This window comes from Somniosus microcephalus, chromosome 9, assembly GCF_052327205.1.
Source record: "Somniosus microcephalus isolate GS21.2 chromosome 9, FLI_Smic_1.0, whole genome shotgun sequence".
Classification (NCBI taxonomy): Eukaryota; Metazoa; Chordata; class Chondrichthyes; order Squaliformes; family Somniosidae; genus Somniosus; species Somniosus microcephalus.
Window position 1 is genome coordinate 231,092,567 of NC_140995.1, and position 143,038 is coordinate 231,235,604.

The window sequence follows — 143,038 nt, forward strand, 5'->3', positions numbered from 1 at the left end:
GGATTTGGGTGTCCGTGTGCACAAATCACTAAAAGCTGGTGGATAGGTACAAAATGTAATCAAAAAGGCTAATGGAATGTTAGGCATTATCTCGAGGGGTCGGGAGTACAAAGGGGAGGAAGTGATGCTACAATTGTACAGAGTCTTGGTCAGACCCCAGCTGGAGCACTGCGTTCAGTTCTGGGCACCACTCCTCAGGAAGGATATATTGGCCTTGGAGGGGGTTCAGCGCAGATTCACCAGAATGATACCAGGGCTTAATGGGTTAAATTATGAGGACAGGTTGCAGAAACCTGGTTTGTATTCCCTTGAGTTTAGAAGGGTAAGGGGTGATCTAATCGAGGTGTTTAAAATAATAAAAGGATTCAATAGTGTAGATATGGAAACTATTTCCTCTGGCGGGGGAGTCCAGAACAGGGGGGCATAACCTTAAAATTAGAGCCAGGCCGTTCAGGGGTGAAATCAGGAAACATTTTTTCACACAAAGGATAATGGAAATCTGTAAATCTCTCCCCCAAAAGGTTGTGGGTGCTGGGGCCAATAGTAGTTCAAGACTGAGATTGATAGATTTTTATTTGGTAAGGGATCAAGGGCCATGGAGCTGAGGCGGGTAAACAGAGCTGAGCTACAGATCAGCCATGATCTAATAGAATGGCGGAACAGGCTCTAGGGGCTGAACAGCCTGCTCCTGGCCCTATGTAACAATGGATACTTGGATGTGAATACAATCTGATTGGAAAGGTCAAATGGTTTCTAAATATAATAATGCATAACTGCAGGGATCACTAGGCTGCGATCTAAGTGAGGGCTGAGCTGATGTCACCAATTGTGAAAGTAGACCACAATGGCTTGTAGTTTTCTAATTCTCTCGCCCTTGTCATGATAACAGGCTGGGGTACAGCTCCATTGCCTAACCATTTACTTCATCGTCCGTGACCCGGGACAGTTAAGCGCTTTGTAGCCGAGCCCAGTCCTGTTCTGTGTCTGTGACCCGGGACAGGTGAGCACTTTGTAGCCGAGCCCAGTCCTGTCCTGTCCTGTGTCCGTGACCCGGGACAGGTGAGCACTTTGCAGCCGAGCCCAGTCCTGTCCTGCCCTGTGTCCGTGACCCGGGACAGGTGAGCACTTTGCAGCCGAGCCCAGTCCTGTCCTGCCCTGTGTCCGTGACCCGGGACAGGTGAGCACTTTGCAGCCGAGCCCAGTCCTGTCCTGCCCTGTGTCCGTGACCCGGGACAGGTGAGCACTTTGTAGCCAAGCCCAGTCCTGCACTGCCCTGTGTCCGTGACCCGGGACAGGTGAGCACTTTGTAGCCAAGCCCAGTCCTGCACTGCCCTGTGTCCGTGACCCGGGACAGGTGAGCACTTTGTAGCCGAGCCCAGTTGTGCACTGCCCTGTGTCCGTGATCCAGGACAGGTGAGCGCTTAGCAGCCGAGCCCAGTCCTGCACTGCCCTGTGCTGCCGTGCGTGCACCTTTTCCTTCAGGAGTCACTGGACAGCAATCAGGAGCGGGAATCCTAGCTGATCCTACCTCTCTCTCCTCCTTTAAGAGGCTGCTTAAAACCCACCTCTTTGCCCAAGCATTTGGTCTCCTGTCCTAATATCTCCTTCTTTGGCTCAGTGTCAATTTTTGTCTGATTTATGCTCCTGTGAAGCGCCTTGGGATATTTTACTACGTTAGCGGCACAATGTTGTTGTAGATTAATTGATTGGGATTGATTGCTAGGATTAGTCAAGAACTCCATGATCATTGTAGCGAGCGACTACCAGGATGGTAGAAGGCGAACTGGATGGACCTCGGTCTTTAATCCTCCAGCAATTCATATTTTCCTATAAATTCCTGATATCCATTCTAGAGGGTCCATGTTTGCAAAAGCACTCCAATAATCCAGTACTGAGGAGGCGCTGCACCTCCTTAAAACCCATCTCAGTTCGTCACCTCTCCTAAAATCTCCTTCCTTTGGCTTGGCGCCCATTTCTTTCTGATTGCGCCTTGGGGTGTGTTACGACGTTAGCGGCACGGTATAAATGCAAGGTGTTGTCGCAACATGGATCCTGCCCCACGGAAAGAGGTGGGCCTCCAGGATCTCCACCAGGCACACCCCAGGAAATTCAGACAGGGCACTCTGCTCACGTTGGGCTTGTGTGAGTCGGCACAGCTGGAGACAACACAGAACAGGCACTGGCTCTAAGCAGTTGGGACCGAATGACTGACTAATGGCTGATGTGATCAGTGTGGGATAGTCAGGTAATCATCAACCGCTAGTTACTTGGATGGAATAGGAGCAGCGTGGATTAAGGGCTGCTAAATTAGTCCCAGCCCTTCATTATTCTCCTTGTAGGCACTGTATCTGAAGCCACTGAGCCTGATCTTCCTGGGCCAAGGGAGGGGCTGCATTCATAGTATTGGGCTCATGCAGACTGGAATTTGGGGGAGGAGGGGGGCCTAGTCCCGTGGTCCTTACCCCCTCCCATCGGCAGTGGGGGCAGGTTTCCCTTCCATCCACGACCTCCACCCTTGGTGCGGATGTTACCGGTACAGGCCGGTTTGGTAGGATGCCATTGTCCAATGGATCTCCTGCCAGTTCTGCCTCAATTGCCCCCAACGCTAAGCATGCCTGTGCATCGCATGCCAGCACCAGAACCTGGTAGTTGCCCAATGGCAATCCAGTGCGTCGCTGCAAGGTGCTATTGCAACATTACCCCCCACCCCCCACCACCACCACCCCTTTGCCAAACCGGGCACTCCAAGAATGGTAAGGGCACCTGTTGCCCCCCTGCACTCCTCCACCCATATGCCAGTGCTCCTGAGCCCAGGGTTGGGGTACGGGATGTAGCTGCAAATCTTACCCAGCCAGATTTCCGGCAGCAGAGCGGGCCTGCAGGAGTTTCAGGCCCAGTGTCTTATAGGCGGGGCTCATTCCTACTGAGCAGGAGGCTCAGTCTATTGAATGTTAATTCATCTTTCAATGGTTGGCACATATTGCCTGCTTTTAATAAACACTAGATCATCATCAAAGTGACTGGATGTGCGAGGGATTTTTTGCAGGAAACGACTCACCAACCGTCCCCCACCCCCACTCCTCCACTTCAAAGACTGCAGGAGATGCACAGTTGGCATTTCCCAATCCAGTAAATCAATGCTCAGCTCTGAAATGTTAAACTTACAGAGGGTTAATGATATCCCATAAATAACAGTCACTCGGGAGTGAAGGGTTCGGAATGTCGGTGTGGGGGTCTTCTCTCAACTGGGAGTGATTACAACGCAGTCCTGTAATCGAGGGGTCAGCTGATGTCAGCAAATGAAGCTTCAAGTGGTTTCAAACATCGACTCCCCCCACCCGATCTGGAGACCATGCTCGAGGCTTGAACTGCTTGGTTGAAGAGATGGGTATTAAGAAGGTTTTTGAAAGCACAAAGGGAGGAAAGTAAAGTGGAGCGAGCTAGCAAGAGAGTTCCAGAGCACAGTGCAAGGTTCTTGGATGCAACAGCAATCTTGGTTACAATAATCTTTATTGAGCTTGACCAAGTCTTGACACACGCAATAGTCATACAGAGCAATAAACTATATTATCCCATTTTTTCTCTGGGTAGGGAGTCGTAACCTTCGTCAATCCCTTCATTCTTGTCTCTCTCTACAAATTGTGAAGGAAAACTGTAGTGTATGTACCTTGAAGAAGGAACTATATTCTGCAGCCCCTGTATACTGCAGTACCAGTAGTGACCACCCCTGTATATAAGCCTGTGTAGTAACTTTGTATAGTAGTTCCAGTTTTGTCTCCATTCAGTAAACACCTGTTATAACCAACTTCTGCAGTCCGTGTCTCAATTACACACGGACATTACATTGGCGACGAACAGATCCGAACTTACCTACAATTCTGCACCACCTCACGGGGATCCATCCCTGAAGTGAAGTTATTAGAGGTCGAAGCCAGAAGGAAGAAATCCAAAAAGAAAAAACAAACAGAAGAAACGGGCGTCGACCGTGGGCAACCGCCCTCTGATTCATCGAATTCGAAGATTTGCAGGAGAGGCTGTCGAGAGCTGGGCTTGGCTCTCCAGTCTATGGTGTTCCAGCTAATCGGGCTGGTGGCAGGTAGTACACTGATCCTTCCTGGGCTGAGGCGGGCTAGAGCTCGATGGGGTGGCTTTTCAACGGGGCCGAGCAGCGTTGTCGGGAAGAGGAGAGAGAGAGAGAGAGGGTGGAGCACACAGGGCGCGGCCGGTGCTACGAAGCCGGGCAGCGTACAGACCCGAGAAGAGGGAAGAAAGTGTCCCATAGGGTTTGCTCTGACGACGGGAACAGTAATTAAAATAAAAGAAAAATAAATTAGAAGCGCAGAAAGCCGCGAGGAGCTGCAGTTTGCCACGGGGACCGCGGAGAGCGGCGTTGGCAGCAGCGCGGGGGGAAGCGCGCGAAGAACGTAGCACGTCGCCATCAAGGCATAAAAACGCCAGCAACAGCGTTGGCAGCAGCAGAAAAGACAGAAAGCGCGGGAGGCGCCATCTTAATCCAGCGGGGAAGAAGGAAAAGCGCAGGAGGCGCCATTTTGTTCAATCGGGGAAGAAGGCAAAGCGCGGGAGGCGCCATTTTGTTCAATCGGGGAAGAAGGCAAAGCGCGGGAGGCGCCATCTTAGATCTCCAAGATGCCGAAGACTGGCAATATCACTGCCTTCGATAATGAAATAGAAGACTGGACCACGTATGTGGAAAGAGTCGAAGTATATTGCAAGGCAAATGAAGTAGTCGATGAGAAAAAGGCATCGGTACTACTAAACTTAATGGGCGCAAGAACGTACGGCCTATTGCGGAACCTGATCACTCCAGTCAAACCGATGGAGAAGAGTTTTAACGAAATTGTTGATATCCTACAGGAACACCTAAATCCTACACCGCTGCTGATAGCAGAAAGATTTAAATTCCACAAAAGAAATCAGCATAAAGATGAGAGCAATGCTGATTACCTTACGGAACTATGCAAGCTATCAAAGCACTGCCAGTTCGGAGCAGGACTGGCAGATACCCTACGGGACAAATTTGTCTGTGGACTCCTGAGTGAAGGAACCCAGAAGAGGTTACTCTCAGAGAAAGAGCTGATGCTAGATAAGGCATTCAGCGTGGCAGTATCGTACGAAGCAGCAGCAAGGGGAGCTGCGGAAATACAGCAAAAGCCACAGGAATACGGCACCCATGAAATGACACGGGGATTTGAAAAATGTTATTGCTGCGGCAGAACAACCCATGGCCAGAAGGACTGCTGGTTCAAGGACAAAACATGCAGGCAATGTGGAAAGATGGGGCACATTGCACGAGTTTGCAGGTCCGGGAAGAAGACTAACGACAACAAAAAGACTACTAAGGAAAAGTACAGGAAAGTACAAAAGATGACGGACAGTAGTTCCGAAGACCAGAAGAGCGATAGTGAATCCGGGAACAAGAGACTAAGCTGTCTCAAACTACACAACGTAATCGCAAAAGAGGATCACCGAACCATTTGGGTCACCCTCACGATAGCAGGGTCCCAAGTCAAAATGGAATTGGATACAGGATCAGCCCTGACCGTCATGAATCAATGAGACTACGAGCGGCTATTCTCACACATACCCTTGAAAGACACATCCATTGTCTTGAAGACATATACGGGGCAGAAAGTATACCCCAGAGGGAAAATAAGGGTGCCTGTCGAATACAACGGCAAGGAAATACAGAAATTGTAGCTGTACATACTGCAAGATGGTGGACCACCGTTATTGGGACGTGAATGGATCAGAAAGATAAGTTTAGACTGGCACTCCATTCAGGCACTGACTGTGGCTGGTAAAAAGGATGACGACGTCACACCTGGCCGATTGTCAAAAATCTTAGCTAACGCTAAAGAGGTATTTCAACAAGGACTGGGAACTCTTAAAGGCATAACCGCCTCGATAAAAATAGAAGAGAATGCAATTCCCAAGTTTTTCAAAGCAAGACTGGTACCGTATGCAATTCGCTCAGCCATCGAGGCAGAGCTGGAGGATCTGGAGAATGCAGGCGTGTTATCTAAGGTAGACTGGAGCGAGTAGGCGACACCCATCGTTCCTGTCATGAAGAAAACGTTAAACAATAAGTCTGAGGAGCCAAGGAAGGTTCGCATCCGTGGGGACTTCAAGGTGACTGTGAACCCAGTCCTTCACACAGTACAGTATCCTCTTCCGAGGATAGAAGATATTTTCGCCTCACTATCTGGAGGGATACGTTTTGCAAAAATTGACCTTGCGCAAGCATATTTGCAGATGGAGGTTGAAGAATCCTCTAGGAAATATCTCACGATAAACACTCACAAAGGTCTTTACCAGTATAATCGACTGGTATTCGGAGTAGCATCAGCTCCGGCTATATGGCAAAGAGCGATGGAACAAGTCCTGCAATGGGATTCCGGGGACTCAGTGTTACTTGGACGACATCCTAGTGACAGGTGAAAATGACAGTGAACACCATGCCAACCTAGAGCAGGTGCTCACTAGACTAAGAGAACATGGGCAACGAGCCAATCGCCCCAAGTGCGAGTTTTTTAAGAAACAAGCATCGTATTGTGGCCACGTGATTGATGAAGAGGGGAAACATAAGTCCCCTGACAAAATTGAAGCGGTCGTTAAGGCTCCAGCGCCTGAAAATGTGTCGCAACAGAGGTCATTCCTCAGATTGGTGAATTACTACCATAAGTTTTTGCCAAATTTGTCCACAATTCTGCACCCACTGAACGCCCTGCTACAAACTGGAGTAGCATGGAAATGGAGCAATGAATGTAAGCGGGCCTTTCAGAAGTGTAAAGACCTGATCACTTCAAGAGAAATATTGGCTCACTACAACCCATCACTACCAATAAGACTGGCGTGTGATGCGTCTCCCTACGGCGTTGGAGCAGTACTGTCACATAAATTCCTTGATGGTTCAGAGAGGCCGATAGCTTTTGCGTCACGCTCGTTAACTTCAGCCGAGCGTAACTACGCCCAGATTGACAGAGAGGCCCTCAGCCTGGTGTGGGGGGTGAAGAAGTTCAATCACTACCTGCACGGACAGAAATTTACTCTACTAACTGATCATCAACCTCTTGTCTCCATTTTCAACCCTAAGAAGGGCGTCCCAATAATGACAGCACAACGGCTACAGAGGTGGTCCCTTTTACTAGGGGCACACCAATATGACATAGAGTACAAAGGAACTAAACAGCATGGGAATGCTGATGGATTGTCGCGCCTACCGTTGCCGACGGTGGAAGAAGCACCTGCAGTGGATCCTGTGGAGATATTCCACTCGACCATAGTCGAATGTCTACCTGTGATGAATGCAAACATAGAAAAGGAAACACGAAATGACCCGACACTCTCCAGGGTCTATGATTTAACGGTGAAGGGATGGCCAGCACATGGCGAACCACTGTTGCCAGCATTCTCGCCGAGAAGAGAACAGCTGTCAGTGTGCTGAGGAACCTTGATGTGTGGATCCAGAGTAGTAATTCCACCCAAATTGAAGGATAGAGTGCTCAATGAGCTTCATGAGGGTCATCTGGGAGGGGTAAAAATGAAGAACTTAGCCAGAGCGTTTGTGTGGTGGCCGGGAATCGATGGAGAAATCGAAGAGATGACCAAGAGCTGTACAGGATGCCAGAAGGTCCAAAACGCCCCACCACAAGCCCCTCTACATCCATGGGAGTGGCCCTGATCTCCATGGCAAAGGGTGCACTGTGGCGACACACCACCATTGGACATAATCCGCTCACGGCGGCACGGACAGTTTACGCAGGTGCACTGCCGGCAGCAGCCGCCCCCAGCCGTGGGCCCTTTCCTCCGGCAACTTGTTTCCCGCAGGGACAGGCTGCCGGGAGCACTTCCTGTCTGGGGAGTATTTAAGTGGTTGTGCGGGCTTTTTAAGCACTTGTTTTGCCATGATGTAAATTAAAGCAGTTGTGTTCCATCAACTCTGGTCTCGACTCCCACGTTTGCCGCGGTATCTCAACAGCACATTGATTTTGCTGGTCCATTTATGGACTCGATGTTTTTAATTGCGGTGGATGCACATTCAAAGTGGCCAGAGGTAATAAAAATGTCCTCAACCACCACAGAAAAAACTATCACAGTCTTACGAACCATATTCGCCAGAAATGGGCTGCCTGAACAGATTTGCTCCGACAATGGACCACAGTTTGTGTCTGAAGAGTTCCGGAGGTTCTTAAAGAACAATGGTGTTAAGCATTACACATCCGCCCCATATCATCCAGCCACCAATGGATTGGCTGAGAGGTTCGTTCAAACACTCAAGAAGGCTATCAAGGCAATGTGTAATGAAGACATACCCCTACAACACAAGGTGGATAACTTCTTGTTTGCCTACCGGAATGCGACACATGTGGTTACCAACCAAACTCCAGCCATGATGTTCTTCAATCGAAGACTAAGATGCCGCTTGGATTTGGTTAAGCCAAACATCAGAAGAGATGTGGAGAACAGGCAGTTTCAGAATATGAATGAAAGGCCAACCAGGAGTTTCAAGATAGGTCAACCAGTTTTGGCCCGGGACTACCGCACAGAGAAATGGCAGCCAGGAACGATCTGCACACGGCAAGGACCTCTAATGTATACCATGGATGTTGGAGAGAGCATTGTAAGACGCCATGCTGACCAGATTCTAGAGTCACTGGAAAACGTCAAATCTACACCACGATCCTATACACCTGGTGATGAAACTGAAGTACCAATTGCATCTACCTCAGAATCGGTGATATTGGAAGCAGACGAACCAAACAACAACGTTGATCCCAAATCAACTTTGCCAGAAGAACCTGATACCCCAAAGAGGCGTTATCCGGACAGAATCAGGAAGCCTCCTCAAAGACTGAATTTATAATTGATTAACTTCAGCTAATGTATATAGCAACTGTAATTGTAAATATGTTATTTAATTATTAATCGAATGTTATGTACTGTTTAGCTAAAAGGGGAGGAATTGTAGTGTATGTACCTTGAAGAAGGAACTATATTCTGCAGCCCCTGTATACTGCAGTACCAGTAGTGACCACCCCTGTATATAAGCCTGTGTAGTAACTTTGTATAGTAGTTCCAGTTTTGTCTCCATTCAGTAAACACCTGTTGTAACCAACTTCTGCAGTCCGTGTCTCAATTACACACGGACATTACAAAAACCAAAGATCTTTATAGGCCTCTAGTCACGCACACCCATCCTTGTCACCTTGATGAATCATTATGGTGTGATAAGAGTTGTTGTGAACAAGACCCCCGGAAATGAGGTCATTACTAAAAAAACTTCCTGAAGGCCAACTTGTTTACCATTAATGAGGTAACAAATCATCTTGGGCCCACTGTACCATTTCCTATCTCAAGACTGTTTTATTTCAGGTAACAAGTACTTCAGTCAGTGGGCAGTACAGTCAGCTAAACTGTGCACTCGATGCAGTCACACCAGCCTTAACTCATGTTAAGCACATCATATTTTACCCTTATAAAGCAGTCCACGCTTACCACAAGAACCTCTCCCTGCTGACAAAGCTCATCCTTTCTAAATGTGAGCCATAGCCTGAAGCATCCAGGGAAGGAACCACATAACCATTTTATTATTTCTAGCTACAGTACCAATCCACAAGCCAGTTTAAAATCAAAAGAAAACAAAAACCTCAAACCAAAACCAAATCCTAACCTACTAATATATTATGTATATATAATAAGAATAGGGTATCTAACAAGAGAAGTGCCATGGCTGAATGAGCTACCAACTACAGGCAGAGCAGTGGGAGAAAGATACATGGAGGAGCCCAGTGTCAGAGTGGAGGGAGCAGGTGAGGAGGAGCCCAGTGTTAGAGAGGAGGGAGCAGGTGAGGAGGAGCCCAGTGTTAGAGAGGAGTGAGCAGGTGAGGAGGAGCCCAGTGTTAGAGGAGGAAGCAGGTGAGGAGGAGCTCAGTGTTAGAGAGGAGGGAGCAGGTGAGGAGGAGCCCAGTGTTAGAGAGGAGGGAGCAGGTGAGGAGGAGCCCAGTGTTAGAGGAGGGAGCAGGTGAGGAGGAGCTCAGTGTTAGAGAGGAGGGAGCAGGTGAGGAGGAGCCCAGTGTTAGAGAGGAGTGAGCAGGTGGGGAGGAGCCCAGTGTTAGAGGAGGGAGCAGGTGAGGAGGGGCCCAGTGTTAGAGAGGAGGGAGCAGGTGAGGAGGAGCCCAGTGTTAGAGAGGAGGGAGCAGGTGAGGAGGAGCCCAGTGTTAGAGAGGAGGGAGCAGGTGAGGAGGAGCTCAGTGTTAGAGAGGAGGGAGCAGGTGAGGAGGAGCCCAGTGTCAGAGAGGGAGCAGGTGAGGAGGAGCCCAGTGTTAGAGAGGAGGGAGCAGGTGAGGAGGAGCCCAGTGTTAGAGAGGAGGGAGCAGGTGAGGAGGAGCTCAGTGTTAGAGAGGAGGGAGCAGGTGAGGAGGAGCCCAGTGTTAGAGGAGGGAGCAGGTGAGGAGGAGCTCAGTGTTAGAGAGGAGGGAGCAGGTGAGGAGGAGCTCAGTGTTAGAGAGGAGGGAGCAGGTGAGGAGGAGCCCAGTGTCAGAGAGGAGGGAGCAGGTGAGGAGGAGCCCAGTGTCAGAGAGGAGGGAGCAGGTGAGGAGGAGCCCAGTGTTAGAGAGGAGGGAGCAGGTGAGGAGGAGCCCAGTGTTAGAGAGGAGGGAGCAGGTGAGGAGGAGCCCAGTGTTAGAGAGGAGGGAGCAGGTGAGGAGGGGCCCAGTGTTAGAGAGGAGGGAGCAGGTGAGGAGGGGCCCAGTGTTAGAGAGGAGGGAGCAGGTGAGGAGGAGCTCAGTGTTAGAGAGGAGGGAGCAGGTGAGGAGGAGCTCAGTGTTAGAGAGGAGGGAGCAGGTGAGGAGGAGCCCTGTGTTAGAGAGGAGGGAGCAGGTGAGGAGGAGCCCAGTGTTAGAGAGGAGGGAGCAGGTGAGGAGGAGCTCAGTGTTAGAGAGGAGGGAGCAGGTGAGGAGGAGCCCTGTGTTAGAGAGGAGGGAGCAGGTGAGGAGGAGCCCAGTGTTAGAGGAGGGAGCAGGTGAGGAGGAGCTCAGTGTTAGAGAGGAGGGAGCAGGTGAGGAGGAGCCCAGTGTTAGAGAGGGAGCAGGTGAGGAGGAGCCCAGTGTTAGAGAGGGAGAAGGTGAGGAGGAGCCCAGTGTTAGAGAGGAGGGAGCAGGTGAGGAGGAGCCCAGTGTTAGAGAGGAGGGAGCAGGTGAGGAGGAGCCCAGTGTTAGAGAGGAGGGAGCAGGTGAGGAGGAGCCCAGTGTTAGAGAGGAGGGAGCAGGTGAGGAGGAGCCCTGTGTTAGAGAGGAGGGAGCAGGTGAGGAGGAGCCCAGTGTTAGACAGGAGGGAGCAGGTGAGGAGGAGCCCAGTGTTAGAGAGGAGGGAGCAGGTGAGGAGGAGCCCAGTGTTAGAGAGGAGGGAGCAGGTGAGGAGGAGCCCAGTGTTAGAGAGGAGGGAGCAGGTGAGGAGGAGCCCAGTGTTAGAGAGGAGGGAGCAGGTGAGGAGGAGCCCAGTGTTAGAGAGGAGGGAGCAGGTGAGGAGGAGCCCAGTGTTAGAGAGGAGGGAGCAGGTGAGGAGGAGCCCAGTGTTAGAGAGGAGGGAGCAGGTGAGGAGGAGCCCAGTGTTAGAGAGGAGGGAGCAGGTGAGGAGGAGCTCAGTGTTAGAGAGGAGTGAGCAGGTGAGGAGGAGCTCAGTGTTAGAGAGGAGGGAGCAGGTGAGGAGGGGCCCAGTGTTAGAGAGGAGGGAGCAGGTGAGGAGTAGCCCAGTGTTAGAGAGGAGTGAGCAGGTGAGGAGGAGCCCAGTGTTAGAGAGGAGGGAGCAGGTGAGGAGGAGCCCAGTGTTAGAGAGGAGGGAGCAGGTGAGGAGGAACTCAGTGTTGGAGAGGAGGGAGCAGATGAGGAGGAGCCCAGTGTTAGAGAGGAGGGAGCAGGTGAGGAGGAGCCCAGTGTTAGAGAGGAGGGAGCAGGTGAGGAGGAGCCCAGTGTTAGAGAGGAGGGAGCAGGTGAGGAGGAACTCAGTGTTGGAGAGGAGGGAGCAGGTGAGGAGGAGCTCAGTGTTAGAGAGGAGGGAGCAGGTGAGGAGGAGCCCAGTGTTAGAGAGGAGGGAGCAGGTGAGGAGGGGCCCAGTGTTAGAGAGGAGTGAGCAGGTGAGGAGGAGCCCAGTGTTAGAGAGGAGGGAGCAGGTGAGGAGGAGCCCAGTGTTAGAGAGGAGGGAGCAGGTGAGGAGGAACTCAGTGTTGGAGAGGAGGGAGCAGATGAGGAGGGGCCCAGTGTTAGAGAGGAGGGAGCAGGTGAGGAGGAGCCCAGTGTTAGAGAGGAGGGAGCAGGTGAGGAGGAGCCCAGTGTTAGAGAGGAGAGTGTGGGACATCCTGAAGAGATGTATGTTCGACATCTTGGAGAGTTAAGTGTTAAAAGTCGAACTTCTTCGTGTCTTGAATCATCAGGCTTTCCATCATAAACAGGATCACTTTGAAGTATGTTGAGGAGAAAGCACGCTTGTCTTCTGATATATAACTTGCTTGTGTAAGGAAAGAAATGTTAGTAATAAAATGTAGGGTAATAAAAGATTAAAAGTCGGGTCGTATTGTTTAAGGGAAGTAGTTTGAAGTAAACAAACTACAACTGTTGATATGGATAGTCTGTTTTGAATGGGTTTGGGAATACATACGTCATGCAGCCTAATCTATGAGGAGGGAGCAGGTGAGCAGCAGCCTGCTGTTAGAAGATTGGGTGGCCAAAGTGACAGCTGACAATGTGGATGGAGTGAAGGCCAACGTTTTACTGAGTGTTTGGCACCCTCCCCCCACCTGGCCTCAGTTCTCAGTCAATGCCGATGACCATTACACTCCACGTCAATGCCGATGACCATTACAACCTAGTTGTGAATCCTAAAATGAGATCATTTCCTTGGAATCTCTCCATGGTCTACTTTTTCAGCTGCTCAAGATCATTCCGGCTTCTTCTAACCTGACGCTGACGTTTATATTTTACTGGCTTCGAATTGGACCACAGCCACTGTTCCTTGGCTCCACACAGGAAGTGCTTGAGCTGCGCCCTTAAAGGTACAGGCCAGCTTAGCAGCCAAACATTACAACAGTGCTGCAGTCCTCAGATTGCCCGTGAGCAGCACCATGGGAAATCTGCTGGTGGCTATAGGTTACAGCTAGAAATCTCTTGATACCTGCACTCTGGTTTTACTCTGCTGTTCGAAAAATGTTGACATACAAATTCCAAAACAGCTTAGGGGCTCTTTGTGTTAAAGGTAATTTACTTGTATCTTACAACTAGGGCTGAAGGCATATAGAGGTGCAAATGAAAACACAGAGCTGTGTTGATGAGTGGGGATAGGTGGGATATTCGTGTCACAGAGGCTACAATGAAGATTCACTGGAATTATACCAGGAGCAGACCTGGTTGATGAGAAAAGGCTTGAAAAACAAGGACTTCTCTCATTAAATTCGAGGTTGAGGGGGAATCGGATCGTGGTTTTCAAAATTATCAGAGGTTTTGATGGGGTAAATAGTAAAAGATTGTTTCCATTGGTTGGTGAATTGGTAGCAAGAGAGCATAGACTGAGGATTATCACTACAAGAAGGTGCAGGTAAAGGTACAGCTGCAGACAGATGTATTGCTATAGACACGGGTACAGGTGCAGATACAGGTAGTTACACATCCGGGCGCAGGTGGGGATACGGGTACAGGTGGGGATACGGGTACAGGTGGGGATATGAGTACAGGTGGGGATACGGGTACAGGTGGGGATACGGGTACAGGTGTGGATACGGGTTCAGGTGGGGATACGGGTACAGGTGGGGATACGGGTACAGGTGGGGATATGGGTACAGGTGGGGATACGGGTACAGGTGGGGATACGGGTACAGGTGGGGATATGGGTACAGGTGGGGATACGGGTACAGGTGGGGATGGGGCACAGGTGGGGATACGGGCACAGGTGGGGATACGGGTACAGGTGGGGATACGGGTACAGGTGGGGATATGGGCACAGGTGGGGATAGGGGTACAGGTGGGGATACGGGTACAGGTGGGGATACGGGTACAGGTGGGGATACGGGTACAGGTGGGGATATGGGCACAGGTGGGGAAACGGGTACAGGTGGGGAAACGGGTACAGGTGGGGATACGGGTACAGGTGGGGATACGGGTACAGGTGGGGATGGAGCACAGGTGGGGATACGGGTACAGGTGGGGATACGGGTTCGGGTGGGGATACGGGTACAGGTGGGGATAGGGGCACAGGTGGGGATACGGGTACAGGTGGGGATAGGGGCACAGGTGGGGATACGGGTACAGGTGGGGATACGGGTACAGGTGGGGATACGGGTACAGGTGAAGATACGGGTACAGGTGGAGATACGGGTACAGGTGGGGATACGGGTACAGGTGGGGATAGGGGTACAGGTGAAGATACGGGTACAGGTGGAGATATGGGTACAGGTGAAGATACAGGTACAGGTGGAGATACGGGTACAGGTGGGGATACGGGTACAGGTGGGGATACGGGTACAGGTGGGGATACGGGTACAGGTGGGGATAGGGGTACAGGTGGGGATACGGGTACAGGTGGGGATACGGGTACAGGTGGGGATACGGGTACAGGTGGTGATACGGGCACAGGGGGATACGGGTACAGGTGGGGATACGGGTACAGGTGGGGATATGGGTACAGGTGGGGATACGGGTACAGGTGGGGATAGGGGCACAGGTGGGGATAGGGGCACAGGTGGGGATACGGGCACAGGTGGGGATACGGGTACAGGTGGGGATACGGGTACAGGTGGGGATACGGGTATGGTATGAGATTTGGGTACAGGTGGGGATACGGGTACAGGTGGGGATATGGGCACAGGTGGGGATAGGGGCACAGGTGGGGTTACGGGTACAGGTGGGGATACGGGTACAGGTGGGGATACGGGTACAGGTGGGGATACGGGTACAGGTGGGGATACGCGTATGGTATGAGATTTGGGTACAGGTGGGGATACGGGTACAGGTGGGGATATGGGTACAGGTGAAGATACGGGTACAGGTGGGGATATGGGCACAGGTGGGGATACGGGTACAGGTGGGGATACGGGTACAGGTGGGGAAACGGGTACAGGTGGGGATACGGGTACAGGTGGGGATACGGGTACAGGTGGGGATACGGGTACAGGTGGGGATACGGGTACAGGTGGCGATACGGGTACAGGTGGGGATACGGGTACAGGTGGGGATACGGGTACAGGTGGGGATACGGGTACAGGTGGGGATACGGGTACAGGTGGGGATACGGGTATGGTATCAGATTCGGGTACAGCTTTGAGTATCAGCAGTGGCTGAGTGAGTAGCACTCTCGTCTCTGAATCAGAAGGTTGTGGGTTCAAGTTCCACTCCAGTGATTTGAGCACAAAAATTTAGGCTGACGCTGCAGTGCAGTACTGAGGGAGTGCTGCACTGTCGGAGGTGCCTTCTTTCGGATGAGACGTTAAACTGAGACCCTTCCTGCCTTCTCTGGTGGACGTAAAAGATCCCATGGCACTATTTTGAAGAAGAGCAGGAAAGTTATCCCTGGTATCCTGGCCAATATTTATCCATCAACCAACATCACTAAAAGAGGTTACCTGGTCATCATCACATCACTGTTTGTGGGACCTTGCCGTGTGCAAATTGGCTGCCGCGTTTCCTACATTACAACAGTGACTACACCTCAAAATTATATAATTGGCTGTAAAGAGCTTTGGGACGTCCTGAGGTCATGAAAGGCGTTGATATAATTTCAAGTCTTCTTTTTACAGTTGTGGGTATGGGTATAGTTGCAGATTTGGGTAGAGTTGTGGATACAGGGTACAGGTACATATATCTGGAGCTCACTGCATTGAGGAGGGGGTTTGCAGCGGGTACAGAGCAGATGCTCCCTCACTCAGCTCCATGGGATGAGCAGAGCACAGGGATGGGGCTGCCCCACTCCCCCTACCTCCGGGCCGCAGGCTCACCCGCAGGGCGGACTCACCCACTCCCCACCCTCCAGGGTCGGGCCACGAGCTCACCCACTCTTCCTACCCCCCCAGGGCGGGCTCACCCACAGGGCGAGCTCACCCACAGGGCGGGCTCAGCCACACCCACAGGGAAAGCTCACCCACAGGGTGAGTTCACCACCCACAGGGTGGGCTCACCCATACCCACAGAACAGGCTCACCCACACCCACAGGACAGGCTCACCCACACCCACAGAACTGGCTCACCCACAGGGCAGGAACACCCACACCCACGGGGCGAGCTGACCACCCACAGGGCGAGCTGACCACCCACAGGGCGAGCTCACCCACACCCACAGGGCGGGCTCACCTATACCCACAGGGCAGGCTCACCCACACCCACAGGACTGGCTCACCCATAGGGCAGGAACACCCACACCCACGGGGCGGGCTGACCACCCACAGGGCGAGCTCACCCACAGGACAGGCTCACCCACAGGACTGGATCACCCACACCCACAGGACTGGCTCACCTATACCCACAGGGCAGGCTCACCCACACCCACAGGACTGGCTCACCCATAGGGCAGGAACACCCACACCCACGGGGCGGGCTGACCACCCACAGGGCGAGCTCACCCACAGGACAGGCTCACCCACAGGACTGGATCACCCACACCCACAGGACTGGCTCACCTATACCCACAGGGCAGGCTCACCCACACCCACAGGACTGGCTCACCCATAGGGCAGGAACACCCACACCCACGGGGCGGGCTGACCACCCACAGGGTGAGCTGACCACTCACAGGGCGAGCTCACCCACACCCACAGGGCGGGCTCACCTATACCCACAGGGCAGGCTCACCCACACCCACAGGACTGGCTCACCCATAGGGCAGGAACACCCACACCCACGGGGCGGGCTGATCACCCACAGGGCGAGCTCACCCACAGGGCGAGCTCATGCACAGGACAGGCTCACCCACACCCACAGGACTGGCTCAGCCACAGGGCAGGTATACCCACACCCACAGGGCGAGCTCACCCACACCCACAGGGCGAGCTCACCCACAAGGCGAACTCAGAGACACGCGGAATCGGCCCCAACCCCCGCTGTCAATCCCAGTCTCTCTCGCTTCTTATTGGCTCAGCGCTGTGGCTGCACGCGGGCAGCGCACGCTCCCGTCGCGGGGCAACAACTAATCGGCGCGATCGCCAAGCTGAGCCAATCAGTAGCGGCGCCCTCACTGACTCTGACGCACACAATTAACCAATCAACAGACAGAACTTTCCTGATTGACATTAGAAGTAATCCAATCAACGTTGAGAAGGATAAGCCCCTCCCACATGCTTGAATGCGCGTCCAGCATTGAGCCGCGGAGGTGATTGACATCGCCTTCAAGCAATAGGATTCGTGGAAGGGGCGGCCTGATGACGCGCAGACCCCGCATGTTGCAATCGGGGGCGATGTTGCAATGCGAGGCAGCCAATGAGCGGCGGCGCGGGGCGGGACCGCAGGCTTGTTGTGGAGCCTGCGAGTTAGCGCTTCAAGGAGGAGGCTTGACATTGGGTGAGTGCTGCAAACTGTGCAGAGGTTGTCGTGGCACCCATAGCAGCCCGCAGCTCGGTAAGTGCATGAGAAACAGTCAGCAGCATCGCACCTCGAAACTCTCAGCTCGCAAAGTTGATAGAAATTGTTTACCTGCAAGTTTAGGAACTTTGATGTAGCTGTGTGTGTCAGTCAGATGTCTTGCCCCATGGCGGGTTGCTGGTTGCAGAGCCTGTATTGATCACAGATTAATTTGTAAATTCATATATGTATGTATGAATATAGACTGAAGTGTCTAAAATAGAGACAGCGTTGGACAAGTTCCCATTTGGTCAACAGGTTCAAATTCCTAACAGTGAATCTGGATTTTAAAAAGTAATTATATAAAAGATCTATTAAAAATCACAGTGTTAGTAATTGCAGAGGTTTTTAATTGAGGGGCGAGTAGCGCTCATCTGTGTCCCAGATTGGGAAATGCTGCTGTACTGTTCCAGAGAGCTGAGCTCTCGAGTGTGGTAAACAAACCATTTGGTAAACAAACCATTGGGCAACTGGACGGTCGAGTCTGGGGGTCTGTGGCCGGAGTCTGGTGGTGGGGGGGGGTCTGCGGAGGGGGCAGAGTGGGGGGGGTCTGCGGAGGGGGCAGAGTCTGGGGGTCTGCGGAGGGGGCAGAGTCTGGGGGTCTGCGGAGGGGGCAGAGTCTGGGGGTCTGCGGAGGGGGCAGAGTCTGGGGGTCTGCGGAGGGGGCAGAGTCTGTGGGTCTGCGGAGGGGGCAGAGTCTGGGGGTCTGCGGAGGGGGCAGAGTCTGGGGGTCTGCGGAGGGGGCAGAGTCTGTGGGTCTGCGGAGGGGGCAGAGTCTGGGGGTCTGCGGAGGGGGCAGAGTCTGGGGGTCTGCGGAGGGGGCAGAGTCTGGGGGTCTGCGGAGGGGGCAGAGTCTGGGGGTCTGCGGAGGGGGCAGAGTCTGGGGGTCTGCGGAGGGGGCAGAGTCTGGGGGTCTGCGGAGGGGGCAGAGTCTGGGGGTCTGCGGAGGGGGCAGAGTCTGGGGGTCTGGAGGGGGCAGAGTCTGGGGGGTCTGTGGCCGGAGTCTGGGGGGTCTGTGGAGGGGGCAGAGCAGAGTCTGGGGGCCTGTAGCCGGGGGCAGAGTCTGGGGTCTGTGGAGGGGGCAGAGTCTGGGGGTCTGTAGCCGGCGGCAGAGTCTGGGGTCTGTGGCCGGAGCAGAGTCTGGGGGTCTGTGGAGGGGGCAGAGTCTGGGGGTCTGTGGAGGGGGCAGAGTCTGGGGTCTAGGGTCTGTACCTGGGGTCTGTGGAGGGGGCCGAGTCTGGAGCCCCGGGATATTGTAGAACTAACTAAAATAAATCACAGACGGTAAACCCCCCGGTAACTCACGGGGGGCTGAAGCGGATGGTGTTGATGTGTTGTCCACACTGTTAAACCCTCTGTATGTAGATGACAATAATCAGCTTTTGATGTTTGTCTCTCCCTCCCTCATCCAAGCCAGTGACAGACAGCGACAGGCAGGCGACCTTCCCAAAGCAGAGGGCAGTGGGACGGCAGCATTCGCAGCAACAAGGTGACGGCGCGGACCCCAGAGACGCAGCTTTGGCCAAGGCTCCATCTCCCCCCCCGTGGGCCTCTGTCTCCTTGACCAGGTACCTGTGGAACGTCAGTGACTTTTACTCACAAAGCTGGTGATTCCAGTCTGCAAGTTTGTGTTGTGCCAATTTATGAATTTGTTTTTGTAAAAGTCGGCCAATGGTAATCCATTTGATGGCGTAAACTCTCCAAGGGGGAGGAGCCACTCTCCCACAGAATCCACGTTGCATTTGCCAGAACTAGTTTTACTGTAAAATGTAGAGTATAGGGAGCCCTCTATTTCAGGGCTGCTTTTTTCCAATGAGATCCACATGTTGTACTGTATAAGTAGCAGTCATATATTCAGAGGCGGTGAAAACATGTGTGAAAATGTAACTTGTACTCTAGATTTTAAGGTACATCCCCCCCCCCCCCCCTGTAAAATTGGACCAAAATCCAGTAAAAGTGATTGTTTTTTGTTTTCCTTCAGCCTTCCCTTCCCGATGGGCTTTCAAACCCCAAGCTTGGTGTCATTTTTCAATCCTGCTTATTGACTTAGAATTACATAGAATGTACAGCACAGAAACAGGCCATTGGCCCAACTGGTTTATTCGCCACACGTGTGTCCTGCTCTCGCCCCTCTATCTCGTTCTATCAGCATACTCCCTCTATTCCTTTCTCCCTCGTACTTAACTAGCCACCCCGTAAATGTATCTATGCTATTTGCCTCCACTACTCCCTGTGTGCGCGAGTTCCACATTCTAATCACTCTCTGGGTAAAGCGGTTTCTCCTGAATACCCGATTGGATTTCTTATATTTATGGCCTTGAGTTCTGGTCTCCCCCATAAGTGGAAACAGCTTCTCTATGTCTACCTTATCAAATCCCTTCATAATCTTAAAGATCTCTATCAGCCTTCTCTTTAGAAAAGAGCCCCAGCCTGTTCAATCTTTCCTGATAGGTATAACCTCTCAGTCCTGGTCTGGCCTGGTCGTCATTTCTCTCCTACTCTTTTCAACCTAGCACCTTGAGCCTTGGCTTCGGTTGCTCAATACTTGGAGCAAACCAATTGATGGGATCCCTGTTTGCTTTGTCAATAACAAACTTTGCAACAAAAAAAACCCCAGCAGATGCTGGAAATCTGAAACAGAAACCCAGTGTTTTGAGTCGCGAGCTCCAAGGCAAAATAAATACTGGACTGGTGCACAGAGATCTACTACTTATGCAACAGACCTGTGAGTGTGGGAGTGCGAATCGATGCTTTTCCCGAGGGCTTAAAGTGCAAAGGCAGGATCACTCACTGAATAAAGACTTGCATTTATAGCATGCATTTTATTGTAGAAAAATGTTCCAAGTTGATTCACAGAGGCACAATCAAGAAATTGAGCCAAAGAAGGAGGCGGCCGAAAGCTGGGCCAAAGGGGTGGGTTTTAAGCAGAGTCTTCGAGGAGGAGCGGGTTAGGGAAGGAATTCCTGAGCACGGTTTAAAGGCATGTATTGCCTGTGGAGCCGAGTGTGTGACTGACCTCTAGGAGTCTCACAGGCGAGTGCTGTAAGGTAGAGCCTGCTGGGAGCAGGTAAACTGGCTCTGATCTGTTGGCCAGCGAAGTTGTATATCAGCATGGAACGTGCCCACAGCTAATCTCGGGTTTCCAGCCTCTGTGGTATTTGGTTTATTGTTAGCTGATTGGTGCCTGGAACACTTGCTCAGTAAACGGTGAGGTTCCAGAGCTGTGTAACTTCCTGCCCTCACCCGCCCCCCCCCATTTCTAAACTTGTTTTATTTTTTCTCACTGGCCCTCTGTGCACCATTTACCACTCTCCAGTCCCCAGCGCGTGACCCTGACACATTGTTCAGAGGTGAGTTAGTGTGGCACAGGCTGACTGAGTCACCTTGTTATTTTGCCCAACACCCAGTCTGTCTCTGGTTCTGTTTTCCCCTCTCTTTTTTTTCTCTCTCTCTGTTTTTCCACTTTTTTTTCTTTCCAATCTGTTTCTGCTGATAGGATTTATTCTCCCTCTCCTATTTACCCTTTCTCTTTGCCCACAAGGCCAAACCTTCGCCCCAGGTTCCCCCTGCCCTAGCACTGAACACATGTCTCTCTCTAGTTTCTCTCCTATCTCACCTCATGCCCTCTTCAAGCTCATCTCATCCATGAGATTCACCTCCTGCCCCCTTGACCGCATTCCCACTAAACTGCTGACCACCCAGCTTCTCTTCCTGGCCCCCCATGTTAGCTGATATTGTTAACGGTTCCTGCTCCTCCGGTTCTATCCTCCTCTCCTTCAAATCTGCTGTCATCACCCCCCACTTAAAAAAAAAAAAAAAAAAACCACCCTTGACCCCTCTGTCCTTACTGTCCCATCTCCAACCTCCCTTTCCCCTTCAAAGTCCTTGAAGTCTTTGTTGGGTCCTAAACATGTGTCCATCTTTCCTTCAATTCTCTGTTTGAATCTTTCCTGCCACAGCAGGGAAACAGCCCTAACCAAAGTTACATATTACATCCTCTGACAGTGATCCATTTTCCCTCCGTCCTTTGATGAGGTTGACCACACCTTTCTCCTCCACAACCTCTTCTCCGTTGTAGAGCTTAGTGGGACTGCCCTTAATTGGTTTCACACTTGCCTATCTGATCCTTGCACCATCTCCTGCAATGGCTTCTCTTCCCGCCCTGTGCTGTAGCCTCCGGAGTCCCCAGTCATCTACCCTTAGCCCCCTCCTCTTCCACACCTACACGTTGCTCCTCGGTGACATCATCCGCAAACAGGGGGTCAGCGTTCATGACAACATCCAGCTCTACTTTTCCACCACCTCTCTCGACCCCTCCACTGACTGTGCTGTCAGACTGCTTGTCCGACATCCTGTCTTGGATGAGCTGCAATTTCCTCCAGTTAAACCCCAGGGAAGACCGAAGTGTTCATCTTTGTCCCCTGCCACGAACTCCGTTCCCTCGACACCGATTCCACCCCCCTCCCTGGCCACAGTCTCAGGTTAATCCAGACTGTGTACAACCTTGGTGTCCTTTGAGATGACCAGCTGAGCGTCCGACCCCATATCCTCGCCGATACAAAGACCGCCAATTCCACCTCCATAACCTCGCCCGGCTCCACCCCCGCTTCTGCTCATCTGCCGCTGAAAACCCTCATTCAAGCCTCGGTCACCATCAGACTATTCCAGTGCTCTCCTGGCTGGCCCACGCCCCACCCGCTGCTGCCCACGCCCCACCCGCTGCTGCCCATCCCACCCTCTGCTGCCCATTACCTATCCTGCACCAAGTCTCACTTATTCCTCACCACTGTCCTTACTGACCTTCATAGCCTCGCCACCTCCCCCCCCCACCTCTGTAACCTTCTCTAGCCCTACAGCACCACCCCTCCCCCACTCGCTCTGCTCCATTGTTCACGGGCATTCCTTCAGCTATTGAGGCCCTAAGTTCTGGAATCCCCTCCCTAAACTACTCGGCCTCTCTCTGCTCCATTTTAAGACCATCTTTAAAACCCAACTCTTTGCCTTGGCGTCCAGTTTCTGATTACACCTCTGTGAAGCGAGTTGGGACATTTTTCTACATTTAAAAAAAAAGGCGCCGCATTTAAGCAAGTTGTTCTCCTTTTCATTCCCTCCTCTCGCTCCTTCAACCTTTCAATCATACTCTCCTCTCTCTCTCCCTTATGCTCTCTTTCTCTCCATTTTTCCCTCTTTTTTCTTTCTCGCTCTTTTCCCTCTGTCTTTTCTCTCTTTCCCTCACTGCCCTTTTTCACCTCCCCCCCCCCCCCCCATTACATTCCAACCGCGACAACACTTCAGAAGTGCTTCATTGGCTGTGAGGCGCTTTGAGACATCCTGAGGTCGCGAAAGGCGCTTTTAATTCTTCTGTCAATGTTCTGCTGCGTGCCGAGGTTCGGGGTGTCCCAGCATTCTTGAGGTGCAGTGTATCTAAGTCCTGTCGCTCTTGATTATTTGTGACTGTCGCGTTTCCCCTTTTAAGGAGCCCTGGTATTGCTCCACTGGCTGCAGCTGTGTGCTTCCTCATACCACATCGCTCAACACAAATAACTCCTTTGAAGGAAGTCAGGGATTCCTGAGGACTGTAGTACGGTTCCTTTTCCTGCCTGTAAGAGTAAGCCTCCCAGTTTTCTTCCAATTCCTGAGTCTCCTTGGGGTCCTACCCCCTGCTGAGGGGGTAGGGGAAAAAAAAGAAAGATCTTGCATTTTTATATCACGTCTTTCACGGCCTCAAGACGTCCCAAAGCACTTTACAGCCAATGAAGTACAGGTGCACTATCCCTTATCCGAAACCTTTGGGACCAGATGTTTTTCGGAATTCGGAATTTTTCGGATTTCAGAATGGTATTCAGAATCAGTATGTAACACCCTAGCAGGGCTCTGGGCAGCACCCCGTAAGCAAACACATTAATATTTCTGCAGCGTACCTTATGAATATTCACACTGAGTGGGATAAATAAAGACTATAAATAGTATTACAGTTTATTTGCACAGTAATAATTTGGTAAATTAAATAATGGGATAAATATAGACCATAAATACTCTAGTTACGCTCCACGAAAAAACTTTCAGTTTTCAGAGGTTATCGAATTTCGGAATTGCGGATAAGGGATAGTCTACCTGTACTTTTTGAAGTGGAGTCGCTGTTGTAATGTAGGAAATGTGGCAGCCAGTTTGCGCACAGCAAGCTCCCACAAACAGCAATGTGATAATGACCAGATAATCTGTTTAGTGATGTTGGTTGAAGGATAATATCATCCGGGACACTGGGGATCATTAACTTCACCTGCACCTCTTCAGAATAGTGGCCATGGGATCTTTACTTCCACCTGAGGGAGCAGACAGGGCCTCGTTTTAACGTCTCATCCAAAAGACGGCACCTCTGACCGTGCAGCACTCTCTCAGTACTGCACTGGAGTGTCAGCCTAGATTTTTGTGCTCAAGTCTCTGGAGTGGGACTTGAACCCGCGACCTTCTGACTCCGAGCCTCGCGCTCTGCCCACCGAGCCACGGCTGAGGGCCGTATTCTGCAGGAGTAGCTTCGGGAGATCGCTGCCTGTGCAAACCAGCAAAGGAAAGACTTTGGGGCTGATTTGACAGAGCTGTCTGGGCATGGGATTGGCAGGGCTCAGGCTGGTCACCTGGGGTTGGGGGGGGGGGGAGGTGCGTGTGTCTGTTAATTTGGGATACCCCTAGATTTAGGATGTGGTAACTCCTACCCTAGTGTGACAGCCCTACTCTCTGAAGTGGGCCCATCCACACCCACCATTCTAGGGCCTTAGACGTAGCAAAGTGTGGCTGTCTCAGTGCCCACGGGGCACCGGGGGACGGGCAGTAAATCTGGCCCTTTACCAGTGTCGCCCGCACTCTGAATACAGATTAAAGTAGTGGGGGGGGGGGGTCTGAACTGTAGGGGTGAGGGCTGATGGCTCTGTCACTGATAGTGGAGTAGGGGTAGAGGACACGGTGTTCCAGTGCGGGCAGGGGCATAGGACTGGAGGCCAGATACAGAGAGCTGAGGGATTTGTAGATAATGAGGAGCTGAGGGCTGGAGAGGGGGTGAGGCTGGGGGTCGGTAGGTGAGTGGGACTTAGTTGAGGATGGGCTATGGGGTGGGAGGGCGGAGTTGGGGGATTACGGCGGGTGGAATCAGCGAGAGATATTACTGGTGTGTGCTGACTTGGGGCAGTTTTAGCACAGTGGACCCATTCCCAGTGGGGAGCGGGTCGGCTGTGTTAACACGTCACGTGGCGCCTCTACAACCAACAGAGGGAGGAAACTTTCACCCAGTCAGAGTCGTGTGTGTAAACGGACAACACCAGTGGCAATTTTCAGACAGCCCTTATCATAACTTACAGAATGGGAAGGCTTTACTTGGATAGCGGAGCTGTAGAAGCAGTCGAACACTCCACCCCTGTCTGTCTGAAGAGTACAAAAGGTTCCCTTATCTCCCCTTCCCTTCGTCACCAAACAACGATCGGGGGGAGGGCGGCGGCAGCATTTAAACCCAGGCACAGAGGCTGTCCCGATGACTCCGATGTTTCTTAACCAAGGCCCCTCCCTCCCTCCCCGGGGTTCGATCCCCATCCTGTGCTGCACTGAGCCCAGGCCCTGGTAAGAGGGCTCGGCCTCTCCGGGCCAGGGAGGAGCAATTCAGCCAATTCCCATCGAGGACGGGAATCGAGCTTGGCTGTGACGCACTTCACGGTTGAATAGCTGGCCTGGACTCCCCAGCCAAAGCATAGACATGAATCATTCAATTCAATTCAATTTTATTTGCCATATGTAACCAGTACTAGTACAATGGAATGCTTACTCCCCGTGGGGACATGTCAGCTATTCTTACAGCGCCGTGTTCAGAAAGTCAATTCTTTGGCATCCAGTGGCAGTGGGAGCACAATGTCTCTCAGCCGCTCCGTCCTCCTCGTCACCACGGCCTCCTCCTCACTGTTGCCGGCTCGGCTCCACGTGTGATGGCCTGCTTCTCCCGCTCACCCTCTGGCCACCATTCCCGGCTCCCCTCCTCACAGTCGGACTGCGAGTCGTCGTGGCTGTTGCTGCGTCCCGCTGCGCTGCCTCCGCCCGACTCGCCGAACACATCCTCCGGTCGCCGCGGCTTCCACTTCACCGTCGCCGGCTCCACGCTCCATGGCTAGTTGGGGGAGGTACCTGAGGCGAAGGATTGGGGAAGAAAGGTGGGGGCAGGGGGATGAGATGCTCAGGACAGTACCCTGGTAAAACTTCCATACAGAAAATAGGGCCGGTCATTAACTGGACCAGCGGGGCCGGTCAGGACCGGTCATTAACCTTGTTGCTGTGCACAAAACAGCTGCACATTGGCCTACAGAACAATGACTACTGTTCCCATTATTCACTGTGTGTGAAGGGCTGTGTGACCTCTGAGAAGGGAGCTGAGGTTCGATTTATGAATGCAGGTTTGTCCTATGGTGCTGTCCTTTGTTGAGCTGGTTACTGTTCTGACTTGGACCTTGTGTTTCTGCAGTGGAAGAATAAAGTGGAGACGGATCATGGCGAGCGACGTGATCATGTTGATGAGGGGCCTGGCCAAGCTGAGCCAGGCCATCGTCGAGACACAGACCGTGCAGATGCGTGCCACGGTGTCGAGTGGCGAGGCACTGACGATGGCCAGAGGCTGGCAGGCGTCTGCTGAAGATGCTTTCAGCGCGGCATTGGGGAAGGTGCAGGTACAGAACCCCGGTGTGCTTTGAAAAAATATATTTATTCATTCTGGGGATGTGGGTGTCACTGGCGAGGGCCCATCCCTAATTGCCCTTGAGAAGGTGGTGATGAGCTGCCTTGAGCCGCTGCAGTCCGTGTGGTGAAGGTGCTCCCACGGTGCTGTTAGGGAGGGAGTTCCAGGATTTTGACCCAGTGACAATGAAGGAACGGCGATATACTTCCAAGTCAGGATGGTGTGTGACTTGGAGGGGAACTTGGAGGTGGTGGTGTTCCCATGCGCCTGCTGCCCTTGTCCTTCTAGGTGGAAGAGGTCGCGGGTTTGGGAGGTGCTGCCGAAGAAGCCTTGGCGAGTTGTTGCAGTGCATCTTGTAGATAGTACACACTGCAGCCACGGTACGCCGGTGGTGGAGGGAGTGAATGTTTAATGTGGTGGATGGGGTGCCAATCAAGCGGGCTGCTTTGTCCTGGATGGTGTCGAGCTTCTCGAGTGTTGTTGGAGCTGCACTCATCCAGGCAAGTGGAGAGTATTCCACCGTGGGTGATGTGCTGCGCCAGATCATCACCGAGTGGTGAAGGCAAAAGTTTGCCTCGTGTGGCAGGTGAGCCGCGGGTTTTCCACAGGCACTAGCTGGCGAGTAAACGCTATATATTTATTTATTATTTTTCCAATTCTAGGATGTTGGGATGCAGCAAGAAAACATCTCGAACCTGGATGAGGACTTCACTTCGAAGTGGAGCTCTCCCAGTGAGGCCTCCGAAGCGGTGATGGAAGACTTCACCACAGGCGCCCACCACCACCAGGCAGCTGCTGACCCCGCGGCCTTTGACCCCGCATCCCCCGGGAATGAGGGCGGGCTCTTTACCGGACGTTCCGGGGACTCGAGCGGCCCCTTCTCGTCCACGGCCCAGAGGCGGTCCTTCCACCAAGATCACCGCTCCGTCAGCGGGCTGACAGCCGAGGACATCGACAAGGCCCGAGAGGCCAAAGTGACTCCCGCGGACAAGCCCTACAGACAGATGGTATGTCCCGCTCCAACGCCCCGCCCCCCCCCACTAACAATTGTCAGTGTGTTTTGACTGAGCCAACTTCAAGACCTGGATGAGTGATATCATAATCAATAAATACCCGTGGGTGATGGAAGCTTCCGGAAGCTCCTCATCGGTGATCGTTTGTTTTTTAAAAGAAATATTGTGCTCAAGCTGCTCGGCCATTGTTCTGCTGATGTGGAGAGTGTAATTCCAGAGTCTGACTCTGAGCTGCTCTCATCGATGTCAGCTGCAGTTATACAACTCCCTCGATGCAGTGATGAGTCCCAGGGGATTTGTCAGAGGTGAGCAGGAGCCATGGAATGTTGCAGCATAGAAAGAGGCCATTCGGCCCATTGAGCCTGCGCCGGCTCTTTGAAAGAACTATCCAATTAGTCCCGCTCTCCCTGCTCTTTATCCATAGCCCTGCAAATTTTTCCTCTTTGTATTTATCCAACTCCCTTTTGAAAATTGCTATTAAATCTGCTTCCGCCGCCCTTTCAGGCAGCGCATTCCAGGTAATCATAACTCGCTGCGTAAAAAAAAAAAAAAAAAAAAAAATTCACATCTCCCCACTAGTTCTTTTGTCAATTATCTTAAATCTGTGTCCTCTGGTTCTCGACCCTTCAGCCAATGGGAACAGTTTCTCTCTATCTACTGTGCCTGGACCTCTCATGATTTTGAACACCTCTATCAAATCTCCTCTCAACCCCAGCTTCTCCAGTCAATCCACGTAAATGAAGTCCCTCATCCCTGGTACCATTCTGGTAAATCTCCTCTGCACCCTCTCCAAGGCCTTGACATCCTTCCTAAAGTGCGGTGCCCAGAATTGAACACAATGCTCTCTCTCAGGCCTAACCGGTGTTTTATAAAGCTTCCTTGCTTTTGTATTCTACGGGCTAGAAATTCGGCTGCTTTGCGCCTCCCGTTGGCACCTGCGGGGGGCAGTAATGGGGCGTTAAAGGGTTAGTGACCGGGCGCGGCAAATTCAGCGACGCTCGTGAATTTCCCTGGCGGTTTTGCGTTGGCGCCAACACTTACTGCCTCGGTCTCTGGCGCCCCGTAGATCGTGACGTCATCAGGTGCGCGGTGCCCCGGATGTGAAATTCGCTCCCGCCCCCCTGCTGGGAGGCGGTCAGATAAGCCAAACTTTATTCTTCGTACCAGCCTGGTGCCTGCTGAAAGTTTTTGAAGCCTCATTGCTGCGCGATGCCTAATCCCTCCACTCTCTGAGAGTGATTGGGGCTGGAATGGAAGTCACGCAGGTCCCCTGGACCCACAGAACTAAGAAGAAGAATGTTGCAAACCGTCATTGGCCTTTTCCTTTAATCGAGGGCAGGAGCCTCTGATGCCGGCAGCACTGCACTGCACGTTCTTCAGCGCTCTGCCGCTCCCGCCCCTCTCTCACTTTTTAGCGCACTAAGAGAAGTGTTTAGCGTTTGATTTAGCGCTCCACTTCCCTCTTAGAGCGCTAAAACTGAATTTCACGGGAGGCGAGAATAATTAGCGCCTGGCACTAATTTTTCAACTTTTAAAGTTTTGGTGCCCCAAATGGGGCTAGACCGAATTTCTCCCCCTATGCCTCTACTTATAAAGCCAAGGATCCCGTACGCTTTTTTTAACAGCCTTCTCAACTTGTCCTGCCACCTTCACGGATTTGTACACGTACACCCCCAGGTCATAGAGTTATACAGCACAGAAAGAGGCCCTTCGGCCCATCGTGTCCGCGCCGGCCATCAAGCCCTGTCTATTCTAATCCCATTTTCCAGCACTTGGTCCGTAGCCTTGTATGCTGTGGCATTTCAAGTGCTCTCTCTGTTCCTGCACCCCCTTTAAAATTGTATCCTTTCGTTTATGTTGATGTAATTGTTATAGTTGCTATTTACCAGCCGCAGGATCACATGCAAACAGGAACTGGTGCAAGGCTCAAGGATGTCTCGGAGCGGCTGCAGGGCATTCTGGAGGGGGAGGGTGAACAGCCAGTTGTCGTGGTGCATATAGGTATCAACGATATTGGTAAAAAACGGGATGAGGTCCTAAAAGCTGAATATAGGGAGTTAGGAGGTAAATTAAAAAAAATAGGACCTCTGGTAGTAATCTCAGGATTGCTACCGGTGCCACGTGCTTGTCAGAGTAGAAATAGAAGGATATTTCAGATGAATACATGGCTAGAGGAATGGTGCAAGGGGGAGGGATTCAAATTCCTGGGACATTGGAACCGGTTCTGGGGGAGGTGGGACCAGTACAAACTGGATGGTTTGCACCTGGGCAGGACGGGGACCAATGTCCTAGGGGGAGTGTTTGCTAGTGCTGTTGGGAAGGGTTTAAACTAAAATGGCAGGGGGTTGGGAACCTGTGCAGGGAAACAGAGGAAAGGGAAGCAAGGATAGAAGCAAAAGACAAGAAGGAGAAAAGTAAAAGTGGAAGGCAGAGAAATCAAGGGTGTAAATCAAACAGGGCTACAGTAAATAATAATTCTAAAAGAACTAAGAGTGTTTTAAAAAAAACAAGCCTGAAGGCTTTGTGTCTTAATGCGAGGAGCATTCATAATAAGGTGGATGAATTAGCTGCGCAAATAGATGTAAACGGATATGATATTATTGGGATTATGGAGACATGGCTCCAGGGTGACCAAGGCTGGGAATTCAACATCCAGAGGTATTCAATATTCAGGAAGGACAGGAAAAAAGGAAAAGGAGGTGGGGTAGCATTGCTGGTTAAAGAGGAGATTAACACACAATAGTAAGGAAGGGTATTAGCTCTGATGATGTGGAATCTGTTTGGGTAGAGCTGAGAAATGCCAAGGGGCAGAAAACGTTAGTGGGTGTTGTATACAGACCCCCAAACAGTAATGCCAAGGTTGGGGATGGTATTAAATGGGAAATTAGAGGCGCGTGCAATAAGGGCACAGCAGTTATCATGGGTAACTTTAATCTACATATAGATTGGGCTAACCAAATTAGTAATTAATACTGAGGAGGAGGAATTCCTAGAGTGTATACAGGATGGTTTCCTCGACCAATATGTTGAGGAACCAACTAGAGATCAGGCCATCTTGGACTGCGTATTATGTAATGAGAAAGGATTAATTAGCAATCTTGTTGTGCGAGGCCCCTTGGGGAGGAGCGATCATAATATGATAGAATTTTTCATTAAGATGGAGAGTGAAGTAGTTGACTCAGAGACTAGGGTCCTGAATTTAAATAAAGGAAACTACGCTGGTATGAGGCGCAAGTTGGCTAGGATGGATTAGGGAACATTACTTAAAGGGTTGACGGTGGATAGGCAATGGTAAACATTTAAAGATCGCATGGATGAACTACAGAATTTGTTCATCCCAGTTTGGCATAAAAATAAAACAAAAAAGGTGACTCAACCGTGGCTAACAAGGGAAATTAGGGATAGCATAAGATCCAAGGAGAGGACATATAAATTGGCCAGAAAAAGCAGCAAACCTGAGGATTGGGAGCCGTTTAGGATTCAGCAAAGGAGGACAAAGGGATTAATTAAGAGGGGGAAAATAGAATATGAGAGTAAGTTTTCAGGGAACATAAAAACTGACTGTAAAAGTTTCTATAGATATGTGAAGAGAAAAAGATCAGTTCAGCCAGGCGGAGGAGGATGAACTTGTTCTCACATTTAACAACTTCTCCTTTAACTCCACTCATTTCCTCCAAATCAAAGGTGTTGCCATGGGTACCCGCATGGGTCCTAGCTATGCCTGCCTTTTCGTGGGCTATGCGGAACAATCTTTGTTCCAGTCCTACTCGGGTCCCCTCCCTCACCACTTCTTCTGATACATTGATGACTGTATCAGTGCCGTTTCCTGCTCTCGTCCCGAACTTGACAATTTCATTCACTTTGCCTCCAATTTCCACCCTTCCCTCACCTTCACATGGTCCATCTCTGACTCTGACCCTTCCCTTCCTCGACTTCTCCGTCTCCATCTCTGGGGATAGGTTATCGACCAATATTCACTACAAGCCCACTGACTCCCACAGCTACCTGGGCTACACTTCCTCCCACCCCGCTTCCTGTAAGGACTCTATTCCATTCTCCCAGATTCTCCCAGTTTCTCCGTCTCCGCCATATCTGCTCCGACGATGCCACCTTCCACACCAGTGCTTCAGACATGTCTTCCTTTTTCCGCAACCGAGGATTCCCCTCTACCGTGATTGACACTGCCCTCGACCGGGTCAGTTCTATCTCCCGCACTTCTGCCCTCACCCCTGCCCCTCCCTCCCGGAACCACGATAGGGTTCCCCTTGTCCTCACCTTTCACCCCACCAGCCTCCACATTCAACGGATCATCCTCCGGCATTTCCGCTACCTCCAAAGTGATCCCACCACCAAACGTATCTTCCCCTCCCCTCCCCTTTCAGCATTCCGCAGGGACCGCTCCCTCCGAGACACCCTAGTCCACTCCTCTATCACCCCAAACAGCCCTTCCCCTTCGCCTGGCACCTTCCCGTGCAAGCGGAGATGTAGTAACACCTGCCCCTATACCTCCCCCCTTCCCACTGTCCAGGGCCCCAAACACCCCTTCCAGGTGAAACAGCGATTTACTTGTACTTCTTGCAATCTAGTATACTGTATTCGCTGCTCACGATGCGGTCTCCTCTACATTGGGGAGACCAAACGCAGATTGGGTGACCGCTTTGCGGAACACCTCCGTTCAGTCCGTAAGGGTGACCCCGAGCTTCCGGTCGCCTGTCATTTTAATTCACCGCTCCATTCCCACTTGGACCTCACCGTCCTTGGCTTCTTGTATTGTTCCACGGAAGCTCAACGTAAACTCGAGGAACAGCACCTCATCTTCCGATTAGGCACTCTGCAGCCTTCCGGACTCAATATCGAGTTCAACAATTTCAGATCATAACCTCGGCCCCTATTTCATTTTTTCTTGTAATTTTTCCACTCCTTTTTCCCCCCCCCTTTCCTTTTGTTTCGCTCTCACACCTGGCAGCTATCCCTTGCCCTGCCAGTACACTTTACACCTAATCTCAGCCTATTACCATCTCGTCTAGCTTCTAATACCTTTTATTGTCTCTTTTTTACTTCTTTTGTTTCTTTTATTCTTTTGTCCGATCGCAGCCCTGCCTCCGATCTATCTTTTCTTTCCAGTTTTGAAGAAGGGTTCGACCCGAAACGTCAACTCAAATTTCTGTCCACGGATGTTGCCTGACCTGCTGAGTTTTTCCAGCATTTTCTGTTGTTATTTCGGATTTCCAACAGCCGCAGTATTATGCTATCGTAAGAGATTAGCGTGCAAAGTTAAAGCACATGGGATTGGGGGTAAGGTAATGACTTGGATAGAGAACTGGTTGGCAGACAGGAAACAAAGAGTTGGAATAAATGGGTCTTTTTCCGAGTGGCAGGCAATGACTAGTGGGGTACTGCAGGGATCGGTGCTAGGACCCCAGCTATTCACAATATAAATGATCTAGACGAGGGAACTAGATGTAATATCTCCAAGTTTGCAGATGACACAAAGCTGGGTGGGCGTGTGTATGCTGTGAGGGGGATGCCGAGAAACTCCAGTATGATTCGGACAGGTTGGGTGATTGGGCAGATGCATTATAAAGTGGATAAATGCGAGGTTATCCACTTTGGTGGCAAAAACAGGAAGACAGATTATTATCTGAACGGCAATAGATTAGGAAAAGGGGAAGTTCAACGAGACCTGGGTGTCCTTGTGCACCAGTCGCTGAAGGTAGGTGCAGCAGGCGGTTAAGAAGGCAAATGGTATGTTGGCCTTCATAGCGAGAGGGTTCGAGTACAGGAGTAAGGATGTCTTGTTGCAGTTGTACAGGGCCTTGGTGAGACCACACCTCGAGTATTGTGTGCAGTTTTGGTCGCCTTATCTGAGGAAGGATGTTCTTGCCATCGAGGGAGTGCAGCGAAGATTCACCAGACTGATACCTGGGTTGGCAGGAATAACGTATGAGGAGAGATTGGGTCGATTGTGCTTATATTCGCTAGAGTTTAGAAGAATGAGAGGGGATCTCATTGAAACTTATAAAATTCTAACAGGACTAGACAGACTAGATGCAGGAAGGATGTTCCCGATGGCCGAGCAGTCCAGAACCACAGTCTAAGGATAAGGGGCAAGCCATTTAGGACAGAGATGAGGAGGAATTTCTTCACCCAGAGAGTGGTGAACCTGTGGAATTCTCTACCACAGAAGGCAGTTGAGGCCAGTTCATTAAATATATTCAAGAAGGAGTTGGATATATTTCTTAAGGCTAAAGGGATCAAGGGATATGGGGAGAAAGCAGGGTCAGGGTTCTGAATTTGGATGATCAGCCATGATCGCATTGAATGGCGGAACAGGCTCGAGGGGCCGAATGGCCTGCTCCTGCTCCTATGTTCTATGTTTCAATGAAAAGTACACGAACACATAAACACATACTTACAAACGCACACACCCTTACATAGGAACAGAGGCAGGCCATTCAGCCCCTCGTGCCTGTTACATAGGAACAGAGGCAGGCCATTCAGCCCCTCGTGCCTGTTACATAGGAACAGGAGCAGGCCATTCAGCCCCTTGTGCCTGTTTCATAGGAACAGGAGCAGACCATTCAGCCCCTTGTGCCTGTTACATAGGAACAGGAGCAGGCCATTCAGCCCCTTGTGTCTGTTACATAGGAACAGGAGCAGGCCATTCAGCCCCTTGTGTCTGTTACATAGGAACAGAAGCAGGCCATTCAGCCCCTCGTGCCTGTCCCGTCATTCAATTAGATCACAGATGATCTGTATCTTAACTCCCATCTAACCGCATTGGCTCCGTATCCTTTAATACCCTTGCCTAACAAAAATCTAGCAATGTCAGTTTTGAAATTTACAATTGAGCCCTCTCGGCACCAACAGCTTTTTGGAGCAGAGTTCCAGATTCCCATTACCCTGTGAGTAAAGAAGTGTGAATGGCCTGGCTCTAATTCTAAGGTTATGCCCCCTTGTTCTGGACTCTCCCACCAGCGGAAATAGTCTCTCTCGATCTACCCTGTCAACTCCTGTGATCATCTTAAACACCTCGATTAGATCACCTCTTAATCTTCTATACTCGAGGGGCTACAAGCTGAGTCTATGCCAGATGTCCGAACACTTTTTTTACCCCGGTATCCTACGGCAGCACGGTGGTATAGTGGTTAGCACTGTTGCCTCACAGCGCCAGGGACCCGGGTTCAAATCCGGCCTCGGGTGACTCTCTGTGTGGAGTTTGCACATTCTCCCCGTGTTTGCGTGGGTTTCCTTCGGGTTCTCCGGTTTCCTCCCACAGTCCAAAGATGTGCGGGTTAGGTTGATTGGCCATGACAAAAATTGGCCCTTAGTGTTAGGGGGGGATTAAATACGTGGGGTTACGGGGATAGGGCTTGTGTGGGATGGCTGTCGGTGTAGGGACCGGGTGCTAGGGTTTGAATGATCAGCCATGATCTCGTTGAATGGCGGAGCAGGCTCGAAGGGCCGAATGGCCTACTCCTGCTCCTAGTTTCTATGTTTCTACACATGCACACAGGGAAACAGCAGCACAGCCAAAAAAATGCACCGACCCAAAGACACACCTACACTCAGTGGCGGGGTGCCAGTGGTATCACCCCAGCTGTGAGCAGCCTGTTACAGTGCAGCACTGCGGGAATCCCGAGAGCACCGGGCTCCCAGCCCCTCTCCCCAAGCAGGATACTACAGCCTGAAAGAAAGAACTGTAGTAATTATTATAATGTAGGAAGCACAGCAAGCTCCCACAAACAGCAATGTGATAATGACCAGAAAATCTTTTTTTTTTAATGATGTTGGTTGAGGGATAAATATTGGCCAGGGCACCAGGGAGAACTCCCCTGCTCTTCTTCAAAATAGTGCCACAAGATCTTTTACATCTACCTGAGAGGGGCAGACGGGGCCTCGGTTTGACATCTTATCTGAAAGACGGCACCTCCGACAGTGCAGCACGCCCTCGGCACTGCACTGGGAGTGTCAGCCTGGATTTTGTGCTCAAGTCTCTGGAGTGGGACTTGAATCCGTGAGGTTGACTGGGAACGGGGAATTAACCAGACCACAGCAAATCCCCTTCTAAACCATCGGAGTCATTCCGATGGCTGGTTTTCCAGCTCGGATCATTACATTCCCCCAGTAAACTATTGCCATACTTTAAACAGTAGTGACTGGACTGCAAGTGTCCTTTTGGACTGCCTTCAGCACGGACCCTGTCAAAGGACTTTATAAGAAAAAAAAATCACCACCGGCTTTCCTTGCTATTTGTGGGAGCTTGCTGTGCGCAAATTAGCTGCCATGGTTCCTAGATTACAACCGTGGCTGCACTTCACTACATACTTCATTGGCTGTAAAGCGCTTTGGGACGTCCGAAGATCGTGAAAGGTGCTATAGAAATGCAAGTTTCCTTCTTTGGTGCTGTGACTCGGTACGTATTAAGAATAAGGCACAGGCCCAGTAACTAAGTAACTTGTTTTTGTGTGTGTGTTTTGAGAAGAGATTTGAATCCACGAAAGATTAACGAGTCTGGCACACTTGTTCTTGGGCCAGCTGGCATCCTTACTTCTCTCCGTTCTGTGTGCATGTTTTATCCGCTTGAATAGTGTTTACTTTGATCATGCACCATAAAAGACTGCTGACCTTGTTTCAGAAGGGGGACAAGGTTGGCCACTCTCCTGCACCCTCCCGGATTATCTTCTCTCCCTTTTATTGGTCGGTCAACAGGCCCATTTTGAGCACTTGAAGCTGCTGTCTGCAGCCAAACACTGCCCTATCGCCTTTGGGGGGTCGGAGGCTGAATTCAGCCTCTTCGCGGTCCGTCCTTCCTTTCTCACTGGGTGAGCGGGAGTTGGCGTGGGATAGGATACGGGCTGCAGAGTTTTGGATGAGCTGATTGGCAAATGGCAAGGCCCCACAAACAGGCACGCAGGAGATGTGTGGCGATGGTTGCCGTAACGCAAGGCATCATTCAGGTCACAGAGGTGATGCGGAGGAGACCAGTGAATCTGATCCCAAGTGTCGGGGAAAGTGAGACTTGCATTTATACAGCGCCTTTCACAACCTCAGGACGTTCCAATAGTTGCCGACCTCTCTCTCTCTCTCTCTCTCACCCAGTTACGGTCGGGACTGAGCACGTGTTCTTGGAGTCGGCCTCCTGGTAACACTCCCATCAGATATCGTCCAAAGACACCGAGTTTCCTCAACAGCTACATGACCATCTGTTATAGTGGGATTCGAAGCCACAGCCTTTGACTCCGAGGTGAAGGTGCCTTTAAATGAAGCAAGCTGATGCAGAGCCATTCATTACTCGCATAGCTACGACATAACTCCGAGCTGTGAGGTGTTATTTGTAGGGCTGCTACTTTATGCTGAATGAATAAGACAAATTCCATTTTTATTCTTTGGAATTCTGGGTGTTGGGATTGAATTCTGGGATTCTGCCAGTTGTTCAATGAAAGCTGGAGTTCTTTTTTAGAGCAGAGAAGGTTAAGGGGAGATTTAATAGAGGTGTTCAAAATCATGAAGGGTTTTGACAGAGTAAATAAGGAGAAACTGTTTCTACTGGCAGCAGGGTCGGTGACCAGAGGACACAGATTTAAGGTAATTGGCAAAAGAACCAGTGGAGAGATGAGAATTATTTTACACAGCGAGTTGTTGTGATCTGGAAAGCACCTGCCTGAAAGGGCAGTGGAAGCAAACTCAATACTAACTTGCAAAGGGGAATTGGATAAATACTTAAAGGGGAAAACATTTTCAGGGCTCTGGGGAAAGAGCAGGGGAGTGGGACTAATTGGATAGCTCCTTCAAAGAGCTGGCACAGGCACGGTGGGCCGAATGGCCTCCTTCTCTGCTGTAAGATTCTATGGAACCTACACTAGTCCCAAACCCGATCCCTTCTGTCAGAGGGGGCACGGCTGTGGCAGTCAGGATGGGGAGCTCCCAGACTGGGAGCTTCCTCCGCCATGGCTTGGGAAGCACCAGACAGCAGATACGGCAGCTGGAAAGGAGGCGTACTGGCCGGTGGAAGGGGGCCCATCAGGCCTGGACCCCCGACAAAAATGGCAGGAACCTAATAAATGTTCTCAGTGTATACCTGATAGCTTTCTAAAGGGGCCTGATCAGCCGTATAATTTCAACAACAAAAACTTGTATTTATAGAGCACCTTAAACGTGATAAAACGTCCCAAGGCGCTTCACATTACACAGAAGGTAGCTGGGGAGGGTGGCTGAAGCCAGGACACTGGGCTGATTCAGGAGATGGCCTAGATGCTGTGAGGGCCAGGCATTCAGGAAGGATGGGCCAAAGGGCCTTCTTCATCCAAACCCATCTTGCCATAGAAAGAACTTGGATTTATATCGCGCTTTTTCACAACCTCGGGACGTCCCGAAGCGCTTTACAGCCAATGAAGTACTTTTTTGAAGTGGAGTCACTGTTGTATTGTAGGAATTGTGTGTGCCAATTTGTGCACAGCAAGCTCCCACAAACAGCAATGTGATAATGACCAGATAATTTGTTTTTTTTTAGTGATGTTGGTTGAGGGATAAATATTGGCCAGGACCTCTGCTCTTCAAAATAGTGCCATGGGATCTTTTACGTCCACTTGAGAGGGCAGACGGGGCCTCGGTTTAATGTCTCATCCGAAAGGTGGAACCTCCGACAGTGCAGCACTCCCTCAGCACTGCACTGGAGGGTCAGCCTGGATTTTTGTGCTCAAGTCCCTGGAGTGGGACTTGAGCCCACGACCTTCTGACTCAGAGGTGAGAGTGTCACCCACTGAGCCATGGTGGCCTGAGAGAATGAGGAGTTTAAAACGCACCTCGGCTCCTGGTGATGATGTTAGTGAAGCAGCAGTGACCTTCGACCTCCCTTGTGTACTTACTCCCAAGAGATTCTTTGCTGAAAGCACGCTCCTGGCAGTTGTAGCGGGTAGCCCACAGCCTTGCTCCCATTACTAGACCTTATATGGAACGGAAAGGATTGATGCTCTGCAGAACTGAGGTGCCAAATCTTTTTAGAAATGAGTTTCTGTATTTGTGTCTGCACTGGGTCTGGCAAACAAGGACCTTTTTATAGGAGGAAAAATTATGTTGAGAATGAACTAAACGTTCTCTTGTCGACAGCTGGGATTATGGGATATGTTAGAAATGCATCAAGCGAATACTGTGGGTAAGTAAAGAAAAAAGACTTGCATTTCTATCGTACCTTTCACAATCTAAGGACTTCCCAACAGCAATGTGATAATGACCAGATCTTCTGTTTTTGTTAAGTGATGTTGGTTGAGGGATAAATGTTGGCCAGGACACCGGGAAGAACTCCCCTGCTCTTCTTTGAAGTAGTTCCCACAACCCTTGATCTTTTACATCCACCTGAGAGGGCAGATGGGGCCTCGGTTTACTGTCTCATCCGAAAGATGGCACCTCCGACAGTATAGCACTCCCTCAGCACTGTGTCAGCCCAGATTTTGTGCTCAAGTCCCTGGAGTGGGACTTGAACCCACAACCTTCTGACTCAGAGGCGCGAGTGCGAGCCACGGCTAGATGGACCGAAGATCTTCGCTTGCCTGAAGTCTTCATCCTGTGGGAACTGGAGCTGTCAGAATGAGCTCTCCCCTGTGTTACAGCATCTGCATACGGCCAGGGTTCCTAAATCAGCCGCTGTGAGGCGTCGGGACGCTTCCCTGTGGGGTGAGGAAGGGAGGAGGCTCTTTCTAACCTGCCAGATTCAGCAAACGTTACTAGGACCGGGACGTCTGGCTCCCCAGCTGTGTAAATCAAGTTGTGCAGACAGTTCTGGGGCCTCCATGTGCGTGCTGCAGCCATGTCCGCGGGGGTTGGGGTTCATTTTCACTTTTGCCATGGGCGGTGAACTGGCAGTTGTGGATCAGCTGGTTTGTTCAAATCCCTCCACGGCCTCACCCCTCCCTATCTCTGTAACCTCCTCCAGCCCTACAACCCTCCAAGATCTCTGCGCTCCTCCGATTCTGGCCTCTCGCCCATCTCCCGCTCCCTTCACCCCACCCATTGGCAGCCGTGCCTTCAGCTGCCAAGGCCCTACCCTCTGGAAGTAGGTTGGCACTTGGCCTGTGCTTGCCCAAGATGCAAACAATCATCCTGCCGGTTTGCTGTATTGAGGATCAATCAATCGCTCTCTTTAAATACGCTGTGACATATTTCTCCTCATGGTGTGGCCCACTTCCCACTAGAATATCTGATTGGGGGAGGAGGGGAGGAGAGAGGCAGGGACTCTGCATAACTCCCGCCTCTAAATCCCGCCAAGAAACTGTTTGTTTTGCAAGCCCCTGTAACACTGATGTTTGGCCTGTACACGTGTACACTTGTAATCCTATGCAGCGGTCTTTATGTGTATGATATGTACACACATGCCTATCAGTATTTGTCCAGTCACACATGGGCTCTCTGGAGGATGGGTAGTATTAAGCCATTGTGCTTAATCCTGGCAAATGAGAATTCCCAGGGCTTGGCACTGATGTTCTCTATTAATGGGGCACTCCGCTCCCGTAGGATGCTGTGTTTGTTGTTTGAAGTGGGAGCAGGCTTGAAGGGCCGAATGACCTACTCCTGCTCCTATTTCTTAAGTTCTTATGTTATGTTCAGGATGTCAACTGCGCTCCGTGGGTAGCACTCTCCCAGTCAGAAGGTTCAAGCACGCTCCAGGGATTTGATCATAAAATCTAGGCTGACACTCCAGTACCGTTTATGATTAGGCAGAGTAAACATGCTTTTATGAAAGGGAAATCGTGTTTGACAAATCTGTTAGAGGTTTTTGAAGATGTAACTAGTAGGTAACGGGGAATCCAGTGGATGTAGTGTATTTGGATTTTCAAAAAGCATTCGATAAGGGGTTACACAAGAGGTTATTGCACAAAATCAGGACTCATGGGATTAGTGGTAATATATTAGCATGGATTGAGGATTGATTAATGGACAGAAAACAGAGAGTAGGAATAAACGGGACATTTTTGGGTTGGCAGGCTGTAACTAGTGGGGTACCGCAAGGTTCAGTGCTTGGGCCTCAGCTATTCACAATCTACATCAATGACTTAGATGAGGGGACTGAGTGTAACGTATTCAAGTTTGCTGATGGGAAAGTAAGCTGTGAGGAGGATGCAAAGAGGCTGCAGAGAGGTATAGACAGGTTGACTGAGCGGGCAAGAACATGGCAAATGGAATACAATGTGGGGAAATGTGAAGTTAGCAACTTTGGTAGGAAAAACAAAAAAGCAGAATATTTTTTGAATGGTGAAAGACTGGGAAATGTTTGCATTCAGAGGGACCTAGCTGTCCTTGTACATTAATCACAGAAAGTTAACATGCAGGGACAGCAAGCAATTAGGAAAGCAAATGGTATATTAGCTTTTGTTATAAAGGGATTAGAGTATAAGAATAAAGAAGTCTTACTATTATACAGGCCACACCTGGATGATTGTGTACAGTTCTGGTCTCCTTACCTAAGGAAAGACAAACTTGCCTTGGAGTGCAACAAAGCTTCACTAGACTGGTTCCTGAGATGAGGGGATTGCCCTATGAGGAGAGATTGAGTAGACTAGGCCTATATTCCCTTGAGTTTAGAAGAATGAGAAGTGATCTCATTGAAACATATAGAATTCTTAAGGGGCTTGACAGGGTTAATGCTGGGGAAATGTTTCCCCTGACTGGGGAGCCTAGAACACGGGGTCACAGTCTCTGAATAAGGGGTTGGCCATTTAGGACTGAGATGAGGAGACATTTCTTCATTCAGAGGGTGGTGAATCTTTGGAATTCTCTACCCCAGAGGGCTGTGGAGGCTCAGTCGTTGAGTATATTCAAGACAGAGATCGATAGATTTTTGGAAACAAAGGGAATTAAGTGATAGTGCAGGAAAGTGGAGTTGAGGTAGAAGATCAGCCATGATCTTGTTGAATGGCGGAGCAGGCTTGAAGGGCCAAATGGCCTCCTCCAGCTCCTATTTCTTATATTCTTGTGTACTGAGGGAGTGCTGCAATGTCTGAGGTGGCATCTCTTGGATGAGATGTTAAACCGAGGCCCGTCTGCCCCCTCGGCTGGACGCAAAAGATCCTGCTGCACTATTCGAAGAAGAGCAGGGGAGTTCTCCCCGGTGTCCTGGCCAACATTTATATCTCAACCAACACCTAAAACAGATTGTCTGGTCATTCATCTATTTATCTCCTTGCTTTTTTGGGGGATCTTGCTGTGTGCAGATTGGTTGCTGCGTTTCCTACATTACAACAGTGACCACATTTCAAAAGTATTTTGTAGGCTGTGAAGTGCTTTGGGATGTCCTGAGGTTGTGAAAGATGCTGTATAAATGCAAGTTTTCTCTCTCTCTCTCTCTCTCTCTCTCTCTTCTCTCTTTCCCCCCCCTCTCTCTCTCCCCCCCCCCTCTCTCTCTCTCCCCCCCTCTCTCTCTCTCCCCCCCCCTCTCTCTCTCTCTCCCCCCCTCTCTCTCTCTCTCTCTCCCCCCCTCTCTCTCTCTCCCCCCTCTCTCTCTCTCTCTCTCTCTCTCTCTCTCTCTCTTCTCTCTTCCCCCCCTCTCTCTCTCTCTCTCTCTCTCTCTCTCTCTCTCCCTCTCTCCCCCCCCTCTCTCTCTCTCTCTCTCTCTCTCTCTCCTTTTCTCTCTCCCCCCTCTCCTCTCTCTCCCTTTCTCTGTGACCTCATTGTCTTTGTGTTTTATTTCTCTAGCTGAGCGAGCGGGCCCGTGAACGCAAAGTACCGTCCACTAGAATCGGTCGGCTGGCCAATTTTGGAGGTAATGTACTTGGAATATTTTCTGTTCCTTTTGTCACGTTGTGTCTATCGCTTGGTGTCCTGGTCACTGTCAGTTCAAGACAACAAATGGCAGCATTCTTGTGCAGCGGCCCTGTACGTAGCTGAGTGGGGAAGACGAGTGAGCCGATATTATTCCAGGTGAGTGTGTTCTTTTGTTGTTAACCCTCTTGAGCACATAATCTAGACACAAAAGGCATCAAGGGGTATGGGGGAGAGAGCGGGAATATGGTATTTAGCTAGAGGATCAGCCATGATCATATTGAATGGCGGAGCAGGCTCGAAGGGCAGAATGGCCTACTCCTGCTCCTATTTTTCTATGTTTCTAACCCTCTTGAATGCATAATTTAAGCCGGTCTTTACGATATTGAGGGAGTGCTGTGTTGTTTGAGGGTGGATGAGACGTTAAGCTGAGGCCTTGCCTTACCTGGTCAGGTGGATGTAAAGGCCCCCGCGATCTCTGTTGGGCAAAGTTCTGGATCCCAGTGAGGAAGCTGTTGGAGAAGTTGAGTTTGAAGTGATGGAAGGCGCGGATTGAAGGTTTTAGCAGTGGTAGAGCTGAGGTGGGGCGGAGATGACGGGGGGGCTATTTTGGTGGTGGAAGTAGGCAGTTTTAGTGACAGCTATAGGTAGGATCAGGGATGGAGAGACATAGAATCATAAAATAGAATCATAGAATGGTTACAGTACAGTAGGAGCCCATTCGGCCCGTCGAGCCCGTGCTGGCTCCCTGCAAGAGCACCTCAGCTAGTCCCACTCCCTCGCCCTTTCTCCGCAGCCCAGCAATTCTTTTTCCTTCAGCTACTTATCCATTTCCCTTTTGAAAGCCGTGATTGAATCTGCCTCCACCACCCTCTCAGGCAGTGCATTCCAGATCCTAACCACTCGCTGCGTAAAAAGGTTTTTCCTCCATTCACCTTTGGTTCTTCTGCCAATCACCTTAAATCTGTGTCCTCTGGTTCTCGACCCTTCCGCCAGTGGGAACAGTTTCTCTCTATCTACTCTGTCCAGACCCCATATGATTTTGAACACCTCTATCAAATCTCCTCTCAACCTTCTCTGTTCTAAGGAGAACAACCTCAGCTTCTCCAGTCTATCCACATAACTGAAGTCTCTCATCCCTGGAACCATTCTTGTAAATCTTTTCTGCACCCTCTCTAAGGCCTTCACATCCTTCCTAAAGTGCATTGCCCAGAATTGGACACAATACTCCAGTTGAGGCTGAACCAGTGTTTTATAAAGGTTCATCATAACTTCCTTGATGTTGTACTCTATGCCACTATTTATGAAGCCCAGGATCCCGTATGCTTTTTTAACCGCTTTCTCAACCTGACCTGCCACCTTCAACGATTTGTGCACATATACCCCAGGTCTCTCTGTTCCTGCACCCCCTTTAGAATTGTACCTTTAGTTTATATTGCCTCTCCTCATTCTTTCTACCAAAATGCATCACTTTGCACTTTTCTGCGTTAAATTTCATCTGCCACGTGTCCGCCCATTGCACCAGCCTGTCTATGTCCTCTTGAAGCCTATCACTGTCCTCCTCACTGTTCATTATACTTCCAAGTTTTGTCTCATCAGAAAATGTTGAAATTGTGCCCTGTACTCCCAAGTCTAAGTCATTAATATATATCAAGAAAAGCAGTGGTCCTAGTACCGACCCCTGGGGAACACCACTGTGTACCTTCCTCCAGTCCGAAAAACAACCGTTTACCACTACTCTCTGTTTCCTGCCACTTAGCCAATTCCGTATCCATGCTGCCACTGTCCCTTTTATTCCATGGGCTTCAACTTTGCTGGCAAGTTTATTATGTGGCACTTTATCAAACGCCTTTTACAAATCCGTGCTGGCTTTCCTTAATTAATCCACATTTGTCCAAGTGACCTGTTAATTTTGTTCCGGATTATCGCTTCTACCAGATTATAGTTTCTAAAAGCTTCCCCACTACTGAGGTTAAACTGACTGGCCTGCAGTTGCTGGGTTTATCCTTACACCCTTTTTTGAACAAGGGTGTAACATTTGCAATTCTCCAGTCCTCTGGCACCACCCCATATCTCAGGAGGATTGGAAGATTATGGCCAGTACCTCCGCGATTTCCACCCTCACCTACATTAAGTACAGAGACTCAGTTGTAGATTTCTCCGTGTTGCTGGGTTAGAATGTGTAGTTTCCCATGTTATTTCAGTGTTGGCGCATCTGCCATGGCATTGCTCATGGTGAGACCGACAATGTGTTGTTTTATAATGACAAGTGGTGTCACACCAGGTGATGGGCAATGTATTGTGCTGCCGATAAAGTGGAACTGTGCTTAAGTTAGTCTGTATCTTTTTGGGGCCACAAAGTCTAATTGCTGTAAGTAAACACAGCCTGAGGTCAGTCAGAGTTGCACAGAATTACGTAGAATATAACGCACAGAAACAGGCCATTCGGCCTAACCAATCCATGCTGGCGTGTATGCTCCACTCGCGCCTCCTCCCATCCTTCCTTATCTTACTCTATCAGCATAACCTTCTATTCCCTTCTCCCTTATTTTGCTTGTCTAGCCTCCCCTTAAATGCATCTATACTATTCGCTTCAACCACTCCCTGTTGTAGTGAGTTCCACATTCTCGCCACTCTCTGGGTAAAGAAGTTTCTTCTGAATTCCCTATTTGATTTTTTGGTGACTCTTTTATATTGATGGCCTCTAGTTTTGCTCTTCCCCACAAGTGGAAACACTCTATCAAAACCTTTCATAATTTTCAACACCTCTATTAGGTCACCCCTCAGCCTTCTCTTTTCAAGAGCAAAGAGACCCAGCCTGTTCACCCTTTCCTGATTGCTGTAAGCTGAGGCCAGTCAGAGTTTAATTGCTGTTGGGTGGGAGATGTTTGCAGAATGGCAGATGCTTGTAAAATTCTGTCTCCAGGCCAGAATAAAAACAATGAAATGTCTGGCTTTCTGGCTTTGTTTTTATATACTTTGACACTTGGAATGTGATGTCTAAATTATGTGGAGGCATGCAAATCTCTTTTATTTATAGATATTTATTACTTGACTGTCATTCCTTGCTAAGGTCCCCCGGGCCAAACTTTTAACAGTGCCTGGGGCCTTGTGTAGATGGGTGATCTCTCTCAACAGGCAACATGAGAGCGGCCCTGGGGGGTACAGCCTTCCGACTATCTGTCCGCCCGAGTGGCTGGGCCCAGCCTCGGCTTAGCAGCTCTCTGCGGGTAGTGCGGTTTGGGTCGGAAACCTGCGATGGGGGTGTTAGCCCACGGTCCTCCCCATCCATGTGTACATCTGGGATTTTACCATGGAATTACAGAATATTCCAGCACAGATGGAGGCCATTTGGCCCATCGAACTTGAGCCATTCCATCTTGGGAATTTACCTCGGTCACCGTGTCATGTGAACTTCCGTCCGTTAACGCAGCTCCATGCGGTCCCGTGAAATCTAACTTGTCAAAATGCCAACACAGAGAGGCTGTTCAGCCCATTGCGTCTGTTGTCGTGCTGGCTCCATGTCAGAGTTATCTACCCTGTTCCCATTTCCCTGCCTTTTCCCCGTACCCTTTACTTTTTTACAAGTGTTCATCGAATTATCTGACTGTGTCTCAGCAGCCTCTAGTGGTAATGCATCCCATATATTCTAATAATCTGTTAAAAAATATTATTTTCGTCTCCCCCCTTTTATGCTTCGAGTGCTAATCCTAAATCGATGCCTCTTGTTACCGATTCATCGACCGGTGAAAAGAACCGTTTGCTATTTACCATCTCAAAGATCTGAGCCGTCTCTGCTGCAGTAAATACAGCCCATGGTCTCTGTCAGAACCATAGGCGCCATTGGAGGCCAAATGCAATCATATAGAATCGTACATTCCTACATTACAACAGTGACTGCACGTCAAAAGTACTTCATTGGCTGTAAAACACTTTGGGACATAGTGAGGCCGTGAAAGGCGGTGTAGAAATGCCTGTCTTTCTGTCTGAGCACAGAAGGAGGCCATTCTGCCCATCGTGACGGTGTCGGCTCATTGAAGAGCTATCCTAATTTTCCCACTCCCCTGCTCTTTCCCCATAGCCCTGCAAATTTTTACTTTTTAAGTATTTATCCTATTCCATTTTGAAAGTTGCTATTGAATCTGCTTACATCACCCTTTCAGGAAGTGCGTTCCAGATCATAACAACTCGCTGAGTAAAAAAAAAAAAAAAAATTATTCATCTCATCTCCTCTCTGGCTCTTTTGCCACTTATCTTAAATCTGTGTCCTCTGGTTACCGACCCTACCACTGGGAACCGTTTCTCCTTATTTATTCTACCGAAGCCCTTCATAGTTTTGAACACCTCTCTTAAATCTCCGGCAGTTATGTCAGCAACTGAATTGACCTTGGTTGGGGGAGAAGCATTGCACAGCGTGTGGGAGGTGTCAGCCAAGGGGCAGAGAGGTGTCGATGTGCGTGTGTCTCGCAGCAGCTGGGAACTGGTATGGTCGATTTAGGGGTGTTCAGTTCAAGGGGCGTGTCAGGCAGGAGTTGGCCTGTTCAGCAGGTCCAGGCCTAGCCAGGGACCTTCATTTAAAGCCTGCACCGATATAGGCACCGCCCGGTGTGCTACAGTATCCAGTGTATTTTAGTCTTGATTACCTTGCTCGCAATATCATTTGTTATCCTTCGGGAGTACTAACTTATCGCTGGAGTACAATCTGGTGATAGCGAATGGGCCGCCTATTTTACACCTCGCCGATTGACTGCAAAGGAAAATATAAGCGGGTGAGCTGTAAAATGGACTGTCATTTTGCTATCTCTCAATCTTTGCCTGGCGATAATAGTTACAATTACCCCTATGAGTGAGGAACCTCTGTGACAAATGGGTGGGGGGGGGGGGGGTTCCTGTCTTGATTTCATACAGTTTTTTAAATAGCTGCAGTTAAAATTGATAACTATTCTCTCTGAATATGGAGCCACTAGAGGAATCTATTATAAGTGGCAAAATCCAGTCGGGGGGGAGAAACGTAAAGAGGAATCAGCAAATTCCAGACCATAACACTGCGCCTCACTGGGTGTGAAATCTGTTGTTTCCCCAGTCTCTACTTGAAGAGAATTGGCGGTAATATGGCGGAGGTCCCTGGGGCATAGATCAACCTGCTAGCTTTAACTCCTGCTTCAAAGCATTCGAACTCTGCGAGCAGCCTGGATTGGGCATCGTCCCACAGCAACATCCCATCTCAACTCAACTGTTTCATTTAAAAGTTTGCAGCGTGTCCAGTCTGCAAGAAACACGGGAGGTGGGGGGGGAGTTAGAATGGTCAGCTTGAAGTCAAATGGTAAAGAAAATCCGTTGGCGTGTAAAACGGGCGTCCGATTTGTGATCGCCCGCTTTTGTGCTGTTGCCGAAAACCAGTTTCATTCCCACTGTCCTAAAAAGTGTATATTAATGCTTTGTGGATTGATTTGTCGTTTTATTGTTTTTATGTGTCGTATCGTGCTGCGTTTTGTTTGGCTTCTGTCTATAAATCCGACCCGGTAGTTTAGCCTGTACATATTCGTCGGGCGATATTATTCTTCACTTTCGTGGGCATCCCATGTAATCGTCAGTGAGTGCTGTGCTATGATTAGGGGCTGATTGTTAAACCTGGGAAAGCAAGCGGTGAATAAAAATACAGGGTTCGATTCAAATGGGCCTGCTTGCGGAAACTGTTGGCCAGCCAGGAGCACGAGACCATTCGGGGGGTGGGAGCGCGGGCGAGCTGTAGGGAAAGCCTCGACAACCTGTTCCAAATTTGCTAATGTAACCTCACTATTCAAAAAAAGTGGTAGAGATAAAACGGGGAATTATAGACCGGTAAGCCTGACATCAGTAGTGGGGAAAATGCTAGTGTCCATTATAAAAGATGTAATAGCAGAGCACTTGGAAAACAGTGACAGGATCGGACAAAGTCAACATGGATTTACAAAAGGTAAATCGTGCTTGACTAATCTACTGGAATTTTTTGAGGATGTAACTGGTAGAATAGATAAGGGAGAACCAGTGGATGTGGTGTATTTGGACTTTCAGAAGGCTTTCGATAAGGTCCCGCATAAGAGATTAGCGTGTAAAGTTAAGGCACATGGGATTGGGGGTAAGGTACTGTCTTGGATAGAGAACTGGTTGGCAGACAGGAAGCAAAGAGTTGGAATGAATGGGTCTTTTTCCGAGTGGCATGCAGTGACTAGTGGGGTACCGCAGGGATCGGTGCTGGGACCCCAGCTATTCACAATATATATTAATGATCTAGACGAGGGAACTAGATGTAATATCTCCAAGTTTGCAGATGACACAAAGCTGGGTGGGCGTGTGTGCTGCGAGGAGGAAGCAGAGAAACTCCAGTATGATTTGGACAAGTTGGGTGATTGGGCAGATGCAGTATAATGTGGATAAATGCGAGGTTATCCACTTTGGTGGCAAAAACAGGAAAGCAGATTATTATCTGAACGGCAATAGATTGGGAAACGGGGAAGTGAAACGAGACCTGGGTGTCCTTGTACACCAGTCGCTGAAGGTAAGCATGCAGGTGCAGCAGGCGGTTAAGAAGGCAAATGGTATGTTGGCCTTCATAGCGAGAGGATTCGAGTACAGGAACAAGGATGTCTTGCTGCAGTTGTACAGGGCCTTGGTGAGACCACACCTTGAGTATTGTGTGCAGTTTTGGTCGCCTTATCTGAGGAAGGATGTTCTTGGCATGGAGGGAGTGCAGCGAAGATTCACCAGGCTGATACCTGGGATGGCGGGGGCGTCCAGAACCAGGGGCCATAGTCTAAGGATAAGGGGTAAGCCATTTAGGACAGAGATAAGGAGAAATTTCTTCAGCCAGATTGTGGTGAACCTGTGGAATTCTCTACCACAGAAGGCGGTGGAGGCCAATTCATTAAATATATTCAAGAAGGAGTTAGATATATTTCTTGAGGCTAAAGGGATCAAGGGATATGGGGAGAAGGCAGGGACAGGTTACTGAATTTGGCTGATCAGCCATGATCTCATTAAATGGCGGAACAGGCTCGAGGGGCTGAATGGCCTGCTCCTATCTTCTATGTTTCTATGCTTTCTACTAATTTCCATTTATGGTCTCTGGTTCTGTCTTCTTCCAGGCTGTCACTCCAGTGCAGTATTGCGGGAGTGCTGCACTGTTGGAGGTGCCGTCTATCGGAGGAGACGTTAAAGCCCAGGCCCTGTCTGCCCCCTCAGCTGTTCATCATAAAAGATCCCGCGGCATTATTCGATCAACATCCAGGCTGACGGTGCAGCACTGAGGGAGGTCGCTTTGTGCTGAAGTCAGCGCTGCCACACTTTCCCAATGAGACACCGTTGGGGAGCTGTGGCTGGGGATTGATTTAGTTCCCCAATAATCTCGTGTCGATGGGCGGGGGTGAAGGTGGGCTTCCTCACCGATCGCTCACTTCTTCTCGCTTCTCTTTGAACAGGTTTGGCTGTTGGTCTTGGAATCGGAGCTTTGGCAGAAGTTGCCAAAAAAAGCTGGAAATCTGAGGAGCGCGAGGGTAAGCAATAGCATGTTTATTGTTTAAGGCAGCGTGATCCCAGGAGAGCGGCTCTTGATCGCGGACCTGCAGTCTGGGTCCGTCGCACTGCTCTGTTCATCGGTGTTGCCACTGGTGACTGAACAATCTTACTCGGTAGGCAGAGACTGATGGCATTGGGTTGGGACCCACACAAAGAGGTTGTTTCTACTGGTTGGGTAACCAGAGGGCACAGAGCCAGGATTATCATTGCGAGAATGAATGGGGAAGTTGGAAGCAATTCTTCTCTCACACAGAGTTATTGTAACAGGGAATGCATTATCACAAGTGGCTATTAAGACAGGCAATGTAACATCATTTAAAAGGGAATTGGATAAGTATCTGAAAAGCAGGGATATTAAAGGTTATGGGGTGGGGGGAGAACAGGGATGTGCGATTACAGAGAATACAGCACCAGTTAAAAATCTAAAACATACACATGGACTGACTGACTGGCCTCCTGTATCGTAATTTCTGTGATTTACAGGAGTGGCGGAGAGTGTGTCAGTATTTACAGGGGGTCCCTGGGAGTGTCCCAGTATTTACAGGGGGTCCCCGGGAGTGTCCCAGTATTTACAGGGGGTCACTGGGAGTGTGTCAGTATTTACAGGGGGTCCCCGGGAGTGTGTCAATATTTACAGGGTGTCCCTGGAAGTGTCTCAGTATTTACAGGGGGTCCCGGGAGTGTGTCAGTATTTACAGGGGGTCCCGGGGAGTGTGTCAGCATTTACAGGGAGGTCCTGGGAGTGTGTCGGTATTTACAGGGGGTCCCTGGGAGCGTGTCAGTATTTACAGGGATCCCGGGGCGTGTGTCAGTATTTTCAGGGTGTCCCCGGAAGTGTCAGTATATACAGGGGGTCCCCGGGAGCGTGTCAGTATATACAGGGGGTCCCCGGGAGTGTGTCAGTATTTATAGGGGGTCCCTGGCAGTGTGTCAGTATTTATAGGGGGTCCCTGGCAGTGTGTCAGTATTTACAGGGGGTCCCCGGGAGTGTGTCAGTATTTATAGGGGGTCCCTGGCAGTGTGTCAGTATTTACAGGGGGTCCCCGGGAGTGTGTCGGTATTTACAGGGGGTCCCCGGGAGCGTGTCAGTATATACAGGGGGTCCCTGGCAGTGTGTCAGTATTTATAGGGGGTCCCCGGGAGTGTGTCAGTATTTGCAGGGGGTTCCTGGGAGTGTGTCAGTATTTGCAGGGGGTTCCTGGGAGTGTGTCAGTATTTATAGGGGGTCCCCGGGAGTGTGTCAGTATTTACAGAGTGTCCCCGGGAGTGTCTCAGTATTTGCAGGCGGTCTCTGAGATTAAGTTAACACATTCTTCAACTAGCATCCAAAAGATAGATTAACTGGTAATTCATTACATTGCTATTTGAGGGGTCTTTCTGTGTTTAGATGGAGTAAATGAAGGGAATCTGTTTTCAGTGGCTGAAGGGTCGATAGAGAGGGCACAGATTTAAGGTGATTGGCAGAAGAACCAGAGACGACATAAGGAAAAACTTTTTTACACAACGAGTGGTTAGGATTTGGAATGCGCTGCCTGATAGGGTGGTGGAGGCAGATTCAATAGTAGCCTTCAAAAGGGAATTGGATAAATACCTGAAGGAGAAAAAAATTGCAGGGATATGGGGAAAGAGCGGGGGAGTGGGACTGACTGGATTGCTCTTCGAAAGAGCTGGCGCAGACTGGATGGGCCGAATGGCCTCCTTCTGTGCTGTACTCTTCTATGATTCTATGTTTCTATGATAAAATGGTCACTGCATTTCCTAATACTTCAGAAGCAATTACTTGTACCTGAAATGCTTTGAGATGTTTGAGACATGTGATAAGGTGCAATTTTTTAATATTTGGTTTTATTTATTAAGGTTTGATGAGATATATATATATATCTATCTATCTATCTGGCATGCAACCTTCATACTCCAGATATCATACTTTGTATGACCCTTTGAGCACAATACTTTGAAAACAATCCTTAAAATAAACCTGGGGACTCATCTTCGATGGTGACAGGACAAGTTGATGAGGCTGTTTTTTTAAAAAAGCATACGGGATCCTGGGTGTTATAAATAGAGGCGTAGGGTACAAAAGCAAGGAAGTTATGCTAAACCTTTTATAAATCATTGGTTAGGTCTTAGCTGGAGTATTGTGTCCAACACTATAGGAAGGATGTCCAGGCCTTGGAGAGGCTGCAAAGGAGATTTACTGGGATGATACCAGGGATGAGGGGCTTCAGCTATGTGGAGAAGCTGGGGTTGTTCTCCTTCGAGTAGAGAATCCAGTCACTGACCTGCAGCCTGAAATTTATAAGCAGTTGCAACTGGCCCCTCGATGAACCTCAGCATTTTATAAAGACCAACGTGTACCTATTTAGAGCAGTGGGATTAAAGATTAGCATTCCATCACCCATGTGTCTGGACCCCAGACTCTACTGGAGCAACGCTGTGGGAGACCAGCTGAAATCTAGAAGTTGTTGTGTACAGTATGTACATATTCTGCTGTGGGGGTTCATCCATCGGTTTATGTCTCCAACCTTGGGAGAGGGGGAGGGGAGGGGAGAAAGTGAAGCAAGCAGCCATGATCGGGGTGAGGTGACAATGGGTGTGTATATATAGACGACGACTCTCCATTTGACCTCTGGCGCAATCGGTAACCGGAACACTATTTATTGTCAAAAGTTGGATCACCTTACCAAAACACAAACCCATTTAGAAAGCTCTTGCTCTCTATTCTCCTTGCTCCCGCTCTTGGTTGTTTCGATCCTTTATTTTAAAGAAAGAAAGAAAGAATTTGCCTTTATCGAGCACCTTGCCGCTCCTTGGTAGCGTCTCGCAGACAGTGAATTGCTTTGAAGGGCAGTAACTGCTGTCGGGTAGGGAGCCTGTGGTGCACAGCAAGATCCCTTAAACAGCATTGAGATGAATGGCCGGTTAATCTGCGCTTTGGGTGATGTTGGTTGAGGGAGGAATGTGGCCTAGGACCCCCCTCCCTCCTCCACCCACTCTTCACTGAATAGCACCACCAGAACAGGCGGTCTGGGCCTCGGTTTAATGTCTCATCCAAACGGCGGAATTTGAATTGTTGCTTTGACGTACTTTTCGAGGCTGTGGGGTTCTGAGCAATGGTTTTTTTTGCCCCTTTATGCCAAGTTTCTTTATTCTTGACACACCAGCCACCGGACTTGAGGGTGATGTCTGAGTCTGGACCCTCCACCTGCCATGTGATGAAAGGTGGGAGCCTGGGTCCACGCTGGGGGATGGAGCGCCGATTCCTTTGGCTGCAGCAGGTTGGGTGATTTTGCCGGTGTGGTACATTGAAGGGGAAAATCTTTCCACACAGTGGGTTATTAGAACAGGGAATGCTTTACCGCGAATGCCTACTGGACATCCCAAAGCACTTCACAGCAAATGAAGTACCTTTTGAAGTGTGATCACGGTTGTAACGTAGGAAACGCGACAGCCCATAACGATCAGATAATCTGTTTTAATGATGTTGGTTGAGGGATAAATATTGGCCAGGGAGAACCTCCCTGCTGTTCTTCCAATAGTGCCACGGGATCTTTTATGTCAACCTGAGCATGCAGGTCACATCTGAAAGACAGCACTCCCTCAGCACTGCACTGGAGTGTCGGCCTGGATTTTTGTGCTCAAATCTCTGGAGTGGGACTTGAACCCATGACCTTCTGACTCCGAGGCGAGAGTGCGACCACACTGAGCCATGGCTGACACTAATGGGATGAGAACAGACTGCTCCGGTTAAAGAACCATTACCAGTACAGACTCGATGGGCCAATTGGCCTCCTTCGCTGCTGTCATTACTATGATCCTTGTGTACAGCAATGGCCCCACACTCAGGGGTTGGCTGAGAGGTATCTTGAGGTCTAGTAGACATGGTTATGATGTGGCTACACCACAGCCAGTGATTTACGATGAGCGATTAAACCAAACTCTGTTTTCTTTTTGGTGCGTTGGTTCCAGGGATCACCTTGGGGTTTTATTTTGGAACCCATTCCCATCCCATCTGTTTATAATGAGGTTCGCTGACTTAACTGTGACTGAATTAGTCACACTCTGTTTCTAATCACAGGGGATTCTGCGATTTCTACTGGTGTTTTCGGGATCCCATGCCGTGATACTGCCCAGTTTTCCATGAAAACTGTAAATCTGTGACTTTGGTCATGACCCGAGCTGTGTCAGGTTATCGTGCATGGAGTGGCCTGCAGTGAACCTGGGGCACTGATTGGTGTGGTTGGAGTTCTGGTGTGGGACCTGATCAATTGGAATGGTTCTGGGCCTGAACGTGTTTGATTTTTTTTTTGGGTGAATTGTTTGTTTGAGTCTGCGAGCTGGCTGAGAGTTCGTACCCTGACCAGATTATAAGAAGCCTCCTCACTCGCTGAGGTAAATGTCCAAAAGAGAAAAGAAATTCTCATCCTTGTGTTTAAATCCGCTCCCCCCCTCGCTATCTCTGTAGCCTCTTCCCCACACACACACCCTCCCCCCCAAAACTCTCTGTTCCTCTGATTCCAATTTCTTGGGGATCTCTCGCTCCCTTCCCACCACCATTGGCGGCCGTGCCTTCAACCATCTAGGCTTCACGCGCTTGGAATTCCCTCCATAAACCTCTCCACCTCCCTCTGTTCCTTTTAAGACGCTCCTTAAAACCCACCTCTAAGACCGAGCTTTGCTCACACTCCCCCCCACCCCACCCTCCGTCCCTCTAATATCGCCTTCTTTGGCTGCCCAGTATTGTTTTCTACATTAAAGGTAAGTTGCGGTTGAAATTTGCCACCTCGTTTTGAACAGATTAACCGATTTTTCCCTGCCCGACACTCTTTTCTTTGCAAGCCCTTCCCTCCGTCTTGCGATCTTCCCGCTGGAACGTCCGAGCTGGCACACCAGACACCTTGTCTAAGCGAACACCTTGTCCTTCCCAGTAAACCACGGGGCCGGCCCATCCACGAGAGCTTGTGCCCCAGCAAGTGTGCAGCCTAAGCCCCCGCTGCTGTCTAAAGGCAGAAACCGGAGTCGATGAGGAGGGCCCTATCAAAGCCAGCTGCTGATATCTGGCAGGGAAGCACTAAAACCCCCCCCCCCCCCCCCACCAAACAAATGTTGGAAATCTGAAGAGAACCAGAAAATGCTGGGATTACACAACTGATTAGTTGGCATCTGAAAAGAGAAGAGGCCTGTTGAGATTTTGGAAGGGTGGGTCATTGCACACCCTAAACATAATCCCAGCATCACCCTTTAAAGTGCTGATGGATCTGCTCTGTTTCCAGCAATTTCTCTTATTATTTCTGAGGGAGCCTCCCTCACTGAACTTCTGGGCCTGTGTGCCCGTGTATATGTGTGTGCGTGTTTGTGTATGTATGTGTGTGTGTGTGTGTGTATGTGCTTAATCTGCCCGTGCTCTCTTTTGAAAGAGGGAAAAAAAAGTAACCCTGTTTGTTTTTTTAATAAAAGTGTCCACATTCTTTAACTTGTGGTGAGCAGGGAGCGGTGTTGTACAAAACTTGTAGAAACTTGTGGGCAAGTGTCAATGTGACTGACAGCAACACAGAAGAGCTTAAATTTATAGGCCAGCACTTCTAACTTTGAACAGCAGTATCTGATTGATTGTATTGCACCTTCTGAAGGTGACTCAAAGTAACTTGCTAGTGACAAATGGTGTTTGTACAGGTGTGGAGACATCAGCAACCATACATATCTAAAGCGGTTTGATTCGGAGCTGGAGTGCCAGCGTGTGAACCCTTTCCCATGAGAATCCACAGTCGGTTTGTATCACTCTTCCTCTTTGATTTAGAAGCTTCAGGGCTTGGGCCTCACACCAGAAAGGCATAGTTTAAGCCGGCACGCCAGGGCATCACCCTGTTGTCGGAGGTGCCGTCCTTTCGGATGAGACGTTAAACCGAGGCCCCGTCTACCGTCCCACGGGTAAAAGATCCCACGGCCACCATACAAAGAAGAGCAGGGGCGTTCTCCCCAATGTCCTGGCCAATGTTCATCCCTCGCCCAACACTTGTCAAATAACAGAGTAACTAGCCACTCATCCCACTGCTGTGTATGAAGTGGCTGCCGCGTATACCTAAATAAGGGAAGTCGCGGCCGTTCCAAGTGATACATGTTTATCGTTTAGAGGGTGTGTTTTACTGTGAATTTAGCGCCTCTGTGGTCTCCGGAACAGATGCAGTACGAGATGTTTTTCAGAGACCTGGTAAGGCCCGATATTTGTCAGTACTGATGTCCCCTTTTCAGCTTCTGAAATGCACAGGATTTCTTAGAAAGAAAGACTTGCATTTCTATCGCACCTTTCTGGACAGCCCATAGAGCTTTACAGCCAATGAAGTACGTTTGAATTGCTGTTGTAATGTGGGAAACGCGGCAGCCAATTTGCGCTCGGCAAGCTCCCACAAACAGCAATGTGATTGGTGGTGACCAGATAATCTGTTTTTTTTTTATGATGTTGGTCGCCTGCTAGGCACAACCAAGAAGATCAGTAACTTACCTGAATATGGATCCGGGAGCAGGAGTGAGCCTCCCGAACCCACATAAAAGGAACCAAACAATGCTATGTGCCCCCTCCCCCCGCCCCCACCCCCCCCCCCCCCCCCCCCCACCCAATCACGGCTCCCCACTAACCCCATCACCGGGGGAGCAGAGCAGGAAGGGGTAGAAATTCTATCTTGGGCGGTAGAGCAAGACCAACGGGCATCCTATCGGCTGCCCGCGATACACCCAGTCTGAAATCCAGTATGACGGAATACTGGGTATATGAGAGTAGGCCTAGATGTTTCTCCCACTTTGTGCTGCTGTTGCTGTCCAAGACCGAATTTCTACCTCGCAATCTCCCATTTAATTTTTTTTTTAAGAAAGCATTGTAATGACCCCGAACCTCTTCTCTCCCCCCCCCCCCCCCACCATCACTGCCTCCAGCAGAGGAAAGGAGAGAAGGTTTGGTTTTTTCGGGGTGGGGGAAGGGGGAGTGAATGCGGGGCCTACTGTCCTTGGATGTCCCCAGTAGGTGTGCTGTGTGGGGATTGCCCTCCTGAAGCCCAGCTTGGTTTGCAACTGGCTGACTGCCAGGGCCCTATGGAGAGAGGAAACAAACAATCGGAGTGCCCGCTGGAGTATCGACAGTGCAGCCTCTGCACTGCTGATAACTTGCTGCGGTCATTAGAAGAATGAATACCTTGCTGATCCGATATTATCGATGTTTGATTTGTTTGGAGCTAGACGGAGAGGAAGGGGGGAAAATATTTTTTTTTTTAAAAATCAGGCTAATTTTATCTCCTCCCACCCCCCCCCCCCCCTCCCCAGGAGGGTTTGGATTCTCGCTGGGGTACAGTTCCACACGTGGCCTCCAGTACCTCAGCAAACCGCCGCTCCTAGTGACTGACTGCAGTACAACTTCGCGCCTTTAATGTACTGACAAGCTCCTTCACAAAATAAAAATGGTTTGCCAAGTCAGAGAAGGAGATACTTGGACAGGTGATCACATTCTTCTAAACTCCAGGGAGTTTATGCTTGTCTTGTTCCTCTGTCCTGTCTGCCGGTGCCTTTCTCTTTAAAGTTGACTATCTGACGATTTCCTGGCCCCAGGGGTGTTCAGATGGCGGTGTGATACGGTGACGTTTGTGTGAAGTTTTCCCCTGTTTATTTTGAAAGGCTCTGTTAAAATAACTGAAGGCAGAATTTCAGACCAGTGTTTCTCAACTAATAACAAACCGAGCCAATTCCAACCTCCCCCAAGAAAGGTTTTCACTGACTCTCCCCAAATTTGATCAGATTGCTTTTGCGGCTGGTTGCTCAAGGCCTCCCTCACATTCTCCTGTCTCAACCCTCAGGCTTTTAAAAGCCAAGCATGCTGTCACCTCTCACTCCTACCTGAATTACCACTTTCCCGTATTAGCAACAGGAGGAGGCCATTCAGCCCCTCGAGCCTGTTCAGTTATTCAATTAGAAAGAAAAACTTGCATTTCCACAGCGCCTTTCATGACCCCAGGAGGTCTCCAAGCGCTTTACAGCAAGTGAAGTACTTTGGAAGTGTACTCAATGGTGTAATGTGGGAAACGTGGCAGCCAATTTGCACACAGCAAGCTCCCACAAACAGCAACATGATAATGACCAGATAATCTGTTTTTGTTATGTTGATTGAAGGATAAATATTGGCCAGGACACCGGGCAGAACCCCCTCTGCTGATGGCTGATCTGTATCTTGCACATTCTCCCCGTGTTTGCGTGGGTTTTCTCCGGGTGCTCCGGTTTCCTCCCACAGTCCAAAGATGTGCGGGTTAGGTTGATTGGCCATGATAAAAAATTGACCCTCAGTGTTAGGGGGGATTAAATACGTGGGGTTACGGGGATAGGGCTTGGGTGGGATGGCTGTCGGTGTAGGGACCGGGTGCTAGGGTTTGGATGATCAGCCATGATCTCGTTGAATGGCGGAGCAGGCTCGAAGGGCCGAATGGCCTACTCCTGCTCCTATCTTCTATGTTTCTATGTTTAACTCCATTTACCCGCCTTGGTTCCATAACCATTACCCAACAAAAATCTATCCATCTCCGTTTTGACTTTTTCAGTTGACCCCCAGCCTCAACAGCTTTTTGGGGGCGAGAGTTCCAGATTTCCACTACCCTTTGTGTGAAAAGGTGCTTCCTGACATCGCCCCTGAACGGCCTGGCTCTAATTTTAAGGTTGTGCCCCCTCGTTCTGGACTCTTAGTTTCTCTTTATCTACACTTTACAACCTTTGTTGTGCCTGCGATGTGAACTTTGACCCTTCACTTTCTCATTAACGAATGAAGCGACTGGCTTTGAATAGAGGCTCTCCCCCTCTTCGCCCCTCCTCTCCCTCTTTCCCCCCCTCCTCTCCCTCTTTCCCCCCCTCCTCTCCCTCTTTCCCCCCCTCCTCTCCCTCTTTCCCCCCCTCCTCTCCCTCTTTCCCCCCCTCCTCTCCCTCTTTCCCCCCCTCCTCTCCCTCTTTCCCCCCCTCCTCTCCCTCTTTCCCCCCCTCCTCTCCCTCTTTCCCCCCCTCCTCTCCCTCTTTCCACCCCCTCCTCTCCCTCTTTCCCCCCCTCCTCTCCCTCTTTCCCCCCCTCCTCTCCCTCTTTCCCCCCCTCCTCTCCCTCTTTCCCCCCCCTCCTCTCCCTCTTTCCCCCCCTCCTCTCCCTCTTTCCCCCCCTCCTCTCCCTCTTTCCCCCCCTCCTCTCCCTCTTTCCCCCCCTCCTCTCCCTCTTTCCCCCCCTCCTCTCCCTCTTTCCCCCCTCCTCTCCCTCTTTCCCCCCCTCACTCCCTCTTTCCCCCCTCCTCTCCCTCTTCCCCCCCTCCTCTCCCTCTTCCCCCCCTCCTCTCCCTCTTCCCCCCCTCCTCTCCCTCTTCCCCCCTCCTCTCCCTCTTCCCCCCTCCTCTCCCTCTTCCCCCCTCCTCTCCCTCTTCCCCCCCTCCTCTCCCTCTTCCCCCCCCTCCTCTCCCTCTTCCCCCCCTCCTCTCCCTCTTCCCCCCCCCTCCCTCTTCCCCCCCTCTCCCTCTTCCCCCCTCTCCCTCTTCCCCCCCCTCCTCTCCTCTCCCCCCCCTCCTCTCCCTCTCCCCCCCCTCTCCCTCTTCCCCCCCCTCTCCCTCTTCCCCCCCCTCTCCCTCTTCCCCCCCCTCCTCTCCCTCTCCCCCCCTCTCTCCCTCTTCCCCCCCCTCTCCCTCTTCCCCCCCCTCTCCCTCTTCCCCCCCCTCTCCCTCTTCCCCCCCCTCTCCCTCTTCCCCCCCCCTCTCCCTCTCCCCCCCTCTCCCTCTTCCCCCCCTCCTCTCCTCTCCCCCCCCCTCCTCTCCCTCTCCCCCCCCTCCTCTCCCTCTTCCCCCCCCTCTCCCTCTTCCCCCCCCCTCTCCCTCTTCCCCCCCCCTCTCCCTCTTCCCCCCCCTCTCCCTCTTCCCCCCCCTCTCCTCTTCCCCCCCCTCTCCCTCTTCCCCCCCCCTCTTTCCACCCCCCCCTCCCTCTTTCCACCCCCCCTCTCCCTCTTTCCACCCCTCCTCTCCCTCTTTCCACCCCCTCCTCTCCCTCTTTCCCCCCCTCCTCTCCCTCTTTCCCCCCCTCCTCTCCCTCTTTCCCCCCCTCCTCTCCCTCTTTCCCCCCACCTCCTCTCCCTCTTTCCCCCCCTCCTCTCCCTCTTTCCCCCCCTCCTCTCCCTCTTTCCCCCCCTCCTCTCCCTCTTTCCCCCCCTCCTCTCCCTCTTTCCCCCCCTCCTCTCCCTCTTTCCCCCCCTCCTCTCCCTCTTTCCCCCTCCTCTCCCTCTTCCCCCCTCTCTCCCTCTTTCCCCCCCCTCCTCTCCCTCTTCCCCCCCTCCTCTCCCTCTTCCCCCCCCTCCTCTCCCTCTTCCCCCCCTCCTCTCCCTCTTTCCCCCTCCTCTCCCTCTTCCCCCCTCCTCTCCCTCTTCCCCCCTCCTCTCCCTCTTCCCCCCCTCCTCTCCCTCTTCCCCCCCTCCTCTCCCTCTTCCCCCCCCTCCTCTCCCTCTTCCCCCCCTCCTCTCCCTCTTCCCCCCCCTCCCTCTTCCCCCCTCTCCCTCTCCTCCCTCTCCCTCTTCCCCCCCTCCTCTCCCTCTCCCCCCCCCTCCTCTCCCTCCCCCCCCTCCTCTCCCTCTCCCCCCCTCCTCTCCCTCTTCCCCCCCTCTCCCTCTTCCCCCCCCTCTCCCTCTTCCCCCCCCTCTCCCTCTTCCCCCCCCTCTCCCTCTTCCCCCCCTCTCCCTCTTCCCCCCCTCTCCCTCTTCCCCCCCTCTCCCTCTCCCCCCCTCCTCTTCCCCCCCTCCTCTCCCTCTCCCCCCCCTCCTCTCCCTCTCCCCCCCCTCCTCTCCCTCTTCCCCCCCTCTCCCTCTTCCCCCCCCCTCTCCTCTTCCCCCCTCTCCCTCTTCCCCCCCTCTCCCTCTTCCCCCCCCTCTCCCTCTTCCCCCCCTCTCCCTCTTCCCCCCCTCTCCCTCTTCCCCCCCCTCTTTCCACCCCCCTCCCTCTTTCCACCCCCCTCTCCCTCTTTCCACCCCCCTCTCCCTCTTTCCACCCCCCCTCTCCCTCTTTCCACCCCCCTCCCTCTTTCCACCCCCTCCTCTCCCTCTTTCCACCCCCTCCTCTCCCTCTTTCCACCCCCTCCTCTCCCTCTTTCCACCCCCTCCTCTCCCTCTTTCCACCCCTCCTCTCCCTCTTTCCACCCCCTCCTCTCCCTCTTTCCACCCCCTCCTCTCCCTCTTTCCACCCCCTCCTCTCCCTCTTTCCACCCCCTCCTCTCCCTCTTTCCACCCCCTCCTCTCCCTCTTTCCACCCCCTCCTCTCCCTCTTTCCACCCCCTCCTCTCCTCTTTCCACCCCCTCCTCCTCCCTCTTTCCACCCCCTCCTCTCCCTCTCTTCCACCCCCTCCCCTCCCTCTTTCCACCCCCTCCCCTCCCTCTTTCCACCCCCTCCCCTCCCTCTTTCCACCCCCCCTCCCCTCCCTCTTTCCACCCCCTCCCTCTCCCTCTTTCCACCCCTCCCCTCCCTCTTCCCCCCCCCTCTCCCTCTTCCCCCCCTCCCTCTTTCCACCCCCTCCCTCCCTCTTTCCACCCCCCTCTCCCTCTTTCCACCCCCTCCTCTCCTCTTTCCACCCCCCCTCTCCCTCTTTCCACCCCCCCTCCCTCTTTCCACCCCCTCCTCTCCCTCTTTCCACCCCCTCCTCTCCCTCTTTCCACCCCCTCCTCTCCCTCTTTCCACCCCCTCCTCTCCCTCTTTCCACCCCCTCCTCTCCCTCTTTCCACCCCCTCCTCTCCCTCTTTCCACCCCCTCCTCTCCCTCTTTCCACCCCCTCCTCTCCCTCTTTCCACCCCCATCCCTCTCCTCCCTCTCCTCTTTCCACCCCCTCCTCTCCCTCTTTCCACCCCCTCTCCCTCCCTCTTTCCACCCCCTCCCCTCCCTCTTTCCACCCCCTCCCCTCCCTCTTTCCACCCCCTCCCCTCCCTCTTTCCACCCCTCCCCTCCCTCTTTCCACCCCCTCCCCTCCTCTTTCCACCCCCTCCCCTCCCTCTTTCCACCCCTCCCCTCCCTCTTTCCCTCCCCTCCCTCCCTCTTTCCACCCCCTCTCCCCTCCCTCTTTCCACCCCCTCCTCTCCCTGTCAGATTGGTGCTCGTACTCTAAATATTTTGAAAACCTGACACCGAGAAATTGAGAGTCCGGTGTTAATGGGGACACGTGTTGTGTTTGACCTTCAGTAAGCTTGCCTGAATTGGCAGGGCTGGCTCTTTCTGAAGGTTGTCTCTGTAATCCTTGTTGATTGTGGCTCTGTGAGCTGTGCTTCCACTTGTTATTGTCCTGCAGATTTTTGGCAGTCGTTCCTCTGGACTGTTTTAAAAAAAAATATTTCTCACAAGGTCAGGTCTTTCGGTACGGGCTGGGGATTGAGGGCCGGTCTCTGGGTACAGGCTGGGGATTGAGGGCCGGTCTCTGGGTACAGGCTGGGGATTGAGGGCCGGTCTCTGGGTACAGGCTGGGGATTGAGGCCGGTCTCTGGGTACAGGCTGGGGATTGAGGGCCGGTCTCTGGGTACAGGCTGGGGATTGAGGGCCGGTCTCTGGGTACAGGCTGGGGATTGAGGGCCGGTCTCTGGGTACAGGCTGGGGATTGAGGCCGGTCTCTGGGTACAGGCTGGGGATTGAGGGCCCGTCTCTGGGTACAGGCTGGGAATTGAGGGCCGGTCTCTGGGTGCAGGCTGGGGATTGAAGACCGGTCTCTGGGTACAGGCTGGTGTTCTCGGTGTAATTCACTGGCTTTAAATTGTTTCTATCACCAAGTAAAAGATTACCTGGCAAATCTTAAGCACTGCCTGTACACACAGGGTGTTAGCAGTGCCCTCCTGTCACCATGTCTAATTTCTTTAACAGTTTTTCCTTCACGTTTTATTGACAACCCCCCTATTTTTTATAAAGCTGTGTATCCTCTAACTCCCTGGGCGCCAGTATGGGCGATCCGTTTGTGCTCTCTCTCAGAATTTTGTCACTCTTTTAATTTAATTTTTCCCATTATAAATTCCTCGGGTAGACGTAAAAGATCCCACGGCACTGTTTTGAAGAAGAGCAGGTGTCCTGGTCAATATTTATCCATCACTCAATATCACTAAAAAAAAAACCCAGATTGTCTGATAATTATCACATTGCTGTTTGTGGGATCTTGCTGTGCGTAAATTGGCTGTAAAGCGCTTTGGAATGTCCTGAGGTTGTGAAAGGCGCGATAGAAATGCAAGTTCTTTATTTATTTCTTTACACGCTCCCTTGATCAGCGGGGGGTTGGAGGGTATCAGCCGCCCCTGCTCGCTATCCATCGAGGCCTGCTGGAGTGTGCAGCTATACATGGTCATTGGGTGGGATGATCCCACATCGGAGCAGCCAGCCCACGGTCCGTAGTAAGGCCCAAATGGGGCTGGGCAGGGATGGTGGGAGGGAGGGGAGAAACTTGAAAGAAAGATAAAAGGGCCACTCAAGGGTTACTCAAGGGTTAAAGAGCAGATTGGCAGAGACACGATGGGCCAAATGTCCTCCGTCTGCGCCGTATCGTTGTATGAGCGGTGTGTACAAGACACCTGTTTCCTGCCTCGTGGGGATTATCAGTTGGAAAAACACAACGTGGTCAGCACCTCTTGTGTGTTTTTGATGTCTTTTATCTATTTATCTAAATGACTTACTGAACATAAACAGAACACGACTGGCATAGAACACGGCAGTGAGAAAGCACCAGGAAAGAAAATAAAGGGGTTGGGGGGGTTGGTGGTGAGGGAAGGATGGTTGCCGGCGCTAAAAGTCTCACAGCTTGGACAGGGAAGTGCTTGGTCTGTCTCCAAGGTCACTTTGCTGTAATCTCCTCGGCCAACTGCCAGGAGGCTGAGAGAAGCCCGCCTGCTGGATGAGGCCGTTCTGACTTGTGCCGTCTGCCGGAATGCAGGCTGCAGTTGTTTTGTTATTTAAAGGGGGCCGTCATTCCAGCACTCCCCATTTAAAGCTCCTGCCGCCATTTTTGGAAACCGTGTGAGGGCAAGTATTTCAAAATATCTTTTGTGGGACTAAATAAGCTGGGAACCAACTTGCATTTGTACAGTGCACTTTCACCACGTCCCAAAGGTCTTCACAGCCGCTGAAGTACTTTGTCGAAGTTCAGTTACTGGTTAAAAGAGCAGGTGATTGTTTAGGGGAGGGTGTGAAGGACAATTAACCCTTTCACTTCCCTCCACCTTGCGCTCTCTTCAGACTGCACGGCCCCTGGAGTTTGTCTTGTGGTTAGTCCGTGTTTAAATCTAGTCTTTTGTTCCCAGATTTGGGGGGTTGCGGGGGTGGAGGTGGTGAATAAACACGTTGGCTTTCCACAGCGTCATCTGGTCTTTTTCAAGCACTTTAGTCACAGTTGTTGTCTCGCCTCTCGCACAACATTGGGAATGATTTCTGGGGCTTTGAGCGACAGTGGCGACTTGATCTCCAACACCTGTTCCAGAAGTTGTTGTTGACGGGGCCCCGCTGTTCGAGTCCCAGAAATTCTTCTGCTTTTTGTTCTTGGTCTTTTTATAGAAGTGCAGAAGTTTTACATCACCGAGGGAGGCCATTCGGCCCCTCGTGTCCGTGCTTGCTGGAGTGATCCAAGCAATAATCTTCCTCTGCTTCAAATATTTATCCAGTTTTTCCCTTAAAGGATGCGATGGTCCCTGCCTGAACTGCTCCCTGTGACAAAGCATTCTGAGCTCTGACAACCCTGAGTGTAAAGAAACCTCTCTCAACCTCTCGCTGTGACGGTTTTAAATTGATGACGACTCCTTCCCCAGCCTGCAAAGATAGTCATTCCCCATTCACTCGGTCAATACCCTCCACAGTTTTTTAAAAAACCTCTTAAATCTCCTCTTGGCTTTCTCTGCTCCACTGGAAATAGTCCCAGGATCTCGAATCTCTCCTCGTAGTTTACCGTCACTGGTATACACTCTGTGGTTTTAATGTTCTTTCTATAGTCGGGCGAATTGAAGTCTGGTTTCATTTACACTTCACAAGAAATGTAGTTCTGATGTTAATTTAATGATGTAGATGCAGTAACTTTTAGTCGGTGACTGTGTAATGACAGTGGACTTGTTGTTTGGCTGAGGTTTTGAACTGGGATTCTGTATTGCCCAAGGTGAGACCGCACCTTGAGTATTGTGTGCAGTTTTGGTCGCCTTACCTGAGGAAGGACGTTCTTGCCATGGAAGGAGTGCAGCGAAGATTCACCAGGCTGATACCTGGGATGGCAGGAATGACGTATGAGGAGAGATTGTGTCGATTGGGCTTATACTCACTGGAGTTTAGAAGATTGAGAGGGGATCTCATCGAAACCTATAAAATTCTGACAGGCCTGGACAGACTAGATGCAGGAAGGATGTTTCTGATGGCCGGGGAGTCCAGAACCAGGGGTCATAGTCTAAGGATAAGGGGTAGGCCATTTAGGACTGAAATGAGGAGGAATTTCTTCACCCAGAGAGTGGTGAACCTGTGGAATTCTCTGCCACAGAGGGCGGTGGAGGCCAAGTCTTTAAATATATTCAAGAAAGAGTTGGATATATTACTTAAGGCTAAAGGGATCAAGGGATATGGGGAGAAGGCAGGGACAGGGTACTGAATTTGGATGATCAGCCATGATCTCATTGAATGGCAGAGCAGGCTCGAGGGGCCGAATGGCCTACTCCTGCTCCTATCTTCTATGTTTCTATAACCTGTTGGGGATTAACACCCGAGGTCACACCGAATACTTCTTGACAGAAAAGACGTTCACTTGGAGCCCAGGGGAGGAAAGGGGCTCTGGCAGCTGGGATACAGGGCACATGTTTCTGAGGGCTGCCCAGATATAACCTGGATTAACTGACAGGAGCCGCCACGTTCTGTCGCAGAACATCCTGACCGTTGCTTAAGGTTGTCTATCCATTCAACGTCGCCAAGGCTTCTGTGGGTGGCTAATACGATAGCAAAATACTGCGGATGCTGGAAATCCGAAATAACAACAGAAAATGCTGGAAAAACTCAGCAGGCCAGGCAACATCCGTGGAGAGAGAAACAGAGTTAACGTTGCAGGTCGAAGACCCTTCGTCAGAACTGAGGGAAAAAAGGCAGGAAATGAAACAGATTAAAAATCTCTTTCTTTTCATCTGTTTCATTTCCTGCCTTTTTTTTCTCAGCCCTGTCGAAGGGTCTTCGACCTGAAACGCTGACTCTGTTTCTCGCTCCACGGATGTTGCCTGGCCTGCTGAGTGTTTCCAGCGTTTTCTGTTGTTATTTCTGTGGGTGGCTGTTGTCATTATCGAGAGATGCAGTTGCCTATTGCCTTTTTGTTTCGGTACAACCTCAAAAGGGCGTTGACCATGTTTCTGTGGGAAAGCTTGCCTGAGAGAAAGGCCAATGTTCCAGCCATAGAAACATAGAAGATAGGAGCAGGAGTAGGCCATTCGGCCCCTCGAGCCTGCTCCGCCAGTCGCTTAAGAGCTCCCTGTTTTTAAGTTTTGTGCCTGACCAGCAGGGAGACTAGGCCAGACTGAAGCAACCACACGTGAACTTCTGTTAAATATCTAGAGCCTCCATTCTAACCCCCCCCCGGCGCACACCTGATAAGAATGGGCCATGTGGGGCGTTCAAATAGGGGCAGCGTACGTCCCTCCCCGCTCACGCTGCTCTCCCATTCACTGCCATTTTAACCCTCGGGTCTGTTCAGTCCATATCTACATTCCAGTGGCTGGCGTAGAGAGTGAGTTCTCCCTTACAATCCTGGGGATCTCGTACACCCAGATATTCAGGCACACCCTGGATCATAGGAGACTAAGTTCTGCTTACGGGAGTGGCTGCTGAAGATGAACCCGAGAAAATATCGGGTGTAAAAATCCCCAGAAATGTGACCTGCCATTTGCCTCCTCATCTCACTCGATGAGGACGTGGGGCTACAGCTCGCGGTGTGGGTGCAGCACGTTTAAAACAAACTAGTTGTCAGTGAAATTGTGAATTGCAACACCGAAGACATTAAAAGAATACCGGCTGCTCTCGCATCTGCTCTAGCTGTAACTGGCAGCTCAAACCGTGATCCAATGAGGAATGTGTCTCCCTCCCTCCCTCTCCGTGGAAGGACACATCTATAGAATTGTGTCCGTCTCTTTCTCTGGGAGGAGAAAGGGGGAGAGAGGAGGGGGAGAGGAGGGAGAGAGAAAAGGGAGTGAAGGGGGAGAGGGAGAGGGAAACAGATAGAGGCAGGTAAGGAAGGAGTGTGAAGCGCCTTGGGATGTTTTACTACATTGAAGGCACTATGTAAATGTAAGTTGTTGACGAGAGTGGGAGACAGAGAAATGGAGAAGGATGGAGCGAAAGGGAGAAAGGCGAGGAGAGGGTGAGCGGGTAGGAGAGAAAGAGAGACAGAGAAAGGGACAGAGATTTTTTCATCCCATTGAATGGGCAGAATTGAAGCCCCGAGCCCTAGGATAGTGTGCTCACCCCCAGTGCTACCTGCTCCTTGCTTCCTTTGGTGCAGGATTGCCCCACTGGGGCTTTCCAGGAGAACCTCCTGTGGATAATTGAACCCTCCAATAGCTGTCACTTGAGGTCGGAGGGCCCTGCCAGTCTAGGTTTATGGTGCCGCTGCGTTGCTAATCTGTTTCCCTCGCTTGGCTGAACTCGTGGCTCCGTCGCCTACTCTGTGCACCCGCTCACCTTGCTCTCGCTTCCCTTCCTGCAGGTTATTTACACCGAAGCTTGGCGTCCGGTGACTGCGACCTCCCCATTCACCAGGTCGTCTTCTCTCTAACCTTGGCAGCGATGTTCCCGTTAAACTGCGCAGTCAGTAGTGACAGTCCGAGCACATTAGCAGCTGTTCATTTTAATGCGCGCAGGTATAAAGAGGAGCACAAAGAAACAATTGAAGGTCACCGGCTTCACAATGGGAAAACCTCACGTGTGGAACTTTGAATGGGCCACGCAGCCCGTTAAAGGGGTCGTGTACCCAAAAAAAGAATGAGAGGGAACATTGCTTGGAGGTGTTCTGAGCCGTGGGCCTTGCCCCTTCTGCCCGGGCCTTTCGATAGAAAAAGTTAAGAGTCCGGGGCTGGGTCTTTGTGAGTGTTCAGATGTGTGCCCTTGGACTTGCTATCTTGTTTTGACATTGTGTACGTGTTCTGTCACCAACAGGTGGGAAAGCGATAACCGACGGCAGTCCCTTCTTATCTGAAGCCAATGCCGAGAGGATTGTGAACACTCTGTGCAAGGTGCGGGGCGCTGCTCTCAAACTAGGTCAGATGCTCAGCATTCAAGGTAAGAGACGCTGGCTGGATTGCCGATCTCTTTCCCCCCCCCCCCCCCCCCCCGGCATGCTGTTAATGGGCTAAGCTTAAACAACAGCGTGCATTTATATAGTGCCTTCAACACAGTAAAACATCCAAAGGCCAGAACTAGTGGCCATGTAATATAAGATAGTCACTAATAAATCCAATCGGGAATTCAGGAGAAACTTCTTTACCTAGAGAGTGATTAGAATGTGGAACTCGCCACAGCAGGGAGTGGTTGATGCGAATAGCTCTAATGGGGACGCTCGATAAACACACGAAGGAGAAAGGAATAGAAGGATATGTGGATGGGGTTGGATGCAGAGGGGTGGGATGAGGCTCCTGTGGCGTGTAAACACCGGCACGGACGTGTTGGGCCAAAAGGCTGGTTTCCGTGCTGTACATTCTATGTAAGGTGCTTCACCGGAGCAAAATCCCGGCTCCTGTTCTACAATGGCCCGTAATTTCCGATAGGAGGCTTCCAGCGTGTGGATACCTCCTATCGGAAAATAATCTGCACTCTTACCTGAGGGCTCCCGAGGTCCAGACACTTCCGATCCTGGGCCTCTCCACAGTCGAAATGCGCAGGGCCCACGTATCCCAGGGGCGCATGCGGTTCGCAAGCGTCCCTGGGATCACGTGGGCCATGGGGAACCAATGGGAGAAGGGAATCCCCCTTCATACTTTTGACAGACAGACCTGCTTTTACCAGGCGTAAGATTTTTTTAAGGGTTTTCAGTGGGCGGAGGTTCTGCAGAAAGCGGAACTCTCCACCTGCAGAGGCCCTTCTCCAGGGCAGGCGTCCGATCCGTCAAGAGCATTCTTGACCCATCGGAAATGCCGATTTTCAGCGCATGCGTTTCGCATGCCTGAAACTGGCATTTTCGATGTCCCAACGGGTGGGTACACAGCGCGTACATGCCCGTAGGCATCGGAAAATACGGGCCATAATGTTTCTTGTGTGATACTCATTTCATCTCCTCGAATTACTCCCCATCACCAGTCACAGACCTGTACCCTCCACTTCTGCAGTGGTTAATCACCCTAGCCTCTCAGTCACAAGGTTGTGGGTTCAAGTCCCACTCCAGAGACTTGAGCACAAAATCCAGGCCAACACGCCAGTGCAGTGCTGAGGGTGTGCTGCACTGTCGGAGGAGACGTTAAACCGAGCCCCCATCTGCCCCCTCAAGTGGATATAAAAGATCCCACGGCACTACTTGAAGAGCAGAGGAGTTCTCCCCACTGTCCTGATCGATATTTATCCCTCAACCAACATCATTAATACACATGAACTGGTCACGATCACATTGCTGTTTGTGGGAGCTTGCTGTGTGTAAATTGGCTGCTGCGTTTCCTACATTACAACAGTGACTACACTTCGAAAGTACTTTATTGGCTGTTGCGCGCTTTGAGATGTTCTGAGGTCGTGAAAGCCGTGATGTAAATGCAAGTTTTTTTTTAGACTTGTACAGCTGAAAGCCACCAAACCCAATTCAGAAGGACTCCATCTCTAATTGTACCGCTAGTTTTTATTTTAAGCCTAGCAGAACTCCCGTGGCATTGCTTATACTGTTCTGTACTGGCAGAAGCATGCTGGGCCAAATGGCCTCCTCCTGTGCTGTATCGTTCTATCAACAGGGGCATTAGCAGCAAAGTGTGATGGGAACGTACGATGGGAAGGTTGTTACAGGAAGTAGGTGTGAGATGGGGGTGAGTGGAGTCCATGCTACGTGCAAGACTTTTAATATATTGTAGATTTTCTTACATTTGTAATCAAGTGTAACCTCTGATGTGTGACATGTGAGGCATGACTGACTTAAAACCTATATATATATATATTTAGGTGTTGATGAACCCAGGCCGTAGCGTAGGACACTGCCAGAGTAGGAGCCAAGACTGGGTGAAGGGCGAAGTACTCTTTTTACTGGGATGTGGGCAACACTGACAATTGCAGTATTTGTTGTTTATCCCTAACAACGAGTTGTATTTATATAGCGCCTTTAGCATAGGAAAACATCCTTCACAGCAGCGTAATCCAACAAAAATCTACACCGAGCCAAAAAAGGAGACATTAGGGCAGGTGACCAAAAGCTTGGTCAAAGAGGTGGGTTTTAAGGAGCGTCTTTAAGGAGGAGAAAGAGGCGGAGAGGTTTAGGGAGGGAATTCCAGAGCTTTGAGCCCAGTCAGCTGAAGACGCAGCCACCAATGGTGGAGCGATGAAAATCAGGGATGCTCAAGAGGCCAGAATTGGAGGAGCGCAGAAGTCTTAGAGGATTGTAGGGCTGGAGGAGGTTACAGAGATAGGGAGGGGCCAGGCCATGGAGGGATTTGAACACGAGGAAGAGAATTTTAAATTTAAATCCCTAGTCATCCATATAGTGTGAGACTAGAGTCATCAGTAGGCCAGCCAGGTAGGGTTGTCGGGTTCCCTTTCCTAAAGGGCATTAGTGAACCAATGTTTGTTGTGCTGTCAAGGTCATTGTTCCTGTTACCAGCTCACGAATGGGCTGGATTTTGTGCTCAAGACTCTGGAGTGGGACTTGAACCCACGAGAGTGATTACCCACTGAAGAAGTGGAAGATATAGTTCTGTGGTGGGCAGTAATTCAAGGTGATGAAGTGAGAGTATAGAAACATAGAAGATAGGAGCAGGAGTAGGCCATTCGGCCCCTCGAGCCTGTTCCGCCACTCAATGAGATCATGGCTGATCATCCAAATTCAGTACCCTGTCCCTGCTTTCTCCCCATATCCCTTGATCACTTTAGCCTTAAGAAATATATCTAAATCCTTCTTGAATATATTTAATGAATTGGCCTCCACCGCCTTCTGTGGTAGAGAATTCCACAGGTTCACTACTCTCTGGGTGAAGAAATTCCTCCTCATCTCTGTCCTAAATGGCTTACCCCTTATCCTTGGACTGTGACCCCTGGTTCTGGACTGCTCGGCCATCGGGAACATCCTTCCTGCATCTAGTCTGTCTAGTCCTGTTAGAATTTTATAAGTTTCAATGAGATCCCCTCTCATTCTTCTAAACTCCAGCGAGTACAAGCCCAATCGATCCAATCTCTCCTCATACGTCATTCCTGCCATCCCAGGTATGAATCTTTGCTGCACTCCCTCCATGGCAAGAACATCCTCCCTCAGATAAGGCGACCAAAACTGCACACAATACTCGAGGTGTGGTCTCACCAAGGCCCTGTACAACTGCAGCAAGACATCCTTGTTCCTGTACTTGAACCCTCTCGCTACGAAGGCCAACATACCATTTGCCTTCTTAACCGCCTGCTGCACCTACATGCTCACCTTCAGCGACTGGTGCACAAGGACACCCAGGTCTCGTTGCACTTCCCCTTTTCCCAATCTATTGCTGTTCAGATAATAATCTGCCTTCCTGTTTTTGCCACCAAAGTGGATAACCTCGCATTTATCCACATTGGGCAGATGCAGTATAACCACCCAACCCGTCCAAATCATACTGTAGTTTCTCTGCACCCTCCTCACAGCACACACGCCCACCCAGCTTTGTGTCGTCTGCAAACTTGGAGATATTACATCTAGTTCCCTCGTCCAGATCATCTTAATATATATTGTGAATAGCTGGGGTCTTAGAACTGATCCTTGCGGTACCCCACTAGTCACTGCCTGCCACTTGGAAAAAGACCCGTTTATTCCAACTCTTTGCTTTCTGTCTGCCAACCAATTCTCTATCCAAGTCAGTACCTTACCCCCAATCCCATGTGCCTTAACTTTACACGCTAATCTCTTATGCGGGACCTTATCGAAAGCCTTCTGAAAGTCCAAATACACCACATCCACTGGTTCTCCCTTATCTATTCTACCAGTTACATCCTCAAAAAATTCCAGTAGATTAGTCAAGCACGATTTACCTTTTGTAAATCCATGTTGACTTTGTCCGATCCTGTCACTCTATCACACAGGAAACATTGTTCTAAGTTGAATGGGGTTTTTGCTCCTGTGCCGAGCCTTCCATAGTATACGGTTAACTAGGGATTTAAATTTAAAATGCTCATCCTTGTGTTCAAATCCAGCACAGAATCTGGCCATTCGGCCCAACATTAAAAAAAAAAAAAAAATACAATTTCACAGCTTGCTCTGGTGAGATTTGAGCTCTCAACCTTCGGTCTACTAGTCCAGTACCATAACCACTAGGCTCCCCTACTGTAGGTGACCTCAGGTTTGCGTCTTAATGGTCTGGAGGTGAGGAGCTCCGCGATAAATTAGAGTGGGAGCATGTGCAGGATATGGACTGTAGGAGGAACAAAAGCGTCGGAACGCCAGAATAATGCGGAGATAGCGAACGAAAGGAAATGCTGGAACAGGGCGGGCGTACCCTGGCCAAGAGCGGATCCCCCCTAGGTATTCATGTCATGGGTGGACTTTACACTTCATTATTGGGGGGGGAAAGAACAGCTTGGCATGAAAGAGATAACCGGAGTATCTTTGAGGGAGGGCTGGTGATGGCAGAGCTGTGTCTGACCTCACAGCCAGTCGCATGTCAGCAATGTGTGAATGAGTGAACGCACCTCGGTGTACAACAGCGTCCGATACTGGCCCAAGGGGGTGTAAAGTCAGCGAGTATACACCTCCTTAGTTTACTGGCGTTGAGTTGCCTCCTTCCTGCAGTTACCCAGCGGCACAAGCCAAGGCACAGCAGCCACCCGAGTGATCTCGCGTCGTGTGAGAAACAGCAAACCTAAAGGAAGTGAGGCACGCAAGCTCAGACTCCACGATCTAGGAACAGGAGTTCCACTTCACACCCAAGAAAGACAGATCAGAGTATTTTCTAAATGCCGAGAAGCTGGGAACTGTGGAGGAGCAGAGAGATTTAGTACAGAAATCACTAAAAGCTAGTGACGGGTACAAAAAATAATTACAAATGTTAATGGAATGTTGGCCTTTATCTCAAGGGGCTGGAATACAAAGGGGTGGAAGTGATGTCACAGCTGTAGAGAGCTCTGGGTAGACCCCATCTGGAGAACTGCTTCCGTTCTGGGCCCCGCACCTTGGGAAGGATGTACTGGCCTTGGAGGGGGTGCAGTGCAGATTCACCAGGAGCTAAAAGGGTTAAATTATGAGGACAGGTTGCATAAACTAGGCTTGTATTCCCTTGAATATAGAAGATTGAGGGGTGATCTAATTGAGGTGTTTAAGATGATTAAAGGAGTTGATAGGGTAGACGGAGGGAAACTGTGGTGGGGGAATCCAGAACGAGGGGGCATAACCTTAAAATTAGAGCTAGGCTGTTCAGGGGTGAAATCAGGAAACACTTCTTCACACAAAGGGTAACGGAACCCTGGAACTCCCCCCCAAAAAGCTGTTGAGACTGAGAGTCAGTTGAAAATTTCAGAACGGAGATTGATAGATTTCTGTTGGGCATGGGTATTAACGGTTACAGAGCCAAGGCGGGTGATGGCGTTAAGATACAGATTAGCCATGATCGAATTGAATGGTGGAACAGGCTCAGTTAGCCTACTCCTGTCCTATGATTCACGGTAAGCAATGTCACAGGGAGATCTGCTCGTAAGCTTTTTAAAACTCTGTATAGTGTGCTCTCCTTGTCACACTCCTTGTCGTCACAGTTCATTGTATCCTTTGACTTTCTATGAGCAACACCACTTGAGATCTGCTAATATATTTTAAATATTATGTCTGTACGCCCTCTTAGGGTGCTAACGGGAGGCGCAAAGCAACCGAATTTCTCCCCCCTTATGTTTTAAGCGCTGCCTCCGAATCAGGACTTTGATAAAGCTGCTTCCCGTCACCACCTACAGGTGTGTGGACAGGGGCATACGGCTAATTTAGTTACAAAGTGCTTATTCACATCAGCCTGGAAGGTTTGTCATGTCTGGTGAAAATTGGCTAATTCATCTTTAAGTCACTGAGGTGATAAATTTCTTTGTGGAAATGGGCAACTTCCAGGTACATGGTTCAACTCATCGATGAGTTAACAACCACAACTTGTATTTATATAGCGTCTTTAACCTAGTAAAACATCCCAAGGCGCTTCACAGGTTAAAAGCGAGGATGAACAAGAGGCCAGAATTGGAGGAGCGCGGAGATCAGTCTGGGGGGGGGTTGTGCGGCTGAAGGAGATTAGAGATAGGGAGGGGCGAGGCAATGGAGGGATTTGAAAACCAGGATGAGAATTTTAAAATTGATATGATGCTGGACTGGGAGCCAATGTAGGTCAGTGAGCACAGGGGTGATGGGCGAACGAGACTTGGTGCGAATTAGGACATGGGCAGCCGAGTTTTGGATGACCTCAAGTTTACGTAGGGTGAAATGTGAGAGGCCAGCCAAGAGTGCGTTGGAATAGGTCAAGTCTAGAGGTAACAAAGGCATGGATGAGCTGAGGCAAGGGTGGAGACGGGCGATATTGTTGAGGTGGAAGTAGGCGGTCTTGGCTTCTCTACTTCTTTTAGATATTAGAAGCCAGTAAGAAATTGTGTTTTGTGGAAAATTCAAATAAATCGAGCTGGCCTTTGTGTTCAGGACACATGGACACTCTCAACAAGACAAATCCATTTAGCAAAATCGAAGCCCATGGGATTAAAGGGACAGAGACTGTGTAGATACAACATTGGTTCAGGGACAGACAGCAGAGAGTAGTGGTGAACGGTTGTTTTTCAGACTGGAGGGAAGAGTACAGGGGTGTCTCCCAGGGGTCGGTATTGGGACCACTGCTCTTTTGACATTTAGTAATGACCTGGACTTTGGTATACATTTCAAAGTCTGCAGGTGACATGAAACTTGGTGATGTAGTAAACAGTGAGGAGGATAGTAACAGACCAGGAGGACAGAGACAGGCTGGTGAAATGGACAGATTAAATTTAACGCAGAGAAGTGTGAAGTGATTCATTTTGGTAGGAAGAATGAGGCGAGGCAATATAAACTAAATGTACAACTTTAAAGGGGGTGCAGGAACAGAGTGACCTGGGGGTGTACGGGCATATGTGCTCCTTGGTTTTATAAACAGAGGCACAGGGTACAAAAGCAAGGCAGTTCTACTAAACCTTTATAAAACCCTGGTTAGACACCAGCTGGAGTATTGTGACCAATTTTGGGCACCACACTTTAGGAAGGATGTAAAGGCCTTGGAGAGGGTGCAGAGGAGATTTACTAGAATGGTACCAGGGATGAGGGACTTCCGTTACCTGGAGAAGCTGGGGTTGGTCTCCTTAGAGCAGAGAATGTTAAGGGGTGATTTGATGGAGGTATTCAAAATCGTGATGGGTTTTGATAGAGATAATAAGGAAATAACTGGCAGAAGGATTGGTAACCAGAGGACACAGGTTTAGGGTAATTGGCAAAAGAACCAGAGGCAACATTAGGAAACAATTTTTAATCAGTGAGTTGCTATGATCTGGAATGCACTGCCTGAAAGGGCGGTGGAAGCAGATTCAATAGTAACTTTCAAAAGGGAATTGGAGAAATACTTGAAGGGGAAAAATTTGCAGTGTTCTGGGGAAAGAGCAGGGGAGTGGGACTAATTGGATAGCTCTTTCAAAGAGTTGGCACAAGCACGATGGGCCGAATGGCCTCCTTCTGTGCTGCATCATTCAATGGTTCTACCTGGAAATCATTACCTCAGTAGCCTTAAGAGAGAAAACACGAAGGAATGGGGTCTGCAGGGTTCAGTTCCAGAAAATGTGTGTAACCATGGATACGTCTGGCTCCCTCTTGAGATCTGTCCTTGTTGAGTAAGGAGCTGTGTGGAATACTGATGCTGTGCTGCTAAATGACCGTCCGCCCCTCCGCTGGAACAGAGAGCGAGGGAGGGGAGTGGCGCCTCATCGCTGACTATAAACCACTGTAAATAACACCGCTACATTGGGGGGAATGTTATCACCCGCACGACGGACAAGGGTCGGGAGTTGGGGGGGGTTAAATCAGCAAATATACGAAACCCGACCCCAACACCCCGCGTACGCGTCTACTCCCGTTTTAACCGCGGCGGGTTTGGGGGTGTCCGGGGCTCGGGAAACCTGGCAGCTGTAGGGAGGCGGGAGCTGCCAGATCCAGCAGGCAAATGCTTTTTAGAGCACGGCTTGTGGGCCAGGAGGAGCAGGAGTGCTTCCCCCAGACCCTCAAACAAACCTCCCTCCCCTGGTCCCCAGCTCCGGCCTTCTACCGCAGGCTTTCCCGCCCGACAGTCAGTCAGCTTGTTAATCTGGCCGGGAAACGGAGTAAAAGAAATGAGATTGAGGTCCTGCCGTTAAATTCGGCGAGCCTGGCATTTCTGGGTTCCCCGCCCCACAAACACGCTCCCTCCCTGTAAAGATCAGGGCCAATGTCTCCACACGTCCTAGCAGGAAGGATTTTGTTTTGGAGAGCAGTGACTGTTGCTGCAGACAGACCCAGTAACCATCCCTCACCCTCGGAGTGAGACCAAAGACACCCACAGGTACGACCAACTCTGAGCAGGTGGTCCGTCGAGCTTGTCCCATACTCGGGCGCCTCCACCCCTCCCCCGCCTGCCAGCAGCCATGTTCACTCCTGGGAGGGGCAAGAAACCAGGTTATTAAAAAAACAAACCCCATGGCCAATTCAAGGAAAGTAAAACCCAGGGGAATTTTTTAAATCACTTTTGTAATGAGGGTGTTGCTGACCAGGCCCATCCCTTGACCGTGCAGCGATGGACCTTCTCCAACAGCGGCAGGTGGTCTGATACAACAGAGCAACTTGCTAGGCCCCTTCAGAGGTGTGGGGACTTAAGTGACGTGTAATTCCAGACCGGGTAAGGACGGCAGGCTTCCTTCCCTAAGTAACGTGTGAACCAGTGGGGTTTTCGGACACTCCGACAGCTTCATGGTCACTTTTACTGACCCCAGCTTTTTATTTACTTCTCAAACTGCCCAGGTGGGGTTTGAACTCCCGACCTCTGGATTACTGGTCTAGTAACCTAACCATTACACTAACAGGCGCAGGGTGGTGACCCGGGATCTCTCGGGCGATGAGGGATTTGTTACAGTCGGGCTCTTTGCCCTTTCAGGCAGCACTCTGTCAGCTCCCTGATTCCAACACTGCTTCCTGTTTCCTGCCACAGCTTAAAGCGGAATCGCTCGGTTAAAAAAACACCTCATTGTTTGCATCCCAAGTTCCTCTTTTAACGATAACCATGAAACAAGGAAGACTTGTTCGCTCCGGAATATCTGACCCGCTTTCGCACTCTTGTTCTCCAGCCATTTTGTGTGCGAGCTACTAAACAGACGAGAGTAAACGGCCTCCTGTTTATTACTAAAGGGCGGGGGCTTTGAGGTGTAAGGTGCTCTCGATTAGTGAACCTCCACCCTGCCAGGCCCAGCCCCTCACTCCAGCCCTGCCAGGCCCAGCCCCTCACTCCAGCCCTGCCAGGCCCAGCCCTGCCAGGCCCAGCCCCTCACTCCAGCCCTGCCAGGCCCAGCCCCTCACGCCAGGCCCAGCCCCTCACTCCAGCCCTGCCAGGCCCAGCCCCTCCCTCACTCCAGCCCTGCCAGGCCCAGCCCCTCACTCCAGCCCTGCCAGGCCCAGCCCCTCCCTCCCTCCAGCCCTGCCAGGCCCAGCCCCTCCCTCCCTCCAGCCCTGCCAGGCCCAGCCCCTCATTCCAGCCCTGCCAGGCCCAGCCCTGCCAGGCCCAGCCCCTCACTCCAGCCCTGCCAGGCCCAGCCCCTCACTCCAGCCCTGCCAGGCCCAGCCCCTCACTCCAGCCCTGCCAGGCCCAGCCCCTCACTCACTCTAGCCCTGCCAGGCCCAGCCCCTCCCTCACTCCAGCCCTGCCAGGCCCAGCCCCTCACTCCAGCCCTGCCAGGCCCAGCCCCTCACTCCAGCCCTGCCAGGCCCAGCCCCTCACTCCAGCCCTGCCAGGCCCAGCCCCTCACTCCAGCCCTGCCAGGCCCAGCCCCTCACTCCAGCCCTGCCAGGCCCAGCCCCTCACTCCAGCCCTGCCAGGCCCAGCCCCTCACTCCAGCCCTGCCAGGCCCAGCCCCTCACTCCAGCCCTGCCAGGCCCAGCCCCTCATTCCAGCCCTGCCAGGCCCAGCCCCTCACTCCAGCCCTGCCAGGCCCAGCCCCTGACTCTAGCCCTGCCAGGCCCAGCCCCTCACTCACTCTAGCCCTGCCAGGCCCAGCCCCTGACTCCTGCCCTGCCAGGCCCAGCCCCTCCCTCCCTCCAGCCCTGCCAGGCCCAGCCCTTGACCGTGCAGCGATGGACCTTCTCGAACAGCGGCAGGTGGTCTGATACAACAGAGCAACTTGCTAGGCCCCTTCAGAGGTGTGGGGACTTAAGTGACGTGTAATTCCAGACCGGGTAAGGACGGCAGGCTTCCTTCCCTAAGTAACGTGTGAACCAGTGGGGTTTTCGGACACTCCGACAGCTTCATGGTCACTTTTACTGACCCCAGCTTTTTATTTACTTCTCAAACTGCCCAGGTGGGGTTTGAACTCCCGACCTCTGGATTACTGGTCTAGTAACCTAACCATTACACTAACAGGCGCAGGGTGGTGACCCGGGATCTCTCGGGCGATGAGGGATTTGTTACAGTCGGGCTCTTTGCCCTTTCAGGCAGCACTCTGTCAGCTCCCTGATTCCAACACTGCTTCCTGTTTCCTGCCACAGCTTAAAGCGGAATCGCTCGGTTAAAAAAACACCTCATTGTTTGCATCCCAAGTTCCTCTTTTAACGATAACCATGAAACAAGGAAGACTTGTTCGCTCCGGAATATCTGACCCGCTTTCGCACTCTTGTTCTCCAGCCATTTTGTGTGCGAGCTACTAAACAGACGAGAGTAAACGGCCTCCTGTTTATTACTAAAGGGCGGGGGCTTTGAGGTGTAAGGTGCTCTCGATTAGTGAACCTCCACCCTGCCAGGCCCAGCCCCTCACTCCAGCCCTGCCAGGCCCAGCCCCTCACTCCAGCCCTGCCAGGCCCAGCCCCTCACTCCAGCCCTGCCAGGCCCAGCCCCTCACTCCAGCCCTGCCAGGCCCAGCCCCTCACGCCAGGCCCAGCCCCTCACTCCAGCCCTGCCAGGCCCAGCCCCTCCCTCACTCCAGCCCTGCCAGGCCCAGCCCCTCCCTCCCTCCAGCCCTGCCAGGCCCAGCCCCTCCCTCCCTCCAGCCCTGCCAGGCCCAGCCCCTCCCTCCCTCCAGCCCTGCCAGGCCCAGCCCCTCCCTCCCTCCAGCCCTGCCAGGCCCAGCCCCTCACTCCAGCCCTGCCAGGCCCAGCCCCTCACTCCAGCCCTGCCAGGCCCAGCCCCTCACTCCAGCCCTGCCAGGCCCAGCCCCTCACTCCAGCCCTGCCAGGCCCAGCCCCTCACTCACTCTAGCCCTGCCAGGCCCAGCCCCTCACTCACTCTAGCCCTGCCAGGCCCAGCCCTGCCAGGCCCAGCCCCTGACTCCTGCCCTGCCAGGCCCAGCCCTGCCAGGCCCAGCCCCTGACTCCTGCCCTGCCAGGCCCAGCCCCTCACTCCAGCCCTGCCAGGCCCAGCCCCTCACTCCAGCCCTGCCAGGCCCAGCCCCTCACTCCAGCCCTGCCAGGCCCAGCCCCTCCCTCCCTCCAGCCCTGCCAGGCCCAGCCCCTCCACTCCAGCCCTGCCAGGCCCAGCCCCTCACTCCAGCCCTGCCAGGCCCAGCCCCTCCACTCCAGCCCTGCCAGGCCCAGCCCCTCCACTCCAGCCCTGCCAGGCCCAGCCCCTCACTCCAGCCCTGCCAGGCCCAGCCCCTCACTCCAGCCCTGCCAGGCCCAGCCCCTCACTCCAGCCCTGCCAGGCCCAGCCCCTCACTCCAGCCCTGCCAGGCCCAGCCCCTGACTCCAGCCCTGCCAGGCCCAGCCCCTCACTCCAGCCCTGCCAGGCCCAGCCCCTCCCTCCCTCCAGCCCTGCCAGGCCCAGCCCCTCCACTCCAGCCCTGCCAGGCCCAGCCCCTCACTCCAGCCCTGCCAGGCCCAGCCCCTCCACTCCAGCCCTGCCAGGCCCAGCCCCTCCACTCCAGCCCTGCCAGGCCCAGCCCCTCACTCCAGCCCTGCCAGGCCCAGCCCCTCACTCCAGCCCTGCCAGGCCCAGCCCCTGACTCCAGCCCTGCCAGGCCCAGCCCCTCACTCCAGCCCTGCCAGGCCCAGCCCCTCACTCCAGCCCTGCCAGGCCCAGCCCCTGACTCTAGCCCTGCCAGGCCCAGCCCCTCACTCACTCTAGCCCTGCCAGGCCCAGCCCCTGACTCCTGCCCTGCCAGGCCCAGCCCCTCCCTCCCTCCAGCCCTGCCAGGCCCAGCCCTGCCAGGCCCAGCCCCTGACTCCTGCCCTGCCAGGCCCAGCCCCTCCCTCCCTCCAGCCCTGCCAGGCCCAGCCCCTCCACTCCAGCCCTGCCAGGCCCAGCCCCTGACTCCTGCCCTGCCAGGCCCAGCCCCTCCCTCCCTCCAGCCCTGCCAGGCCCAGCCCCTCCACTCCATCCCTGCCAGGCCCAGCCCCTCCACTCCACCACCTCCTCCAGCCGTATATCCCCCCCCCCCCCCCCCCCCCCCGTCCCCTCCACATTCCCATGACCTTTTGGGCAACGACCCCTCCCCTTTGCCACACAATTGGCAGCAGGGTCTTCAGACGCCTGGGTCCTATTTCTGGAATTAAGCCCCTCCCTCGCCTTCCTTCCTTTCCCCTTTTCTTTTTTCTTCCTTTTCTTTTCTTATTTCATTTCATATATTTCTCAGCGCTGCATTGACTTCCCCTCTGATCTCTGTGAAGTGCCTTGCCGTGTTTAAGGATACAGGAGCTGTATAAATGCCAGCTGTTGGTGTTGTAGGTACTTTTTATAAAAAATCTTTGTGATCTTCCCCATAGATTTTTGAAACCTTGGTTCTGTTTCTTCCCTCATTGACCCCAGCCTTGTGATGTGAACCAAGAAACTATTCCCAAGGGATTCTTGATTTGGCTTCTAAAATAAAAGACTTGCATTTCTATAGCGCCTTTCCCGGCCTCAGGACGTCCCAAAGCTCTTTACAGCCAATGAAGTACTTTTTGAAGTGTAGTCACTGGTAATGTAGGAAACGTGGCAACTAATTTGCACACAGCAAGCTCCCACAAACAGCAATGTGATAATGACCAGATAATCTACATAAGAACATAAGAAATAGGAGGAGTAGGCCAATCGGCCCCTCGAGCCTGCTCCGCCATTCAATAAGATCATGGCTGATCTGATCCTAACCGCCAATCTACTATCACAGAACCATCTCCTGAATCTAACAGAATTAGACACACGAAATAGGAGCAGGATCAGGCTACACTGCCCCTGGGCCCGCTCCGCTACCCACAGGGCCATGACCGATCCGAACCTAGACTCATGTCCAAATTCCTGCCCGCTCCCCATAACCCTTTATTCCCTTTACTTCTAGGAAACTGTCTATTTCTGTTTTAAATTTATGTAATGATGTAGCTTCTACAGCTTTTTGGGGCAGCATATTCCATGGACCTACCACCCTCTGAGTGAAGTAGTTCCTCCTCATCTCAGTTTTGAAAGAGCAGCCCTTTATTCTAAGACTATGCCCCCTAGTTCTAGTTTCACCCATCATCGGGAACATCCTCCCCGCATCCACCCGATCCAACCCCTTCACAATCTTATATGTTTCAATAAGATCGCCTCTCATTCTTCTGAACTCCAATGAGTAGAGTCCCAATCTACTCAACCTCTCCTCATATGTCCATCCCCTCATCACCGGGATTAACCTTCTTTGTACTGACTTGAGAGCAAGTATGTCTTTTCTTAAGTATGGACACCAAAACTGTACGCAGTATTCCAGGTGCGGTCTCACCAATACCTTGTACAACTGAAGCAATACCTCCCTATTTTTATATTCTATCCCCCTAGCAATGAAAGCCAACATTCCATTGGCCTTCTTAATCACTTGCTGCACCTGCATACTAACCTTTTGAGTTTCGTGCACCAGGACCCCCAGATCCCTTTGTACTTCAGTACTTTCCAGTTTCTTGCCATTAAGATAATAACTTGCTCTACGATTTTTCCTGCCAAAGTGCATAACCTCACACTTTCCAGTATTGTATTCCATCTGCCAAATCTCTGCCCACTTACTTAGCCTGTCTATGTCCCCTTGCAGGTTTTTTATGTCCTCCTCACTCACTACTTTCCCTCCCATCTTAGTATCATCTGCAAACTTTGATATGTTACACTCGGTCCCCTCCTCCAAATCGTTAATATAGATTGTAACGAGTTGGGGACCCAGCACTGACCCCTGTGGAACACCACTATTTACTGATTGCCAGTCCGAGAATGAACCATTTATCCCAACTCTCTGCTTTCTGTTAGATAGCCAATCCTCTATCCATGCCAGAATATTACCCCCAATCCTGTGATTTTTTTATCTTAAGCAATAATCTTTTGTGTGGCACCTTGTCAAATGCCTTTTGGAAGTCTAAATACACTACGTCCACTGGTTCCCCTTTATCCACCCTATAGGTTACTTCCTCAAAGAACTCCAGCAAATTTGTCAAACATGACTTCCCCTTCATAAAACCATGCTGACTTTGTCCTATTAAATTATGATTATCCAAATGTCCTGTTACTGTCTCCTTAATAATGGACTCCAATATTTTACCTACCACAGATGTTAGGCTAACCGGTGTATAGTTTCCAGCCTTCTGTCTACTGCCCTTTTTAAATAAGGGCGTTACATTAGCAGTTTTCCAGTCTGCCGGGACCTTTGCTGAGTCCAGGGAGTTTTGGAAAATTATTACCAATGCATCCACAATCCCTACCGCCACTTCCCTCAAGACCCTAGGATGTAAGGCATCAGGTCCAGGTGATTTATCCGCCTTGAGTCCCATTATTTTACCGAGTACCACTTCCTTAGTGATTTTAATCGTATTTAGCTCCTCCCCCCACATAGCCCCCTGTTTGTCCAGTGTTGGGATATTCTTAGGCCTAGAAATTCAGTTTGGGGCGCCAAGCTCGCCTGGGCGCCGGAATTACCGCTGCGCGCGGAGCCACTTGCGCCAGCGGGATATTCAGTTTCAGCGCCCCCAAGTGGAAGCCGGCCGCTAAACAAGGGTTTCGGCGCCCCGCTTGGGGCGCTGAAACTGAATATCGCCGTGCAAAGTGCCGCAGCGCCACCCGCTGCGGCACGGCAGCCTGCAGTACTGCAGGCCTTCCTCTCACTCTTAAGGGGGAGGTGCCTGCAACAGCGCGATCCCCGCTCGCGAGTGCCGGCAAATGAGCCCGGCACCAAGGAGAAGTGCCGGGCTCTCTGGAAACAGCCGGCAATGCCGCGGGGGGGGGGGGGTGGTAGGAGGCCGGAGACGGAGGTACGGGCAGGCGGCCGCCGAAAAAGCGGCCGGCCGCACCTCCACCTTAACTCGCCCCACTACCGGCACAGGTAGGCCCCCGTGTACCGGTCGCTGTTTGCGGCCGGCGCGGAGGAGGCGGCAGCAACCAAATATGGCCAGCGGGGCGATAGCGGGGTGCTGCGCACACCGATGACGCCATCGGTGGCTGCGCAGCGCTACAGGCTAACGCCGCCATTAGCGCCCCGCTAAATATCGCGGTAGGTTTGGACAGTGGCGCAAAAGCCCTCTTTGGGCGCAAGCTGGTGGCATAGGCCACTGAATTTCTAGGCCTTAGTGTCTTCTACTGTAAAGACTGATACAAAATATTCATTCAGTGTTTTTGCCATCTCCATATTTCCCACCATTAATTTCCCGGTCTCATCCTCTAAAGGACCAACATTTACTTTAGCCACCCTTTTTCTTTTTATATAACTATAAAAACTCTTACTATCTGTTTTTATATTTTTTGCTAATTTACTTTCATAACCTATCTTCCCTTTCTTAATCAATCTTTTTGTTATTTTTTGCTGTCTTTTAAAGTTTTCCCAATCCTCTATCCTCCCACTAGATTTGGCTACCTTATATGCCCTTGTTTTTAGTCGTCCATCATCATCAAAGACCCTACCCACCCCAGCCACAGTCTGTTCGCCCTCCTGCCATCTGGGAGACGCTACAGATGCATTCGCACCCGTACGACCAGATTTAGGAACAGCTTCTTTCCCAGGGCTGTCCTCCTACTGAACTCCACAAATAAACTCTAAAGCCTGCACATCTGCCAATGCACTTTATTATGGTTATGTTTATGTTAATGTATTACAAGCCAAATGAATGTTGAATGTTTAAATGTCTTAATCTAAATTTACACTCTCGGGAGCCGCAAGCCTACATTTCGATGTACTGCACTTGTGCACTAACAATGACAATAAAAGTTGATTTGATTTTGATTTGATTTGATTTTAATTTCTTTACTTCGCCATGGATGGCTGTCTTTTCTTTTACACCCTTTTCTTAGTGGAATATATATTTTTTGGAAGTTGTAAAATAACTCCTTAAATGTACACCACTGATCATGTATCGTCTTACCCTTTAATCTATTTTCCCAATCCACTCTACTCAATTCCGCTCTCATACCTTCATAGTCTCCTTTATTCAAGCTTAGCACGCTTGTTTGAGATCCAACCTTCTCACCCTCTAATTGAATATGGAATTCAACCATGTTATGGTCACTCATTCCAAGGGGATCCTTTACTAGGACATTTTCAATTAATCCTGTCTCGTTACACAGGACCAGATCTAAGGTTGCTTGCCCCCTGGTCGGTTCAGTTACATACTGCTCAAGAAACCCATCCCTAATACACTGAATGAACTCATCCTCAAGGCAGCCCTGCCCAATTTGATTTGTCCAATTAATATGATAGTTAAAATCCCCCATAATTATAGATGCTCCCTTATTACAAGCCTCAACTATTTCCTGATTGATACTCCGTCCAACAGAGTTGCAACTGTTCGGAGGCCTATAGACTACACCCACTAGTGTTTTTTTCCCCTTATTATCCCTTATCTCCACCCAAACTGTTTCATTATCCTGATCTTTTGACCCAATATCATTTATCTGTATTACAGTGATTCCTTCCTTTAGCCAACCCACCTCCCCTTCCTTCCTGCCTGTCCTTCCTGATTGTTAAATAACCTGGTATGTTTAATTCCCAGGCATTGTCACCCTGCAGCCATGTTTCCGTAATAGCCACAAGATCATACCCATATGTAGTTATTTGTGCCAATAACTCATCTATTTTGTTACGAATGCTACGTGCATTCAGATAGAGAACTTTCAAATATGTTTTGTGACACTTAGTTCCTGCTTTTGCCCTTTTTATTACTTTACCTTTTACTCCATACCTTCTGCCCCTTCCTGACACACTCTGGTTTTTAATTTCCCCACTGCTACCTAAGTCTATGACCTTCTCTGTTGTCATTTTTATTATTTGCTCTCTAGGAACCTCCCCCCCCACTAGTTAGTTTAAAGCCCTCTCTACAGCCCTAGTTATATGATCCGCCAGGACTCTAGTCCCAGCACTGGCCAAGTGAAGCCCATCCCAACGGAACAGCTCCCTCCTGCCCCAGTACTGGTGCCAGTGTCCCAGGAAGCAAAACCCACTTCTCCCACACCAGTCTTTGAGCCACGCATTTAACTCTCTAATTTTATTTGTCCTAGCCAAATTCACTCGTGGCTCAGGTAATAATCCAGAGATTATTACCCTTGAGGTTCTGTTTTTTAATTTGACCCCTAGCTGCTCATACTCCTTTAACAGAACCGTCTTCCTTGTCCTATCTACGTCGTTTGTACCAACATGGACCACGACAACTGGATCCACCCCCTCCCACTGCAAGTTTCTTTCCAACCCAGAGGAGATGTCCTTAACCCTGGCACCGGGTAGGCAACAGAGCCTTCGTGACTCTCGCTCTCTGCTGCAGAGAACTCTATCTATCCCCCTAATAATACTATCCCCTACCACTACAACATTTCTATTTACTCCCCCCTCTTGAATGGCCCCCCGTTCCACGGTGCTGTGGCCAGGTTGCTCATCCTCCCTGCAGTCCCTGCTCCTGTCCCCACAGGGAGTAAGAACCTCGAACCTGTTGGTCAAGAGCAAGGGCTGCGGCTCCTCCAGCTCTACCTCCTGGATCCCCGTACCTGCCTCACTTGTAGTCACACCGTCCTGTCCCTGACCATGGGCTACATCTGAATTACTTAACTTCATAGGTGTGACTACCTCCTGATACAGAGTCCAGGTACTTCTCCCCCTCCCTGATGTGTCGCAGTGTCTGAAGCTCAGACTCCAGCTCATCAACACGGAGCTGGAGTTCCTGTAGCAGCAGACACTTGTCACAGACGTAATCACCGTGAGCCTCAATGGGGTTCACCAGCTCCCACATCTCTCAACAGTAACACATCACCTGCTCCATTCTATGTAATTAATTAAATTTTTTATTGTTAGTTATGGACACCCTCTGCCCGATTTTAGATGCTAGTATCCCCTTTAATTAATTGAATCTGTTTTAGTGATGTTGATTGAGGGATAAATATTGGCCAGGACACCGGGGAGAACTCCCCTGCTCCTCTTCGAAATAGTGCCGTGGGATCTTTTACGTCCACTTGTGAGGGCAGACAGGGCCTCGGTTTAACATCTCAGCTGAAAGTTAGCACCCCCGCCAATTACATGGGTATGAGCGGGCGAGTTAGCTCAAGTAGATTGGGAAATTAGATTAAAAGGTATGACGGTAGATAAGCAGTGACGAATATTTAAAGAAACATTTCATAATTTTCAACAAATATACATTCCATTGCGAAATAAAAACTCCACGGGAAAAGTGATCCGTCCGTGGCTAACTAAAGATGTTAAGGATAGTATTAGATTAAAAGAGGCTTATAATGTTGCCAAGAATAGTAGTAAGCCTGAGGATTGGGAGAGCTTTAGAAACCAGCAAAGGATGACCAAAGAAATTGAGAAAATGGAATGAGCGTAAGCTAGCAAGAAACATAAAAACAGATTGTAAGAGTTTCTACACGTATGTAAAAAGGAAGAGAGTAGCAAAAGTAAATGCGGGTCCCTTAGAGGCTGAGACAGGAGAAATTATACTGGGGAATAAGGAAAAGGCAGAGAAATTAAACAAATATTTTGTATCTGTCCTCACAGTAGAAGACACAAAAAACATACCAGAAATAGTGGGGAACCAAGGGTCTAATGAGAATGAGGAACTTATTAATATAAGTTAAAAAGTACTGGAGAAATTATTGGGACTTAAAGCTGGCAAATCCCCAGGACACAGAAACATAGATATAGAAACATAGAAGATAGGAGCAGGAGTAGGCCATTCGGCCCCTCGAGCCTGCTCCGCCATTCAATGCGATCATGGCTGATCATCCAATTTCAGTACCCGGACCCTGCTTTCTCCCCATACCCCTTGATCCCTTTAGCCTTGAGAAATATATCCAACTCCTTGAATATATTTAATGTATTGGCCTCTACTGCCTTCTGTGGTAGAGAATTCCACAGGTTCACCACTCTCTGGGTGAAGAAATTCCTCCTCATTTCTGTCCTAAATGGCCTACCCCTTATCCTTAGACTGTGACCCCTGGTTCTGGACTCCCCGACCATCGGGAACATCCTTCCTGCATCTAGTCTGTCCAGTCATGTCAGAATTTTATAAGTTTCAATGAGATCCCCTCTCATTCTTCTAAACTCCAGCGAGTACAAGCCCAATCGATCCAATCTCTCCTCATACGTCATTCCTGCCATCCCAGGTATCAGCCTGGTGAATCTTCGCTGAACTCCTTCCATGGCAAGAACATCCTTCCTCAGATAAGGCGACCAAAACTGCACACAATACTCGAGATGTGGTCTCACCAAGGCCCTGTACAACTGCAGCAAGACATCCTTGTTCCTGTACTCAAACCCTCTCGCTATGAAGGCCAACATACCATTTGCCTTCTTAACCGCCTGCTGCACCTGCATGCTTACCTTCAGCGACTGGTGCACAAGGACACCCAGGTATCGTTGCACTTTCCCTTCTCACAATCTATTGCCATTCAGATAATAATCTGCCTTCCTGTTTTTGCTACCAAAGTGGATAACCTCACATTTATCCACGTTATATTGCATTTGCCATGCTTCTGCCCAATCACCCAACCTGTCCAAATCATCCTGGAGTTTCTCGGCATCCTCCTCACAGCACACACGCCCACCCAGCTTTGTGTCGTCTGCAGGACCTGCCTGCCTACATCCTAGGGTTCTAAAAGAGGTGGCTGCAGAGATAGTGGATGCATTGGTTGTGATCTTCCAAAATTCCCTAGATTCTAGAACGCTCCCAGCGGATTGGAAGGTAGCAAATGTAACACCGCTATTCAAGAAAGGAGGGAGAGAGAAAACCGGGAACTACAGGCCAGCTAGCCTGACATCAGTTGTTGGGGAAAATGCTGGAATCCATTATTTAGGAAGTGGTAATGGACCACTTAGAAAATCATAATATGATTAGGCAGAGTCAACATGGTTTTATGAAAGGAAAATCATGTTTGACAAATCTATTTGAGTTTTTTGAGAATGTAACTAGCAGGGTAGATAAAGGGGAACCAGTGGATGTAATATATTTTGATATTCAAACGGCAATGGGCAATAACGTCGCAGATGGAGTATAATGTAGGGAAATGTTAGGTTATTCACTTTGGTAGGAAGAATAGAAAAACAATATTTTTTAAATGTTGATGTTCAGAGCGATTTGAGTATCCTTGTACACGGAGCACACAAAGTTAGCATGCAGGTACAGCAAGCAATTAGGAAGGCAAATGGAATGTTGGCCTTTATTGTAAGGGGGTTGGAGTATAAGAGTAAGGAAGTCTTACTGCAATTGTGCAGGGCTTTGGTGAGACCACACCTGGAGTACTGGGCACAGTTTTGGTCTCCTTATCTGAGGAAGGACATACTTGCCTTAGAGGCGGTGCAACGAAGGTTCACTAGATTGATTCCTGGGATGAGAGGGTTGTTCTATGAGGAGAGATTGAGTAGAATGGGCCTATACTCTGTGGAGTTTAGAAGAATGAGAGGTGATCTCATTGAAACATATAAGATTCTGAGGGGGGATTGACAGGGTAGATGCAGGGAGGATGTTTCCCCTGGCTGGAGTGTCTAGAACCAGGGGTCACAGTCTCAGGATAAGGGGTCGGCCATTTAGGACTGAGATGAGGAGGAATTTCTTCACTCAGGATTGTGAATCTTTGGAAACCTCTACCCCAAAGGGCTATGAATGCTGAATCATTGAGTATATTCAAGACTGAGATCGATAGATTTTTAGACTTTAGGAGAATCGAAATATGGGGATAGGGCGAGAAAGTGATCTTATTGAATGGTGGAGCAGGCTCGAGAGGCCGTCTGGCCTACTCCTGCTCCTATGTCTTCTGTTCTTGTGTTCTGATTATGTTCACATGGGATTGTTCTTATGCATCTCCGCACTCCCTCAGTCCTGTAGTGGAGTACTGGCGTGCTGAGATGCACAAGAACAATCCCATGTGACCGAGTCTCCCCTCAGTCCCTCTGTGTTGGCTGATGCCCCATTTTGGAAGAACTGAGATTGGGAATCTGCTGTGTGGGTGGGGCAAAGGTGCAAACATTTTATTTTATTTTTACGATAGAGGATTTATCTTTGTGCTTTGTCTTTTGATTAGCTGGAGTGAGAGACAGCAATGAGATCCGTGTGTTATCCTCTATGTAACACGCCAGCCCGTGTTATCCTGTGTGTAACTCTCACTCTAGTCTGTGTGATATCCTGTGTGTAATTTCCGACATGCTCGCTAACTCGCGTTCTCGGTGATCAGGTTAACCGGTGATCAGTTAACCAGCCCCGAGGCTGTAACGTATGTCAGCCTCTTCTCTCTGACCCACCTCCTTTAATTTCTGGTACTTTTGACTCCCCCAGATGATGCCTTCATCAACCCTCAGCTACAGAAGATCTTTGAACGTGTGCGACAGAGTGCAGACTTCATGCCAAGCAAACAGATGATGGTGAGAAGATCCCCGCCCCACGCTCGTCCCCGCACTCGCCCCCACCCCCACACTCGCCCCACGCTCGTCCCCACCCCCGCGCTCGATCCCGCACTCGCTCCACGCCCTGCGCTCGCCCCCAGCCCCGCGCTCGTCCCCGCGTCCCGCACTCTCCCCGCACTCGCCCCACGCCTCGCACTCGCTCTCGCCCCACGCTCGTCTCGCCCCCGCGCTCGCCCCGCGTCCCGCACTCACTCTCGCCCCACACTCATCCCCACACTCGCCCTGCACCCCGCGCTCGCCCCCACGCTCATCCCCACACTCGCTCTCGCCCCGCACTCTCACTTGCCCTGCGCTCGCCCCCGCGCTCGCCCCGCGTCCCGCACTTGCCCCACACTCGCCCCCGCGCCCCACAATCCCTGCTGCCTGCACACGCCCCGAGGCTCTCCCCACGCTCCACACTCCTGTAGCCGGGTGAAGTAGCCGCTCGCTCCCAGTCCTCGGCTAACAGCTTCCTACAGCTGGTGTTGACTGTAAACAGCAGAGCGTCCTCTTGGCGGTACCTTCCCCGCCTGCTTTACCTCGAGTCTCCACAGGAAAAGGGCTTGACCTCCAACCTGTGGCTCGGGCAATCGCAGAGACGAACAGGTGCGTTGGACCGCGTCAACCAGCCGCTGAATTGGCGTCGTACAGCATGCGAGGCCTTGACACTTACCGCCGCTTATTAAAGCTCCTCTTCCTCGCCGCCATCTTTACTGGTTTCTGCGTTTGCCTTTTTGCAGAAAGTACTGAGCAGTGACATGGGGCCTGACTGGAGAGATCAGCTGGAGTTTTTCGAAGACCGACCATTTGCTGCTGCGTCCATCGGCCAGGTCCACCTGGCAAAGCTCAAGGACGGAAGGGAAGTGGCCATGAAGATTCAGGTTGTACCATGTGATTCTCCGCTTTCAGCACCTTCCCTGGTTCATTGCCGAGTTAGTTATAGCCGCGTTCTTATGTCGTGTCCCGGACAGCCACCCCGGCGTCTGCGGGACCGGCGCCCCGGAGTCTGGGGGACCGGCGTCTGGGGGACCGTCGCCCCGGCATCTGCGGGACCGACGCCCTGGCAATGTTCCCTCTAATTTTTTATTTGTGCGCGGTCCCTTTAAATTGCTTTGTGGCCTATGCTTCTATGTTTCTATATTTCTTGAGGCTAAGGGGATCAAGGGATATGGGGAGAAAGCAGGGACAGGGTACTGAATTTGGATGATCAGCCATGATCTCATTGAATGGCGGCGCAGGCTCGAGGGGCCGAATGGCCTACTCCTGCTCCTACCTTCTATGTTTCTATATTCTGCGCATGCCCGGTTATTACAATGCAATAGCTGGTGAGCGGCCTGCGCGGGTCCTCGGACACTGCGCATCCACACGGCCACGCAGCTTCCAGGGAACATTGTGTCCCGGTATCTATAGACTGTGGCCTGTTCAGGGTACATTGTCATTGTGTTTATGTTACTGGACGAGTAATCCAGAGGCCTGGACTAATGATCCAGAAACGTGAGTTCAAATCCCACCTTTGCAGCTGGGAATTTAAATTCAGTTAATTAAATAAATCTGGAATAAAAAGCTAGTATCAGTAATGGTGACCATGAAACTACCGAATTGTAGTAAAAACCCATCTGGTTCACTAATGTCCTTTTAGGGAAGGAAATTTGCCGTCCTTACCCGGCCTGGCCTATATGTGACTCCAGACTCACAGCAATGTGGTTGATTCTTAACTGCCCTTCGAGTTGGCCTAGCGAGACACTCTGTTGTATTCAAGAAGGCGGCTCACCACTACTTTCTCGAGGGCAGTTAGGGAAGGGCAATAAATGCTGGCCTTGCCTGCAATATGCACATTCCCAGAATGAATTAAAAAAATATATGGGGCCGTGTTCCCGTATTGACGGAGTGTTCCTGTGTTTTTATCTGCAGTATCCCGGAGTTGCTCAGAGCATCACCAGTGATGTGGACAACCTGATAACTCTGATGAGCATGAGTAATGCTCTCCCTGAAGGTAAGTGACCTGTGCCTCAGTGACTGGAATCTCTCCCACCTCAGCCATTGTCTGCTGACTGTTGCAGCCATTTCCGCATCACTCGATGCCTCCACTAGTGTCCCGTGTCCCCCTGCGGTCTCCGTCTGAATGGGATTTTATCGGAGGACGGTGTGGAGGGAGGGCGAGTCGTGCCCATTCGCCCTCGGCCCACCCCTTCCCAATGCTGGAGACCAGTCACATCAGGCCACTGTTGCGTTGCGCTAAGATATCCCTGGCTTCCCAATGAGTCGACCATGGGCGTGTGTCTGCAGTGGGTGTGCCATGGAGAGTATATCAAGACTTGCATTTATAAAGCGCCTTTCACAACCACCAGACGTCCCAAAGCGCTTTACCGCCAATGAAAAACTTTTATGAAGTGGAGTCACTGTTGTAATGTAGGAAACGCGGCAGCCAAATTGCGCACAGCAAGATCCCACTAAACAGTGTGATAATGACCAGATAATCTGTTTCAGTGATGTTGGTTGAGGGATAAATATTGGCCCAGGACATCGGGGAGCACTCCCCTGCTCTTCTTCAAATAGTGCCATGAGAGGGCAGAGGTGGTTTAACGTCCTTTCTGAAATACGGCACCTCCGACAGTATAGCACGGGGTCTGCTTTCTCAGGTAGATGTAGAAGATCCCATGGCACTACAGGAAACTTTCGATTTACCGGCACCTAAATAATCGGAAATCTCGGTTAACCGGCAAAATTCAGGAGTAGGTTTTACTTCATATTTATTTGCCTTCTTCCATCTGTTGCTGTGCAAGGGTGTGGCTGAAGCTGTTGCTAAGCTACAGAGACGCTTGGAACTTGTGTTCATTGTTCTACAGTTGTTGCTAAGCAACAGGGTTTGTTGCTTTATACGGAGCTGTCGGCTCTCCCTATCTTTTACTATAGCGTTCGGTTATCCGGAATTTTTGATGAACCGGCACCACGTCGGTCCCGTCCGTGCCGGATAAAAAAAAGTTTCCTGTATTTTGAAGAAGAGCCGGGGAGTTCTCCCCGGTGTCCTGGGCCAATATTTATCCCTAAATCAGCATCACTAAAACAGATGATCTGGTCATTATCACATTGCTGTTTGTGGGATCTTGCTGTGTGCAGTTTGGCTGCCGCGTTTCCTGCATTACAACAGTGACTACACTTCAAAAAAGTATTTAATTGGTTGTAAAACGCTTTGGGACGTCCCGAGGTTGTGAAAGGCGCTATAGAAAGCTTTTGGTCACCTGCCCTAACAGCGGCTTGTGCGGCTCGCAGTCAACCTTTGTTTGATAATCGCTCCTGTGAAGCGGCTCGGGGAGTTTAGTGATAGACGTGCAAGTTGTTGTTGTTGTTGTTGTATAAATGCAAGTCTTTTTGACAAGACGCCAATTGTTTGTGGATTGAAAGCATTTGAAAACGATTTCCTTTTATTGATTAGGTCTGTTCCCCGAGCACATGATCGAGGTGATGAGCCGCGAACTCGCGCTGGAGTGTGACTATGAAAGGGAGGCGGCCTGTTACAAGCAGTTCAGGTGTGTGCGCGCTGGTGAAACGTGTTTCCCCCCCCCCCCCCCCCCCCCCCAAGAGAGCTGGAGCACAAAAGGCAGCCGAGACTGCGACTCTCTGGGGGGGTGGCCTTGAGTCAGATGTATTCAGTCGTGAGTAGATGTCAATCCAGCAGCAACGTCCCCAGAGGGGGGGCGTGGAGATAAGTGTGGTGAGGGTGAGATAAGGGGTGGTGCTGGCGATGGAGAGGATGTTTCCTCACTTTCCCACTGAACCCAAGTCTGCATTTGTTGAATTTATTTTTAATTTAAAAAAAAAAAAAATGCTCATCAGCAATGTTCCCTTTAAGCTGCACGGCCGTGCTGTGCTCTGCAGCTCCCGCACAGCCGGCTCACCGGCTTTTAAATAGGAAAAATGCGCATGCCTGGTATTTTGAGCGGGCGGTGCAGCCCCTTAAAGGGGCCACGCACCCAAATGAAAATTAAAGGGAACGTTGCTTATAAGTCTAAAGGTACTGGAACGACCTTTAGGAGGAGATTGCGGGGGCTCTAACACATATATTCAGGACCTCTCTGGCCACAGGGGATGTGCCAGAGGACTGGAGAACCGCTAATGTAGTACCATTATTCAAGAAGGGTAGTAGGGAAAAACCGGGGAACTACAGGCCAGTGAGCCTAACATCAGTGGTAGGAAAATTATTGGAAAAAATCCTGAGGGACAAAATTTGTCTCCACTTGGAGAGGCAAGGATTAATCAGGGATAGTCAACATGGCTTTGTCAAGGGAAGATCATGTCTGACTAATTTGATTGAATTTTTTGAGGGGGTGACTAGGTGTGTGGATGAGGGTAACGCAGTGGATGTGGTATACATGGATTTCAGTAAGGCCTTCGATAAAGTCCCGCACAGGAGACTGGTCAAGAAGGTAAGAGCCCATGGAATCCAGGGTGCCTTGGCACATTGGATACAAAACTGGCTTAGTGGCAGAAGGCAGAGGGTGATGGTCGAAGGTTGTTTTTGTGACTGGAAGCCTGTGTCCAGTGGGGTACCACAGGGATCGGTGCTGGGTCCCTTGCTGTTTGTGGTCTACATTAATGACTTGGATATGAGTGTAAAGGGTATGATCAGTAAGTTCGCGGATGATACAAAAATTGGTAGGGTGGTAAATAGCGAGGAGGGTAGCCTCAGTCTGCAGGACGATATAGATGGGTTGGTCAGATGGGCGGAACAGTGGCAAATGGAATTTAACCCGGAAAAGTGCGAGGTGATGCACTTTGGGGGGACTAACAAGGCAAAGGAATACACAATGAATGGAAAGACCCTAGGCAAGACGGAGGGTCAGAGGGATCTGGGTGTGCAAGTACACAGATCCCTGAAGGCGGCGGAACAGGTGGATAAGGTGGTAAAAAAGGCATATGGGATACTTGCCTTCATTAGCCGAGGCATTGAATATAAGAGCAAGGAGGTTATGATGGAGCTGTATAAAACACTGGTTAGGCCACAGCTGGAATACTGTGTGCAGTTCTGGTCGCCACACTACAGGAAGGATGTGATCGCGTTGGAGAGGGTGCAGAGGAGGTTCACCAGGATGTTACCAGGGCTGGAGCGCTTCAGCTATGAAGAGAGACTGGGCAGATTGGGTTTGTTTTCCTTGGAGCAGAGGAGGCTGAGGGGGGACATGATTGAGGTGTACAAAATTATGAGGGGCATAGATAGGATGGATGCTGAGGAGCTTTTTCCCTTAGTAGAGGGGTCAATAACTAGGGGGCATAGATTCAAGGTAAAGGGCGGGAGGTTTAGAGGGGATTTGAGAAAGAACTTTTTCACCCAGAGGGTGGTTGGAGTCTGGAACTCACTGCCTGAAAGGGTTGTGGAGGCAGAAACCCTCACAACATTTAAGAAGCATTTGGATGTGCACTTGAAATGCCATAGCATACAAGGCTACGGGCCAAATGCTGGAATATGGGATTAGATTAGACAGGGCTTGATGGCCGGCGCGGACACGATGGGCCGAAGGGCCTCTATCCGTGCTGTATTACTCTATGACTTTGAAACGTTGTGTACAGGTGGGTGCAACAGAATGTGTTGTACATTTACAGTCGGGAACAGATTTACAGATAAACAGTACGGTCGACAGTGAAAGGCCAGTAGGAGCAGGCCTGTTGCTGCTTAATCTGGGCTAAATATCATCACATTATTTACAGCAAAATGGTGTCAGTTGTTGGCGGGATTGGAGCTTGAATACCTACCGGCAGTTATAATGGGAGAGGAAGGTTGATAATGGTGTTTGTCCTCCTCTATCTTTCGGGGTTGGTTCTGACGTTAAGGGGTTGAGTGAAGCCGTGGTGAGACTTGAAAGATTTTCCTGCTGTGTTTTTGCAACGAAATCTATTCTTTTGTTCCCAAAATCCAAGAGTGGCCGCGGGCTTCGAACCTTGACCCCCAGCGAGGCTCTGCCCCGGACACTGCTGGGGCCTCTGAGCCTCTCCATCCCCAGCCCATAGCATGTTTTCTGGGACCTTTCACCCCCACCCCCACCCTCCCCTCCCTCCGACCAATGTTCCCTTTAAGCAGCGCTCTGAGCTCCCGCGCAGCCGGCCCACCGGCTTTTCATTGCAAAAATAAAGGGACGGCGCATTAAAAGAAACCGGCCGAGCCAGACAAAGCGCAGCTCATGGGGCATTGACCGACCGGGACCTTGTACTCGAGCTGCGGCATGTCCCGAGCTTTGATCACGGCTCCAGCTGCAGCTCTCCAGCGCGGTTTGCTCCAGGCTTTTCCTGTTGTTACGGTTTCCTGGCTCCCCTTACAGGTGAAAGCTGGAATAGCAAGTCACTCGATCAGTCGCAGTAAAAGCTGCTCCATTGGATTTGCACAGCAGTGGGTCTGTGCAGCTTCAGATCTCTGCACTTGATGTGCGAACATGGCCATTCTGTTACGGCAAGCCAATAAAAACACACTCTGTAACCTTTGGATAGCGCACACTGTCTTTGGAGGTTGGGGGAGTGGGAGTGCGTCAGTATTTACAGGGGGTCCCCGGGAGTGCGTCAGTATTTACAGGGGGTCCCCGGGAGTGCGTCAGTATTTACAGGGGGTCCCCGGGAGTGCGTCACTATTTACAGGTGGTCCCCGGGAGTGCGTCAGTATTTACAGGTGGTCCCCGGGAGTGCGTCAGTATTTACAGGTGGTCCCCGGGAGTGCGTCAGTATTTACAGGGGGTCCCCGGGAGTGTGTCAGTATTTACAGGGGGTCCCCGGGAGTGTGTCACTATTTACAGGTGGTCACCGGGAGTGCGTCAGTATTTACAGGGGGTCCCCGGGAGTGTGTCAGTATTTACAGGGGGTCCCCGGGAGTGTGTCACTATTTACAGGGGGTCCCCGGGAGTGTGTCACTATTTACAGGTGGTCACCGGGAGTGTGTCACTATTTACAGGTGGTCACCGGGAGTGCGTCAGTATTTACAGGGGGTCCCCGGGAGTGTGTCAGTATTTACAGGGGGTCCCCGGGAGTGCGTCAGTATTTACAGGTGGTCCCCGGGAGTGCGTCAGTATTTACAGGGGGTCCCCGGGAGTGTGTCAGTATTTACAGGGGGTCCCCGGGAGTGTGTCACTATTTACAGGTGGTCACCGGGAGTGCGTCAGTATTTACAGGGGGTCCCCGGGAGTGTGTCAGTATTTACAGGGGGTCCCCGGGAGTGTGTCACTATTTACAGGTGGTCACCGGGAGTGTGTCACTATTTACAGGTGGTCACCGGGAGTGCGTCAGTATTTACAGGGGGTCCCCGGGAGTGTGTCAGTATTTACAGGGGGTCCCCGGGAGTGTGTCACTATTTACAGGGGGTCCCCGGGAGTGTGTCACTATTTACAGGTGGTCACCGGGAGTGCGTCAGTATTTACAGGGGGTCCCCGGGAGTGTGTCAGTATTTACAGGGGGTCCCCGGGAGTGTGTCACTATTTACAGGTGGTCCCCGGGAGTGCGTCAGTATTTACAGGGGGTCCCCGGGAGTGCGTCAGTATTTACAGGGGGTCCCCGGGAGTGCGTCAGTATTTACAGGGGGTCCCCGGGAGTGTGTCAGTATTTACAGGGGGTCCCCGGGAGTGTGTCACTATTTACAGGGGGTCCCCGGGAGTGTGTCACTATTTACAGGTGGTCCCCGGGAGTGCGTCAGTATTTACAGGGGGTCCCCGGGAGTGTGTCAGTATTTACAGGGGGTCCCTGGGAGTGTGTCAGTATTTACAGGGGGTCCCCGGGAGTGTGTCAGTATTTACAGGGGGTCCCCGGGAGTGTGTCAGTATTTACAGGGGGTCCCCGGGAGTGTGTCAGTATTTACAGGGGGTCCCCGGGAGTGTGTCAGTATTTACAGGGGGTCCCCGGGAGTGTGTCAGTATTTACAGGGGGTCCCCGGGAGTGTGTCAGTATTTACAGGTGGTCCCCGGGAGTGCGTCAGTATTTACAGGGGGTCCATGGGAGTGCGTCAGTATTTACAGGGGTCCCTGGGAGTGTGTCAGTATTTGCAGGGGGTCCCGGGAGTGTGTCAGTATTTACAGGGGGTCCCGGGAGTGTGTCAGTATTTGCAGGGGGTTCCCAGGAGTGTGTCAGTATTTACAGGGGGTCCCGGGAGTGTGTCAGTATTTACAGGGGTCCCTGGGAGTGCGTCAGTATTTACAGGGGGTCCCGGGAGTGCGTCAGTATTTACAGGGGTCCCTGGGAGTGTGTCAGTATTTGCAGGGGGTCCCGGGAGTGTGTCAGTATTTACAGGGGGTCCCGGGAGTGTGTCAGTATTTACAGGGGTCCCTGGGAGTGCGTCAGTATTTACAGGGGGTCCCGGGAGTGTGTCAGTATTTACAGGGGTCCCTGGGAGTGTGTCAGTATTTACAGGGGTCCCCGGGAGTGTGTTCAGTGGATGTGGTGTATTTGGATTTTCAGAAGACATTCGATAAGGTGCCACACAGGAGGTTATTAAACAAAATTAGGGCTCATGGGATTGGGGGTAATATACTAGTGTAGGAATTCATGAATTCCTGACGAAATTACTAAGAGCGAGGCAATCAGCTAACCAAAACGATGTTTAATGCAAACTGGTGGAAGTAACATTCAAAAACACAGGAGAATTCAAACACAGGTCTTTGCTTAAAGCTGGCTCCATGAGGACTGAGAGGGGAGGCTCCTCAGTCTGACGTCATGATGTCATCATGTTTCCCGCCGTTGGGAACATCCCGTGATGACGTCATCGCGCTTGGTCTTATAGAGACCGCGCTGTTAACATGCAGCAAACGAATACAGATACCGATTGTCTTTGTTACAGGCAATTATGTACAACAATCTAAGAACCCCTTGGTGCCTCTGCCACACTAGCATGGATTGAGGATTGGTTAATAGACAGAAAACAGAGAGTAGGAATAAACTGGTCATTTTCGGGTTGGCAGGCTGTGACTAGTGGGGTGCTGCAAGGATCAATGTTTGGGCTTCAGCTATTCACAATCTACATCAATGATTTGGATGAGGGGACCAAATGTAATGGCCCAGAAATTTGGGTCGGGGGCTTCCCGCGGGTGCAAGCCCCCGACCTGCACTTACCTACCGCGCCGACCGTTGAGCTGTGGGCCCGCGTGGGATTCTGATCCTGGGCCTCCTCCAACTGCCGGCGCGCAGTGCTTGCGTATTCCAGGGGCGCAGTTAGTTCAATGCGTCCCCTGGGATCACGTGGGCCATGGGGAGCCAATCGGAGCAGGGAATGCTTTATTCATAAGTTTGACAGGAAGACCTGTCAAACCTATAAATACTACAAGCCCCAAAACATCACTAAATCTTCAAATAAATTTTTAAAAAACCATCACATTTTAAAAATAAACTATAACATGAAATAACTATTTTAAACAATTTAAATTTTTGAAAAAATTAATTACATTTTCTAACGGGGCTAAAAATAAACTTACCTTTCTTTAAAGTATTTAAAAATAATAAATCTGTGGAAAAAATGTTTTAATTTTAATTAATTCACCACTTACCTTGTAAAAAGCAGGCCTTACGCCTGCTTTTTACATGTCTAACTTCTGGAGACTTACCCTCCCGGGAAAACCTGCAACAAAAACGTAAGTTCGATGCGCACGCGCAGCCTCTCCTGCGCACGCATTCGACTTCTGAACCCCTTTCAGGGGAATGGAAGTGCCGGTTTCCCACGCATGCGCAGTGCATGCAGGAAACCGGCACTTCCATTGGGCTTACGGGTGAGTACCCCGTGCGTACTCACCCGCGGAGACCCGAATTTCTGGGCCATTATATCCAAGTTTGCTGATGATACAAAGCTGGGTGGGAATATAAGTTATGAGGAGGATGCAAAGAGGCTTCAAGGGGATGTGGACAGGCTAAGTGAGTGGGCAGCCACAGAGGCTCCAACGGCTGGTTGGCCTGAACTGTTTCCGGATGATACCGCAAACCAGCATCCTTTGCCACAGTGCTCTTCTCCAACACAGGAAGTCAAAGAGACTGTTCCACCTGTGCAAACTCCTGACTTTCGACTGACACAGGCACCTTCTCTATCTCGGCCTGTGTCAATGCCTACTGCTGTGGAAGCCAGCGATGACCGCCGGTATCCTGTCAGAGAGTGGCGGCCTTCAAGATGCTTGGATCTGTAGGCGTAGTGACTTACCCACAAGACTGGGGCAGAATAAACCCCAGGGTAAAGTCAGGGTTTGAGGCAGTCTACCTCTACCCTTGGTTAGTTGAGTGCATTGAAAGTAACTTACCTGTTGAGGAATAATGTGGACCTTTCATTTAAGAGGGGAGGAATATGTTATGTATTGTGTGTTCTCTTCCCACCTGCGGTGGCGCTGTCGCAGCAGATAAATGGTTGGGGTGTTCTCTTGGTTAAGTTTTTAGCTCTCTTTGTTCGGTTCTCTCCAGAACCTTTTTGAATAAAGCACTTCATGTTTGAATCTCTGAGTTCTGAGTTCTAAATTGTGTCTAGGTAGAAAGGTACAGACACAACAGTTAACATGCAGGTACAGCAAGCAATTAGGAAAGCAAATGGTATGTTGGCCTTTATTACAAGAGGATTTGAGTATAAGAGTAAAGGGCCTAGAAATTCGGTGGGCTGCGCTACCAGTTAGCGCCTAAAGAGGGCACTCAGTGGCTTTAGCGCCACTGGCCACGCCTCCCGCGATATTTAGCTGGGGCGCTAATGGCGGCGTTAGCCTGTTGCGCTGCGCCGCCACCGATGACGTCATCGGTGTGTGCAGCGCCCCGCTACCGCCCCGATCTCAATATTCGGTAGCGCCCGCCTCTAGCGCCGTTCGCAAATCGCGCCCGGTTCACGGGGCCTACCTGTGGCGGCAGTGGCGCAAATTAAGGTGGAGGTGCGGGGCGGCCGTTTTTTTCGCCGGCCGCCTGCCAGCACCTCCGTCCCCGGCCTCCTGATCTCCCCCCACGGCAGTGCCGGCTATTTTCCGAGAGCCCGGCACTTCTCGGTGCCGGGCCTCTTTTGCCGGCACTCGCGATCTCCGATTGTGCTGGTGCAGGCCCCTCCCCCTTAAGAATGGGAGGAAGGCCTGCAGTACCGCAGCGCGCCGTGGCGCTGTGGCACGTTGCGCTGCGATATTCAGTTTCAGCGCCCTAAGAGGGACGCGGAGTGCCTCGAGCCTCGCCCCGTCTCCCTCTTGGGGCCTTCAAGCTGAATTTCCGGCGGTCGCAACTGCTCCAATCGCTGCGCTAATTCCGGCGCCCAGGCGAGCTTGGTGCCTCGTTTGCGGCTCCACCGAATTTCTCCCCCAAGATGTCTTATATAGGGCCCTGGTGAGACCACACCTGGAGCATTGTGTACAGTTTTGGTCTCCTTACCTAAGGAAGGATAGACTTGCCATAGAGGGAGTGCATCGAAGGTTCACCAGACTGATTCCTGGGATGGGGGGATTGTCCTATGAGGAGAGATTGAGTAGACTAGGCCTATATTCTCTAGAGTTTAGAAGAATGAGAGGTGATCTCATTGAAACATACAAAATTCATGCAGGGAGGATGTTGCCCCTGGCTGGGGAGTCTAGAACCAGGGGTCACAGTCTCAGAATAAGGGGTCGGCCATTTAGGACTGAGATGATGAGAAATTTCTTCACTCGGAGGGTGGTGAATCTTTGGAATTCTCCACCCCAGAGGGCTGTGGAGGCTCAGTCGTTGAGTATATTCAAGACAGAGATCGATAGATTTTTGAATATTAAGGGAATCGAGGGATATGGGGATAGTGCAGGAAAGTGGAGTTGAGGTAAAAGATCAGCCATGATCTTATTGAATGACGGAGCAGGCTCGAAGGGCCAAATGGCCTACTCCTGCTCTTTCTTCTTATATTATGTACCTCTTTGACCAAGCTTTAGATCACCTGCCCTAATATCTCCTTATGTGGCTCAGTGTCAGATTGTGTTTGATAATACTCCTGTGAAGCTCCTTGGGGCATTTTACTATGTGAAAGGTGCTATATAAATACAAGTTGTTGTTGTATCTGCTATTCTCTCGTGTTGTTGTTGTTGTGGGTCTGACGTTCTGTGATACGGGGTTTATGGGGGCAGAGCCGCGATGTTAACCCACTCTCATTGTCCCTTGCAGGGAGCTGGTGAAGGACGACCCTTTCTTCTACGTACCGCCGGTGATTGACGAGCTGAGCAGCAAGCACGTCCTCACTACCGAGCTGGTGCCCGGCTTCCCGCTGGACAAGGCCGAGGAACTGAGCCAAGAGATCAGGAACCAGGTAATAATGGAGAGCCCAGGCAATCTCAAACGCTGCTTGTGGGCTCAGTCGTGGCTCAGTGGGTAGCACTCTCGCCTCTGGGCCAGAAGGTCCCACTCCAGAGACTTGAGCACAGAAACCCAGGCTGACAATCCAGTGCAGTGCTGAGGGAGGAGAACGGGAGGGAGGGGCAGAGGACAGGGAAAGGGGGGTCGTGAAGGAACAGGGAGTGGACAGTGGGGGCAGCGGTGTGATTTCCTTCCCTTCCCAAGCCTATATTTTTCTTTCCATGGGGAGGAAGAGCTGTTGAGAGTCTTGGGTTGGCTTCTCAGCATGGATTTGCTGGTCAGGATTCACTCTTGGTGGTGAGTGGGAACGGCAGGATTCACTTTCATTGTGGGCGGGGGAGGGGGTTCAGTCCACCGTCTGTCTTGAAAGAAAATACTTGCAGATAAAGTGAGTGAGGAGGAAAAGATGTGCCTTGATATAGCACCTTATCACAGCTCTTAAACATCTCGAGGGGCTTTACTATGTGCACCGTGGCCCAGTGGTAGTGCACTCGCCTGTCAGTCTGAAGGTCGTGAGTTCATGTCCCGCTCCAGAGACATGATTGCTTCATCCAGCCTGGCGCTCCGTGCAGTGCTGAGGGAGTGCTGCACTGTCTGAGGTGCCGTCTTTCGGATGAGGCGTTAAACCGAGGCCCTGTCTGCTCTCCGAGGTGGCCATAAATGATCCCATGGCACTATATCGAAGAGTAGCAGGGGAGTTCTTCCTGGAATCCTTGGCCAATATTTATCCCTCAACCAACATCACTGAAACAGATTATCTGGTCCTTATGACATTGCTGTTTGTGGGAGCTTGCTGTGTGCAAATTGGCTGCCGTGTTTTATTATAACATTGACTACACTTCAACAGTGCTTCATTGGCTGTAAAGCGCCGTGCGACATCCTGAGGTTGTGAAAGGCGCTATAGAAATGCAAATTCTGTGTGTATTTCAGCTAAAAGACGGCACCTCTGACAGTGCAGCACTCTCTCAGTACTGCACTAGACTGTCGGCCTGGATTATGGGCTCAAGTCTCAGGAGTGGGTCTTGAACTCCGCGGGGTATCGCTGTTTCAAATGATGGGAAGATATCTGTGTTAGCCGGGTGGCTGTGCTGGGGTCTAACCGCTTCCCTCCCTCTGTGTTCCAGATCAGTGTGAACATCCTGAGACTCTGCCTGCAGGAGCTCTTCGAATTCCGCTTCATGCAGACTGACCCCAACTGGTCCAACTTCTTCTACGATCCGCAGACCGGCAAGGTGGGTGGGAGGCTCTGGAGCCATCTCCTCACGGCCGTGGGTTGCTGCAGGCAAATGGAACCCCACTATTTAAAAAAGGAGGGAGAGAGAAAACCGGGAACCTACAGACCGGTTACCCTAACGTCAGTAGTAGGGAAAATACTAGAGTCTAATATGAAGGATGTGATAACAGGACACTTAGAAAATATCAACGGGATTAGACAAAGTTAGCATGGATTTATGAAAGGGAAATCGTGTTTGACAAACCTACTGGAGTTTTTTGAGGATGCAGCTGGTTGAATAGATAAGGGAGAACCAGTGGATGTGGTGCGTTTGGATTTTCAGAAGGCCTTTGATAAAGTCCCACATAAGAGGTTAGTGTGCAAAATTAAAGCACGTGGGATTGGGGGTAATATACTGGCATGGATTGAAAATTGGTTAACAGACAGGAAACAGAGAGTAGGAATAAATGGGTCTTTCTCGGGGTGGCAGGCGGTGACTAGTGGGGTATCGCAGGGATCAGTGCTTGGGCCCCAGCTATTCACAATATATCAACGATTTAGATGAGGGAACAAAATGTAATATTTCCAAGTTTGCTGACAACACAAAACTAGGTGGGATTGTGAGTTGTGAGGAGGATGCAAAGAGGCTTCAAGGCGATTTAGAGTGCGGGGGAGCTGGGGGACGAGAGCGGAGAGGATCGTTGTATCTCTATCCGCCCTGGAGCGTTGCCTCTCCAGTCAGTCAGGTCCTTAAACTATTGTGGAGAACAGGGTGGAAATTAATTCGTGCACTTTCACTTTCAGGTGGCCTTGTTGGACTTTGGAGCCACAAGATCGTTTGATGAAGACTTCACTGATGCTTACATCGAGGTAAGAGTAAGATTGTAAAATACAAGTATTAACATTCACGGCAGGTGATAGAGCAGAGGAACGTTTAATGTGTTCCTCTCCCTGGTATTGTGCCCAGGTTAATGTTATTGGACCCAGTCTGCGTCCAGGCCGCCGCTGGACCCGGTCTGCGTCCAGGCCGCCGCTGGACCCGGTCTGCGTGTAAACCACCTTCTTTTCTGTTACTTGTGCTGCGTGTAAAGTCCAGTTTATTGTAATCTGACAGATTGTGCGCGCTGCAGCGAATGGGGAGAGAGCGAAGGTGCTGAGAAAATCGATTGAACTGAAGTTCCTCACAGGCTATGAAACGAAGGTAGGAGGGTCTTTTAACAAAGTGTCCAGAGGTGCTGAGGAGGGCAGAGGTTCCAGCTCCAAATAGCTCTGTGCGGGCCTGTCCGTTCCTGTTCATACCCCACTGATGTGGCTGCTGTTATAGGCAGGCATGCTTTACACTGAATGACTCCGTCCGCCCCCATGGGTCAGTACTCAGCTGGTCATTCCCATTAACACAGTAGCTGTACCCAGCCTCTGCTGAAGCTCCCAGGCTCTGGTCCTAGTTGGTGCGGAGTTAGATGATCTTCACTGATGTGGCCTCAGTATCTGTGTGCTAGGGGAGGGGAAGAGGGGAGCAGTCCGTTTGCACTCTTGATCGCTGTCCCTTGCGGTCTGCCCTGGGTCTAATTTAAATCCACCATCCGCAGCGCACTGTTAGCTCGGGGTGGGAGTAAGGACTACTAATAGGGGAATTTGGTGAGAGTGGGAAGTCAGTGGTGAGGAGGCGATGAGCTGAGGGTAAATAGTACAGATCTGCTTTCTGTTGAACCAAATTAAAGCTTAGCATCTTAAAGCAAAATCTCTGATTCTAAGTGAAGACAAGGTGCCAGGACCTGATGGGATAGAACCGAGGATCCTGAAGAAGTTGGGGGAAATTGCAGAGGCTTGAGGATGTGTGCCGGGGTTTGGAGGGTGGCCAGTGTAGCACCTGTGTTTACTAAAGGGAGACCGAGCTAATCTGGGTAATTACAGAGCAGTTAGCTCAACATCTGGGGTAGGAAAATTTTTAGCGTCTTTAATTAAAAATGAAATGACCAAGTATGGAGATGAGGAAATTGAAGCAGCCAGCACGGATTTCAAAGGGGACGATCACTCTTGAAAAACCTCAAAACCTTACAGTATACTTTGAGGGGGGTAACGGACACGGTGCGGAATGGGGGGGCCGGGGGGAAGGAAAGGGATGTAGTGGGCGTGGGCATTCGAGGTATAGCATCCAAACCAGTGGTCCTCACGGGGACCGTCCTCTGGAGGCTGCCCCCACCCCCTGCCGATTGGTAAATACAAACTCGAACTCTGAACCAAATGTGGAGCCGGAGAGAGCTGGAGTGCCCCATCCGACTCCACATTAGAACTGTGGGCCGCTGCTGGCGCACGCGCGAAGCCCGGCGAGCTACCTCTGGAGTCGCGACTGGTGTCCGGAGCTCACCAATAATAAACTAACGGGGCTGGCGGACCAATAACCCGTGAGCCGGACGTTAGAAACGTCTTTAAGAAATTGTTCTGCTTCAGAAATAAAGGGTGATGGATTCACGCTAGAGTATTGTTAAATATATAGAGTCACAACGGCACAGGAGGAGGCCATTCGGCCCATTGAGTCCGTGCCGGCTCTCTGTGGACCAATCCAGTCAGTCCCATTCCCCCGCTCTATCCCCGTAGCCCTGCAAGTTTATTTCCCTCAAGTGCCTATCCAGTCTCCCCTTGAAAACATTGAGTGTCTCCGCTTCCACCACTTCCGTCGGCAGCGAATTCCAGGTCCTCACCACTTGCTGTGTAAAAAAAGTTTTTCCTCACATCCCCCCTGTATCTCTTGCCCATAACCTTAAATCTGTGTCCCCTAGTCCTTGTACCATCAACTAGTGGGAACAGCTTTTCCCCGTCTAGCCTATCCAAACCCGTCATAATCTTGTACACCTCTATCAAATCACCCCTCAACCTCCTTTGCTCTAATGAAAACAAATCCAGCTTCTCCAACCTGTCCTTGTAACTAAGATCCCCCATCCCTGGAACCATTCTGGTAAATCTCCTCTGCACCCTCTCAAGGGCCTTCACATCCTTCCTAAAGTGTGGTGACCAGAACTGGACGCAATACTCGCTAACCACTCTCTCAATATGTCCCTCCACCTTCAGGGACCTATGCACATTAACTCCCAGGTCCCTCTGTCCCTGCACACTCTTTAAAACTGTACCATTAAGTGTATATTGCCTCTCCCTGTTCCTTCTGCCAAAATGCATCACCTCACACTTCTCTGTATTAAATTCCATCTGCCACTTGTCTGCCCATTCTGCTAGCCTTTCTATGTCCTGTTGCAGTCGATTGGTATCATCCTCACAGTTTGCCACACCCCCAAGTTTGGTGTCATCAGCAAATTTAGAAATTCTACTCTGTATTCCAATATCCAGGTCATATATCAAAAAAAGCAGTGGCCCCAGCACTGACCCTTGGAGAACATCAGTGTCTACCATCCTCCTGTCTGAAAAACAGCCATTTACCACAACTTGCTGTTTTCTGTCCTTAAGCCAATTCCTTATCCAAGCTGCCACTGACCCACCTATTCCATGAGCCTCAATTTTGTTAACCAGCCTTCTATGTGGTACTTTGTCAAACGCCTTCCAAAAATCCATGTAGACAACATCTATTGCATTCCCTTCATCAATCCTCCCTGTTACTTCATCAAAAAATGCAATTAGATTAGTCAAACAAGATCTTCCTTTTACAAACCCATGTTGGCTCTCCTTAATTAGCTTAAACCTCTCCAAATGCCCGTTAATTTTTTCCTTGATTATTGTTTCTAAAACCACTGATGTTAAACTGACCGTTCTTGAACAATGGTCTCACATTTGCCACTTTCCAATCCTCGGGCACCTCCCCCGCATCTAGGGAAGATTGGAAAATTATGGCAAGCCCTTCCACTATCTCCTCCCCCAATTCCCTTAGCAACCTGGGATGCAAGCCATCTGGACCAGGCAACTTGTCCACTCTAAGCATACCCAGCCTTTCTAGTACATCCTGTCTATCAATTTTCACCCCTTCCATTGCTTCTACCTTTCCACTTTTACTGATATTTTGTCAGCATCCACCTCCTTAGTAAACACCTATGCCAAGTACTCATTGAGTATTCTAGCTTTGCCCTGTGCCTCTAAGCATATATCAGCTTCTTTGTCTCTAATAGGCCCCACCCTGCCTCTTACTACCCGCTTACTGCTTACATGCTGGTAGAAGATTTTTGGGTTCCCTTTTATGTTAACCGTCAATATTGATTAACTGTACATGCAATTATACAGATAGATAAGACTGAGGCTTCAAAAGCTTTGTTTGAAATGTGCATCTTTTCTATTTGAGATTATGCAAAACGCCCACATCGATGCGGTGATGATCCTCGGAGAGGCCTTTTCATCAATAGAGCCGTTTAACTTTGGGAATCAGAACACCACCAAGAGGATCCATGGGCTGATCCCAATCATGCTGCGACATAGACTGGTCCCGCCCCCGGAGGAGACCTACTCCCTCCACCGCAAGATGGCCGGCTCCTTCCTCATCTGCGGCAAGCTCAATGCGCAGATCACCTGCAAGGACATGTTCGAGGCGGCCTACCAGGGTTACTGGAACAGGAAGTCCAAGCAAGGAGGCACCAGCCTGTAAATGGAATGGCCCAGCTTGCTGTGAGAGGGTCGGAGTGGAAGAAGGTGAAGAGAAGAGGCACAAAGAGCGGAGGAAGATGCTGATGAACTAACCAGCTTACTGTGTTTCCTTTATTTTTTTAAATTTCTTCTCATTTCCTGTTTAAAGGAATTGTGGGTTCCGATGAACATGCAGCATTGCACAAGCCAGGCGAGTGTGGTCTTTGGCGGCAACAGAGAATGACATTTGGGGGGAACGTTTCGATTTCCCCATGGGAGGGACGTTGGAGAGATTTTACTGTATTGATTGAATTAATTACAAGAATTTGTACCATACCGAAGTGAAAAGAATGTGAGAAAACAATGAAGAATAGAATGACTTTAGAAATGATCATTGGCCAGTTTTTTTATATACCTGTCACGGTGTTGATTCAATTAAAGAAATCATGCTTGTGACCCAGTGGCCTGTGTTGGTTTACTGTACAGTAGCTGAGTGTGTACGGTTCTGCCCCTTTTTGTGATTTTGTTGTTGTAAGCGAGCTCTTCAAGACTTCTGATTGGAAGGTTCCTCCATGCTTTGAACCCCACGGCAGCATTCAACTCAAATCCAAGTCCAGTGCTTATGGACGTGATGTAGAATAAGGTGCCCCTCTACACCAGAGGTGTCCAATCTACAGCCTCCCAAACCCTGGCAATTTATCCCGTAAAGCCCAGGCAACTTGGTCCTATTTGTGCTTACATTTGTTACTCACTGGTTTGAAATTTGAGTGTCCGGAGGTTTGTTCTTAGCGCTGTTGGCTCAATCCCGACTCGGGACTTTTGAGATCCTTTAGTATCCACAGCTTGAAGAGATGCAAATTAATGGGAACATGCAACATTGATGGACAGGAGCCCAGCTGGTCTCTCAAGCTTGTCCCATCCAGTGTTGTTACAGCGAAGCATCATGCGACGTGACCCACCCACCCACTTCTCGCCATGAATCTCCTGGGAGTAGCAAAAAAACAGATTAAAACCCCTAGGTCAAGTCAGGGCTAAAAAATTATGGGAAATTCCCCTCTGACCTCCAAAGGCCTAGCCCAGGAAGACAAATATTGGACGTTCCTGCGCCATGCTTTCTGAATAACGTGGCAAAGCCTCAGCTTTTAGAGTAGCTCCCCACTACTGTACTGACCTCCAGCTCCCACATCAGCTTTCCTTATCTAAATGAGATAGGCAGTAGAACGGGCCTATGGCTCAGTTGGTAGCACCCTCACCTGAGTCAGAACGTGGTGGGTTCAAGTCCCACTCCAGAGACTTCAGCACAAAATCTAGGCTGACACTCCAGTACAGTACGGAGGGAGTGCTGCACTGTCAGAGGTGCCATAAAAGATCCTATGGCAATATTTTGAGGAAGAGCAGGGGAGTTCTCCCCGTGTCCCGTACAATATTTATCCCTCAACCAACATCACTAAAAACAGATTATCTGGTCATTATCACATTGCTGTTTGTGGGAGCTTGCTGTGTGCAAATTGTCTACCATGTTTCCTACATTACAACAGTACTTCATTGGCTGTAAAGTGCTTTTGGACGGGCGGTGGTCGTGAGAGGCGCTATACAAATGCAAGTCTTTTTTTCTCTGGAGTTTAGAAGAATGAGCGGTGATCTCATTGAAGTGTATAAAATGCATAGAGGAATTGACAGGGTAGATGCTGAGAGGCTGTGTGACCGGAAACTTTTTGCACGCATACTGTGCCCCTTTGATGGGCTGTTGTCCCGGGTTTGGACTTTGTGCACGTGCTGAGTTCTTGATTTGAGCGAGATCCTTTGTCCCGAGTGTGGAGGCTGCAGCAGGTGGTGAAAGAACTCCGCTGCACTTTGCTTATCTGTTCTCAGCCGGCTCCAGTGACAGAGGTTTGTGAGCAGGTCATGTACCTGCCTTCTTAAATCAGCAATAGTGCTGGGAGAAGAAGTCAACCTGTCGCTGGCGGTCGGTACGTCTTACCAATATGTTGATGGTATTAACTGGCCGTGATTACCGGCGGGCCTTGATTACTGGCCGTGATTACTGGCAGGCCGTGAATACTGGGCGTGATTACTGGCGAGCTGTGATTACAGGCCGTGGTTACTGGCGTGCCGTGATTGCTGGCGATCCGTGATTACTGGCTGTGATTACTGGCGGGCCGTGATTACCGGTGGTGATTGCCGGCGGGCCGTGACTCCTGGCGGGCCGTGATTACTGGGCGTAATTACTGGTGAGCCGTGATTACTGGCCGTGATTATCGGCGGGGCGTAATTATTGGTGAGCCGTGATTACCGGCGGGCCGTGATTACTGGCGAGCTGTGAATACTGGCCGTGATCACGGGGGGGCCGTGATTACTGGCGGGTCGTGATTACTGGCTGGCCGTGAATACTGGCTGTGATTACTGGCGGGCCATGTTTACTGTCTGGTCGTGATTACTGGTCGTGATATTTGGCGGGCCGTGATTACTGATGGTCTGCGATTACTGGTGGGTCGTGGTTCCATTTGAAAAGGGGTCCTTTAGCCAAAAAAGCTCGAGAACCACTGCTTTAACAGTCTTCGGTATGTTTCCATTAAAATCTTCACCTGCAGTCCTTAGGTTTGAACCCCTCCCACCCCTCGACCACAGTCCCGCACTATTGAAAGTCTCCTCCAACATATGGGCACTATTATTAGAATGGTTGCTACTCCTCTATGGTATCAGTCTACGCAGGATCTTAACACAAGCCTCCACCTTTTGATACTGTTCAACCCCTTACCTCGATCAGTCTTTCCTCCTGCTATCTTGAGTTTTTACTCATTTATATCCTCTTCTACTTTCAACCGTGGTGATGTCCTGCACTAGGGACCATTGGGCCTTCTCTTGGCTTTCTCACCCAGTTTAAGCTGGTAAGCAACAATACCTCCAATATCACGTCCCAAGCAGTATCTCCGCATGGCTCAGCATAGGGACCCGCTCCGAAGTAAAGAGGAGCAGGCAACGAGACCTCTTGATCTTTGGTCAGTCAGGTGTCCGTTACATGTGGAAACCCATCTTGGTAGAGCTTGTGTGCCTGATGCGTGCAATTTCTCCTCGTATTGACACTTGCCCAAACTCAGGGAGCGTAGGTGCAGGTTTTAACTTAGGGATCCACCAAGTGTGCACAGGGGTACTGCTGGTGGTTAATCAGCTAAAACTGTGCAATGTCGCAGCTCAGAGCACTGACCAAGCTTCTTCTCGTCTGTCCAGAGAGGATCTCTTACCTGCTGGAGCAGTGATTTGCAGGGTTATCTAGAGAAGAGTGGGAACAGCACCATAGTGGTCTTGTAACTAGACTAATAATCCAGTTAGAGGTGAGTTCAAATCCCACCACAGCAGCTGTGGAATTTAAATTCAGTTAATTAAATAAATCTGGAATAACAATCTAGTAATGGTGACCATGAAACTACTGGATTGTCTTAAAAACCTGTATGGTTCACTAATGTCCTTTAGGGAAGGAAATCTGCTGTCCTTAACATCCTTTTTGACTGACAAAGGTAAACTATCCCTCTTCGTCCTTCTCGACTTGTCTGCAGCCTTTGACACGGATGACCACTCCATCCTTCTCCACTGTCGTCGAGCTGGGTGGGACTGCACTCGCCTGGTTCCATTCTTATCTATCTAATTGTATCCAAAGAATCACCTGCAATGGCTTCTCCTCCCGCATCATTGCCTCTGGTGTACCCCAAGGATCTATCCTTGGCCCCCTTCTATTTCTGATCTCTATGTTGCCCCTTGGCGACATCATCCGAAATCACAGCATCAGTTTCCACATGTACGCTGATGACACCCAGCTCAACCTCACTACCTGTTCTCTCGACCCCTCCACAGTGTCTAAATTGTCAGACTGCTTGTTCGACATACAATTCTGGATGAGCAAAAATTTTCTCCAATTAAATACTGGGAAGACCAAAGCCATTGTTTTCGGTCCCCACCACAAACACTGTTCCCTAACCACTGACTCCATCCCTCTCCCTAACATCTGTCTGAGGCTGAACCACACTGTTTGCAGCCTTGGTGTCATATTTGACCCTGAAATGAGCTTCCGACCACATATCTGCCGCATAACAAAGACCGCCTACTTCCACATCCGTAACATCGCCTGTCTCAGCCCTTGCAGCTCATCCGCTGCTGAAACCTTCATCCATGCCTTTGTTACCTCTAGACTTGACTATTTCAACGCACTCCTGGCTGGCCTCCCACATTCCACCCTACATAAACTTGGTCATCCAAAACTCGGCTGCCCATGTCCTAACTCGCACCAAGTCCTGTTTGCCCATCACCCCTGTGCTCGCTGACCTACATTGGCTCCCGGTTAAGCAGCGCCTCGATTTCAAAATTCTCATCCTTGTTTTTAAATCCCTCCATGGCCTCGCCCCTTCCTATCTCTGTAATCTACTTCAGCCACACAGTATTCCAGCACACTCCTGACTTGTGCCTTGTAGATGGTAGAAAGGCTTTGGGGAGTCAGCAGGTGAGACACTCGCCGCAGAATACCTAGCTTCTGACCTGCTCTTGTAGCCACAGTATTTATGTGGCTGGCCCAGTTAAGTTTCTGGTCAATGGTGACCCCCAGGATCTTGATGTTGGGGGATTCAGCGATGGTAATGCCGTTGAATGTCAAGGGGCGGTGGTTAGGCGCTCTCTTGTTCGAGATAGTCATTGCCTGGCACTTGTGTGGCGCGAATGTTACTTGCCACTTATCAGCCCAAGCCTGAACGCCGTCCAGGTCTTGCTGCATGCGGGCACAGATTGCTTCATTATCTGAGGAGTTGCGAATGCAACTGAACATACAAATTAGGAGCAGGAGTAGGCCACTCGGCCCTTTGCGCCTGCTCCACCATTCATTGAGATCATGGCTGATCCGATTACTCCACATTCCCACCTACCCCCGATAACCTTTCACCCCCTTGCTTATCAAGAATCTATCTACCTCTGCCTTAAAAATATTCAAAGACTCTGCTTCCACCGCCCTCTGAGGAAGAGAGTTCCAAAGACGACCCTCTGAGAAAAAATTTCTCATCTCTGTCTTAAATAGGCGACCCTTATTTTTAATCAGTGACCCCCTAGTTCTAGATTCTCCCACAAGAGGAAACATCCTCTCCACATCCACCCTGTCCAGACCCCTCAGGATCTTATATGTTTCAATCAAGTCACCTCTTATTCTTCTAAACTCCAGTGGATACAAGCCTAGCCTGTCCAACCTTTCCTCATACGACAACTCGCCCATTCCAGTTATTAGTCTAGTAAACCTTCTCTGAACTGCTTCCAACGCATTTACATCCTTCCTTAAATAAAGAGACCAATACTGTACACAGTACTCCAGATGTGGTCTCACCAATGCCCTGTATAACTGAAGCATAACGCCCCTACTTTTGTATTCAATTCTCCTCGCAATAAACGAAAACATTCTATTAGCTTTCCTAATTACTTGCTGTACCTGCATACTAACCTTTTGTGATTCATACACAAGGACACCCAGATCCCTCTGCATCTCAGAGCTCTGCAATCTATCACCATTTAGATAATATGCTTCTTTTTCATTTTTCCTGCCAAAATGGACTTCACATTTTCCCACATTATACTCCATTTGCCAGATCTTTACCTACTCACTTAACTTATCTATATCCCTTTGTAGCCTCCTTATGTCCTCTTTACAATGTACTTTCCTACCTATCTTTGTGTCATCAGCAAATTTAGCAATCATACCTTCGGTCCCTTCATCTAAGTCACTTATATAAATTGTAAAAAGTTGAGGCCCCAGCACTGATCCCTGTGGCACACCACTCGTTACATCTTGCCAATCAGAAAATGACCCATTTATGCTTACTCTCGGTTTCCTGTTAGCTAGCCAATCTTCTATACATGCCAATATGTTACCCCACTACACCATGAGATTTTATTTTCCACAATAACCTTTGATGTGGCACCTTATCAAATGCCTTCTGGAAATCTAAGTACAGTACATCCACCGGTTCCCCTTTATCCACAGCACATGTTACTTCCTCAAAGAACTCCAATAAATTGGTTAAACATGATTTCCCTTTCACAAAACCATGTTGACTCTGCCTGATTACATTGAACTTTTCTAAGTGCCCTGCTATAACATCTTCCCTATGACAGATGTTAAGCTAACTGGCCTGTAGTTTCCTGCTTTCTGTCTCCCTCCCTTTTTGAATAAAGGAGATACATTTGCTATTTTCCAATCTAATGGAACCTTCCCCGGATCTAGGGAATTTTGGAAAATTAAAACCAACACATAAACTATCTCACTAGCCACTTCTTTTAAGACCCTAGGATGAAGTTCATCAGGACCCGGGGACTTGTCAGCCCGCAGCTCCAACAATTTGCTCAGTAACATTTCCCTGGTGATTATAATTTTCTTGAGTTCCTCCCTCCCTTCCATTTCCTGATTTACAGCTATTTCTGGGATGTTACTTGTATCCTCTATAGTGAAGACCGCTGCAAAATACCTGTTAAATTCAACTGCCATTTCCTTATTTTCCATTATTAATTCCCCAGACTCACTTTTCATAGGACCAACGCTCACTTTGTTAACTCTTTTCTTTTTAAAATATCTATAGAAACTCTTATCTGTTTTTATGTTTCTAGCTAGCTTTCTCTCGTACTCTAATTTTTCTCTCAATCGTTTAGGTTTTATATTCTGTCCAATCTTCTGACCTGCCACCCATCTTTGTGCAATTATATGCTTTTTCTTTAAGTTTAATACTATCTTTAACTTTTTTAGTTAACCACGGATGGTGGATCCTCCCCGTGGAATTTTTCTTTCTTGTTGGAATGTATATATTCTGTGTACTTTGAAATATCCCCTTAAATGTCTGCCACTGCAACTCTATTGACCTATCCCATAACCTAATTTGCCAGTTCACTTTAGCTAGCTCTGCTTTCATGCCCTCATAATTGCCCTTATTTAAGTTTAAAATACTAGTCTTGGACCCACTCCTCTCTCTCAAACTGAATGTAAAATTCAATCATATTATGATCGCTGCTACCTAGGGGCGCCTTCACTATGATGTCATTAATTAATCCTATCTCATTACACAATACCAGGTCAAGTATAGCCTGCTCTCTGGTTGGCTCCAGAACGTGCTGTTGTAAGAAACTATCCGGAAAACATTCCACAAACTCCTCATCTATGCTACCTTTGCCCATCTGATTGTTCCAGTCTATATGCAGATTAAAATCCCCCATGATTATTGCTGTACCCTTCTGACAAGCTCCCATTATTTCTTCCTTTGTACTCCCATCCTACCATGTGATTACTGTTAGGGGGCCTGTACACCACTCCCACAAGTGACTTCTTGCCTTTATTATTTCTCATCTCTATCCAAACCGCTTCTACATCCTGGTTTCCTGAACTTAGGCCATCCCTCTCTATTGTGCGAATACCATCATTAATTAACAGAGCCACCCCTCCACCTTCCTAAATGTCATGTACCCTTCAATATTCAGGTCCCAATCTGTCATCCTGCAGCCATGTTTCTGTAATGGCTATCAGATCATATTTATTTATTTCTATTTGCGCTATCAGTTCATCTGTTTTGTTTCGAATGCTACGTGCATTCAGATGCAGAGCCTTTAGTTTTGTCCTTTTATTATTTTTGTAACCTCTAGCCTTACCTGTTGATTTACTCTTAGATTTGTACTCTCCATCCCTTCCTGTCGGTCTGTTCATCATTTCCCATATTAATACCTTTCTCTCTTGCCTTGTCTCTACTCTTTGAATTACCACATCTTCCCAAATTTGATCCCATGCCCCCAATATTTAGTTTAAAGCCCTCTCTACCGCCCTAGTTATACGACTCGCCAGAACACTGGTCCCAGTACGGTTCAGGTGAAGACCGTCTCAACGATACAGATCCCAATTTCCACAGTACTGGTACCAGTGGCCCAGGAATTGAAACCCATTTCTCCCACCCCAGTCTTTGAGCCACGCATTCATCTCTCTAATCTCTCCCTATGCCAATTTGCTCGTGGCTCAAGTAATAATGCAGACATTATTACCCTTGAGATTCTGCTTTTTAATTTAGCCCCTAGTTGCTCATACTCTCTCAGCAGAACCTCTTTCCTAGTTCTACCTGATGAACTCCTGCAGCGGTGTCCTAGTGCTGAGATGATGGGCCTCCAACAACCACAACCTTCTTCATTTGTGCTAGGTATGACTCCAGCCAGTGGAGTCCCCTGATTCCTATTGATTTCAATTTTACTAAGGCTCCTTGATGCCACACTCGGTAAAATGCTGCCTTGATGTCAAGGGCTCTCACCTCACCTCTGGAAAATGCTCCACTGGCTGGAGTCATACCTAACACAAAGGAAGATGGTTGTGGTGATTGAAGGTCAATCAACACTGCCCCAGGGCAGGAGTTCCTCAAGGCAGTGTCCTAGGCCTAACCATCTTCAGCTGCTTCATCAATGACCTTCCCTCCAACATAAGGTCAGAAATGGGGATGTTCGCTGATGACTGCACAGTGCCATTCACAACTCCTCAGATAATGAAGCAGTCTATGCCCACATGCAACAAGACCTGGACGACGTTCAGGCTTGGGCTGATAAGTGGCAGGTAACATTTGCGCCACAGAAGTGCCAGGCAATGACTATCTCCAACAAGCGAGAGTCTAACCAACTCTCCTTAACATTCAATGGCATTACCATCGCCGAATCCCCCACCATCAACATCCTGGGGGTCACCATTGACCAGAAACTTAACTGGACCAGCCACATAAATACTGTGGCAACAAGAGCGGGTCAGAGGCTAGGTATTCTGCGACGAGTGTCTCACCTCCTTTCCACCATCTACAAGGCACAAGTAAGGAGTGTGATGGAATACTCTCCACTTGCCTGGATGAGTGCAGCTCCAACAACACTCAAGAACCTCGACACCATCCAGGACAAAGCAGCCCGTTTGATTGGCACCCCATTCACCACCTTAAAACATTCACTCCCTCCACCACCGGCGTGCCGTGGCTGCAGTGTGTACCATCTACAAGATGCACTGCAGCAACTCGCCAAGGCTTCTTCAACAGCACATCCCAAACCCGCGACCTCTTCCAAATAGAAGGACAAGGGCAGCAGGTGCATGGGAATACCATCCCCTTCAAGTCGTACACCATCCTGACTTGGAAATATATCGCCTTTCGTTCATCGTCGCTGGGTCACAATCCTGGAACTCCCACCCTAACAGCACTATGGGAGTACCTTCACCACACGGACTGCCGCGGTTTAAGAATGCAGCTCACCACCACCTTCTCAAGGGCAATAAATGCTGGGCCTGCCAGCGATGCCCACATCCCACGAACGAATAAAAGAGGTCACCGCTCAATGGTCCAGGTAGGCTCGTCAGTTACCAACAGTGCTCTGGAACTACCTACCCAGTTCAAGTTTGGGATTCGTGAGTTGATGGATCCGACCTCCCATTACCAAATGTGTCAGCACATGTGGCTATTCTGTGATCTTATATAAAGGCATAGCCTACTCTACACATTTGTCATGAGCACAAAATCTCGACTGTCCCTTTCTGATTGCTCTGCAGGCCTCCAGCCTCCATTGTGTGTGCTGCAACAACCCAAAGAACCATCTCAACAGCCAGGGATATCAGCAAGGCTCCTTGGTAGTTTTTGCATCCCTCTTCTTGTGAATAGACTTGAGCACAAAATCTAAGCTGAGAGAGTGCTGCACTATCGGAGGTGCCATCTTTCGGATGAGGCGTTAAACTAAGACCACAGCTGTCCTCTCAGGTGGATATAAAAGATCCCATGGTACTATTTCGAAACAGAGCAGAGGTGTCTCCCTGGTGTCTTGGCGATTATTTATCCCTCAACCAACATCACTAAAAACAGGTTATCTAATCATTTATCTCATTGCAGTTTGTGAGAGCTTGCTGTGCGCAATTGGCTGCCATGTTTCTTACATTACAACAGTGACTACACTTTGAAAGTATTTCATTGGGCGTAAAGCGCTTTGGGACGTTCTGAGGTTGAGAAAGGCACGATATAAATGCAAGTTCTTTCTTTTAAAAACCACAACTGCACTCTGGAACATTGAGGAAATGTGTGCCACCAATTGCATCCCATTTATTAACCTCAAAAGGTGGTCACAAAACAAGACACAAAAATCCAGCGCAAGGAACCATCAGACTAAGTGGGCCAAACTCTTACAGCTTCCATTTGATTGACTAGAAGGTTGATTATTTAAAGATACAAAGCTGTTCTCTGGGCTCCTTGACTCATTTGGACTGAAAGGATTTGATTCCAGGCCTCTGCCTGCACACATGAAAACATCCCCAGGGAGAATATAAATGCAGAACTTCCCTCCTTTGTGCAGACACCAAACCCTTGTCCCAAACCCCGCTAGCCTGGATGGAAGAGAAGCAATGTGGTGGCTGGCATGTGTGGAACCATTTCCCAGCAGGGAGTCAGCACCTTCAGGAGAGGAGGAACATAGGAACAGTAGGCCATTCAGCCCCTCGAGCCTGTTCCGCCATTCAATGAGATCATGGCTGATCTGTTATCTAACTCCATGTACCCACCTTTGGCCCATTTCCCCAATACCTTTGGTTAATAAAAAGCTATCAATCTCCGATTTAAAATTAACAATTGATCGAACATCAATTGCCATTTGAGAGTTCCAAACTTCTACCACCCTTTGTGTGTAGAAGTGTTTCCTAATTTCACTCCTGAAAGGTCTGGCTCTAATTTTTAGACCACGCCCCCAGTCCTAGAATCCCCAACCAGCGGAAATAGTTTCTCTCTATCTACCCTATCTGTTCCCCTTAATATCCTGAAAACTTCAATCAGATCATCCCTTAACCTTGTAAATTCTAGGGAATACAACCATAGTTTGTGTAATCTCTCCTCTTAACTTAACCCTTGAAGTCCGGTAAACCTATGCTGAATTCCCTCCAAGGCCAATATATCCTTCCAAGGTGTGGTGCCCAGAACTGCTCACAGTGCTCCAGCTGTGGTCAAACCACCTGCAGCATAACTTCTACCCCCTTGTACTGTAGTCCTCTCGATATAAAGGCCAGCATTCCATTAGCCTTTTTGATTATTTTCTGTACCTGTTCATGACATTTTAATGATCTATGTACCTGGACCCCCAAATCTCTTTGGACCTCCACTGTTTTTAGCTTTTTGCCATTTAGAAAGTACCCTGTTCTATCCTTTTTAGGTTCAAAGTGGATAACCTCACATTCGCCTACACTGAAATCCATTTGCCACAGTTTTGCCCATTCACTTAACCTATCAATATCCCTTTGTAATTTTACGCTTTCATCTACATTGCCTACAGTGCTGCCTATCTTTGTGCCATCGACAAATCTGGATATATGACTTTCTATGCCATCATCTAATAAATATTGTGAATAGTTGAGGCCCCAACACAGATCCCTGCTGGACACCACTAGTCACATCCTGCCAATTTGAATACCTACCCATTATCCCTACCGTCTCCTGCTGCTCAGCCAATTTCCTAACCAATTCCTCATTTGTGTGGGCTTCTACCTTAGATAACAGTCTCTTATGTGGGACTTTATCAAATGTCTTCCAAAAGTCCATATAAATAACATCCATAGACATTCCCCTGTCCACTACTTTAGTCACCTCTTCAAAAAATTCAATCAGCTTTGAATGAATGTCAAGCATGACCTACCTTTCACAAATCCATGCTGGCTCTCTGATCAATTGAAAATTTTCAAGATGTTCAGTTAGCCTATCCTTAATTATAGACTCTAGCAATTTCCCGACAACAGATGTTAGGCTAACAGGTCTATAATTCCCTGGTTTCCCCCTCTCACCATTCTTAAAAAGCAGAAATGATATGCGCAATTTTCCAATCTAAAGGAACAGTTCCTGAATCTAGAGAACTTTGGAAGATTATAGTTAGAGCATCTGCAATGTGCTCACCTATTTCCTTTAAAATCCTGGGACGGAAACCATTTGTCACTCCTTAGTGCCATTATTTTCTTCATTACTGTTAGAGGATTAGATAGATACTTTCAAATCATATCAAACCTATCTGAACTTCCATTTCATTTCAAACCCATCTGAACTTTCATTTCATTTCAAACCCATCTGAACTTTCATTTCATTTATTACAACCAAAATTTCCACCGTCTGCCTCCGATCAAAAGGAGCACTGAGATGCTTGGCTCCTATCAAAAGGAATCGGCGCACTGAGATGCCTGATTCCGAGTCAGTCTGCCCCTCTGCTTTCACAGCATACCCTAAAAGCAATAACAATCCAAAAACAATCACATTTGTAACAGTTCCCTGTTTTATTGAAATACATCAAAGTCTTGGTTAATATTTAGTGTGTGTCACCAACATAAAATAATGGCGGCTGGTCTTTAATAGTTCGACTGCCCACCTTAAATATTCTTGTGCAAAAGAATCTACAATCAGCAGAGTTTCTCTTACAAATTAACCCCTAAAAACATTTTTAAGGGCAAAAAGGAGTGATAAAGCCAAGCAATTAATTTACTTAAGTCAGCCTTTAACCTAAACAAAAGAAAATTTAAAAAAAAACTGATTACATCTATGACATGCAAAACTGTACAATAATCTTACAAAAAGGGGGAAAAAAACCCTAAAAACTCTTGAAAATAAATGATATGAAATTGCCATAGTCAAAGGCAGGCCAGTCCCCACTGAACGCCAACACTGGTAAATGTACCCTCCCCTCCCTGCTCGCAGTTCCCTGCACAATGATGCCTACAAATCACAGTTAGAGTTTGACAGCTACCAGCTTTCTCTCCATTTTATCTGTACATCCCCTAACTCCAGCAGGAAGATCGTGCCCACCTCTCCCACCCCACCCCACTCACACACGTTTCTGCTGTTGAAACAAAAGTTCAAGGCAGTGACAGCTGTCCGGGGGGAACTTTTTTTATTTTGCACTTTCAAATCAGATGTCAAACCCATCTGAAATTCCATTTCATTCATTTAAACCAAAAGCACCTTTACTGCATCCAACTGACTCGGAGCTCGATTAAGAGTGTGGGAGTCAGAGAGCAGTTGGGCTCCCTTGCTTTTCCCACTCACCATGTGCAGGGAAGTATTTTTAACTAATCTTTATCCCCCTCCTCCTCCAAATACAAGGACTCAAAGGGTTGCCCCCGACTACTGCCCGACAACTCCCACCGGGGTCTAAACGTTTGCCAAAATGTTTTCACACTCTTGGCTGCGAATTAAACATCGTTTAACCTACTCAAGCCTCCTCAATGAGCTTTGTGTCTCTTCCCCTCCCCCAGTACAGAAAGCAATGTATGGAAAGTAGCGAGAGGTTGGCAGAAACAGGAACCGGTGGGGTTGAGGAATATACAAAGGGAATGTAGGAATCCTTTACTGGCAAAAGCAAACTAACCATTAAAGCATTCAGTGTCCCAGGCTTTCAGACTCCAGGTTTTTTTGTTTAGTGTAACAGTACATAAATATCTGGGGAGGGATGTGGCGAGGCAGACACGAGAAGGTGGCAGGGCAGTTAATTCCCCCTTCCCCCCTGCCCCAAGTCAGCTGTGTATAATGTACAAAAAAATATATATAATGTCGCTCTGATATCTGGGTGTTTAATCAAATACTGCCTTTGAATGACTACAAAAAGGGACATTCTTTATTCAAAACTGGATCAACAGATCTCCCCTGAACAGAGCAGAGCCTCAAACTAGTGCAGTCTCGTTTTTGATTTTGCAACATGCGACATAAATCAATCATTTTCTGTCTATATATCGGACTTTTATTACTGAAGTACAGTGGCTCTGTCTAAGTACTTTTCATCACAGCTTCAAAGTTGCTGTTTCTTTTTAAACTTTAAATTTCAGCTGCGTCTTGGGTTCTACACTGAAGAACTATATATATATAGGTATAGATATATATAAGAATCTACCAGCAGGGACCATGACACCACACACAGTAACCTTTCCTTCAGTCGCTGTTTCAACAAGTAAAACTATACACAACTTTATATATATATACTTTATATATATTCTATATCACAAAAGATTTTTTTTGTGTGTTTTTCTTTTAGTAAAATAAGGTTTGGTGATTTGTTTGCAGATGTACACACATCATTATTGCAAAATAAAATAATAATTAAAAGAAGCCTGACCGCACTAGTACAGAGAAAGAAAAGCCGGCTGACACTTTGTTTCTGGAACAGATCGAAGTGATGATAGAAAGTCAAGGCTGCATTTCCCCCCACCCCCCACCCTGTTTATTCTTTGAGGGTGTACGTGGTTCGTGAGGCTGCAATGAGCAACAACACCTTAAACATCAGTTACACGACTTAACAGAGATCCATTTTTTTTTAAACAGGGTAAACTACACCCACAAATACCCTAAAGAGCAGCTAACGTCACTGTGTGAGAGAAACAAAATTTGCTTTTCCTCATTTTACGAGAGAGAAACGTAAAACGGTCAGCAGGGAAAAGCTCCTGCATGATGTGTGCGTGTGCGCGAGATTCACGAGATCAGGCCTTGTCCCTGGCTCCACAATGCTTCGGTTTCTTTTTGATGGATCTGCAGCATTTGCCCGGCACAGATCGGAGAGGGGAGTCGGACTGGGTGCAGCGAGACAGGAGTAAGGGCTGATTTGTTGGAATTTCTTTCCGGAATCGAGTGATTTCATGTTTCCCAGCTCCCGCGCTCCGTGTTTTCCAGCAAGAGGGACTGTGGTTTGTGGGGTGAGATGGGGCTGGGCGGACTGCTCAGGTTGGAGCTGTTGGAGGCTGTGGAGTGTCGAGGGGAATCAGAATCCTGAAAGAGACCAAAAAAAACCTGATGATTGATACATTTAAACAAGCTGGGGTTGACTGAAAGCATCAATACAACTTTGCCGTAATTTGCTCCCTTGCCTTCTCCCCACAATCCATATCCACAGGCAAACCATCCCCCTCCGTTTGGATGGCAAGAAGACACTCAACAAGAAAGCTTGAAATGAGAAAAGGCCAATTTTTTAAAATGTATCCATGGGATGTGGGCGACATGGGACAGTATTTACTGCCCATCCATCATTACCCTGAGGGCAGTAAGAGTGAACCACATAGTGTGGGACTGGAATCAGACCGGGTAAGGATGGCAACTCTCCTCACGCTGAAGGCTATTAATGAACCAGTAGTTTTTTGTGACAGAATTCCAGCAGATTGTGATAATTTTTTACCCTGGTACCACAAATGAACAGATTTATTGAATTAAATCTCAACGTGCAATGGTGAGATCTGAACTCTCGACCACTGGGTTACTAGTCCAGTACCATAAACACTAGAGTGCTGTATCCATATCAAGCCTACTCCCCCCCCGCCAACCCCACAGTCCATACATGACTACCTCAATCATGGACGCATCTCCCCAGAATCTCTATACTCTCTTCCTAAACCCCATGTGAATCTTTCAAAGGGACGTGCTCTGACCGCAGGCTCTCCGATATTTAAAAGACTCCACTGGCTAATTTTAAATTGGCTCAGCCGAACTGGCTGCAGTAGGACCACATGCTGGGTGGAGATGGGCGGCGGGCTGGGCGGAGCCGGACCTCGGGCTGGGTACAGCTGGACCTCGGGCTGGGTGGAGTTGGACTGCGGGCTGGGTGGAGCTGGACCGCGGGCTGGGTGGAGCTGGACGATGGGCTGGGTACAGCTGGACGATGGGCTGGGTGGAGCCGGACCTCGGGCTGGATACAGCCGGACCTCGGGCTGGGTACAGCTGGACGATGGGCTGGGTGGAGCCGGACCTCGGGCTGGGCGGAGCCGGACCGCGGGCTGGGCGGAGCTGGACGATGGGCTGGGCGGAGCTGGACAGTGGGCTGGGCGGAGCTGGACGGTGGGCTGGGCGGAGCTGGACGGTGGGCTGGGTGGAGCTGGACGGTGGGCTGGGTGGAGCTGGACGATGGGCTGGGTACAGCTGGACGATGGGCTGGGTGGAGCCGGACCTCGGGCTGGGCGGAGCTGGACGGTGGGCTGGGCGGAGCTGGACGGTGGGCTGGGCGGAGCTGGACGGTGGGCTGGGTGGAGCTGGACGATGGGCTGGGTACAGCTGGACGATGGGCTGGGTGGAGCCGGACCTCGGGCTGGGCGGAGCTGGACGGTGGGCTGGGCGGAGCTGGACGGTGGGCTGGGCGGAGCTGGACGATGGGCTGGGTGGAGCTGGACGATGGGCTGGGTGGAGCCGGACCTCGGGCTGGGCGGAGCTGGACGGTGGGCTGGGCGGAGCTGGACGGTGGGCTGGGCGGAGCTGGACGATGGGCTGGGTGGAGCTGGACGATGGGCTGGGTACAGCCGGACCTCGGGCTGGGTGGAGCTGGACCGCGGGCTGGGTGGAGCTGGACCGCGGGCTGGGTGGAGTTGGACTGCGGGCTGGGCGGAGCTGGATGATGGGCTGGGCGGAGCTGGACTGCGGTCTGGGCGGAGCTGGACGTTGGGCTGGGCGGAGCTGGACGATGGGCTGGGTGGAGTTGGACGATGGGCTGGGTGGAGTTGGACGATGGGCTGGGCGGAGCTGGACGATGGGCTGGGTGGAGTTGGACGATGGGCTGGGCGGAGCTGGACGATGGGCTGGGTGGGGCTGGACTGCGGGCTGGGTGGAGCTGGACGATGGGCTGGGTGGAGTTGGACGATGGGCTGGGCGGAGCTGGACGATGGGCTGGGTGGGGCTGGACTGCGGGCTGGGTGGAGCTGGACGATGGGCTGGGTGGAGTTGGACGATGGGCTGGGCGGAGCTGGATGATGGGCTGGGCGGAGCTGGACGATGGGCTGGGCGGAGCTGGACGATGGGCTGGGTGGAGCTGGACCGCGGGGCTGGGTACAATTGGACGATGGGCTGGGTACAGCTGGACGATGGGCTGGGTGGAGCTGGACCGCGGGCTGGGTACAATTGGACGATGGGCTGGGTACAGCTGGACGATGGGCTGGGTGGAGCTGGACGATGGGCTGGGTGGAGCTGGACCGCGGGGCTGGGTACAGCTGGACGATGGGCTGGGTACAGCTGGACGATGGGCTGGGTACAGCTGGACGATGGGCTGGGTGGAGCTGGACGATGGGCTGGGTGGAGCTGGACGATGGGCTGGGTGGAGCTGGACCGCGGGGCTGGGTACAGCTGGACGATGGGCTGGGTACAGCTGGACGATGGGCTGGGTACAGCTGGACGATGGGCTGGGTGGAGCTGGACGATGGGCTGGGTGGAGTTGGACGATGGGCTGGGCGGAGCTGGACGATGGGCTGGGTGGGGCTGGACTGCGGGCTGGGTGGAGCTGGACGATGGGCTGGGTGGAGTTGGACGATGGGCTGGGCGGAGCTGGACGATGGGCTGGGTGGGGCTGGACTGCAGGCTGGGTGGAGCTGGACGATGGGCTGGGTGGAGTTGGACGATGGGCTGGGCGGAGCTGGATGATGGGCTGGGCGGAGCTGGACGATGGGCTGGGCGGAGCTGGACGATGGGCTGGGTGGAGCTGGACCGCGGGGCTGGGTACAATTGGACGATGGGCTGGGTACAGCTGGACGATGGGCTGGGTGGAGCTGGACCGCGGGCTGGGTACAATTGGACGATGGGCTGGGTACAGCTGGACGATGGGCTGGGTGGAGCTGGACGATGGGCTGGGTGGAGCTGGACCGCGGGGCTGGGTACAGCTGGACGATGGGCTGGGTACAGCTGGACGATGGGCTGGGTGGAGCTGGACGATGGGCTGGGTGGAGCTGGACCGCGGGGCTGGGTACAGCTGGACGATGGGCTGGGTACAGCTGGACGATGGGCTGGGTACAGCTGGACGATGGGCTGGGTGGAGCTGGACGATGGGCTGGGTGGAGCTGGACGATGGGCTGGGTGGAGCTGGACCGCGGGGCTGGGTACAGCTGGACGATGGGCTGGGTGGAGCTGGACGATGGGCTGGGTGGAGCTGGACCGCGGGGCTGGGTACAGCTGGACGATGGGCTGGGTACAGCTGGACGATGGGCTGGGTGGAGCTGGACGATGGGCTGGGTGGAGCTGGACCGCGGGGCTGGGTACAGCTGGACGATGGGCTGGGTACAGCTGGACGATGGGCTGGGTACAGCTGGACGATGGGCTGGGTGGAGCTGGACGATGGGCTGGGTGGAGCTGGACGATGGGCTGGGTGGAGCTGGACCGCGGGGCTGGGTACAGCTGGACGATGGGCTGGGTGGAGCTGGACGATGGGCTGGGTGGAGCTGGACGATGGGCTGGGTGGAGCTGGACGATGGGCTGGGTGGAGCTGTACCGCGGGCTGGGTACAGCTGGACGATGGGCTGGGTACAGCTGGACGATGGGCTGGGTGGAGCTGGACGATGGGCTGGGTGGAGCTGGACCGCGGGGCTGGGTACAGCTGGACGATGGGCTGGGTACAGCTGGACGATGGGCTGGGTACAGCTGGACGATGGGCTGGGTGGAGCTGGACGATGGGCTGGGTGGAGCTGGACGATGGGCTGGGTGGAGCTGGACCGCGGGGCTGGGTACAGCTGGACGATGGGCTGGGTGGAGCTGGACGATGGGCTGGGTGGAGCTGGACGATGGGCTGGGTGGAGCTGGACGATGGGCTGGGTGGAGCTGTACCGCGGGCTGGGTACAGCTGGACGATGGGCTGGGTGGAGCTGGACCGCGGGCTGGGTACAATTGGACGATGGGCTGGGTACAGCTGGACGATGGGCTGGGTGGAGCTGGACGATGGGCTGGGTGGAGCTGGACGATGGGCTGGGTGGAGCTGTACCGCGGGCTGGGTACAGCTGGACGATGGGCTGGGTGGAGCTGGACCGCGGGCTGGGTACAATTGGACGATGGGCTGGGTGGAGCTGGACGATGGGCTGGGTGGAGCTGGACGATGGGCTGGGTGGAGCTGGACCGCGGGCTGGGTACAGCTGGACGATGGGCTGGGTGGAGCTGGACCGCGGGGCTGGGTACAGCTGGACGATGGGCTGGGTGGAGCTGTACCGCGGGCTGGGTACAGCTGGACGATGGGCTGGGTGGAGCTGTACCGCGGGCTGGGTACAGCTGGACGATGGGCTGGGTGGAGCTGTACCGCGGGCTGGGTACAGCTGGACGATGGGCTGGGTGGAGCTGGACCGCGGGCTGGGTACAGCTGGACGATGGGCTGGGTGGAGCTGGACCGCGGGGCTGGGTACAGCTGGACGATGGGCTGGGTGGAGCTGTACCGCGGGCTGGGTACAGCTGGACGATGGGCTGGGTGGAGCTGTACCGCGGGCTGGGTACAATTGGACGATGGGCTGGGTGGAGCTGTACCGCGGGCTGGGTACAATTGGACGATGGGCTGGGTGGAGCTGGACCGCGGGCTGGGTACAGCTGGACGATGGGCTGGGTGGAGCTGGACCGCGGGCTGGGTGGAGCTGGACCGCGGGCTGGGTACAATTGGACGATGGGCTGGGTGGAGCTGGACCGCGGGCTGGGTACAGCTGGACGATGGGCTGGGTGGAGCTGGACCGCGGGCTGGGTACAGCTGGACGATGGGCTGGGTGGAGCTGGACCGCGGGCTGGGTACAGCTGGACGATGGGCTGGGTGGAGCTGGACCGCGGGCTGGGTACAGCTGGACGATGGGCTGGGTGGAGCTGGACCGCGGGCTGGGTACAGCTGGACGATGGGCTGGGTGGAGCTGGACCGCGGGCTGGGTACAGCTGGACGATGGGCTGGGTGGAGCTGGACCGCGGGCTGGGTACAATTGGACGATGGGCTGGGCGGAGTTGAAATGCTGGAGGTGATGAGCTCAGTGGTTGGATTGGCTTTTTCTCAATCGTGCCTTCTTACACTAACAGATCTTACAGTAGAAATGAGAAATTGGGACAGAAAGGAAAAAATTAAAACCAAAATTACATCGCGTTCGAACTCCCTTGTTGGCACGTCGCTTCCAGGATCCATCCCACCAGAGGATAGAGACCCATCAGACGGAGACGTCATTGGTTGACGTTTGTTGACGTAGTTACCCCCTGAGAATTCCCTTCGAAGGGCACTTCCATTCTGTGCCGTCGACCCTGTGTGAACATCAACACGTGAAGCATGTACATAGTGAATCTGATTCGACAGCACGGTACGAGGATGTGTTAAAGGCTGTCTCATGGCAAAAACAGGGACGTCATGAGGGAAAATGAAATCAAACGCTATCCAACAACAACTTGCATTTATATAGCGCCTTTAATGCAGTAAAATGTTCCAAGGTGCTTCACAGGAGCGTTAATTCACCAGAGAATTTTTCTTTTCAATTATGATTGTACCGAGTACAGACAATTAAGAGTACCTTGCTTGTGTCATCGTCACTTGGAGGGAAGGTTCCCCATTTGCCTGTATTTTGATCCACCACTGGTAGCAGATCACTCAGCCACCTGGATCCCAGTCTTTGGAAATCCCTCCCTAATCTGCCCCATTCCTCGTTCCATCTTTAAAATCCTTGTCAAGACCCACCTCTACGCCCAAGACTTTTGTCACCCCTCTCAGCTCTCCTTCCCCGGCCTGACGTCCGGTTTTCCCTCACGCCTCAGGACATCTCGAGTATATAAATGCAAGTAGTTGTAGTAAACTGTGACAGTAAAACCAAGAGGCACAGGTTCAAACTGGTGAAAAGCAAATTTAGGTCTGATATCAGAAAGCCCTTCTTCACACGATCAATACACAAAATTTACTCCTGGGTAAAATGAAGGAGGCGAGAACGCTGGATGTTCTGATGGGGTGGGGGAATTGTAGAGTCTTTCTGTATGGCTGGGTAAAGATGGGCCGACTGGCCTTCCTATCTGTATCTGTTCTGTGATTTTAGGAACAGGTCTTGTCCAATTGAGCACTTTCCCCTGACAGCACCGCACTAAATGGCTCGGTGTCAGAAGCAGATGAACAAAGTCCTGCTCGACCGCCCTCTTACAGCCCACCAGAAGTAAAGGAAGCAACCAACCGCAGCATTAACAATGTCGAGCGGTCTGTCTCACAACAGGACCATCACCCAATGGGTTTACAGATTCCTTAAGGAAAGAGGCCGAGTGTCAAATCTTACTTGATGAGAGCCCACTGCTGGCACTCATGGAGCGTCCTGGCTCTGTGCGAGACCGTGCAATGGCGGGGATGCTGACGGAAGCGCTAAACATAGTCCGACTCTTCTCATCCTGAGGGCGCAGATTCTATAAAGAAACAATCGGGGTGGGGGAGGGAAAAAAAGATCAACTAAGACATCTGTACAGTTTAAACAGAAGGAGCCAAGAGATTATCACATTAGAGGTCTTTATTTAAAGGCTTAGACTTCTGGTTAAACCAGCCTGCTCCACTCACAGTGGAGCAGCACTATGTACTTGTGAAATGTCACTTCAGTCCATTTCTAAAACCTATTTACTCGCCTCCTCCATTGCTGAAGGAGTGGAGTCTGTGCAGGGACGGGATTCCAGGGCACCAATCACCTTGCCCAAATGATCATTCTTCACACGAGGCAAGGCAGTGAAAGCTGGCAGACTACCGCATTGCCGCATAGCCTGAAGCAGTCCTTATGCGCACTTGCCGGCAGGGATCACTGGATTGGCGAGCTGAGGCCAATCGTTGTACCCCAACTGCTGCCCAAAGGCTGAGATCAAGCAGCGCAGCACAGGCCGGCTGGCCACTAAACCTGGAATTGCCTGGTCAGCACAGCTTAGTGCTACACTGGGGGACCTCACTGGGGGAGCTCACCAGACAGCTGAACAGCACTACCTGGGAAGGTGTCCATATATTCCATTTGTCCATTAATTATAACTGGGGCACGTGACTGGGCATCACCCTCCATCCTGTGGTATATACATCTACACTTGGCAAGTGACTGGGCATCACCCTCCATCCTGTGGTATATACATCTACACTTGGCAAGTGACTGGGCATCACCCTCCATCCTGTGGTATATACATCTACACTTGGCAAGTGACTGGGCATCACCCTCCATCCTGTAGTATATACATCTACACTTGGCACGTGACTGGGCATCACCCTCCATCCTGTAGTATATACATCTACACTTGGCACTGGTAGCACAATTCTGTATTGCAGAGTCCTGGCGGAGATGAGGATGTCGGTTTCCAAGTGGATCCGAGTGATAAATGAGTTGTCGCAGCCCTCACTTGCCCTAATTATATTATAGATAACACATTTCCATTTCCAATTTGTTTAAAATTCTCAGCAAATTATTTTGTCCGGCTCACAAAATGGCAATGGTTTGTGAGCGATCATCGTTTAACCAAAAATGGCAATAGCAAATCAAAAAAAGGTAGATAAAAGTCACCAACTGCAGTGCACTGTCTGTCCACCTGCATGGAGGTTTGTGATGGTGAAAAGGTAAGCAACAGTTTTAATGCAGCAAAGCTGAGTGACAGACAACAGGCACAAACAATTCAAAGCACCTGCAGCACGAGTCCCCGGTTTGATCAGAGCTGCCCACACTCTATTTCATTACAACTCACTTATTTCAGAAGCCAACATCAATCTTAAGATTCAGCAGGTCAGGCAGCTTTTGTGGAGAGAGAGAAACAAGAGTTAATGTTTCAGGTCGATGACCTTTCATCAGAACTCATAGGTCAATCGACCTGAAACGTTAACTCTGCATCTCTCTCCACAGATGCTGCCTGACCTGCTGAGTATTTCCAGCATTTTCTGTTTTTATGTCAGATTTCCAGCATCCGCAGTTTTTTGCCTTTTGTTTTAATCTCAAGATTGCTTGGAGCATCTTGATTCACAACACAGCACGAGAAGCATCTCCTGGAGGTAGAGGCTTAAAATAACAGGGAACATATTGAGCAGCAGGAAAATCAGCTTTCGAGCTAATCGCCTGTAAAATATTAAGGGGTCAGCCTTGACTCAGTCTCTTATCTCCGAGTCAGGTGGTCGTGGGTTCAAGCCCCACTCCAGGGACTTGAGCACGTAATCCAGGCTGACACTCCAGTGCAGTGCTGAGGGAGTGCTGCACTGTCGAAGGTGAAGTGCTTCGGATGAGACGTTAAACCGAGGCCCCGTCTGCCCTCTCAGGAGGGCGTAAAAGATCCCACGGCACTATTCGAAGAGCAAGGGAGTTCACCTCGATGTTCTGGCCAATATTTATCCTTCAGCCAACATAACTAAAACAGATTATCTGGTCATTATCTCATTGCTGTTTGTGGGACCTTGCTGTGCATAAATTGGCTGCTGTGTTTCTTACATTACAACAGTGACCACACTTCAGAAGTACTTAATTGGCTGTGAAGCGTTTTGGGACATCCTGAGGTTGTGAAAGGCGCTATATAAATGCAAGTCTTTCTTTCTTTCCGAGTATCTTAAATTTACCCCGTTTTGGAATATTTTCTTCTCACACCACAGTTCATTCCCTGGAAGATGACCTGCTCCAGTGTCTCTGCTAATTCTGCCTTTCAGAAGCTCGTAAGAACAGACTGGCTTGACTTAACTCCTGTCTCTTCTTCCTCCTCCTTCGCTCTCTCTTAATATCTGCTCACTATCCCTCCTACCCCCCCGCCCCCCCCACCCTGCCCCAACCAACACAACTGAGATCAGAATCCTGCCGTGTCTGGGGGAGAAATGCTGGGAGCTTTGCACCAAGTACCCAGGAGGTTTACAGTACACAGAAAGAAGCTGCTGTTTGGGAATTGTTAAGGGTCGAAGCGGATGGTGTGATGCAAGGTTTGGTTCGGTTAGTGCCACACACACACACCCACATGGGCACCGCACATCGGTTAGTGAAACAGTCACCACACACACCATACCCTCGGTGTCATGGAATGTGGCGAGCTGGAGGCAGAATCTGGTGGAGGGGAGCAGGCGGGGATTTTGGGATCGTGGCACAGGAAGTTCTCGGCAGAGTGGACAGTCATATGATAAACGTGCTCGAAGTTGGTTGGAGTGGAGATCAGGCTGAAGTGATGGTTGGGGGGTGGATGGGGGGAGCCTGGCTATCGAGGGAGCAACAGAAAGAAAGAAGTGTCATGGAAAAGGAGAAAAAAAGCATGAAATCAACTGGAGGAATCCATCAGTTCTAGGCAGTAATGGTACAGAAAGGTGGCAGCAGCTTAGTCATGTAAAAGTTAAAAAGTACAAATTAAGTAAATAAAAGTAACAAATTATACAAGTGATTTCTGCTGATCTTAGACATCTAAAGAGAAACTGTGAGCTACTACTGATTACTGATTTTCCAACATTCACAATCTGTGTTGCCATTAGGATTTGACCCCAATTATGAAGGGCCTTGAATCATTTTGCTCCTATAAACGGTAGCGTAGTGGTTGTGTTACTGGTTAAGTAATCCAGAGGCCTGGACTAATGATCCGGAGACGTGAGCACAAATCCCACCACGGCAGCTGGGGAGTTTAAATTCAGTTAATTAAATAAATCTGGAATAAAAAGCTAGTATCAGTAATGGTGACCATGAAACTATCGGATTGTCGTAAAAACCCACCTGGTTCACTAATGTCCTTTAGGGAAGGAAATCTGCCGTCCTTACCTGGTCTGGCCTATATGTGACTCCAGACCCACAGCAATGTGGTTGTGCCCTCTGAATTGGCCTAGCAAGCCACTCAGTTGTAAAAAACCGCTACGAAAAACAAAAATAGGAATAAACAGGACGGACCACCTCGGCACCGGCTACGGCACACCCAGTCCAGTCGACCCTGCAAAGTCCTCCTCACCAACATCTGGGGACTTGTGCCAAAATTGGGAGAGCTGTCCCACAGACTAGTCAAGCAACAGCCTGACACAGTCATACTCACAGAATCGTACCTTTCAGCCAATGTCCCAAACTCCTCCATCACCCTCCCTGGGTATGTCCTGTCCCACCGGCAGGAGGCACAGTGGTATACAGTCGGGAAGGAGTGGCCCTGGGAGTCCTCAACATTGACTCCAAATTCTCACGGCTTCAGGTCAAGCATGGGCAATCAAACCTCCTGCTGATTACCACCTAAGGCCCTCCCTCAGCTGATGAATCAGTACTCCTCCATGTTGAACACCACTTGGAAGAAGCACTGAGAGTAGCAAGGGCACAGAATGTACTCTGAGTGGAGGACTTCAATGTCCATCACCAAGAGTGGCTCGGTAGCACCGAGTTGAAGGACATAGCTGCCAGTCTGGGCCTGCGGCAGGTGGTGAGAGAACCAATATGAGGAAAAAAACAATCTACCTGTTGCAGATGCAACTGTCCATGACAGCATTGGTAGCAGTGCCCACTGCACAGTCCTTGTGGAGACGAAGTCCCGTCTTCACACTGAGGACACCCTCCATCGTGTTGTGTGGCAGTGTCACCGTGCTAAATGGGATAGATTCAGAATAGATCTAGCAGCTCAAAACTGGGCATCCATGAGGTGCTGTGGGTCATCAGCAGCAGCAGAATTATATTCCACCACAATCTGTAACCTCATGGCCCGGCATATCCCTCACTTTACCATTACCATCAAGCCAGGGGACCAACCCTGGTTCAATAAGGAGTGCAGAAGAGCATGCCAGGTGCAGCACCAGGCATACCTAAAATGAGGTGCAAACCTGGGGAAGCTGCAACACAGGACTACATGCATGCTAAAAAGCGGAAGCAGCATGCTATAGACAGGGCTAAGCGATCTCACAATCAACGGACCAGATCAAAGCTCTGCAGTCCTGCCACATCCAGTCATGAATGGTGGTGGACCATTAAACAACTAACGGGAGGAGGAGGCTCCATGAATATCCCCATCCTTAATCATGGTGGAAGCCAGCACGTGAGTGCAAAAGACAAAGCTGAAGCGTTTGCAACCATCTTCAGCCAGAAGTGCCGAGTGGATGATCCATATTGACCTCCTCCTGAGGTCCCCACTGTGGTGTATGTGCCTTTAAGAGCAATTATGGTGTATGTGCCTTTAAGAGCCCCAGGTGTGCGTAATGCCGGTAATTGCCACTTGGGCTATATAAGCCTGTGTATTGTGTATATCCTTTAGAAACCCCCCCCCCCAGACTTGCTTAGTAAATACCTATGAACCAACTCCTGTCTTCAGTGTCTTTATCTACACACGGACACTACAGTGGCGACGAAGTGGAAACGGACTTACCTGCAATTCGGCAGCACCTCAAGGACATCGATTCCTCCAGCGTCCAGAAGACTCAAGGAAGTAAGAGAAACTGTGGTTTCACCAGCTGGCCAAGCTGGTGACAGGTACTGTGCTAATCCTTCCTGGGCGTCAGGCTGGAGCTCCAGCGGTGGGCTCTACAGCTGAGACAGGCAGCGAAATCGGAGGCAAGCAATAACGGACTGGGAGGGTGCACTCGAGAGACGGCCGGCGCGGCAAGCAGGTCAGCGTTTAGACCTCCGTCGGGAACGAGTCTCCAACAGTGAATAAACGGAAACCACAGTAAAACAGCGTTGTTATCGGTAGCAGCGGCGGGAAAGCGCGGGAAGCGCCATATCGTTGCTACAGAGAGAAAAAAAAAGAGCGCGGGAAGCGCCATATCTTTTCTGAAATGCCTAAATCTGGTAATATTGAGGCTTTTGATGGCGAAATAGAAGATTGGACCACATACGTGGAAAGAGTAGAGGTTTATTGCACTGCAAATGGAATAACAGATGAAAAAAAGCTTCAGTACTTCTGAACTTAATGGGCGCGAAGACATACGGGCTGTTACGAAATTTAATCACTCCAGCCAAACCAAAGGACAAGACTTTTAAAGAAATTGTTGATACCCTGCAGGAGCATTTAAACCCAACACCACTGCTGATAGCGGAATGATTCAAGTTCTTCAAGGGAAATCAGCACAAGAATGAAAGTAACGCTGATTACCTAACCGAATTAAGAAAGCTATCAAAGTACTGCCAATTCGGAGCAGGACTATCGGATTATCTTCAAGACAAATTCGTTTGCGGTCTCTTAAGTGAAGGAACACAAAAAAGACTGCTTTCTGAAAAAGATTTAACATTGGACAAAGCTTTCAGTATGGCTGTATCATACAAAGCAGCAGCAAAAGGAGCTGCAGAGATACAACAAGAGACACAGGACTTCGGCACCCATAAAATGACACAGGAGTTCGGAAGATGTTATCGCTGCGGCAGATCCACCCATAACCAGAGGGACTGCTGGTTCAAGGGCAAAGCATGCAGGCAATGTGGTAAGATTGGACACATTGCACGGGTATGCCAATCTGGACAAAATAAATCCACTGACAGAAAACAAAAAAATCAATAAAGAAAAGTACAGGAAGGTACAAATGATGACGGACAATAGCTCCGAAGACCAGAATAGCGTTAGCGACTCCGGAAACAAGAGACTAAGCTGTCTCAAATTACATAATGTACTTGCCAAAGAGGATTACCAAACCATTTGGGTTACCCTCACAATAGCAGGGTCCCCAGTTAAAATGGAGCTAGATACAGGATCAGCTCTAACCGTAATAAATCGACGAGATTATGAGAGGCTATTTTCGCATATACCTCTAAAAGACACATCCATTATCTTAAAGACATATACGGGGCAGAAAGTCTACCCCAAAGGAAAAATAAGGGTGCCTGTGGTATACAACGGCAAAGAAATACAAAAGTTGTATTTATACATTCTACAAGATGGTGGTCCACCGTTGTTGGGACGTGAATGGATAAGGAAGATACGTTTAGACTGGCACTCCATTCAGGCACTGACGGTGACCAGTAAGGAAAAAAACAATGATGACATCATACCTGAACGATTAAAAGACATCTTGGCCAACGCCAAAGAAGTGTTTCAAGAGAAACTAGGAACCTTGAAAGGCCATGGGTAATGAAGACATAAAACTTCAGCACAAGGTGGATAACTTCTTATTTGCATATAGGAATGCAACGCATATGGTTACTAACCAAACTCCCGCCATGATGTTCTACAATAGAAACCTAAGATGCCGGCTGGATTTGGTCAAACCCAACATCCGAAGGGACGTGGAGAACCGGCAGTTTCAGGGCATGAATGAAAGGCCAACTAGGGCCTTCCAGATAGGCCAACCGGTTTTGGCCCGGGACTACCGTACCGAGAAATGGCAGCCTGGAACTATCTGCACACGATTAGGACCACTGATATATACCGTGGACATCGGAGACAGCATAATAAGGCGCCATGCTGACCAAATCATCAAGTCATCCGAAAAGGGACAACCTACACCACCACTCTATACATCTAATGATGAAGTAGAGATACCCATATCTACCTCCGATCCGGTGATACTGGAGCCCGATGAACCCGACACTGGCCTTCAAGCCGAATCAGCCTTGCCAGAAGAACCTACTACACCACCAGAAACTACTACACCCCCGAGGCGTTATCCGGACCGAGTCAGGAAGCCTCCTGAGAGACTAACTTATAATTAATTAATACAGCAATTAATGGCTGCAGTCATAACTAGCACAAAGGAAGATGGCTGTGGTTGTTCGCGGTCAATCATCACAGCCCCAGGACAACGCTGCAGGAGTTCCTCAGGGCAGTGTCCTAGGCCCAACCATCTTCAGCTGCTTCATCAATGACCTGCCCTCCAACATAAGGTCAGAAATGGGGATGTTCGCTGATGACTGCACAGTGAACAGTGCCATTCGCAATTCCTCAGATAATGAAGCAGTCCATACCCGCATGCAACAAGACCTGGACGACGTTCAGACTTGGGCTGATAAGTGGCAGGTAACATTCTCACCACACAAGTGTCAAGCAATGACTATCTCCAAAAAGTGAGCGTCTAACCATGGGTGGAATACTCTCCATTTGCCTGGATGAGTGCAGCTCCAACAACACTCAAGAAGCTCAACACCATCCAAGACAAAGCAGCCCGCTTGATTGGCACCCCATCCACTACCATAAACATTCACTCCCTCCACCACCGGCGTACCATGGCTGCAGTGTGTACCATCTACAAGATGCACTGCAGCAACTCGCCAAGACTTCTTTGGCAGCACCTCCCAAGCCCATGACCTCTACCAACCAAGAAGGACAAGGGCAGCAGGCGCATGGGAACACCACCACCTGCAAGTTCCCCTGCAAGTCACACACCACCCTGATTTGGAAGTATATCGCCGATCCTTCATCGTCGCTGGGTCAAAATTCTGAAACTCCCTCCCTAACAGCACTGGCGGAGTACCATCACCACACGGCCTGCAGCAGTTCAAGAAGGCAGCTCACCACCACCTTCTCAAGGGCAATGAGGGATGGGCAACAAATGCTGGCCTTGCCAGCGATGCCCACATCCCATGAACGAATAAAAAAAAATGGTCGTCAATAAATGATGGCGCCTGAACAGTGTATCCTTGGCTAACTTACCATTGGCAAATCCTTCAAGATCTGTATGCCATCACCTGGACCCATGTGTACAATATGGTTGAAGTTGGTTGGGTTTGAGATTAACTTAGATCTCATTTCTGGATCCCGAAGCATTTCTCTGCAACAGAAAAGCAATTTAAAATCATCTCACATCCAAATAAATTTTGTTTATTATTGCTGTTTTAAAATCCTCTCCCCCTTCACTGGCTCAGAGGATGATGAGGTAATGTTCACTGTTTAAAGTCTCTCTGGCTCAGATTATGATGAGGTAATGTTCACTGTTTAAAGTCTCTGTGGCTCAGATTATGGTGAGATAATGTTCACTGTTTAATGTCGCTCTGGCTCAGATTATGGTGAGGTAATGTTCACTGTTTAAAGTCTCTGTGGCTCAGGTTATGGTGAGGTAATGTTCACTGTTTAATGTCGCTCTCTAGCTGGATGTCGAGAGACACAGGAAAGCATTTCCCCAGTGAAGCACTAGCTAAGGCCGAGGACGAGATGTGGGAGGGCAGGGGTGGGCCGGGAAAGAAGCGTATCAGATCCTATGGGCTGCCACAGCACCAACATACCACAAACCCACCTAATTCAACCTCCCTTTGGAGCCAGCCATACATAGCAGTACTTTCCGGAGTACTGACAAAATAAATCCCACATCTACACGACTTCAGCTGTCCATGGCGAAGTGAATCATCGCCCTCAGCAGCCGGTTGTAATGAAAGTACTTTTAGGAACACCTATCAATTACAGCAAGTTACCGTTTGCCAAGTTTATCAACAGTAGCTTTTAATCACGGGCTGAGGGATGAGGGATTCACACCGGTTGCGAGTCAGAGATTGCCACTGCAGAGAATATGCTATGTCTTGGTGGTGTCTACTTTGGAATGCAGTTTATTAGGAATAAAAACAGAAAATGCTGGAAATACAGCTGGTGAAAGGCAGATTGTTAATTGGGGTAGACCTTAATCAGCCCCAGTGAAAGGCTCTAAAATGTCTTCTGGTTTCACATGCTGATGGGTCAGCTTCTCTGTTTTGAGGCAGGACAAGGAGGAGGGGGAACGGGGCAGGGGGGGGCAGGGTTGGGAGGGGGAACGGGGCAGGGGGGGCAGGGTTGGGAGGGGGGGGCAGGGTTGGGAGGGGGAACGGGGCAGGGGGGGCAGGGTTGGGAGGGGGAACGGGGCGGGGGGGCAGGGTTCGGGGGGGCAGGGTTGGGAGGGGGAACGGGGCAGGGGGGGGCAGGGTTCGGGGGGGGCAGGGTTGGGAGGGGGAACGGGGCGGAGGGGGAACGGGGCAGGGGGGGCAGGGTTCGGGGGGGGCAGGGTTCGGGGAGGGCAGGGTTCGGGGGGGGCAGGGTTGGGAGGGGGAACGGGGCAGGGTTCGGAGGGGGAACGGGGCAGGGTTCGGAGGGGGAACGGGGCAGGGTTCGGGGGGGGCAGGGTTGGGAGGGGGAACGGGGCGGAGGGGGAACGGGGCAGGGGGGGCAGGGTTCGGGGGGGGCAGGGTTCGGGGGGGCAGGGTTCGGGGGGGGCAGGGTTGGGAGGGGGAACGGGGCAGGGTTGGGAGGGGGAACGGGGCAGGGTTCGGAGGGGGGGGCAGGGTTCGGGGGGGCAGGTTTTGGGGGGGGCAGGGTTGGGGGGGGCAGGGTTGGGAGGGGGGGCAGGGTTCGGGGGGGGCAGGGTTGGGGGGGCGGGGTTGGGAGGGGGGCGGGGCAGGGTTCGGGGGGGCAGGGTTGGGAGGGGGGGGCAGGGTTGGGAGGGGGGCGGCAGGGTTGGGAGGGGGGGGCAGGTTTCGGGGGGGGCAGGGTTGGGGAGGGGGGGGGCAGGGTTGGGAGGGGACGGGGGCTTGTGTTTGCTGTGACGCTGGAGGCTCTGCCCACCTCCTCTGCTGAAGCCTCTCCTCTTCAGGCACCCGAAAGGAGTATCTCCGCTTGCTTCTGGTCCTGACCATCTGTTTGCGACTGTTGTCTGACGTTTCAGGAACGACGAGCTCGTCCCCTTCTGTGGGAGTGAAACAAACGGAAACCATTAAGAGACAAGATGGTGATCAAAAGTAAAATGCTGAGTTACTGTTAAAACTTTGGGGTGGATTTTGTCAATGGAGGCACGTTGGGGGCGGGACTGCTAGCTTTCGGGTTTCAGTCCGTTGTGCAAAGCCACGTGCCGAGAGCAATCAAAAGCTGATGATTACTGTGGCAGCTCTCTCCTTGGAGAAAGGGCAAGGTTATTTAAAGGTCAAGAAAATCCAGCAGGAAATGACTAGCTTTCTGTTTTTATATTTGAACAAAACATTATTCAGTGATGATTTGTTTGTGTTCTATACAAAGTGGGATACCTGAAGTGCAAGTCAGGATGTAGATATAGAACAATAACAATTCAAAACCAAGACGATCATGACGCACAAGCAGTGGTGCTTACAGGAATGGCCACGGACCAATGTGGGTAATGCACTTTGAAGGTCACATGTTTTACATGTCCATTCATGGCCAAATATTGCTGGCCAGTTTTGCTTCTGCTCCACGCGGTCTGGGGGCTCAGAAATGCATGCTGCCATTTAGCAAACCCTGAAATAACTAAATACGTTAACAGTAAGTTTGCTGATTTACGTAAACATAAAAGCCACTTACTAGACGTACCTGCCATCTTATTTTTGAAATAGATTAACCTGATTGTCTCGAGACCGAGCAGGTTAAGTGTTCCCTCTGTATTAAGTGGCCGAACCTGCAACAAGAGGAGCTCACTGTAACAAATCCCGCAAGATATTTCTGAAACAGAACTTTGTTTGATTTCCCCCTAAATCCGGCCCACATGACATTCCCAAATGGTGCTTTTCCCAGTCCTCTGCTGATGCTCCTGCTCAAAGCTCAGCTGTTGGAGAGTACATTACAGCAGATGGGCGTGGCATATTAAATACTGTAATACAGATAGGGCTGACATGGAATGTTATTAACAAATCATCAGGAAAAGTAGGGCCAGAGGACACAAATTTAAATTAGATTGCACTCTAAATAGTCAAACTCAGAGTGGATGAATAAAGGGATATATGTATACAAGTCATTAAAGCTAGCTCACAGATACAAAAGCGATTTAGGCGGTTAATGGAATGTGGGATTTCATCATAAGATACAGAATATAAAAGCAAGGAAGTACTCGAGCGTGATAGTCAAACTTCACTTAGAATACTGTGCTCAGGTTTGGGCTCCCACTGTAGGAAGGATGCACTGGCCTTGGGGACAATCCAGTGACAATTCAGAAAGATATCTGGGATGAAGGGATTTCGTTATAATGAGGGACTCAGTAAACTTGGGTTATACTCACTAGAGATGGGGAGCTCGGGGGGTTATCTGATTGATTGAGGGAGGAAGAAAGAAAGGAGGAAGGAAAGAAAGGAGGAAGGAAAGAAAGGATGAAGGAGAAAGAAAAAGCAAGCTGATGCTCACTGTGGAACCATATCGCAGCAAGGAACAAGAGAGGAAGGAAAAAAGTATAAACAAAACTAACAGCTGGCGAAACAAACTGAACGTACCTTCTTTAGTGCAACTGTCTGAATCCACTCCATAGTGTTCACATCAAATACATCGACAGCATTCTCACTATACACAGACAGATATGGAGCATTGTAACCTGCAGAAATACAACACAACCGACAGTGTCAGATTCAGGTCTTTGGGTCCACTGCACTTCACGATCAATCACATTTACGTGCGATAGCAAATTAATTGCAATAGCCTCACCCGATCAGTGTTCCCACTTAGATTATTTAGTGTAATGGTGCCGATATCTATACTTGGCCCCCTCCTATTTCTCATCTACATGTTGCCCCTTGGCGACATCATCTAAAAACACAGCGCCAGTTTCCACATGTACGCTTACGACACCCAGCTCTACCTCACCACCACTTCTCTCAATCCCTCCACGGTCTTTAAATTGTCAGACTGCTTGTCCGACATCCAGCTAAATTTTCTCCAATTAAATATTGGGAAGACCGAAGCCACTGTTTTCGGTCCCCATCACATACTCCGCTCCCTAGCCACCGACTCCATCCCTCTCCCTAACATCTGTCTGAGGCTGAACCACACTGTCGCAACCTAGGTGTCATTTGACCCTGAAATGAGCACGTAACTAAGACCACCAATTTCCACCTCTGTAATATTGCCCGTCTCCGCCCTTGCCTCAGTTCATCCGCTGCTGAAACCCTCATCCATGCCTTTGTTACCTCTAGACTTGACTATTCCAACGCACTCCTGGCTGGCCTCCCACATTCTACCCTACGTAAACCTGAGGTGATCCAAAACTCGGCTGCCCCTGTCCTAACTCGCATCAAGATGCGTTGACCCATCACCCCTGTGCTCGCTGACCTACATTGGCTCCCTGTTAAGCAATGCCTCGATTTAAAAATTCTCATCCTTGTTTTCAAATCCCTCCATGGCCTCGCCCCTCCCTATCTCTGTAATCTACTTCAGCCCCACAACCCGACCCACCCCCCCCCACTCCCGAGGTATCTGCGCTCCTCTAATTCTGCCCTCTTGAGCATCCCTGATTATAATCGCTCAACCATTGGCCTTCTGTTGCCTCGGCCCCAAGTTCTGGAAGTCCCTGCCTAAACCTCTCTGCCTCGCTACCTCTCTCTCCTCCTTTAAGACACTCCTTAAAACCTACCTCTTTGACCAAGCTTTTGATCACCTACCCTAATTTCTCCTTACGTGGCTCGGTGTCAAATTTTTTGCCTTTTAATACTCCTGTGAAGCACCTTGGGACATTTTACTACGTTAAAGGTGCTATATAAATACAAGTTGTTGTTGTTGATACTACAGGGGAACAATCACACTTGAACCGTAAGACTTTAATGTGCGAAAACACTTTTTGTGCCACACTTTTCAGTTCGTTTTACCGGACTGCTCCCACCGCTATCTACACATAAAGAGACCTGTACCCACCAGTACTTCATCCCAGTGTGTAATACACTGGAAACATTCCCTCCAGACACAGCCTGCATTTGGAAGAACAGAATCTGTAGTGGTACTGCACAGTTAAATTATTCCATAACCCAACCACCTGTTGTGGGGACAAAAGTCCAACCTCAATTCTTGTCATACACCAGATTTTTCACTTGTAGCCCTGGTATTTGAACCTTTCACCAATACTGACAGCTTATCTGGATCCGCTTTATTAGCGCCCTTCATAATTTTGAAAATTTCAATTGAGCTACCTCAAAATCTTCAAATTTCCATAGGAAACAGTGCCTCAACTTAGACCAGGACCCAGATTTACTAAGACTCAGCTTTATGTTAGAGTTCCCATCGGCCATTGTTGGAGCAGAGCCTCTACCCGCCCCAAAAAAGACCACGACACTCCCAGCGCTAGCTCTCAGGGGGACCCGGCACATCAGCCGTGATGGTATGCCTGCTGCCAAATGGCGGATGTGAGTCCCACCTGCCGGTGCAGATTCTGTGTGCCGAATGGCCTCCTTCTGTGCTGTACTGTTCTATGATAGCTCCTTTCTGGGGTGGGTGAATATCACTCACATTTGGATGCAAATAAAAGGGACCTCTCCCACCACATCCAACCACTTAGATTCTAGATATCTAGCGCACCTTGGATGCTTCCAACTGTATCCATTCAAGTGAAATACTACCTGTCTTATGATTAGATGACCAAAACCGCACACAGTATTCCATATAGTGCCTAATACAGTAAAACTATAAACTTAAATAACAACAGAAAATGCTGGAAACACTCAGCAGGCCAAGCAGCATCCGCGGAGAGAGAAACAGAATTAACATTTCAGGTCAGGTTCAGCATCCGCAGTATTTTGCTACAGTAAAACTATAAACTTGTTTGATTTGCACTCCATCACTCTGCAAATGCCACCTACTAACTTATCTGCCTTTTTTTTACTAAAGTCAAACATTGAGTTGCAA

General features: G+C 50.4%; 2 protein-coding genes across 14 annotated transcripts in view; one reads left to right on the top strand and one right to left on the bottom strand.

The window, feature by feature from the left end:
• The first annotated feature begins 17,506 nt into the window (after window positions 1–17,506).
• Window positions 17,507–108,332, top strand: coq8aa (coenzyme Q8A, genome duplicate a). 4 transcript variants are annotated; one of them, XM_085997994.1, is made up of 16 exons: window positions 17,507–17,609; window positions 19,030–19,180; window positions 26,110–26,311; window positions 26,982–27,326; window positions 42,021–42,087; window positions 49,544–49,618; window positions 67,799–67,921; window positions 89,721–89,806; window positions 90,568–90,708; window positions 91,739–91,820; window positions 93,261–93,354; window positions 101,915–102,056; window positions 103,228–103,335; window positions 104,121–104,186; window positions 104,431–104,517; window positions 107,599–108,332. In XM_085997994.1, the coding sequence occupies exons 3-16, from the start codon at window positions 26,135–26,137 to the stop codon at window positions 107,896–107,898; spliced, it is 1,893 nt and encodes a 630-aa protein (XP_085854120.1). In that variant the 5' UTR covers window positions 17,507–17,609; window positions 19,030–19,180; window positions 26,110–26,134; the 3' UTR covers window positions 107,899–108,332. The 4 variants fall into 4 exon arrangements, with proteins under 4 accessions (XP_085854120.1, XP_085854121.1, XP_085854122.1 ...); XM_085997996.1 differs by having other exon boundaries at window positions 17,521–17,609; window positions 19,026–19,180; XM_085997995.1 differs by lacking the exon at window positions 49,544–49,618.
• An 11,835-nt stretch (window positions 108,333–120,167) lies between these two features.
• LOC147113118 (serine/threonine-protein kinase MRCK alpha-like) overlaps window positions 120,168–143,038 on the bottom strand; it is a 705,238-nt gene continuing 682,367 nt past the window's right edge. For 4 of the 10 annotated variants that reach the window (XM_085997998.1, XM_085997999.1, XM_085998000.1 and 1 more), the window contains 8 exons: window positions 140,644–140,741; window positions 139,745–139,838; window positions 138,998–139,118; window positions 137,126–137,243; window positions 131,609–131,794; window positions 128,896–129,019; window positions 127,731–127,888; window positions 120,168–122,662 (listed from right to left, as the gene is read on the bottom strand). In XM_085997998.1, coding sequence (XP_085854124.1) covers window positions 122,531–122,662; window positions 127,731–127,888; window positions 128,896–129,019; window positions 131,609–131,794; window positions 137,126–137,243; window positions 138,998–139,118; window positions 139,745–139,838; window positions 140,644–140,741 — 1,031 coding nt within the window. In that variant the 3' untranslated portion in view covers window positions 120,168–122,530. The remainder of the gene's footprint in view (window positions 122,663–127,730; window positions 127,889–128,895; window positions 129,020–131,608; window positions 131,795–137,125; window positions 137,244–138,997; window positions 139,119–139,744; window positions 139,839–140,643; window positions 140,742–143,038) is intronic. The other 6 variants (XM_085998003.1, XM_085998005.1, XM_085998008.1 and 3 more) reach the window with 2 other exon arrangements.

What these genes read in the sequence shown, in the direction of transcription:
- coq8aa (XM_085997994.1), top strand. Translation starts at nt 26,135, where the DNA reads ATGGCGAGCGACGTGATCATGTTGATGAGGGGCCTGGCCAAGCTGAGC. An exon ending in TCAGATGCTCAGCATTCAAG is followed by an intron (nt 67,922 to 89,720) that starts GTAAGAGACGCT and finishes TGACTCCCCCAG; the next exon opens with ATGATGCCTTCATCAACCCT. An exon ending in TCACAGGCTATGAAACGAAG is followed by an intron (nt 104,518 to 107,598) that starts GTAGGAGGGTCT and finishes TTTCTATTTGAG; the next exon opens with ATTATGCAAAACGCCCACAT.